We start from the raw sequence: 144179 nt of genomic DNA on the forward strand, positions 1-144179 counted from the left end.
TGATTACATTATAGTATTCCATGAGTAGAAGTTATATTTTAACTTACTTATATACACATTATATATTTGACATGTCGTATGTCATTATAGCTTGAAGACATAGGATGAATATTGTGTGTTTTACATAACTTGTTTGTGCATGGTAGTTGACTAGTGTACTATATATATGTATTATACCTTGATGCATAACTTGTTGATTTTAAGAAAGCTTGCACGGACATTGGAATATGTTACGGCTAAGGCATGGCTCTAGTATGGGGGATGAAAGCTCCCCTTACAACATATAGTGCGCACTGGGTGGTACCCTGAGGGTTAGTAACCCAAAAACACCAATTTATTGTTTTATTCCGGGTTTAGTGCACACTAGGTAGCACCTTGAGGATTAGTAACCCGAGATCACTTGCTTAGTCATTGAGACCGTATGTCCTTGCCTTTTCGCCACTACTTGATTTCGCATTCAATTCCAAATTGTTTAATATGGATTATTTATAACTTGTGACGTAGTGTTTGACATTTTAATTAGGTATAGTATATATGTGCTTAATATACTTGCATGCCTTGCTTTTCAATACAAGTTAATAGCACTAAATTATTATAACTTGTTGTTTCCGTATTTTAGATTTCAAGTTGTTAACTTTGATAATCTATACCTTGATGCGTTGTATTAGAAGTTCTAATCTTAGTTAAAATTGCATTGAAATTGTAATTTGTGTTTTAATTGTTCAATGTAGCCTAGGATGATTCCTTAGACTCGTTTAAAACATAGACATTAGGTGGCATGAACCGTTTCGGTTGTTTTCGCATTTTAGGTTCCAAGTTGATAACTTTGAATACCTATGTCTTATTGCATTACACTATATGCTCCTATGTTATTAAATTGCATAAATGATGTGGTTTATGCTAGAAATGCTCTAAGGTAGCTTAGGATACTCCCTGAATCTCACATTTGACATAGACACTAGGTGGCATGACCATATAAATTGATTTATATCAATTTAATAAGTTTGTAAAACGCTAGATCTATGCATGCTCATCTCCTACGAGTAGCTTTATATTACTCACCCACGTAGTGGGGACATTTTTCAAGTATAGGAATCAAGATTCGAGATTCACTTTATGCTTGGGATGATTTTAGACTTGAAGTTTTTAATTCATGCAAATGTTAACATAAAATGCTTAGGGCTGCAAATGAACCGAGTCGAGCCGAGCTTTGGGTTACTCGAGCGAGCTTAGCCTAACTAAGCTCAGGCTCGGCTCGTCAAAAATTCGAAAAACTCGGGCTCGACTCGGGATCGGTAGCATACCAAACAATCACTGATTCAAGAAATCGCCATTTCCTCTTCCATGAAATCCATTTTCCATCTCCGACCAAAAAGAAATCAAACCTTGAATTGATGAAATCTTTATTTCCATCTCCAATAAGAAAGAAATCGCACTCCAAGAAAGAAAAAAATGCATCTCCAACAAGAAAGAAATCGCACTCCAAGAAAGGAAAAATAGAAAAATTGAACAAAATTTAAAATGAAATCAAACCTTTTAAGGTTTTATCCTTAATCTACAATATTGTTGCACTACTCTGATCGGTCAACCTTGAGATCCATTAAAGAGAGATAAGCTCTGTGTTGGCAAGATGGGGACTGTTGGCAAGATGGGGACTGTTGGCAAGATCTTTCGGAAGTGAAGAGGACGTGCCAGACTTGTGCTTCTAGGGTTATTCTTTTATTTTTTTCTAACTTCATCAAATCAATGGCTTGGATGGATTATAAATTAATGGATGTGATTCAATCTTGTTTAGATGATGGGTTATTTAATTACAAGTCTTTGGGCCTGAGCTATTTAATTACAAGTCTTTAGGCCTTTAATGGGATGGTTAGAATTGGACCAAACTTGTATGGGCTACAAACATCTTAAATACTGAATATGGGCTCTGTGGAATGATATTACAAAATTACCCTTTTACTTAATGAGCCTGTTCACGAACCTAACGAGCCGAGCTCAAGGTTACTCAAGCTCGGCTCGTTTACTAAACGAGCCTGAAAATTGAGCTCGGGCTCGGCTCATTTACTAAATGAACGAGCCCGAGCCAAGCTTTTAACGAGCCGAGCCCGAGCTTTTCATGAACAACTCGGTTCATTTGCAGCCCTAGAAATGCTATTTGTAGCTTTATATGTCAAAACTTGTATATTTGGTCTAAATATGTAATGTGTACATAAGTACACCTTTTATAATGTATTTGACATGTATGAGATAAGGCAATAGGCCATGGACATTTATTTTTCATTCTAAGTACTTTTACTTTCAAGGCTATTTTGTTGAAAAATAGAAAAATGCAATGTTTTAACTCCATTACATTTGCATGGGTGGTGGAAAGTGGGTTTTAACACTTCCATAGGGTCTCTTCAATCATGCATGAAGTTTGGCCGAGGGTCAAACGGTCATTTGAAACACTTTTATGATTTTAAGTTTCAAATTTTCATTTTATAGTCCATTTTGGCATTTTTGAGGTTCAGATAGGTAGTACTTTGCATCCGGCATTTATGGGGTCCACGGACCATTCTCGCGCACTTAAAATCACTAAATACGTTTGCGTGCATAATCGTTTTAGCCTAGAAATGCATTTAGGGTCAAATGAACACTTGGTGCAAAGTTGCATTTTTAACGTTTTTGACCTAAACTGATCTAGGGGCATTCTGGGCATTTCACAGCGCATTTTAAAATTTTCTTTCAACATGGTCGGATAGAAAACTTGATTTTAAGGTAGCTTTCTTCTTTATGTTTTTGCAAAAAAATTCGTTTAAGGGTCGGAATTCAGCCTCAGTTCTGGAAATTTCGAAAAATTTCACCTTCAGTAGCTTTTAAAGGCTGCTGTCAGCCTTGCGCGTGCCCAGCGCGTGCGCGCACACGGCGCGTTTCCTTCCCCGCGCGGGCGCATGAAAAGGGGCTGCCTTGTGCCCCCTTTGCCTCTTCGACACCCAATTTTCCAATTATTGTTTCTCCTTCATCCGGACTCCGTTTTTTGCAATTTTTGAGCCTAACTTGCTTAATTTTTCATCGTCTATCCAACAGTGTACTCAGTTATACCCGGATCTTTTTGAAAAATTACCAATTTACCCTTTTAGGTTTTATTGTCCATTATTCATCGTTCATCCGGATTTCGAATTAAGCGATTTTTGAGTCTAACTTGATTAATTTTTCGTTGTCTATCCATTGGTGTACTCGGTTACACTTGGATCTTTCTGGAAAATCATAAGTTTGCCCTTGGGGCTAAACTTGTCCAGTTTTTCTTCTTTTTTGCTTCCGCTATACTTTCTTTTGAGTTCCGTGACCTCTTGGGAAGTCACGGATGTGTCTTGGGAATGATGTACGTTTCCAAAGGCATTGCTTTCATGTAAAAAGACTATTTTGCCCTTAGGGGTTTGTTTGGTCTTTTCTGATCTTTTTCTTCTGCGTCGGTTCTCGTGGAGTTCCATGGCCTCATGGAATGTCACTTTGGTGTCCTAGGAATGTTGTATATCCATAGAGACTTGTTTTCTGTTTTCGCTTCCGCATTTCAGATCCGTTATCGGGTCAAATTTCGGTTCATCATAGGACGCACTGGCTTGAAAAACCAAGGCCGTCACACATAGTAGTTGGATCATAGTTGTTTGATCATGTTACGAGGTTATGATTAGGGATAGTAACTGAGCAGGTTTTGGATAGGCATGGCACCCTTCTCGCACTGTTTATTTTTTTTTTTCACCTTCATCCCTATTTCCAAAATATTTAGCAAACAACTTTCTCATTGTTCCTACACCCACTTAAATTCTCCCGCTCCACTCTCACCCTTCCGTTTAAATTCCAGTTCAATTTTTTTCCCCATAATTTTTCAATCAAATTTTAAAAACTCACAGGGTGTATTTAATAAAATAAACCAAATAAAATTATTCCAAATTTTACACAGTTGTACCAAAGTAACTAAATAAATATTAACCTTCTTCCCACAATTAAGATAGTATTCTATTAAAATAGGATAAATTGCATTTAAGCCCCCTTGATTTTCATCGTTTTGCAGTAAACCCCCTTTAACTGACAGAAGGGGTTTATTTTTTATTTTTTGTCAAAAAGACCTCTACTAACCAAGTCAATGGGAGTTTTAAGCAATTTGGTGAAATTAACTAAAAGCTTTTTTTTGTCCCCTTCTTCGGCGTGGGGGCATGGCCTCCCCTAAAATTCTGAAATTTTTTATTAGTATAATTTAAAAAAAAAAAAAATCGTATAGCCTGTATAGGTAAAAAGTATAAGTGGTTGCCCCAAAATTTTTTAGTTATATATATATATACACACACACACTCTATTATATACATCTGATATTTACTTCTTTAAACATATTTTAAAATAAAAAATAAAAAAAATAAAAAATTTCAATCCTTTTGTCCCCTGGTCTCATTGTTGACCTATTGCCCTCCACCCCCACCTTTTCTTTTCCTTGAAATATGGCTCAATTTTGGGCTTCTTTTTATTTTTCTTTCCCTTAGCAGCAATGTTAATCCCACTCTCTCTCTTCTATCACTCTCCACTTTGTTTTTTTTTTTTGTTTTCAGATTGTATGATTTTGATTTTTGAGCATTGCATCTCAATCAATCAAAGTTTAATATTATTTTCATTAAACCACACACCGATTTTGTTTTTAGATTCAAAATTTTCTCACTTTACATTTTGATTTGTATGTTTCCTGATTACTTTACATTTTGATTTTTCTATTTCCAGATTAAGATTTTGAACGCACTGCATCTCAAAAATCACACCAGACTGAGGTATGGTTGCTCTCTTCATTTTTCAATCACTCAAAGTGCAATATTATTTTCCAAAAAAATAAAAAATCAAATTGCTCTCGTTCAATGACCCAATAGCGAAATAGGTAATCAATTTTCACCAATTTTCAAAAATATATATATATAAAAAATATATAAAAAAATTGACGATTGTGCTGTGTATATATATATATATATATATATATTAATGTGTGCTATTATTACATGAAATAAATTAAAGTGTAATTTTTTTAATTGAATGTTTTTAAATTTTGGCTTAAATCTTATTTGTCTTTGTTAGGGGTTGGGGCTTTTTTTTTAATATCAAAATCTTCTTTAAATAAGTAGATTTTATTTTTAAACAATTTGACAATACTTTGCCTAGAAATATTTTTGTATGAATATAATGAATAGTAATACTATTTTGGCTTTTTTTTTTTTTTTTTTTTGGGTAGGCTTAAAATAGTCTTATGATTTTTTTTTTTTCCCTTATAAGTTCCCCTCCCCCCCACCCGCCACCCGCCACCCACCCTTCTTGAATAATAATAATATTTCAAATTATATTTTTTCGTTACATGCATCATCATATTTGTAATTAATACAATTATAAATAAAATAAAAAAGTAAAATTTATAGTTATGAGTGCAACTACATATAAGTTCAAATCTTATATGTTTACTCATATTATATATATTATATATAATATTTTTAATTTTATATAATGTGTACACACATACATATATATATATATATATATATATATATATATATGTATGTATGTGTGTATATATAAGTATATGAGATGGACATTTGATCAAAAAATTAGATCAATAAAAATGAAATTTAATTACAAAATTAATGAATGGCTTAAAATAGTAAACTTTTCTTTATTTTTTTAATAGAAAAAAAATGAAAAAAATGATATTATAGGATTTAACTATGCTAGACATATGCTAAAGAAATTGCATGTAGCTGCACTCATAAATATGAATTTTACTTTTTAATTTTATTCTCTTAATGATTTTCTTTATTAAAATATGGTGATGCATGTAACGAAAAAAAAAAAAAAAGTTCAAATATTATTATTTAAGAAAAAAAAAATAGAATCTTTTAGTTAAATTCACACAATTGGGAAAATTGCACAAAACCCCTCTTGACATGGTTGGTGGGGGTATTTTTGGTAAAAATTCAAATAGCAAACCCCCTCGCTTAGTTTAGGGAGGGGGAGGGGGTTTGGCAAAAATTAGTAAAGGAAGGTTTACTACAAAATGGTGAAAGTCAAGAAGGGTTAAATGGAGTTTACCCTATAACATAAAATATAAGGAAGAAATTCACCTTATAAATAAGGTGGGGTGGGGTGGGACAGGACGGGACATAGTGACATTTCCCTATCTCCGTTTCATATGTGTGATTTTTCGCTGTAAAAAATGCCCCATCTATAACAGCCCTCACCCTACCTGACACAACATTATCCATTTTTTGCTCTATCCGATCGACCAGACTTCCCAAGAGGTCATCCATCCTAGTACTACTCCTGCATAAGTAGGTTTAATTGCGAAATCTCGATGGGTTCACAACTACCACGGCTTTAAAAAGTGTTGTGTTATATAAGAGTATTAAATCTATATATAGTAGGTCACCTTCACATTCCCTAGACGATCCAAATACTACTCATGCATAAGCACGCTTAACTAGGGCTGCAACTCAGGCGGGTTTGAGGTATAACTATAGCCCAACCCACCATATGAAATGCTAAACCCAAGTTCGACCCTAACCCTATCATCAATCTCAATTATTCAACCAAAGCCCAACCCATCCTTCTACTTTTAAATTCGGGCTTGCAACTGGGGCTTAGATTCTGGGTAAAAACATCGGGTTAATTCGGATTACTCATATTGTTAATTCTTACATAAAAAATTTAATATAATCTTGAATTAGTTTTAGATTAAATTACTCTTAAACAAGAAAAAGTTTAAAGACTTTTTTCATAAATTGAAAACAAATTTTTAGAAAATTTATTCTCCTAAATGTTAACATACAATAAGTTAAGATTTAACAAAAGAAATTGAAATATATATATATATATAATCATAGTTTAAATATTATATATAATGTATTTAAAAGTAAAAATATATATGAAAATAATATTACAATTCGGGTTCAGGTTGGCTCGGGTTGCTAGCACTTTAACCCAAGCTCAATCCTAATTAAATTCGAGTTGAAATTTTTCAACCCAAGGCCAACCCTAATTGTAAAAATGATTGTCTAAGCCCATGAAAAATTAAGTTGGGCTCGGGTTGGGTTCAGATTACCCAACTCAAGTTGCACCCCTACGCTTAACTGCATAATTCTGACGAGTTTACGGTTATCACGACTTTAAAATGTGTTGTGTCATAAAAGGATATAGAACCTACATATATCGTGTCACTTTCACCTTCCCCAGGCACTCCTCATATAACTCTTACATAAGTACGCTTAACTGTGAAATTTTGATGGGTTCATGGCTATCACGGCTTTAAAATGCGTTGTGTCATAGAAGGATATTGAACATACATATAGCATGATGTGGAATCATAACACTCGTAGTTTGCCAGTGTAGTAGTTTGCCCACTGTCTCGCACCCGCCCACAGAGGTCATCACTGTAATACCCCTAATTTCAAAAGGATAGTCCTGGTATTTTATAAATTGTTTAAATTGCATTTATATTTATTTAATTGTTTATTTGTATTTAATAAATTGTTTAAATTGCATTTATATTTGTTTAATTGTTTATTTGTTAATTTAATGGAGTTATGTGATTTTTTATTTTTTTTTAATTTTTTTTTATTTTATTTAACTGACATTTGTATAGTTAGTACTGGTTTAATTATGTGCTTATGTGGCTATTTAAATATATAGTTTTTAATTTAACTGTGGTCCGTGTTTTGGTTTCCATGTATATTAGTATTAGGGTTTAGTTTTCTTATAGGTTTCACGTTGAGCCGACTTGTGGTTGGTTTAGGATTTAATTTAGGGTTTCAAATAAAACCTATAAATACATAATTATATGTCTGCCAAGGGTTTTGTTAATCCTTTTTACGTAGCAGAGAGATACAGAGAGTTGTGAGATTTTGAGAAAACGGATAGTGAAAACTTGAGAGCTTACAGAGAAGTTCAAGGAGGAAGGAACGGGGTTGCTTCTGGGTTAGCCAAGAGTAACAGAGGCGTGGAACAAAGTTGAAAATTCAGAGACGACAGTTAGAGATTTAAAACCAAAGTCTCGAAGGCAAATTTCTGTTCTTGCTCTTTCCCTTTAATTCGTGTTCTGTGCATGCCTAGCTAGACTCCATGAGTTTAATTAATGCTAAAACAAATTAATTATGCATGCTTAATCAAAATAAAACAGAGGGTTGCAGAGTTATATATACCTGTTCGTGTTTTCTTTAGTTTTGTGATCTTTATACATGAACTGTTATTTAAATTGAATCTTTGCATGTTAAAACACTTAAAATAATTTAGTATGGACGTATGGGACATAGGTTGAAGCTTAGAGGCCTTAGTAATGAAGTTTTAGGGTTTACAGAGGCTGAACGGACGAAGAAGACGGCATTAGCACCAACTTAGCCGACTCAGTTGGAGACTGAGCCGACTAAGTTGGCAACTTAGCCGACTCAATTGGAAACTGAGACGACTAAGTTAGCAACTTAGCCTGCTCAGTTGGCAATTGAGCCGACTAAGTTGGGCCGCGACTTGGAACTTAGTTTTAATTGCCCATAATTGTTTTGGAACTTATTTTAAGTAATCTAAATAGGTTTAATGAACTTTGGATGGTTCTAAAATGCATAATACACTTCTTAGGCTTAGGAAATTTGACAATACGGATATGTAAATATTTTTTATAAATTATTTAAAGGATGAATCAGTATAAAAGTATACAACTTAGCATACTGATAATGGATGGAAAGAATAAAATTGCTTAGTTAAATTTTGGGTAACATAATGGATTATAATAAGATTATAAATCTTATATTGGATGCATGATAGATCATTTTATGTTTAAGGTTTAAACTATGCATGTTCTGGATGTTAATTGTTGGAATATCAAATTCTCTAGTGCAATTACATGAATTAATGCTGGGATTTATATTGCTGAAATTTTAAATACTTTTCTGCAATGATATGGATAATGGTTTGGATTGTAAATTACTAGCTTATTATTATGTTTTGTAATTTACATGGATATGGAGGATTGTATGCACCGGTATGGGACGGTGATATACTAGGGACGGTTTAGCTCAAAAAGCTTAAACCTACCCTAATGGATTAAATGATGGATTGAAAAATATTGAATCCAAATTGTGATTGAGTCAGATCAACTGCGACTAAGTTAAGTGGCTTCCTGAAGTAATGGATGGTAGTTAAGTCATATCAACTAAATAAGTTGAGTGACTAACTAGTTTGTATATTGTATGTCATCTCAATAAGTATTTGAATGACATACCCTGGTTTTGGATGGACTTTATATATATGTTTATGGTACCACGAGATGAGCTTAAGTCTCAGACTCTTTGGTTAGGGTACGTATATGCAGTGGATGCGTAGCTGGTTAAAATAGGTTGAGGTATACCCTGTTAGGTCTAAGTACTCATGCCCACCTTTGGATGTGTTTTCGCATGTTGCCTTCTATTCAGGTTAAGACCCCTACTGTAGTCCAGTGAATGTCCCTTAGTGTGGATATATATATGTATGAACTAGATAGATATTGTTGAGCTATCTAGAATGTATCTGCGTATCGAATTACTGCTTGGATCGTAGTATAATAGGACTTGCATGTGGGCCTGACCCACTCTTTATTTTTCAGATGTCCGTCAGTTCCAGGGTTAGAGCTTGGACGTGCAGAGCAGATATAGATATTCATTCCTCCGACTACGTAGGAATCTTTTCTATGTTTAGCTTTAGATTCTATTTCAGATATTTTAGTTTCTATTGGGTTTTAATAAGGGGTCCACTGGATGGATTTCCGAATTGTAAACTTATGGAGATTTGGATTAACGGATTTAAATAAGTATGTTTTGAGGATTTTATTCTAGTTTCTTTCAGCTTATTATTTTTATTTCTTTAATTCAATTTGTATTCCGTGTTCGTTAAAATATTAATTGTTTGATATTTCCTCGGTTTCGGGCTTAGGCCTGATCAACCCGTGTCTCGGATTCAAGGGGTGTCACAATCACAATCACCCCCCATGGGGCCCAACATCCTCATTGGCCACACTTCCGTTTGGGTTCCGGCTCTAATACCATTTGCAACAACCCTCACCCTACCAAACACAATATTGTTCACTTTTGACTCCCCTGGACCAGACATCCTAAGTGGTCCACATCTTGATACTATTTCTCCATAATTAGGCTTAATTGTCCATCACAATTTTAAAACGCGTTATGTTATAGAAGGATATTGAACCTATATATAATACTTTACCTTCACCTTTCTAAATTACATGAAATCATGACACCCATAACTTATCCGTGTAATAGTCCGTCCAATAAGTTAAAAGTCGTCACAATGCCTTGAGGAGGAAGGCGAGCAAAAGGGTTAAAAGTCCAAAAAGGATAAAAGCACAGCCTACTTGGGTAGAATCTTACTTTTCACTACAATCAAAAGTATACCATTTGACTTTGTCCTTAACTAAGTTAAACACAAATGAGCAAAAGGTTAGAAGTCCATGAAGGATAAGAGCACATCCTACCTAGGAATAATCTTACTTTTTACAATAAAAAGTATACCATTTGACTTTGTCCTAGAGTAAGTTAAACATATATAAGCTTTACATACTGTACTGTATAACTTTTCCATAACGACATACTTTACTGCATTGCATGGTACAAAACTACATTGTCCACATACAATATGTCAATCAATTCTTGCAAGACCTTCTCAAGTTTCATTTTTCAGACAATATATTATTAATTCTTTTTCAATGAACTCAAACTTAATTCATAATTACAACAACTTAAAAGAGTGTTGGGGCGGCAATTTGAATGATTGTTACTTCTCCTTAGCTAGCTAGTCCCTATCTTGCCTCTAAAAAAATTCCATCATCGGTTACATCTACACAGCTTTGCCTTATTGGGCAACAAAATTTTATTGTCGATCTCTTGAAATGTATCCATGACATGAGGATGATATATATGGAACTTACTAATTAATCTTGCCGCCCTTCAACAAACACTCAACAATATCACCAAACACATACTTAGAAACCTTCAAAAACGTGTCAAATGTCACATTATATCAGATGCTTAAAATAAACGCTCTATAGGAACCTGTTCTTATTTATATGACAACCCCACTTGAAGATACCTTTACTAGAAGGAGGAATCAAAGAGCTCCTATAGAGACATAAGCCTTTACTTACTACTAGCTCCGATAACATAAGGATTACCATATATAACACAATTTCTCGGCCAATTTGTTCTTGGTGAGTTTCTCGATCTGTCATTATACTTCGAGAAGTAGAAAGAGTTATAATATTCCTCATCCATGAATGAATTACAGTCCCCCTCAAGTGGTCCTCTCATGGATAGAATAGAGCAGTCCATTGAGCTACCTGAGAAGTCCCGTGTTGAGCCCTCCGTGGACGGAATTGTGGACGAGAAGACGCATAAAGAGAAGGTAATACTGATTGAGTTATGATGTACATACTCACCATATATATTCACTCAATTACTAACATGCATGCTTTGATGATTTTGTAGGAGTCCAGCGTTTTGACTTCACTAGTAACCAATGGTTGTGTTGATTTTCGGGGGAGAACTGCTGACAAAGGAAGAACTGGAGGATGGAAGGCCTCACCATTCATCATAGGTCTCAATTCTCAAGCAATTATATATGGAGCTAAGTCTAGTATATATAGCTATTCATGATATCTGAGATTTGCATCCTTGTACTTGTGGATGGAGAGATTGACGTCAAAACCCCTTCATCCAGCGACTATGAGGATGTGAGCTTAGTGAGAACTGTCATATTGACTTTCTTCACACACACAGACTGTGTATCATATGGGGAGGCTAAAAATCACTCCGAATATAAGAGTAGGGTCCACACCTCCTATAGGGTGATTTTTGTCCTTTCTTGTGGACTGGAGTGGACAAAACTGAGAGGATTGAGAATTCCACACTCTCACATATTTAACTTTACAAGCTCCTTTTGATTCAATATGTCTACTTTCTTAATTACTTATATTGCATTGATATTAAACTAATATTGTTTTAATTTGTGTGTAGTGAATGAGGTGGCTGAGAGGTTAGCATTTTTTGCGATAGCGGTGAACATGGTGTCTTACCTAGTCTTGGAGATGCATCAGTCAATACCTAATGCTGCAACTCATGTGTCGGATTGGATTGGAGCCGCCTATGTTCTAACCATTGTTGGAGCATTCCTTGCTGATGCTTATTTGGGCCGCTTCTTGACCATCATCATCTTCTCTGGCATATATGCCGCGGTGAGTAACAACCAACAAACCTTGTAGTCATGCTAACATATATTTCAAAAATTAATATAAAACAAATTTCAGTCCAATTGCTTTGCCTCTCATGCTGCGAAGTTGTTTCGTTTCACTATCTCAGGGAATGGTTCTGCTGACACTCTCAGCCTCCATAGACAGCTTACGCCCACCTCTGTGCACTGCAAAGCCATGCATACCGGCCACCAACCACCAAACCACCTTCCTCTACTGCGCACTAGGCCTCATAGCACTTGGAACCGGCGGAATCAAGCCATGTGTGTCATCCTTCGGGGCTGACCAATTCGACGAAGCCGACGAAAAAGAAGTTCAAAAGAAGTACACATTCTTCAACTGGTTCTTCTTTGCCATCAACATGGGTGCTCTCTTAGGTATCACCCTCCTGGTGTATGTGGAACAAAAGAAAGGGTGGACATGGGGGTTTGCAGTTCCGACGGCGGTGATGTTGGGGTCCATCATCATCTTAGCTGTGGGCATTCCATATTATCGTTACCAAAAGCCAATGGGAAGTGCTTTTACTAGGTTTCTTCAAGTCCTTGTTGCCTCTCTGAAAAACCATAGTAGAGGGGTTGAAGTTGGAAGTCATTTTGACCTTTATGAGGTCAACACTAAAGAATCTGATATTTTTGGCGCCCGAAAGCTTTCTCACACTACGCAATACAGGTAGGTAATTAGCATACTCTATAACATTTTGCACATAATAATATATACCCTTTTTTTAATAGTCACATAATGCCTATTGAAGCATTATGCCACTCGATAACACTACTGCATATATTTTTAATTAAATGGCTTAGAATATCAATCCCACCATTTATTTATTGAAATTTTTTTAAACATCATTGGACAATTATTGGTATTTACCAATTCGTTGACTTTTTAAAATTATTTGAATAACCAACAAGTTTTCCAAATTAATTACAAATATCACTATTCAAACTTTTTCTTAGTCCAAAGTGCCCATCTGCACATTTTCATCCAATTACCCCTTATCCAAAAATTTAGCAAAATGCCCCCAACAAATACCCATTTGATGACCAAAATACCCTCTATATAAAATTACTAAAATAACCTCAATGTCTAACAAAAATCACTGTTCAATTTTTTGTTGCTTTGATGGTGTGTAGATTCTTGGACAAAGCAGCTGTCATTGCAGATCCTGAGCAAGCCAACACAAACAACCGTTGGAAGCTATGCACAGTGACACAAGTTGAAGAATTCAAGTCCTTCATTAGAGTCCTCCCAGTATGGGCATCAACAATAGCACTCTCCATTTCCTTCTCTCAACTCTCAACCTTCTTCATCAGCCAAGCCACCATCATGGACCGAAAGCTCAGCCCGGACTTCGTCATCCCCACAGGCTCAGTCCCAGTCTTCTCCGCCATCAACGCCCTCATCCTCGTCCCCATCTACGAAATAATAATGGTTCCCGTCCTCCAACGATGGACAGGTCACCGCCGTGGCATCACATCACTGCAACGCATGGGCGTGGGCCTGTTCGTGTCCATATTTGCCCTAGCTTCGGCAGCAGTGGTGGAGAAGAGACGCCGCGACCATTATCCTAAGCCATTTACCATGAGTGTCTTCTGGTTGTTTCCTCAGTACTTCCTCGTGGGAAGTGCTGAAGTGTTCACTTATGTTGGACAGTTGGAGTTTTTTTACGATGAAGCGACGGATGGGACTCGAAGCCTTAGCAATGCAATGTTTCTGAGTGAGATAGGGATTGGGAGCTGGTTGAGCACTGCAATTGTGAAGATCATCCAAGCGACGACGGGCGGGGAAGAGAAAGGGTGGCTGAGGAATAATCTTAACAAGAGCAAGTTGGATAACTTCTACTGGATATTGACAGGGATTAATGGAGTCAACTTCTTAATATACTTGTGGGTTGCTGTGAGATATAAGGGGAGAGATGGTTTTAGTAATTACACTGTAAGAAATGAAGCCATGGTTGAGTTGGATGGTCAAGGTAGAACCAAGGATCATGATAAAGGTCAATTTCAGAGCACGGTCTTGTGAATGAGGTTTTAGGAGTGAAAAAAATAAATATAAAATAAAATAAAATTGTAAGAGGGTGTTCAAATTATATTTAGTCCATCAATCTATTTATGCTATCTATTTTTTTTTTTTTTTTGACTTTCTTATCCTATATCACACACTATTTGTTTTTATCTTTTTACTTGAGGGAATACTTCTCATTCATCGTGTTTATCTTTTTACTTGAATAGATATTATTAAGTTACAGTTTTGATGGTACGATGGCTTTTTATTGATGTAATTTTCTTTAATGCTATGTTTCACGTTGTCTAATGCACCAATGTATAACATTATTTTTTATGAAATGAAAATAATTTATGCTATCTAGTTTTTTGTTTTTTTTTGGCATCTTCTCCTCCCACACACCTAGCAATTACCCAAAATATATATATATATATATATATATATATATATATATATATATATATATCTGAAATTGGAACTATGCCACTACAATAAAGTCTGTGGGCCGGAGCCCAGCCTGGACCAACCCAGACCAAGCCGTCCGGGCATAGATTGGCCCATCCGAACCCATTGTGTTCGGCTTGAGCATGTCTGTGAAGGGCCCAATTTGGCCAGTGGCTATTGGACCAGCCCTAAGAAGGTTCTATGTGTACACATGTGACATGTAACACACACATAATTGATACATGCACAAATATGCATCGAATTCATAGATATAAACACACACATATACATTTACTTACATATGCATAAATAATTACATTATTCTATCCTCCACCTCTCAAATTAGTTGATGGTTCAAGTTCCATTTTAGGGCAAAGTGAGGATATACACAAAATTAATTTCATATAGTATATGGTGTAAAAAAAATGGAAAATTTGAAAAGAAAATGAATGCTCAATTCACATCATAAAAAGAAAAGGCATGTTACGTACTAAAAAAGAAGTGCTTTAGAAAAAGGTACTAATATGGTAATTATGCGTTCTGGATGATTGATGCTGCTTAATTATGCCTTCTTGGGATCTGTAATCTACCTAAATCTTACCTAAATTTTGAATATCAAGGAATCGGTCACCTAGAGTAAAATATGTGTATATAATAAATACTATTCCAGTACTGTCTATATAAAAATGATAAAAAGAAACATACTAAGCTAATAGTGCTTGCATGCAATCTTTTTTACTCCACTTGCATAAAGTTTTAAGTACATGGAGTTTTTTTTTTTTTTTTTTTTTTCAGAATATTCAAGCAAGAAATTAATGAGATCGAGATTAACGTTAAAAAGTTTTTCTCCGGTCATTTTATTTTTTTCTCAATTTTCTCCTTTCTATTTCATGTTTCCATGAGATTATGAACAAAATTATAATTTATGAGGTTGCTTTGACCATAGATGTATGTATTTGTAGGAGACTTAAATTGTCTTATTGGAGAAAGACATTATAATCTGATTTATTTTCTATACAATTAACCTAGTAGTACATTTCAATGATATTCCTTAGGGATGGCAACGGGGGTGGGTTTGGGCGGGTGTACCTTCCTCCGTCTCCGTAACTGTTCCAAAACCCCGTTCCTGTCTCTACCCAAAATCGCAAAAACGGTGGACTTTCCACCCCATCCCCGCCTGCGTTTAACATTTTTATTCCGGGAGTATCCATCCCGCCTCGTTTAAGACCATAATTTATTTATTATTGAAATATATTTGCTCTTTTTTTCCTCCTCATCTTCAGTTCTTCACTATTGCAACTTTTCTTCTAATCAAATTCATTTGTTACTTTAATATTGTTATATAGGTAAAATAATAATGTTCATAGGGTTTTTAACTTACCCTTAAAAAAAAAAAAACAAAACAAAATACTAAGTTTTCTAATGGGAAATATATATACTAATGAAATAAGAATACTTAAGTAATTTGTCTATCTAAATGGGGCGGGGCAACCTCCCCCCGCTCCCACACCAAACCTGCGCGGGTTTTTATTGCATCAAACCATCTCCACCCAAATAAGCTAAACGGTCCTCCAAAACCGCCAAAAAAAGGCAGGGTGGGGCAGGTAAACCCGGGAGCGGGTCAAATTGCCATCCTTAATGTTCCTCATTGTCCTAAATCAAACACCTTTTTAGTTATTGGGTTTGTGGCTCGGAATTAGTGTATGTATTGTTATGGGAAAGATGGACGGGTCTAATTTCTATGGACCGGTCCAGCCTACCTATGAATTAAAGATTGAAATTCTGGTGGAATTGAACCAATCCAAATATTATGGACTGGTCCAACATGCTTGATATGTGCAAAACACAGATTCCTATTCTGTATCAAAAGCCTAAAGACTTCAGGAGTAAGACTAAAGAGTTGGCAATGAAGTTAGGACTTAGTATAATGTTATGTTAGAGTTGTGATTGATATGATAATTCATTGAAAGCAAGTTGTGGAAAGGTTTGAAGACTCAATAAATAGATATGGGTTTGGATAGAGAGAGAGGAAAGATGTAGGACTGAAAGGGTGAGTATTGTGAGAAAAGAGAAAAATATATGTAATTCATGTAGATGTCTGAGAAGAAAGTGTGAGTGAATGAGTGAAAGAGTGTGTGGGTTTTTGACATTTATGGCTCTTTTTTCATAGACATAATACTAGAGTGTAGGTGTGATCTTCAGCCTACCCACGTGGCAATCTCGAAGGACCCACTTGGCACGATATCAAGTTAAACCATAGCGATAGGCCAGGTCATACAAAAACCACAAATTGCTTCGCCATCGAGTTACCAAACCCTGGCGCCATGTCAGTTCACTTAAAACCTCGAAAGGCTTCGCCATCGAGTCACCAAACCCTGGCGCTATGACAGGTCTCATTGATTCGCAGAGCGCTTCATAACAAAACTCAATAAGTAAATCATCAAGATAAAGGTTGGACCTTCTCGATGGTTTGCCTTTTTCATCCTTGGAAATTTAGAAAGACCTTGGCATGGTAGATGAGAAACTAGAGTTTGCTCTACTAACGAGCCTGGTTAATGGGAAAGTGGATGTACACCGTAATAGAGAGACTTAACATCACATTTAATGTCGTGACACAGTTATTATCAACTTGGTTATTGTCGGTTATAAAATGACAAAACACATTTAATACAAAGGAGATGATACCCTAACAGGTTCCACAGCTCGATGAGAGGAACTAACCTCTTAAAGCCCTAGCATATCATACCTAGCTACGTGAATAAGAATAACACATGATATGAACCAATGGGTATTGCCCGAGCTAGGCATCTAAAGAGGCTATAACTATGAGTCTCGAGATATGTGCTTAATAGTAGTACACATTTCTACCTCCACATATGCCTTCATTGGCCGTCAGTTTCTCCTCCTTTACCTAGCCCCTTCTTTGTTTCCCTCATATTTTTGTTCGTAGATATCACCCTTTATATAGATATTATTGTATTACAAAAAAGTCAGGGTTTAACCCTTGTATTTGTGTTCATAGATATCGCCCTTTATCGATATTATTGTATTACAAAAAAGTCAGGATTTAACCCTTGCATTTGTGTTCATAGATATCGCCCTTTATATAAATATTGTTCTCTCGTATTTGTGACCGGTCAGTGAATTATTTAAAATATTTTGTTGTGTGTGTGTGTATATATATATATGATTTTTTTTTCCATATGTGTGTATATATATATATATATGTAATGAAAGAACTATTTAATTTTCAATAACATCTAATGAAGAGCTCGTTACAGAGAATTAATATCCCAACAACTTTGCTTATTAATTAATAATGTGGTTAATATATTGTTTTTCTTAAAGGGAACAACACAACACCATCATGATAGACAACATCAAAATGGAGTGGTAATTTTAAATGATTTCACATGATTTCACCTTCAAAGGAGTCACTATAAATGACAAACGTTATGATGTCATATGAAAATCAAACATGCTTTGCCATAATCCATATTAGTAGTAAATAGTAGTAATTGATATCTATCAATATGCAAAATGTAGGGCCCATTCAAATCTCATACCATAATGATCACAACAAGCATTAACTTCATAATTCATTCCATATCTTTTCTCGTAAATCAAACCATAACCATAAAATTAACATATAAAACCATATGGGCCATAATTCATCCCTAAGGCCCCACATCAAAAGAGAATGATCATCACATTCAGCCCCTTAAGCCCTCACTCTCTCTCTCTCTTAGTGAGAGAAAGCTGTTGGAAAATAAAAATAAAAATAAAAAACCTAAAAGAAATAAAAATAAAAATAATAAAAAAGAACAAACACACACCAACCTCTTTTATACAGCATAGTAGATTTTTTTTTTTTTTTGGGTGGGCTGCAGAAGAAGCTGTAGTTAGAAGAAGAGCTTAGAGAAGTTAAGGGTGTGGTGGTCAAACATTTTCGGTTGACTGTGGGAGTAGAGGCTGAGCAAGGGACGACGAGGACTTGATGTGGCTTGTGGTCCTGTTGTTCCCGTGGTCCGCGGGGGACTGAATCACTGCCTTTTGAGCTGCAAACTTTCTCTCTTCACTTTTCCCCCATAAGACGAGGTACAGTCCTGTTATAATCAACACCGCCCCTATGATCCTGTACATCGCACCACCCCATAAACAAGTTGTTGCATAAGATTCTCATGGAGGGATATTTTAGTCATTTTAAGCAGTCAAAGATGGGATAAATAAAGTCAAGCATCCACAACTAATCTGCTGTTGGTGGCGTGGGGTCTTGAAATGCATGATTGATGAGCTAGCAAGCAATACATATATACAGTAATATATATATATATATATATAGATATAGATATAGATAGATATATAGAGAGAGAATGAGAGAGTACCCTCCCAAGTAGAACTGTTCTCCTAATGCGACTGAGGCCATAATAGCGACAACAAGAGTCTGAACAGGCTGATACACCGCCACAAAGACAGGGCCACCCCTATCAATGCACCATATCTGTACAGCGAATGCAATCCCTGATGCTACCACTCCCTACATACATGCATCATCCATTTCCGAATCATCTATCAATAAACTAACTTAACATATATATCAAACATATATTAACAACAAGAGGATAGAAATAGAATTATAAATTGACGTATCATCTACTCTGTGATATTTTATTGCCCATAATTAGTTTTGTAGCCCCACATCTGGTCTCTACTTGGTTCCTGTGGCTTGAGCATTTGGGACCAACTTTACCCTTTAATTTCACATGGAAGACTTTTTATTAGTGATCAAAGTACATGGTCACACTGACAAGCCATTTTCATTTAAACTTGCAAGAAAGATTCTCAAACCATTTGTTTGACCAAGAGTATCATGAGTATCACCCATTGATTAAATACTAACATATATTATGTTTAAGTGACATACCGCGTATAAAACAGTGAAGAGTTCACCACCGGAATGGACAAGCCAAGCATCGGCGTCTCTCTCAAGAAAGGCTGCTATGATCAGAAACTGAATGACTCCAAAGAAGCACTGGTAGGAGGTGACGGAGAGGCGAGCGGGGTACTTCTTGACGACGGGTTGCTGCAAGACGAGCCAGGCGGCCCATGACAAGCAATGCCCGATCAAGAAGATGCACCCTAAGGTCCAGTTCTTTCCCTCAGCGTCTCCCAGTGAAGCCAACATTGGTGAAGTGGTGTGAAGTGGTGGTGCTGGGCTGTATATGGTGGGACCCTGGTACAGCGTGATCACCGAAGCTCCGGCCACACAGAACACCGTTCCGGCCACCTTAGCAATCCCGTCTTTTCGATTCAGTCGTACTTGTTCTATCCTGCAGTCCTCAACACACACAACATTACAAATGGTACTTTATAACTTCAATACATACATATATATATATACACACACACACACACACACACACACATATACACACACTATGGATGAGAGCTTGCCTGAGTATTGCTGCCATAATAAAGGTAATGGCCGGGACAGAGTTTTGTATTGCAGAAGCAAAGGTGGGTGATGTGTGGTCCAATCCCAACAAGTAGAATCCTTGGTTTGCAGTTATTCTGTAACATATATAAGAAAATGAAGAACAATTAGTTCTTTGTTCATAATATTATATTATATAACCTTTCAAAAAAAAAAAATTTATATTATATATTTATATATGTACACACACATATTGTTAAATAATTACACCATCTCTAACACTTATTTAAGTTCTTGAATAAAGGGTGTTTAGAGCAATATGGTGATGAGTCACATATTATATGCTTTATTTTATTTTATTTTTTCCGGAGGCATTAGAGGTAAGTTCTTACCCGCCACTTGAGCCAACCCTTGTAGTTTACACATTAACAATTATATATACAACTTGCATGAATTTACAGGGGAAAAGAAAAAACATTAAGCATACCCAACAACTGCGAGGAGGAAGAACTGGACCACAAAAGAAAGAGTCATTGGTGGCCTCTCCTTCCTGATCAAAGAAGAATTATAACAACTTGTTATACTACTTAATAAAGACTATAAATTACTATATATATATGATGATTAGTTTGAAAATTTTAGTGACATACTTTTCGAGAAAATAGGCGAAGGGTAAAAGGAGGATCAAAGCCAGAACATTCCTATAAACTGGAAACACAATTTTGCTTATGCCCATGTTAAGGGCAGCTCTAGACACAACATGGAAGCCAGCATAGCCAAACTGCAAGGCTAACATGGCGATGTGGAGTTGGACACGTTCCGGAACGGAACACCTCATTCTTGCTGAGCTACTACTATCTGCCATTGAAGCAGACACACACGAAATAGAAATAGAAATAGAGAAGTGAAGAAGGAAGTGAAAGAAATGGGAATGGTGAGTTTTGGAGTGGGAAGGGAAGAGTATAAATATAGAGGGAAGGGAGAGGAAAGAGAAATGGTATTGGAGAGGTGTGACCCCACAAAGGGCCCTAAAAAGACGTTGTATCAACTGTTAGTAGCCTTCAAATGTCTTTGTTTGTCTCCCACATTCTTCACTCTTCCACCTCTTGGCTGACAAGACAACCCCCATCGCACTTCTCATCAAGTGAGGAGAGAGAGAGAGAGAGAGAGAAACTTATATACATAATTACATATGTATGTGTGTGTATGTGTAATATTGTAATATATAGAGAGATAGAAAGAGGGTGTAGTATTATGTTTGGCAGCATGCCATTAATGATGGATGTTAATTGAGGAGGTGGTGAGTGACTGAGTGCTGAGCCGCCATCGATAGATAGCGCGCACGAGGGGAGGTGGGCACTCCATGCGGCCTCAACCCACCTTCACACCCTAAAACCCCACCACCTCACCTTACACTACTAGCTACCTAGCCTTTACATTTCTTCTTTTTTCTTTTTTAAACTAGCATATTATATACAAATAATTATATTAGTAATTTAGTACACACCCTACTTTCCTTTTTTTTCAATAGAAAATACTTATATTAATTAATTGCACCGTACAACTACCATAAATATTTATATTACAAATCAAATTTGTTAAAACATAGAGTTATGTTAAGTACAGTTACGATTGTGCGACCGCAATCGATATATTTTAAGACTATGTTAAACGGTCGCAACAGTCGCAATTGCACATATCGGTACAACTGCCACTAATATTTATATTGCGAATCAAATTCGTTCAATGTAAACTTATGTTAAGTACAATCGTAACTGTACAAGCACAACTTACATATTTTAGACTATATATATATGCTTGTGCGTGGTGAAAATCGCGACTGACTTAGTATATATTTTGATTATATATCCAGCCAAATTTTATTACTCCCCCGTTCTAATTTAGTTGGTTCATCTTCCTTTTTTTTTATATAATTTTTACTCTTTCATGTATGTTTCATTATTATTTATTTAAATTCATAATTGGAGTAGGAGGTGGTTCATGAGGTGGTAACAAATTAAACTTAACACTTTTAACATATTTGTATCATACATTCAAATTGTATTATTATTGATTGACAATAAGAGGACATTCAAAATGTGTCATTGCGCTTCTAGAGGTCACTTGATAAGATCTCACATATTAACAAAAATCTATTCACGGCAGATTTAACATGCATAAGAGGTCCCTTGATAATGTCTTTACATACTACCACCTTTCTTTTTTTAAAAAAAATGGTCCACTATATATGAATCTAAAAAGTAAAAGAAAAAGAATTTGCACATCACTTTTATATCAAAATATAGGACCATAGTGTAAAAACATAAAAGCAGCTAGCAGCCAACATGAGGAATCCATCTTGAAATTAAAAATAGCCTTTCTTTCTTTTTGGTGATTCAGATTTAGAAAATAAAATTCGGTTCATTCCAAAATGATACGATGGTTGACGCTAGAAGAAGAGTTGATCAGTATCATCTTGACTTTGTTATATGAGTCGAATTCTTCTCCTAAACGTATTAATCAAGTGATGAAATCAAAGATGTTTTGTGTGTGTTTTTTTTCCTTTTGTCTAGTAATTAAGACACTAATTAATCCCCCTAACAAGAAACCTAATGAAGTGTTTCCACTAAGGTTCCCACTCCCAAAGTGAGCTCAATTGTGGGCAGTGTGTGATGTACCAATTCCTTTGCTTTAAGAGACATATTGCCCCCCATCAATTGAGACCACCATCATTTCAAAAAATTTAAACAAGAAATAAGGCCTGCCCAGGAAGAATATATTTTAGCCCTTTTTATCTTCTAAAGTGTTTTTATCTGACAGCCATGCTTTCCAATATGTGTGTGTGTGTGTGTGTGTGTGTGTGTGTGTGTGTGTAGATATTACTTATATAAAGCTATAGGGTAAGTAAGGAGGTGGACTAGAAGGACTAAGCCTAATGACCCGGCCGGCATGAACCGGTCGGACACCACCCTGACCAATCCAGGTTGTAAATCTTTATTGGCATCTGCCTATCTTCATCTTCTTTTTGGGTCAAATATGTTGCCTGACAGCTGCAAATATTTTTTTTTGCACGAGAGAATCTATTGGGTCAGACCTTGTTTGCCTTTTGAGTCGACTCGTTTGAGTCCGATTATCACTTCTTCTTTTTTTCCTTTTTTTTTTTTATTTTTTTGAATAAATTACACTGACATCATCTGAGATTTGGACAAATTATTCATAGTGAACCATTCAGCATTTATTACCATAACTTCCCTTGAGATTTTACACTAATGCTCAATGGTACCTTAGCGTAGTCTTTTCAAAATTTTCTAAAATGATAATTTTTACCCTTCTCTTATATAAAATACAATATAATATATTATTAGTATAATATAATGGCATTTCAACCTTTTTACACTTAGAGTCACTTTTTGACCGGCAAACAGCTTCAATCTTGATGAGACGTCAAGTAATAAACGTAGTCTTTAGAGGAGGTGAAAATAACCATGTATAATTTGTACCAAACTTCAGGAAATGTCAATATAATTTACTCTTCTTGTTTTCTTTTTAGGTTAAAATCATAAAATCCCCTATTGTTTATAAAATTTATCAACTAACCCCCTCAACTAAAGAAACTATCACATTACCCCCCTAATCTTTTCTAAAAACCATCACATCACCCCCATTCGGTTAAGTAGCCGCCTAAAACTAACTGGAGAAAATCATGTGAGAGTCATGTGCATATTATTCTGACCATACTGCCCTTTTAATTACATAATGACTAAACTACCCTTGTAACACTACTTTAGTTTGTGCATGCCTCAGTCAGATATGTTGCAACTGAACATCCACCAAATCCTTCTTTGTTCTTCTTCATCGTCATCCTCTTCCTCTACTCTCACGACACACAACACAAAACAACTACAATGCTTGGTCAATAATTAACAAAAATATGCTAGTGTTTGATCATTATTTTAAAGCAAAAATAAAGAAATCGATAGAGAAAAAAAGGATTTGGATTCAGGTGCTGATAATTAACAATGCGTGATTTGTTGGTGTGGACGCAATTGTAGAATGGAAATTTAGACACCAAATGCGGCGGCACCGCCGCCACCACCACCAATTACCTATTTCTCCAAAATCAGTCATCAACCACGAGTCACACACAACCCCTATAGTAGAACCGATTGACTTCGTCGGATTCAGTTATAGTCGAAGGCAAAATTAACGAGGCAGCTGAGGTATTGGAAGAAGAATATGGAGAATAACAATACCAGCAACAGCTAATATATCTGCTTCTAATTTGAGATTTGTCAGCATCGGTGGCTGCTTCCTATGCAGAGAAGAGGCTGAACGATTTGTGAGGCAGAGTTGACGGTGTTGCCAGAAGCATCACTTAGCCAAAACACCGACAACTGCGAGATTTCCAACATGAAGATTATCGTTTTACCCCGATTTCGTTAATTTGCCGTCTTAAACTAGTGGTGGTCGGTGGTAGCGGTATGTGTTGGTGGTGGTTTATTCTCTAAAATACAAAATTATGGTGGTGTTGGCGCCACTGATCGCGGCGGTTGTGCCTTCAATTTTGCAGGTGGTGGTGGAAATAAGGTGGGGATGGTGGCGGTGCTATACGATGCAGATACAAGAGATTTAAAAAAAATAAAAAACTATCATTTAAATGAGTCAAATAGCCCTTATATAAACCATAGAGAACTATATTTTAAGGGTATATATGTCCCAAAAATATGGGAATAAGCTTTCCCATATATATATTTATTTACATATATAAGTTAGAAATATATGTATATATATATATATATTTGGACGAAAAGGTGTGACAAAAAAATCTATTAATGGAAATTTTGATTTTTGTGGCGAACTCCATGAAGGACATAATTGTCATTTAAAAAAATTATCTTTAAATTTTAAATTAATATTATACTCTAAAGGTCATTTTTGTCAATTTGCAATAAGTTAACGGTCCTATAGTGAAAAAAGGCAATATAATAGTTTTTATTAGTTCGGAATGATTTTTTTTGTTAATTGAGAGGATTATTTGTGGTTTTTGGAAACAATAGATGGGTTTTATTGTTTTAGCCCTTTCTTTTTCTTTCTATTTATTTTTTCTTTTTCATGGATTAGTTTCTTGACATAAAGTTACGAATCTAAAGGAAGACCAAGACTTCACAACTCTAGTAGTCGTCGCAGTGAGATTCACAAAATTCAAGAATTGTGTGCTTCCCACAACACAAAAGTTTAGAGGAAAAAATATTTTCAAGACAACAAGCCGTATGAGTTTGGTGAGAGGGCCTACATTGTAACTTTTTAGTTGTTATACTAAATGCTTTTGTGATTTAATTAACAAAACTTTCAAGATAAAGATTGCAGGAAACATGGGATTTTTTTTTTTTTTTTTCAACTTTTAACCTCTACTTTGGATTTTGATAAAAAGAAGAGGTCGCTAAATTCAAAAATGGTAGGGCAAAAAGATGAAGAGAATAGTGGACTTTCATTTGGTCTGCATGGGCAATTGAGCATAGATAAAGGACGAGAAAGTATATACCAATCGAGAGCTATATGGATACTTATCTCTTGAGGTTGACCCTTTTTCTTTTTCTTTTTTCTTTTTTTTTTTTGGGGGTTTTAATTGTTTCCTTTTGTTTTCAGAAGCAATATACATTTATATGATGATACGTATAGACTGACTCACCAACACATCATGTGCGTTTTTTTTTTTCTCAATGTTATTTGATCGTACCAGAAGAAAAATATGTGGTTCATTGCTACTTATTTAGGGTTTATTTCACCACAGCTTTTGGTACGGATGCACATGATGTTATATCATCAAATAGAGCTATTACTCCTTAAAACAAAATAATATTCGTTGCTTGAGCATCCAATAATATCACACACATAAATAGGCGTTTAGTGATTGTTTGAACTTTATATATATATATATATATATATGAAGTCAATAAAGATTGGAATTACATTTTTACGGAACATACGAATAACAATGTGTCACTAAAATAATATGAAATTATTATAAACTCGTCTACTTTTTGAGATACAAAAATTTACGTAATTTGACGTAAACCTTGTATTCGCGTCTTGACAAATAACTTCTGCCGTCGTCTCTCCCACGTGGCCACGCCACAAACTATAAACAGGTTATAATAGAGTTTATCACCAAATTCACAATCCACAAGAGAAAACGGGTCAAAAAAAAAAAATTCCTAATTTTCTTTTTCCAAGTCTCAAGGCAAAGCGAGCCAAAACAAAATTCGAGCCACTTCACAGTTTGAAACTCAATCATGGATTTGTTGTATGATTGAGAAGGGAATTCAATGCACAAACATCATTTTCGCTTTGATTAACAGTGTTGAGTCGTCTGCGGACAAGAATAAAGTTGGTGTTTGTATATCTTAGTTAAATGCATGTATATACATGGGTTGTTCTTGATAAATCCCGTTCAGTGTTGGAGATTCATGAAACCTAATCTAGAGCAAGTCAAACTACACTTTGAAAGTTGTAATTAAGGTTCATGTTTCCCAATCTTCATAATTTTCTGCAATCAAATTCATGAGCATCCCACCATGCATGCTATTGGTAGGCCTCTAATTAGAGAGTCAGGTAAACATCAGTCCATGACAGGGTCCTTTCTCTTATCGTCAAAGCTTGGGTGACAAAGACGTGGCATCTTATTGCATATGCCCTTTCATCTTTGACTCTGGAGTGCGTTTAGGAGTATCTAATCGGCAACTAATATTAGAATATAAAAATATATTAAAAAAAAATTAGTTCATTATCTGATATTCTCAAACTAAGCATAAGTATATTAACCACATTTTCTTGTAGTGTGTCCCCCTTTTAAATTTTATCAAGTACTAGCTTGAGTAGCATCTTCTTTCACTTGTCATAAGACACACACACACATATAATATAATATAATATAATATATTCAAATCCCAACTGAAAAAAATCAAATGAGTTTGAACATATATGGTATTTAAGCTGCAAGTTTATGGAGCCAAAATCCTCTGCAATACTGTTGTACTACTTTGAACGGCTCAAACAATTTCACATATTCCATCGCAAGTCTGACCCCACTATTTCAAATAATATCGATCAACTACCTACATCACAAAATCACTTTGGGTGGCTTAGATCATTTTGATCCAGACCATCCAACGTAATGTCCTGCAGAGGATCCCCCATCTCGAGTCTGACCCCCTACTATTCAAAATAATATCAATCAATGATCAATATCAGCCTGCAGAGAAGACCAAACACTGCAAGAATGCCACCAGATGAGTAGGTGAATCAAAAGGTGACCACAAAATTTAGCCATTTTCATTAAGCATCACTTTCTGAAGTGGCTCATGATCACAACCGCCTCTTTTCTCTCCATCTTTTGCTTTTTCATCAAAAATAAGAAAACAACAACAACAACAGCAGCAGTTACAAGACCATTATCTCGAGCTTTGATAAATGAAGTGATATTTTTAAAGATTCTGAAACAACATGTTTCCCTTGTTTGGATGATCCTCCTAGCTTTTTGCGGCTTGGCTCCTACCTGGTTTTCTACCTGCTAGGGGATCAACGCACTAGCAAACCTTTATTGCTTTCACTTGGCTCTTTTAGAGCATAAAGTTATTCCACCAACTATACACCTATTATAACAGATATTCGGGAGATAATTTCACCCTGCTTTTGTTAATACGACAACCACATCCGATGCATTCGTGTAAACATAAACAAATTGTGTGTACAACAATCTAAACACAAAGGTCTAATTCATCGATGATGCTTCCCATCAATATCAATCAGTGCTAATCGATTTCTATCTTTTTGACTGCACAATGTTTTTTACAATTACAACATTATGATATCACAGCCATCAAATTTGACCAAATCGCTTTTCTCTACTGTTTCTCTTTAATTCGTGCTAATCTTTAAAATTTTCTTCCTAAACTAATGCATACAAGTCAATGACTTCAAATTTGTGTACGATGATTAATAGCTGATCCTACACACATTTGCTTTATTATATTCAACCAGATGCATAATAAGCTAATGCTTGTATTCCAAGATTCTGTTCCAAGGCTACACGGTTCTTCGTGTTCTTAGAATGGAAAAAGAGAGGCCGCAAGAGCATTGTTGTAAATGTCAATAAGGCAAAAAACTCAATTACTAAAAAGCTCAGAGCTTGAACATAAATATATATATATAGTCCCAAATAATAATACAGAAAAACTAATCTACTTTTGATAGAAATATCAATCCTGTTCAATACTTGAATTCCATCGAATGATAATTACATTTCTATGCATCAAAAGGCACCTGAACAGATTTTGTTTCACAATGTAAATTAACATATTTTTGTCATATAAACTAACATTGAACTTAAATACCATATCGCAATCAAAGAAGTAAATCAAAAAGTAAATTAACATATTTTTGTAATATAAACTAACATTGAACTTAAATATATACCATATCTCAATCAAATAAGCAAATCAAAAAGTAAATTAACATATTTTGTCATATAAACTAAAATTGAACTTAAGTAGAAACCATATCTCAATCAAAGTCGTCCAAATGTGACTAAAAATCAATCTCATATTTCATTCATATGAAACCTCTGTCACAAGTTGGAAAAAAGTTGCAGAACAATGAAACTAGATAATCTTTATAGCACTTCATAGAACGAACAAGAATCTGGCCTGATAGAAGATAAAATAATAAAAATATAACGACTATCATATCCATTTAGCAGATCAGTTGAACGCACAATGGCCAAAATAGATGTAAAGAAATTGGCTAAATTCAATGATAATCTAAACGATTATTGATTCAAAAATATCATGCATGCCACTAAAGTGTAGGACCACTCCTTCTATCCCCCATTAATACAATCTTGACAAACTTTCTCTCTCCTCATTTATTGGTCACCCACTTTGACATCCACGTTCATGGGAGTGACACAGTCTCCATCACCACTTCCTTCAAAATGCACCACACACAGTGAAGGGTCCCATAACTAAGGTACTCCAGAAGACCATTTAACATATTAAGTTCCAAGTCAAGTTGATCCCATGCCCAGCATCTCATTTGAGAAGATGGTATAGGAATCTTTGGGCAAATGATGCCTTAAAGATCACCCAAAGGAGACAAAGAAGATTCCTAGTGGGTCCCTTTCAATATCCTCATCGTTATTCGCATGCTCCTCACAGATAAATGGTGGCCATTCATGCGCAACAAGAGCTCAATCCTGGCACATTGTGTCCAACTCTCACTCGAAGAGGCACATCATAGTATGTTCAAAAAGTCGTTAATGTCAATTAGTTCATGCTGAATAGAATTTAATTAATCAAATCCATGCAACTAAATAGCAGTTATCAACATAGTTAAGCTTCCTTGTCTTGTAGTGAGCTTTCGAGTTTATAGATGAGGGGCTCCGAAGAGAACATTTTGTGTGTCTGCAAAGCATCTTCGAGGAGAATAACAAGTTCCATCAAGCAGAAACTCATAATCTATTAGAAATTCCTTCTTAACAAGAAGATTTAGTGTTAAGGAAAAACAATTCAGATAATCTACTCAAACATTTAGAAGAGATACCTAAAAGAACAGCAGCCTGTATAGAATCCATATAATCTAATCAAATCAAATACAGCCCTAGAAACTCTACCAACTTGTGGCTTTGAGTATTTTCCCTTTTTTACTAGGTAAGCCAGAGTTGGACACTGCATACGTGTCAACGAGACTGTCGTAGAAAAATTGATCTTTGTCCAAGCACAAGGCATGAAATTTGGATAGTTCAACACGGAAAGGAAAAGCATAATGAAACGATTTAGAAAAATCAAACAATTAGGTTTCCGTGACCGGCGCACTAACGTGGAAATGCGCGTAATGATGATATTCGAGAAAAGGATCAACATGGCATCATAAATATTCAAACAACAAATGTACATGTTAGTCTAGTGGCTATCTTTAGATTTTCAATCAACTTGGTTCAACCCCTTGTCAAGGGACAATTGATATGTTTCTTGAAAGATTTATATGACAAGAAAATCCTTCTCCAGGAAACACATAATATATCTTTTAAAAGGCTTTTAGGTGATAACAGAGAGGCATTAAAAAAGAAATAAGAACAACACATTGATGTAACTAAAATGAGATTGTTAGGATGAATGGTAAGTGACTAAAATAGATAGGGTTGCTAATCTAAGTGAGGAAGAAATATGAGTTGCGCCAAATCGTGATAAAATAGGAGAAAGTAAGAGACAGAAAAGCTAACCAAAACTAACATGGGATGAAGTTATTAGAAACAAATTTAAAAATTAAATACAATAGGATAAATGACTTGTAATAGAAAAGAATCGAAAATAAGAGTCCATTTGGGAGACAGGTTTATATGAGATGAAGGCAAGAATGACGATTATTATAAATAAACCATGTAATATCTCATTGTTCATTTGCTATACAAAGATGACATGGCTAACACTAATTTCAATGCCTTAAGCTGAATCTTGCTTTCGTAATTGTGAAGTCCTTAGAAAATGGCATGGCAATTATGCAAATGAGATTTGAGATACATTCTATCACATATGATGGTGCCTTTAGAAAGAATAAATTGCTCAAACAATTCTGGGCGATAGGATCAATTTCAGGATTTCACAAAATAGAAGCATATCAATTTTTACTATCTATGGCCACAATTTCTGTAAGATACAATTTACAAGATGTTTACTTAATAATAAAAAATTAAAGAAAAGAAAAAGAAAAAAAGAGAGCCAAATAAGATGCAATGAGGCAAACCAATTTAATTTGGACGTCAAAACACCCCTAATAAACTAAATAATGACACAGTTCCTTAGCAAAATTTATACTGAGATGTGATGGGCAGCGCAGGGAGACATCAACCTGTACGCATATCACAAACTTATTCCTAGCATTCAGAGCCTCAAGAATCGCAGCCTACCTCTGACAAGAAGGGAAGATAAAATTTTATCTGAGGGGTTTTAAGTAAATACTGGAATTGGAGGATCATTAATCTTTGATCCACTACTTGTGTTTTATCCTGACAACCACTCAATATCTATTGGCTAATTGCCCTGTGGCTCTAGTATGTTTCAACTTCAGAGTAAGCTAAAATCATGCAAATATCATCTAACGGATTGGAACTGACTTCAAATTGCACTTCATTAAGTCAAGCTTTAGATTCCATTTCCACAACATTCTTCCAGCCTATTTCTGTAGTGATCTCTTTTGGTAATGCGTAGATCAGTTCTGGTCGTGCTTGTTTGGATGCCTCTCTCGGTGATTTCTCAAAAACAAGGGTGCATCTCATAAATCACAAGGCAATCATAAAACTATATCCTAGAATTTACATTCCCAAGCACCTCCTTTTTTTCCAGCTGAATATCCCACGATGATCTGCTCCATAGAGTTCACCTGATACTATCTTCTTTTTTTTATAAGTAAAATGTATTAGAAAGCATTCAAACGGGGAATGCGTCCCAAGAACTATACAGAGGCCAAAGCCAGAGACAAGGTCCTAAGGACCCACCGAACCCAAAAAATCAATAAACTCATCAATGTATATACAATTTCTCCCCCAACTAAAAAGAGAGCTAATAATATGAAACTTCAAGGCCCCTAAGGAAGATTCCTCCCCTTCGAAAGATCTATTCCGCTCCTTCCATAAGCACCACTAGACATAAATGGTAATAGTATTAGTTAGAACTGAACTCCAAAGCATCTTTTTTTGACAACTAAGTGGCAGACTTCCACTCAAAATCACCCACTGCATAATCAAAACTGCAGGCTACTCCAGCACACTAACAACTGTGGCAGACACCGCACTGTTACTCCTAAAAAAAAATAATAATAAATAAATAAAAAATCTTCTCTTTCCTTCTACAAGAGTAATCATTTAGTACAGGAAAGAAATCCTGCACAATTATTTCATTTGCACATAAAAATAACTATCAAACACAAGAAAACTAAATATAATATAAAAAGGGAAATTTTTGCTCCCATTACACATCATCCAATTAATTGAGATCAATTCTTAAGTTATTAAGCTATCATCCTCTAGATTTTATTTTGCTACTTCACTTCATCTTCCAATAAACTCAAATTAACACTTTTGCATTGCCAAGTTTGAGAAATAACGAACTCAACTCAAAATCAGGTATACGAGGTTAACAACTCAAACCATGTGCAAAATTTTAAAAAGAAGTTCCATTTTATAACATCTAATGAAACTTGTTGTCTCTTTTTTGGGTAAATAAAAAATAAATAATGCAACTGTTCCATCAAGACAAAATAACAAAATGCAAGGCAATTACTTTATTTCTATATCTTCATTCTATTATTATTTATTTATTTTTTTTATGTTTGGGGGGGGGTGGTTGGGGGGAAGGGCGATATAGGGAGAAAAAATCCAATGGGCCACACCAATCCTCATGAAATCCAATGATTAGGAAATCAGGCATATGATCAAAATTTTGTGCATCAGTTGGCCAATTCTTAACAATGAACAACCAAAGAACCTGCCTCGTATAAAATATACAAACTGTCCAGCTGCATTTCAGATATCGATGTTTTAGTTCAGAACAAATTACAACACTTACAGAAAAGACATAATCATCTTCTGTCAGGATCATCACTTACATGATCCCAAACCCGATGTCTTTCAATAAAACTTCAACTTGGGTCCTCCTAAACAGGGCCTAACTGATCCAAGCAGACCTCAATTCATGTTATGTTTAAAGTGGTTCTTCATGGTGACAGCTCCTTTTATGTGCTCATAAGCTCAAATATAAATTATCCTTGAATTAAACTTTAACGAAGGGTCTTCAAAAACAGAAGCACATCTGACCCAGCCAACGTTGAGTAGATATTTACTTAGCACAGTGCTTAGCGCAATGGTAAAAACTCAAACAGACCAGCATGAACAGGCAGTTCAAGTATCATAGTAGCCACCTTAACAAAGGTTGAGTCTATGTCTAATTTTCCCCTTTCAGTACACGTGTTGGCAGGACATACAATGGGTATGCACCATGCACTGCATACTCCCCACCTTCCCCTCCCCTCCCTCTTCCAAAAAAAAAAAAAAAAAAAAGAAAAAAGAACTTCATAGCACTAATTGAAAAACATAAAGTCCCTAAACAGCAGAAAGGTCAAACAATCATGCAAATTTTTTGTCATCTATTTCTTTCTATTAGACTTCATATTCTCTTTTTGTGTTGGTTTGAATACCCAATTGAAGTTGACCTGACTTCTGCTATAAACTTACATCATGATATAGTTTCATGTCTAAGCTCAGATTGTTTCATTGTCATCTTTACAATACTCTTAGCAAGTTCAAGTAAAACTAAACACTACCAATCTAAATTTAACAAATAGCCAATATCGAAACATATAACCTGATTCTGCAGAGAGGTATGAGGGCATTGCTTTATTTTCTAGTAATAATAATTTAGAAAGACTATTATTAAATAAAAGATCTATTATTATCTTAGTAAAATTATTAAGCAATGTATATGCTGATAGTGTGATATAATAAATGGTGTGAGGAAGTGTATATATTGGCTGTTCATTTGATGCGCGTCTCATGTCTACTGGTCGATGAAAAAGTAAGATTATCTATAATCAAGAGCATTAGTACCATACTATGACGTTCACTTGCCATTAATTTTATTTTGCAATAAAAGATTGCCAGGATTATGACTATTACATGGAGAAATATATAATTTGAAAATAGAGAAGGACAAACAACAGAAAATGTATTCTAATGAACAAAAGTTGAATATGGATTATGGAAGGATGGTGAAAACTGATTGTTAGGAAATACTGAGTAACCACATTAATCATTACTTTTGTCATACATATTTATGTGCACATTAGCTAGTATAAAAATTTCTAAAGGAAGGAAGCCATGCCCAACGAGGAGCCCATCCAAGAACCAAATCCCTATTTTGTTTATTTAGTTGATAACAACCAAATGTGTGTGTGTGTGTGTATTAAATATTGGGGCCGTTACTTGGTTCAAGCTTAAAAGCGTGAAGAGAATGGTTTGAGTATGAGAATAGCTACCCTGCATAAAACACAGACATATATATGTATATTAAAATGACTTGGAATACTGAATGCTAGCACCTGAAGTTAGAATGCCACAGACAGAAGAACATTGAACTACTGAAGAAAAACCGGACATTCACTCCATGGAGGTACATTGACCCTAACAACCATAAATTAATATCAAGCTGGCTTGTAAGAAATGTTGAGATAGGCATCTACTGCGGAGGTATTGTAAAGACAAAGAAGATTGACTGGAAAGTAGAAACACCTCGAGCAAGCCGGTTTGACATGACAAAGCTTTTACTCAGATCTTGAATTATGCTTCATCACTAACCAGAATTGGGCCAGGTACAAATACCGGATCTCAAATTTGGTACGTGAACAAAAATAGTTTACACCATGATCAAGCGCAAGCTCAAAGAACCTAAATGAACTAAAGGTTAAATGAAGTTACTAAAGCTGGTCAAACTTGAGAATGGCACAGGTCAATCTGAATTGAATTAATTGAGCATAAAACCAACATCCGTAAACATATTCCACAAACTTCAATAACCATAGTTTGAGGAAAGAAAGAAATAAATAAATCATAGTGTTGAAAGAATTCCTATACTGCTAGTTTTTTCTAATAGGGTTTCCTCTTTAAAATCCTAGAGTCTACAGAAGCTTCCAAACTTGGAACTCCTCAAATGAAACAAATAGAAAACAAAATGAAAGAAGAGAGCATAATCAAGGTCAACATAAAACAGTGAAACCACATGTAAATAAATTGTAATTTGATATATATCAAGCTAAACCAAATAACAAACTATAGGCCAAAATAACAGTAACAGACATTTCAGAAAAAAGCATATGAAAGTACACAACCCTTTTAACATCTCTACCCCTTCCTAATTTATGGTTCATAATTGCATCATGAGTAATTCATAAAAATAAAAATAAAAATAGGGGTGCCACCATTGAAGAACACTACACCTCACTTGATTAAGTTCTATCCAACTTGCGTAACTAATATACAGTCAGAGAAAAAAAAAAATTTATTCAGCACCTGTATCCTCTACAGCTTTCTTGTATTCTGGCTTGAGCTCATATGTTCCTTGGTTCGTTCCCCTCTTATTGTACACGCATAGCTCATTTAGAATCTCTTTCAAGAATTGCTGCAAAGAAAAAACATCCAAATTTCCTGTCAGTCAAGTGCTACTATAAATAAGAATATAAGATTTGTGATGTGACACCATGCAATCATCGTTTCTCATACAAACATGAGAATACAAGATTAACCAACAAAAGTGTAAAGACTTCTCCTTATCATGTTCAAAGTGATTGGTCAACGACCATATATAAAACAGAGGCAATTCTATAAAACAGTTAAAATCTAGAAAACCATCAATCAACTACGCATAATAGAAGTAATTAAGAGCTGTGAAATAAAAGTAACCATCAATCTTCTATCTTTCTGAGCACAACAATTCAACCTTGAGGCCATGACAAGTATACATCTCAGGAAAAGGAGCTGCTAACTTGGCAAAATTATTCAAAATAGAAGAAATAGAAGGACATACCGCAGGTTGATCTGTCTCTTGGACTAGCTGCTTTAGGGCCCAGTTAGGTTGTCTTTCAAAAAGCTTAAACATGATATCCTCTAGTTCACCACGATCTCTCCTAGTTCTTTTAACATCTGATCCCTTAACTGGAGCTGCTTTCTTCTTATCCTGGATGCAGATAATCAATGGTAAACGATACACTTCTCATTTCCATGGCCTACACAAATGCTCTTTCATACTTGATTATAAATATGTATTGATGGTGGAATATATAAACTTAATTATCAGGGGAAAATATGTAAACACGTTTAACTCCATGAAATATTATATTACATAGTTATACAAGTTCGTGCAATAGTTTACAAAACAATGTGGCAGGCTAACTAGCTGAACTGAATAAGAAGAGGACCACGTTGGGTGGGCCATTAGCATTGGATATTTTTCTGTTCTAATAAGGCAACATAAACTCCAAAAGCTTGGATATGAAGTTCATTAAAAAACCAACATATAAGGTAACAGAGTTGCACAGATTTCGAATTTCATTACTTGTGAAGGTATAAAAATGAATACCTTAGAACTAGAAGTAATCAAGCCAAGCATTCCAGATCCAGGCATGGGCCTCATATGCACTCCACGATCATTGTCAATCACCTGTTGAATAGCCAATGAAAAGGAGAAGAAAATTTGAATGACAATCATCCATACTAAAAATAATGATGCAACAGATAATGGAAATGTCGATTGATATACCCTACCTGTATTTGTCTGTTTTTAATCATCGATTTGTTTGTCCTTTCACGGCACAATCTGCTATACTCCTCCATGTTTTCATTATGGGGCTTCATGTCAAATTTATGTTCCACTTTCCCTTCCATTGCAACCTTACCTAAAAAAGAAAATGACAATCCTTTGCCAATTTGTTAACAATTCTAAAGTCAAAAAAAGCCAATACAAACGTGAGACATAAACAAGAGGATCATTAAGTAGCCTGCTACATGTAAGCTACACCAATATACATCCGATGCATAGTAATGATTATGGAATGTTAAAAAAAATGGTTTAATATAATATGTTTTTTATAGTGATACCAGACAATGTGTAATATGATATTCTTTTAATTAGCGATTATGTCAGACGATCCTAATTAGGTAAAATTAATCCAAGCTATACAAATTCTACAACTCATTAGTATTTAGGGTTAAAGATCGGCTCACTAATTCAACATATAAGATGAATCAAGGGCAGAGGGAGGGGTGGGCAAGGGGGAGCCATGGCCCCCACAATAATTTTGGGAAACTATATTTACGGTATTAAATATAACATTAATGGTGATTTTCTATAGGATGGATTGCAGATGATTTTAATTGTAAGCCCTGCAAAGTTTAATGAATCTTTTGATTTAAAAAATTCAGATTTAGTACAATTTTTTTTTAAATATTATTGTAATCCTTGCTAGTGCTCTATCTATTATTCATGTATACATACACATGCACCAAAGCAAATATAGTGGCATGGGCAATGGACGACTGACTGAGGTTTGATGTTCCATAATCGCAACAAACTCTAATGTGAATCAGAAATTGAGGAATTCAAACAATAAATCACTAATTCCACCCGCCAAGATCTCAATCAACTTAAACTTGCCAAACATTAAACCAAAAAAGTTACTAGCTTAAACTTAACACCTGTGGAAAGCGTTCAGTTTGCCCTCTGGGCTTTAGAGTATGATAGTATCTTATTCGTGTAAATAAGTGCAGGCAAGCACTATATTTTTCAACTTATGAATTTATAATTTAATACTTATTAACAAAAAAAAAAAATTATAATTTAATGAAAACACTTAATGAATTACGAGATTTGAGAACAGCTTAAAACCTGCAATGTCTCCCCTATTCTTTCTGGTTCCTTTTGAAGATGAACTACTAGATGCCCTTAACCATAATTAAATGTAAGCAATCACCACATTTTCATGGACTTACTATAAATTATAAATGTTGCAGTTCAAATAAGATTCAAAACCATGGTCTGCAAGTCCTATTTTATGTAAGAAAGTGTATTTGACAAATATTTCTCAAAAATTATTGGTTCAATACCTTTGATGCCGTTAAACTTATAGTTGTCAAAATGTGAAGTTACTAATGCAAACACATACAGCCTCCGATTTGTAATCACACCATTCCCAATCTACTCGTGGAATATTGTTTTTACAAATGGTCAAAACTTGAAGAAACTGAAATTTTCTTCACTAGCTCCTTGGTTAAGAAGGCTTGTGCACTATTTTACCTAATCATGTAAATGTCTATCTGTCTCCGCCTAATCATCTAATTGTTTTTCTCTCTCTCCAATTATATAGGCATAGATGTTAGAAAGTAGTCGCTCACAACTGAAAAAACTACCTCACTCCATCACTTTTCCATAACAAAGACAGAAGGCAAACCCAGAATTAGTAAAGCTGTAGCAAGCTTTAACACATTGTCAACCCATCATACTAAATGATAGGGTACAAAACTTGTTTGCATCATTATTCAAGTTAACGTGCCACTTCAGTCCATTTTCCAGTTAAAAAATACCTGACAACAGCATTTCTCTCTCTCTCTCTCTCTCTCCATTTTTTATTCTTTCTAATGTTCTATTGGCTCTAAGATTATGTCCGTAAAGCATAAGATAGCATTTATCATGAATCAAACAAATAAAATACAGAAAAAATAAGTAAAACAAAAGTAAACTTAAAAATGTGGAATATATTGTGAGTCTCACCATGATTAGCTTCGGAAAATATACACATAGGAACAAAATCTTTAAACATATTCAAAGAGTAGCTCTTCGGCATGTTCCCTGTCTCATTGCCAGACATCTCCATCGTGAACTGATTGTAATTGAAGGAAAATGTCAGAATGGCAGAAAGAAAGATGTGCAAGAACAATGTTGACAAATAACAAACATTGTGACCAAATATTTCCTGAAATTATCTACATATGAGAACCAACAATAAACACAAATGCTTTGGTCCCTGTGAGATTATCAACCCAAAACAAACAAAAGTGAAATGCATGGATTCCATTGATGATGTAAGCCTTACGAAAGCCCATTTCATTCCGAAAAGGAAAAATTGGAATAAAATAATAAAAAAGGAGATGTAACTGCATTAGAAGATATGTGTTGATAAATACGCGATTTGATACTCCGACTAATTTAATAGCCTTCCATAAAAAAATGTTGCATTCTCTCACATTCTTTCCAGAAACTGAAATTGTAAATTGACCATAATGCAAACACTTGCCAGAACAAGAAGACAACAAAAACAGATGTCACCAAATTCAGAAGTAGAGAAACAAAATACTAAAACAAGTGTCCGGTGGGTAAGTTACTTGGCCCTGATGCCTATGGAAGCATTAGGTCTGAGGTTCGACTCCTCTTGGGCAAACAATTCCTTGGAGGGGGGTGTGTGAGTTTGTACCAACTAGGAAGGAAAAAAATACTAAAACAAAGTTCTGAGAATTGACGAGGTTTCGCAATGATCACAGTCATCATTAATGAACGAAACACATAATCGAAGTTAATAGACATCACAAGAAGCTGATGATACAGTGACGAACAGCGTCACTACCTCCACTGATCGTCGAACTAATCAAAAAGCTTTAAACATTATTCAAGAGATAGGCTAGGCCCGCTAGGGTTTTGCTGGTGAAGTGTACAAGATTTTGCAATGAAGTATAAATACAACGCACTCGTCAACTCCATAGATCACCATATACATGTAACTAATCAGCAATTGGATTTACAAATTCATCAAATTATGCGCAAAAGTGCAAAATAAAACCGTTCGCGGTAGATCGAGATTTAGTTCAAATCAAATTCACATGTGCCTGTGAATAAAGATATGGTGTACAGAGGGCAAATTATCAAAGAAACTGAAAAACAGTTCAGATATATAAATAGATATAGATAGATAGATATATATATATATATATGTATGTATAGAGAGAGAGAGAGAAAGCGAGAGAGAGGGGTACCTGGGGAGAAGAGGAATCCTCGGGATGAAGGGGATCGACGGAGACGACGACTTTGGCAACGGGCTGAGAATCGGCGGCGGAGGAGTGGGATTGCCACGATTTTGATACCAGAAGTGGGCACTTCATTAGCCATACCGATCTTTCGGCCTTTCCTGTATCCAAATTGATACCGCCACTGCTGTTGCTGTTCTCTTCATCCATCTCTCTCTCGTTTATCTCTCTCTCTAGTTTCTCTCTCCCCCTATTATGGCATTGACGGTGTTGTCTGAAATAAGACTGAATGAGGACTGAACCGGGCCCAAACTGGACGGGTCAAGTAAAAGTCGAGACCGGGTGTAGTCGAGTCTACATGAGTTTCAGGACTTTTAAGGAGCCGATTGGTTAGAGGTGTTGAAATGATTACGCAACACTCTCTGACAATTCCAATTTGAGAAAGGTGTACCTAAGAAAACCTGGGACACAGCGCAGGGATTAATAGCTCGACTCATTAGACAAAAGGAAAAGGCCAGAGCGTGGACGAGTTAGAGAGTAAAACACATGACACAACCCCTCTACGCTACAGCACGAATATTACTCACACCACGCTGCACTTTCCAACTTAAGCAAGGCCAGGAATAGTTGAAGCTAGTGGCAGTGGTGACGGTAGTTTTTGAACTTAGAAAATAAGGGTTTTTTATAAATTTATTTTTTAAAAGAAAAAAAAAATTATTTAGGATTAGAATGGTCATTTTATATATTTAATTGTGCCTTGAATTTTCATTTCAATAGAATGTCCATTCCAACTTTAAATTACATATCAATTAAATAAATGGTAAGAACTGACATTCCATTTTATTATTACACACCAAACAAAAACATAAATGTTGTGCCTAATTGAATGCCTCAAGCTTTGTTCACCAACTATACATTAATAAGTAGGGTCAATTGTAAAAAATACTACTATAATATGCTTAAAGTGGGTATCATAGAAAATATCCTTAAAGTTCCAATTTATACAAAAAAAATCTCTTATAAGAGCTTGTTTGAGATTGCTTCTCTATTACTTAAAAGCATTTTTGTTTCAAAAAATTGCGTTTTGATGTCTTTGGTAATCATTAAAAACACTTTTAATGCTTACTAAATTTAGTTCAGTAGAGCGTTTGAATGAAACTAGAATTTGAAACTTTTAAAATTACATTTTGAATAAAGGTTGAATATTTTAAGTAACTTTTTTTCATTAGAAAATGTTGTCCTTTTTATTTTTTATAAAGACAATTACACAATTTCCTTAATAAAGTTACTATTATCGAATATGTTAACATCATATTTAAGGATATTATTGTAAAATTAGCAAGAGAAGTGTTTTAAAAAATTTGTTACCAAATAAATTAAAAAATAATTTAATTGTAAAAGTACTTATTATAATGTGTCATAAAAAACCTAACATGCTTTTTACTAACCGCAATTTTTTGATACCTTGATAAAACAGCTTTTTTTTATTTCAACAACAACCTGGGCTCTAACACATTTAAAGTAGAGTTGGTTTAAAATTGCCCTTATATACACATTTTACATATTATCTAAAATACATATTTTGAGAAATGACGAAAATAGACGCAAAGCGAAATGACGTTGTTTAGCACATAGGGAGTGTGATACGCACTCTAATCATACTACAAGGGTATTTTTTGCACTTTATCCTAAAGATTATTATTGTTTTGAATTCGAACACTCATTTTTTGTTGTATAAAGAATTTTATCTGTATATATATATATATATATTTGTGAAAATTTATTACAAATTATAAAGTTTAAAAAATTAAATGTATATTTTATATATATAATGAATAAGTATGTTTAATTTAATTTTTTTTATTATATATCTAATGGAAAATGATAACTATATTAAATTATAATTGGGAATAATTCTTTATTTTTCTAATTATAATTTTTTTTTTTTTTGAGGTTTTCATTCCATGTGATATACTCTCCATTAATCTAATAAATGTGAGAACAAATATATATATATATATATATATATATATATCTTGAGATATTTTTTTATCTCTATTTAACCAGTAAAGGAAATACATATAATAAAACTTTAAAACTTATGATTTAGGAAAAAAAAAAAAAACTTTATAACTTATGAATGACATTAAGTCTTGGAAATTTTTTAACTCTCAATTCAAATAGGAAAAATATATAGAGATAAATTTATTCTTATTTTTTTTATAAAGATGAGAAAAATTATTTAAAGTAGGTTAAATGTGCACATTACACCCCATACTATGAGATTATTAGCATACACATCTCTTTAAGCATTTTTGAAAAAGTAAAAAGGTAAAACTGGCATTACAATATTATTTTATGTCATATATTTATTTGAGGGGCGTTTCAATACAGTGTTAAAAGAATAAGAAATGTATTAGAACACTTTTCAAATAATGATGATAATATTTCACTAAATGTGCAACTATGCTATGCGAGTTGAACAGTAAAGGTACAATTGATGCTTATCCTTCATGGTGCTATTTGATTACTCAATTCAGCACTTAATTCTAAATGTATTCAGTAGTTATCCAGTTAAGTGCATTTGATAATGTATTTTGAATATTGTTAAAAACGGTAAGCGTCACTTAAAATGGGATAAAATTTTAAGTGACAGAAATATCACTTATCACTTGATGCTGAACGCTGAAAATTAAAAAAAAATTCAAAAAACATTTATTTTTTAATTACCACTTAAAAACTTCAGCGCTTAGAATTCAGCTCTTAAAATTTTTGGTACTTAATTTTCAGTTTTATCAAACAAACTCCCAACAACTTATTATGGTTGAACGTAATAGCATGTTAACATCACTTTTTATAAACAAATATTTTTGAATTTTTCTTCCATTTCATGCATGATATGAATACTTCATCAAATAATAGTCTTCTGTAGCAAATAACAAGTTTATATATTCATTTTCTTCACCAAAAATGAGAAATTATGTTTTGGCAAAGTCAACAAGGTAGCAAAGCCCAATATATTGTGAGTAATGCTTGGATCCTGCCTCATCAGGACAAAAAAATGTCCTCCAAGCTAAGTTGGCCCAATAAGGATCTGTCAGTTATCCTTAACATTAAAAAATATAAAACATGGATTATACCCATTTAACTAGATGTTACAGGGTCAAATCACACTATGAATTTTTGCCTTTATAATGGCACTTGGGGCTACCAAGTCTTAGCTAACACACAACACAATACACACAATACAAAGGAACTAAGTCCCAACCTTTAATCTTATTAAACATAATACAAAAGGACCAAGTTCGTACAAGGAACCAAGGCTCTCATTACACACTCTGCAATGAACACTCACTGCCTAAACTATGCCCCCTGCATCCCAATATATAGGCCCTCTGAAAAACTGCCCATAACTGGATCTGCATATAGATGCAACAAATAAGGTCAACAAGCCCAACCTTCTAGCCAACTAACCCAATCAAACTCGTCCAGCACAGCATAGCAGTTTCTTCCCTCAACTGTTTATCTATGTCAGATATAGATACATATATTCAGTTGGATAAACCCCAACTTATAGGAACTGCCCAATAACTACTATAAGACATTCAACATATCTGTATATCCTATCACAACTGAATATAAGCCATAAGACATCTCTGGAACAACTGAACATAAGCCACAGATCATATCTCAACTGCTCCCCATGCTTCCTTTTGATCCTTCCTTGATAAGCACACCGGCTGCCAGCCTACCACCAAGTGATATATGGGTGTCATGGCCTTAGCCATGGTCCACAAGCCACATTGAGTCAAGCCCACAAGTCTAAACCCACATATAAATGTCTCTAAGTGTATAGCGTGCCAGGCTATGTGCACGCGCGCGCTGATGCTTCTGTTCGCGTGCACGCCACTGCACGCTTGTTTGCCCTTCGGTAGTTTGAATGCTCCTCTCTTGTGCAACCATCTTGGAGTGGTGCAACACATACCCATGCACGTTGACTAAGCCCTCTAAGCAAGCCATGCCATAACCCAATTGATGTGCTCCAACTACCCTTCTATAGTATAGTTGTTAGGGATATCAGCACTCTGACAGGAGTAGACATCACCTAGTATAGTCATAATGGCCTTATTGGCCCTTCCGAACATCCAAATTGAATTCCATCTTCACCAACCATCTTCTAAGGTCTCAAAGTACCTCCCATAAAGTTCCCGAGTCAAAACTCCAAACTTCACTTTTTGCCATATTTACGAAAATGCCACTGGGCATAGTACACGCTGAGCATCCTTCTGAGTATCATGTGTGCACGTTGAGCATCCTGTGCATGCTGAACATCCTCATGGCTGTCTAACCAGACCCAAAGTGTTCCCAAGACATGGCATGGCCCTAAATGCCTATGTCTTCCCTTGGACAAATGTCAAGGGGCTAACACTAGCTAGACCCGTTTTGTTTCTCTCTCCTCCCATGTGCGTATGTTTCCTTTCTCTCTCTTTGTTTCTCTCTCCTCCCATGGGCGAATGTTTCCTTTAATTTTTTTTTTCTCTCATTCCCATCTACGAATGTCTTGCCCTCACAACATACAGAGGCTCGTGAATCAAAAAAGTAAAGCAATGGAGATGATAAAAATATAAGATAATTCTAGAATAGTTGGTTTGGTTGTCAAAGATTGTTTTCTTTGAAGCCTTAAATTTGATTAACGAAATCCAGAAATTGGTTTGGGATTTTTTTTTTTTTTTTGGCACCAGAGGGATTCCTCCTTGACTTTGTAATTGTTTCATTTTAATAAATTTACAGCGGAGATGACGGGCTGACTTCGGATGGTGGTGAGGACAGATCGGATGTGGAGAGCTCGGCCATGAATAACTTGACCGGCGGGGGAGATGACAGACCGGCGAGGATGAAAATGGTAGTGGGCTTGCAGCGGTGCTTGGCGAGATTGAATGGCAGTAGGTTTTCGGTGCTGCACCGACGAGCAAGGAGAAGCTCGGCTGTGGATGAACTGCGGCTGACTTGCGGCAAGGTGGGTTGAACTCGGCCTGTGGAATGGAGGATTCAAAACGGTGACCGGTGAAGATGAATAGGCTGGTCCGGCGAAGATGAAAGGACTGAAGGAGAGAATTTCCGAACAAAAAAAAAAAAGACTGAAGGAGAGAGAAAATGGGTTTCTGATGGATTCTACCCGTAACCTAAATTTGATCAAGTATGATCCATTTTTATTTTTTTGGGCAGGTGTCAAGTTTTCATAGGGCCACGTCATGGTAGAGGATAAAACTTGTCCTGATAGATCCAAGATTTGCTCATATATTGCATTTACTAGTGAAATAATCAAAATTAAAGGAGGCTACATAATCTATTGATACTTTTTCACAATTTAAAATAAAAATTCTAAGTCAGAATAAAATGAATTTCTTGACAAAATAATAATAATAATAATAATAATTAGTACATATCGAAATGGGGAGCTAGGTGCATAGTTTAGTGGGTAAAAAATCCATTTAGACCGGTCCGAACCTCTATTTTTTTATTTTGTCCTGGCAAATTAACTCTTATACTGCAGTTGAAGAGACTCGAACTCTTTATGGTTCAGATTGAAATGAGAGAAAAGGTCATTCGGTCACAGGCCTTGGTGCAAGAAACGTACTCACACACCCTAATTTTTATTTTTTATTTTTTTTTGGAAGGCAAATAAGTATCACTAGCGTACCTTATTTAGTCATCATCATCCATTCCTTCATCCCACATAGAAAGAAACAACCATAAGAATTCTATTTTCTTTTCCTTCTTATTATACACCATATACATTCTTGAACATAAAATAGTCCTAACATTCTAAATTATACAATTCATTGGTCTCCATAAAAATAAAAATAATAATAATAATAATAATTGTAAGTCCTTCTTTATTTCCATTTTGGATCTCTCACAATAGATGTTTATTTTTTATATCTTAAAAGAAGAGAGCAAACTTTCAGAGTATTAGATATCATGTAAATTACCTCTTCTAATTAATTTGAATGTATTTAATAATGTGAGAGAGGTCAATTTCAATTTTTATTCATTTTTATATCATCAATGATCGTATATATATATATATATAAAAAAAAAGAAAAAAAGAAAAAGAGAGTATTCTCTACTTTTTGAAGTGTTAGATCAAGGGTGTAAGACTTCATGGAGCAAAATGAGTTTGCGTAATTTGGATGATAAAATGAATAAAATAAACTTTCAAATAGTCATACTTTTCATTTAAGGCAAATTACATAAACCAACCCCTCAAGTGTTCAATTCATACATCAAGATAGAATGTGGGCCAATATTTTGGTCAACAACCCTTGTAATTTCGTTAACCTATTACGTATCCTTCGATCCAGAGTGATGCGTCAAAACAATGGGGATCAAAAAGGTTTCGGACAAAAATAACATTTTGTCCATTATGCAAACTGAAATTACATAATCACAAAAGTAACCTTGCGCCTAATTAAATCACGTGACCCACTTTTCCTCTTTCATGGACAACATTTCGTCTCTTTCTCTAGTTTCTCTCTAACAACAATGGAGTCCCGAGTTCTATCCGGCACCAACACAACCTCTCTCCATCGATTTCTCTCTCCTTTGCAATGCCTCCACTAATCGCAGCCACCTCCACCAATCGCCGCCACCACTATTCTACACAGACCTCCCCTGAGGTATTCAATCATTTCGTATTCAATCATTCCACTCAACTCTCAAATTCATCTATATTTCTACAAACATATGTGTATGTGTGTATATATATGTGGTTCAACTTATTCTTTCAGTTTTTGTATTTTAATCTTGTGGCTCTGCTTGCTAGTGGGGATGTGTTGGCTTTAGTTTTGTTCTCTGCAATCGGAAGTTTCAGTCATGGTGGTAGACCGGATCTCTCTCACTCTCTATATAATGCAGCAGTGGACTGTGTGTGGTGGACCGGCGGTGAGACTTGTCCACTAATCTAGAAATCAACTTCAATCTGGTTGGCTGTTTTTTTTTTTTTTTTGCAACAATGCATTAATCTGGGTCCATCATTGTCTTCAAATATTAATTTTATATATATACAGAGTATATATTATATGTATATGTATAGATTAGATGTATATGCATAGATTTCCATCCTATGAGTGAGAGGAGTTAGAAAAGAGAAGGCGAAAATCTTTTCCCACCAACCAAAATGAGCTACAAGTATAAGGGAAAATGATTTTATGTCTTAGGAGGGGCAAAAATGTAACTTACCAATACCAAACTCATTCTCAACTTTTCTCGGTTTTAACCTAAGGTCATATAGGTAAATTCATGCTGATTCACTAAGGTCAGTTGCTCAACTAAAACTTTAAGTTATATCTTGCCTACTTTTGATATATGAATTGATTTGCCCTTTCATTTAAAAGTGAATATATAATTTGTAATTTGGAAATGGATTATTGTCGGATAAATAGAGTAATAGTAGGGCTTTTAATTCAATGGTATAGTTCAAATCCGAAGATATTGTGAATAATGAGTGTGATTGTTTTTAATTTTAAAATAACAATAACAATAACAATAATTTAATTTAATAGTAAGAATTCACAAGCGAAAGTCATGGATTTTATTCATTTATTTGAAATGGCTCAAATTGGCAGGTAAAAAAATCTTGAAGAAATTAAAAATCAAAACCCTCAACCCAAAAAAAAAAAAAAAATCCTATACATAACCTAATAAGAGACTTAAATAAAAAAATTGGTTAAACTACACTACTAATTAATTTCTTTAAATCCTCGTTATTCTTGGAATCTTCAACCTCCATCAACTCTTCTTTCTGAAGGGAGAAAAAAGAAGAAGTTAATTAACAATAAAAGTTAGATATTGAAATTAAAAATAAAAAATTAAAAGAAGTCACAAAAAAGCAAGAAGACGAAAAATTATTCAGCACGTGTATCCTCATCGGCTTTCTTGTATTCTGGCTTGAGCTCATATGTTCCTTGGTTCGTTCCCCTCTTATTGTACACGCATTGCTCATTAAGAATCTCTTTCAAGAATTGCTGCAAAGAAAAAACATCCAAATTGAAGTAATTAAGAGCTGTGAAATAAAAGTAACCATCAATCTTCTATCATTCTGAGCACAGCAATTCAACCTTGAGGCCATGACAAGTATACATCTCAGGAAAAGGAGCTGCTAGCAAAATTATTCAAAAAAGAAGAAATTGAAGGACATACCGCAGGTTGATCTGTCACTTGGACTAGCTGCTTTAGGGCCCAGTTAGGTTGTTTTTCAAAAAGATTAAACATGATATCCTCTAGTTCACCACGATCTCTTCTAGTTCTTTTAACATCTGATCCCTTAACTGGAGCTGCTTTCCTCTTATCCTGGATGCAGATAATCAATGGTAAATGATACACTTCTCATTTCCATGGCCTACACAAATGCTCTTTCGTACTTGAGTATAAATACATATATAAACTTAATTACCAGGGGAAAATATGTATACATATTTAACTCCATGAAATATCATATTACATAGTTATACAAGTTAGTGACATAGTTTACAAAAACAATGTGGCAGGCTAACTAGCTGAACTGAATAACAAGAGGACCATGTTGGGTGGGCCATTAGCATTGGATATTTTTCTGTTCTAAACTTCTAATAAGGCAGCATTAACTCCAAAAGCTTGGCTATGAAGTTCAATAAAAAACCAACATATAAGGCAACAGAGTTGCGCAGATTTCGAATTTCATGACTTGTGAAGGTATAAAAATGATTACCTTAGAACTAGAAGTAATCAAGCCAAGCATTCCAGATCCAGGCATGGGCGGCCTCATATGCACTCCACGGTTGTTGTCAATCACCTGTTGAATAGCCAATGAAAAGGAGAAGAAATTTTGAATGACAATCATTCATACTAAAATTAACGATGTAACAGCTAACGGAAATGTCGATTGATATACCTGTATTTGTCTGTTTTTAATCATCGATTTGTTTGTCCTTTCACGGCACAATATGCTATAGTCCTCCATGTTTTCATTATGGGGCTTCATGTCAAATTTATGTTCCACTTTCCCTTCCATTGCAACCTTACCTAAAAAAAAAATGACAATCCTTTGCCAATTTGTTAACTATTCTAAAGTCAAAAAAAGCCAATACGTGAGACATAAACAAGAGGATCATTAAGTAGCCTGCTACATGTAAGCTACACCAATATACATCCGACGCATAGTAATGATTATGGAATGTTGAAAAAAATGGTTTAAAATGATATGTTTTTTTATAGTGATACCAGACAATCTGTAATATGATATTCTTTTAATTAGTGATTATGTCAGAGGATCCTAATTAGGTAAAGTTCAGTCCAAAAATATTCATGTAGCTCCCAGTTAATATTAATCCAAGCTATACAAATTCTACAGCTCATTAGTATTTAGGGTTAAAGATCGGCTGACTAATGAGGGGGGGCCATGGCTCGCCAATAGTTTTGGGAAACTATATTTACGGTATTAAATATAATCATTGATGGTGATTTTCCATAAAAAATTTAAAATTGCCTCCCCCCAATTTTTTTTAAAAAATTATTTATGGTTAGCTTGCGGTTATTGAAGGTGGATTGCAGATGATTTTAATTGTAAGCCTTGCAAAGATTAATGAATCTTTTGATTTAAAAAATTCAGATTTAGTAATAATTTTTAAAAAAATTATTATTGTAATCCTTGCTAGTGCTCTATCTATTATTCATATAAACATACACATGCACCAAAGCAAAAATAGTGGCACGGGCAATGGACAAGTGACTGAGGTTTGATGTTCCATAATCGCAACAAACTCTAATGTGAATCAGAAATTGAGGAATTCAAACAATAAATCACTAATTCCACCCACCAAGATCTCAATCAACTTAAACTTGCCAAACATTAAACCAAAAAAGTTACTAGCTTAAACTTAACACCTATGGAAAGCTTTCAGTTTGCCCTCTGGGCTCTGTAGTATGATAGTATCTTATTCTTGTAAATAAGTGCAGGCAAACACTATATTTTTCAACTTAAGAATTTATAATTTAATACTTATCAACAACAAAAAAAAAATTATAATTTAATGAAAACACTTAATGAATTATTAGATTTGAGAACAGCTTAAAACCTGCAATGTCTCCCCTATTCTTTCTGGTTCCTTTTGAAGATGAACACTACCAGATGCCCTTAAGCATAATAAAATGTAAGCAATCACCACATTTTCATGGACTTACTATAAATTATAAATGTTGCAGTTCAAATAAGATTCAAAACCATGGTCTGCAAATCCTATTTTATGTAAGAAAGTGTACTTGACAAATATTTTTCAAAAATTATTGGTTCAATACCTTTGATGCAATTAAACTCGTAGTTGTCAAAATGCTAAGTTACTAATACGAACACATACAACCTCCGATTTGTAATCACACCATTCCCAGTCTACTCGTGGAATATTGTTTTTGCAAATGGTCGAAACTTGAAGAAACTGAAATTTTCTTCACTAGCTTCTTGGTTAAGAAGGCTTGTGCACTATTTTACCTAATCATGTAAATGTCTATCTGTCTCCGCCTAATTATCTAATTGTTTCTCTCTCTCCAATTATATAGGCATAGATGTTAGAACTGAAAAAACTACCTCACTCCATCACTTTTCCATAACAAAGACAGAAGGCAAACCCATAATTAGTAAAGCTGTAGCAAGCTTTAACACATTGTCAACCCATCAAACTAAATGATAGGGTACAAAACTTGTTTGCATCCTTATTCAATTTAAAATGCAACTTCAGTCCATTTTCCAGTTAAAAAATACTGGGCAACGGGGGAATAGTTTCTTTTTATCAGCAGCTTTACACAGAGACTTTGGGATGGAGACTTACACTTGATGGTTTTCAATTTAATTCTATTTCTACACTGGATAGTGATAGGCTTGAGGTTCCTTTCACTGAAGAGGAAGTGCTTAAGGCACCATCAAGCTGTAATGGTGATTAAGCTTCAGGACCAAATGGGTTTACTATGCGGTTTCTTAAGGAGAGTTGGGAGGTGGTGCGAACTGAGGTGATGGACACCTTTCAAGATTTTTATTCTCATGGCACATTTGAGAAATCATTGAACACATCTTTTATTGTCCTTATTCCTAAGAAGGGTGGCGCCTCTGATATTAAGGAGTTTCGGCCAATCAGCTTAGTGGGATGCATGTATAAGCTTATTACCAAGGTTCTTGTCTTTAGGATTAGCAATGTTTTGGATGGAATTATTTCAGAGTCACATAATGCTTTTGTTGAAGGACGACAAATCTTGGATTCTGTTCTTATCGCAGGGGAATGTATTGATTCTAGATTGAAGAGTGGGGTTCCTGGCGTCTTATGCAAGCTTGACATCGAGAAAGCCTATGATCAAGTTAATTGGAAGTTTCTTCATAACTTGCTTCGGAGGATGGGGTTTGGAGATAAGTGGATAAAATGGATAAAAACTTGTATCTCGTCCGTTATGTTCTCTGTGCTCGCGAACAGTTCCACTACTGGTTTTTTGGCTAGTTCGCGTGGTTTGAGACAAGAAGACCCATTATCGTCGTTTTAATTCCTTATTGTCATGGACGGATTGAGCAGATTAATGAGGAAAACGGAAGGTTTGGGTTATATCAGGGGATTCAGAGTTGGCAAAGATATTGATTGTACATCAGATGCAGATCTCCCATTTGTTGTTCGCGGATGACACCTTGGTTTTTTATGATGCCGATGCCTCCCAACTCAGATATTTGAGGTGCATTCTTGCTTGTTTCCAAGCGGTTTCTGGACTTAAGATCAATGTTGGAAAGAGTGCGCTTGTCCTAGTGGGGGATGTTCCAGATATTTCTTCCTTAGCTGCAATTCTTAGGTGTGGAGCGGGTGATTTTCCTCTTCTTTATTTGGGATTGCCTTTGGGAGTTTTCTCTACGAGAGTGGAGAACTGGGACCCGGTGATCAATAGATACGAGAAGAGATTAGCATGATGGAAAAAACAGTATCTTTCAAAGGGGGGGAAAGTCACTCTCATTAAGAGCACTCTCTCCTCCCTTCCTACCTACTTTTTATCTTTGTTTCAAATCCCATGCTCTGTTGCTGAAAGGATTGAAAAAATTCAGAGGGACTTTCTTTGGGGTGGAAGAGAAGCAGAGTTTAAGTATCATCTTGTTAATTGGGAGCAAGTTCGCAAACCGTTGAAAATTAGGCAATTCAAGCATTTGAAAGCTGGTCCCTTTTAATAGAGCTTCATTGGGAAAGTGGTTATGGAGATTTAGTAAGAAACGTCATCGCCAGTGGAGAAGAGTTGTCTCGTGTCGCTTTGGAAAGGAGAGTGGGGGTTGGTCCTCCCATCCAGTCTATGCTACGGGAAACGTTGGTGTGTGGAAATTCATTCAAAAGGGTTGGGATGTTTTCTTCTCAATCCTCACATATTAGATTCAAGGTTCGTGGTGGTAGGCATGTTCGATTTTGGGAGGACTTATGGTGCGGAGATCAACTGTTGTCCCACTCTTTTCCTAAACTTTATAGTATTGCTGACAATAGGCACGCCTACGTAATTGACTGTTATCAACTTAATAGCAGTGGGTTACGTGGGATGTGCGTTTTAGGCGCTCCATTCAGGATTGGGAGATGGAGGAAGCATGTGTTTTTTTGGATCTGTTGTATAGACAGAAGGATGTTGACAGAGGGTGTGATGATATTTTGTGGGTCCCTTTAACCCATGGTAGGTATGGTGTCCGATCCATGTTCTTGTGTTTGTCCAATTTCGTTGGTCACGATTTCCCATGGAAGTCTATTTAGGGCTCTAAAGCTCCTCTTAGAGTCACATTCTTCGTTTGGACTGCCACATTGGGAAAGATTTTGACATTGGATAATTTGAGAAAGAAAGGTAATACCATTGTTAACTGGTGTTGTCTATGTAAAGCAGACGGAGAATCCGTGGATCACATTCTTATGCACTGCCTTATGGCGTACGATTGTTGGAATTTCATATTTAGCATGTTTGGCGTTTATTGGGTAATGCCTAAACACTCCATACAACTGATTAACGCATAGAGACGATGCCCAGTCAAAAGTCATGCTCGTGATTATTGGAGGATTATTCCACATTGCCTTTGGTGGTATCGGGAGAGAGAAATAACAGAAATTTTGAAAGAAAGGAATTGTCTTTAGCAAATTTAAAAATTCATAATCTTTGTTCTCTTTTCTGTTATGTAAGAGGAGCACCTGCTCCTCGATTGATGACTTTTTTGATCTTTTGGATGCCATTGGTCCTTAGGTCCATTTTCCGTTTTTGTATTAGGGACGCGTTCCCCTCTTGAACACTTTTCTAATATACTTTTACTTATCAAAAAAAATAAAAATACCTGGTAATGACATTTCTCTCTCTCTCTCTCGTTTTCCATTTATTATCCTTTCTCTCTAAGAGTATGTCCGTAAAGCATAAGATTACTGAAACATATAAGAATGGGATAGCATTTATCAGGAATCAAACAAATAAAATACAGAAAAAATAAGTAAAACAAACAAAAACTTAAAAATGTGGAACATATTGTGAGTCTCACCATGATTAGCTTCGGAAAAAATGCACATGGGAACAAAATCTTTAAACATATTCAAAGAGTAGCTCTTCGGCATGTTCCCTGTCTCATTGCCAGACATCTCCATCGTGAACTGATTGTAATTGAAGGAAAATGTCAGAATAGCGGAAAGAGAACAATGTTGACAAATAACAAACATTGAGACCAAATATTTGCTGAAATTATCTCCATATGAGAACCAACACAAAACAAACAAAAGTGAAATGTATGGATTCCATTGATGATGTAAGCCTTACGAAAGCCCATTTCATTCGGAAAAGGAAAAATTGGAATAAAATAACAAAAATGAGATGTAACTGCATTAGACGATCTGTGTTAATAAATGCGCGCTTTGATCCTCCAACTGATATAATAGCCTTCCATAAAAAAATGTTGCATTCTCTCACATTCTTTCCAGGAACTGAAATTGTAAATTAACCCTAATGCAAACACTTGCCAGAACAAGAAGACAACAAAAACAGATGTCAACAAATTCAGAAGTAGCGAAACAAAATTCTAAAACAAGTGTCCGGTGGGTAAGTTACTTGGCCTGGTGCCTCAGGAAGCATTAGGTCTAAGGTTCAACTCCTCTTGGGGCCTTGGGCAAACAAGTCCTTGGAGGGGGGTGTGTGAGTTTGTACCGACTAGGAAGGAAAAAAATACTAAAACAAAGTTATGAGAATTGACGGGGTTCGCAATGATCACAGTCATCATTAATGAACGAAACACATAATCGAAGTTAATAGATATCACAAGAAGCTGATGATACAGTAACAAACAGCGTCACTACCTCCACTGATCGTCCAACTAATCTAAAAACCTTTAAACATTATGCAAGAGATAGGCTAGGGTTTTGCTGGTGAAGTGTACAAGATTTTGCAATGAAGTATAAATACAACGCAGTCGTCAACTCCATAAATCACCATATACGTGTGATATGGATTTATAGATTCATCGAATTATGCCGCAAAAGTGCAAAACAAAACCGTTCGCGGTGGATCGAGATTTAGTTCAAATCGAATTCACATGTGCCTGTGAATAAAGATATAGTGTAAAGAGGGCAAATTATCAAAGACGTTGAAAAACAGTTTAGATATATAAATAGATATAGATATACATATGTGTGTGTGTGTGTGTATGTATATATAAAGAGAGAGAAAGCGAGAGAGAGAGGGATACCTGGGGAGAAGAGGAATCCTCGGGATGAAGGGGATCGACGGAGACGACGACTTTGGCAACGGGCTGAGGCGGAGGAGAGGGATTGCCACGATTTTGATACCAGAAGTGGGCACTTCAGTAGCCATACCGAACTTTCGGCCTTTCCTGTATCCAAATTGATACCGCCACTGCTGTTGCTGTTCTCTTCATCCATCTCTCTCTCTCTCTAGTTTTCTGTCCCCCCTACGGTGTTGTCTGAAATAAGACTGAATGAGGACTGAACCGGGCCCAAACTGGACGGGTCAAGTAAAAGTCGAGATCGGGTGTGGTCGAGTCTACGTGAGTTTCAGGACTTTCAAAGAACCAATTGGTTGCCGGCTCGACCCTTTGGCCACTCTTAATGCCCTAGCCAATAGGAAGGCCCCATCAATAGGAAGGCTCCTAAAAGTTTTATTTCCTTTGTTATATTAGACTTCTTAAAATTTTTGTTTGCTTTATCAGTTAGGCCATAAAATTATTATTTTAACTTTTAAACATTTTTATTACATAGTCGAGACAATAAAAAGACTCCTAATATTATTATTTTCTTCCTTGATTAGACTTCTTAAAAATTATATGTCCTTACATTATTAAGCCCCTGAATTTTTATTTTCTTCCTTGATTAGACTTCTTATAAATTTTATTTCTTTATATTATTAAGCCCCTAAAATTATTATTTTATCTTTATAGGTTCCTAACATTTTTCTTTCCTTATATTATTAATTAGTTACTAATTGTAACTATTTATATACTATAAAGCACTAAAATTATTATTTTTTTACTGTATATTATTATTGTTATTAGGATTAAGTGCAAAAAAACACCTCTGCTATATACAAAAGGTGCAAAAAAAATAACTTATTAGAAAAAATGTGCTATGTGTTATACTTCTTATGAGCAAATTGCCCCTAATCAGCAATTTTGACCAAATATTTTTATGAAAAAAAACCCCAAAATCCCTCATTTCTCCCGTGGTAGCACCGGTTCTCGCAAAGAATATGGTTTCTTATTTTCCTACTCGGCTATTTCATCAAGTAAGGCAATTTCCTTATTGTGGGTTCCCTGAGCCGTGGTATGATAACAACAATCAAAAGATGTTACGTTGGAACTTAGAAATAGTCTTTGATGACCCTCCCTTTTATAATGACAATGATATACACCAGGTGGATCCTTAACCACCTAAAGCTACACCAACGGTTGAAAGCTAACTCGCAGATGAAAGTCCCTTGATATGTATACGAACGGTTGAAAGCTAACTCGCAGATAAAAGTCCCTTGATATGTATCTGCACGATACCCATCCAAGTTAATCACCAATATCAACGGCTCTTTAGCTAATTGGGTATCACTGAAATTCGAACAAGCAGATAAGATCAATCTACTTCCTACTCCGAAGGTGAAGAACGGCAACTCAAAGTTATGCCAGCGAGAGAGCGCCACCGGAAAACTTCATCAATGGCAGCCAAATGGATTCTCTCTCTCTACAGGATTCTCTTTTTACATACCCATTTTCTCTAAATGGATTATCTGTAAACGTGGTAAGCCAAGCCATTCATCACAAAATAAATTTCAGAACTTCATTCTTTCCACATAGTCTATAATACATAAATAAATATTAGATATAAATATCTCGATTCATAATATCAAACCTTATTGAGATTAAGTCCAACGTCCAAATCATTTAATCACGAACTAAACTGCAACTCTGATCAATAGGCAATCTTCGCCTTTTGCACACATAAAACTTTTACGTGTTGTATCATTAACGTATATAATTAATGGGATATATGCACTTTTATAAAAACAGAGAGATGAACAGTTTTCCTTTTTAGTAACTTTAATTTCACTTTCCATCAAAGTAAGGAATAAGTAAGAAAATGCTTCTCCAATAATTAATTACCATAAAAATAATTTTATAATATTAATCTGATAGCTATTTACTTAACCACTAATTAATGAAATATATCACATGTCCAAAATATATGGGCCACACAATTAATAAATAATCTTACATTCTCCTACTTGGCCCATATGATAACTTCTGTAGTGGTTTAGTAAAATAATCATTAGTATGCACTATAAATCAGATTGAGTCCTTAAATTGGTCATCATAAATACCATGGTAAATAAATTACCAATGTGAGTCATGGCGGTTATATATCACTAAATGACACAGTCCCTTCTATGTACCGCAACACTAGTAACATATTCAACATAGTATATAAATGAGAAGTTTTAATAATGATCTAACAATAATTGTCTTTTCCAAGACTATTCTTATTACCACTTATTAAAGTAATACACACATGTACATTAATTAATAAGAAATATCATAAACTCATTTAATGAGCGCAAAATGTCAAATATATATAAGCACTGTTAAGCAATCCACAATTAAAAAATAATCAACATTGACTACATTCAAGATCCATTTTTTCAACATGTTCCATAAATGTCTTGGGAGGTAATCCATTCATTAATGGATTGCAATCATAAGTTGTGTGCTTATATGTTTAATAGACATTTGTTGTTTCTAAACATCTTCTTTAATGATTAAGTATTTCAACTTTAGAATACCTATCATTTTTCTTACAAAAAGATCAACAATTGCAATATAAATTTTTAGCAATCTGAAAATGGTACTTGTAACTCCAAGTTCTGAAATAAATTCTACAACCATAAATTGTAACCTGAAAGCATGCTACAAATTAAAAAATTCATAATAGTTAAAGTAATAATAAATTACTTTGCATTTTTTCATTATATTGTTTCTCCAACCAAAAGGAACAAATAATCAATTGTGAATTAATTATTATCCACATATTCATAAAAATGTCTTCCTAAGTGTGAATATATAATCTTTTATCCCCTACCAACTTGTATATACATCAAACTACACAATATATGCATAAGGAATATTTTTCGTTTCTTTACCTTCTAACTAACTCATTCTTTAGGATTGCATTAGGCTGAATTTATCCCCTTTTATGTATGGAGCAATACTGGTTCAAACAATGCTCCATACCAAATCTTTGTAGAACTCTTTCAATATATGCTTTCTAAGACAATTCTAAAAATTCACATGGTTTATCATGAAATATTTCTATTCCTATCACGTAGGATGCCTCATCCATATCTTTCATTTCAAAGTTCTTAGAAATAAACTAAGATCGCTATTAGCAAATAAAATATCGTCAATATATATAGAATAATAAATATAAACTTACTCCCACTAACCTTCTGGTTTATACATCGATCAACAGTATTTTCTTTAAAACTAAAAGAAATAATAGTATTATTTACCTTAATATACCATTGTCGGTAGGCTTGTTTAAGTCCATATATTGACATCTTAAGTTTACAGACCATGTATTCTTTACTCTATAATGTGAAGCCTTCAGGTTGTTCTATTTAGACTTCCTCTTTCTAAACCCCATTCAGAAAATTAATCAAAATCAAATTATTGCAAATATACCACATAGTCATTCGGATAGCAGATCTCTTTTTTGAGATCGTCTTAATGTTATTCCTTGTGATTCTTTTACAATCTATTCATTGATGACAATTTCATCATGGAGTTGTTGATCATACAATTATTCTTCGTTGTTATACAGTTCAACAATTGAAGGAACAATTATTTCTTTAGAAGTTATAGGTAAAGAGATTTGTACCCTAATTTCTAGAATGATCACATTCTTATTTTTATCACTCCCACTTATTTCACCATTTTCAATGAATCTGACATTACCAGTTTTAATAATTATTGTACTATGTTTAGGATAATAAAACTTGTATCCTTTAGATACTTAACATCTACAATATTATGGGTAACGAGAAATTAATATTATGCCTTTCAACTACATGCTTCTGCTGTGGCATGCCTGGCACAGTGTATTGAGCACAAATGTCATGCATTTCAAGGAGTTTAGTAAACGGTTAAAGTATTAACCCGTTTTATCATACTTTCCATAATATTCACCACCTCTATATAACTTTATGATTTCACTTTTCTATCTAGTTATTTTTCAAATTCATTTATGTATACTTCAAAAGTACCTACTGCTTGAAATTTTTCATGCAACAAATAGATATATCCATAACGTGAAAAAATCAACTATAAAGGCGATAAAATACTTTTCTCTATCAAAAGATGGAACATCAGAAGGTCCATAAATGTCCGTGTAAATAATTTAAAGAAGCCCTATACTTCTTATGGCTCATCTCTTTGTGTGTTTGGTTTGTTTACTCTTAATACAATCCACACACAAACCAAAAATTAGTAAAGTTTAGATTCAAAAGAATTACATCATTTACTATTTTTCCTAACACTTCACTGAATATTGTTCAGTTTTTTATGGCACAAGATAAATAAATTTTCATTAATTGAGCTACGCTTAATTCTAAGATTATGATGCAAGGTCAAAATGGTTTTAATAAATAAACTATCAAGTTTGAATTTAAGGAAATTATCAAAAGAATAGCATAACTCACAAATTATAATTTCTTGAATAAAAATCATTATCAAATTTAAAGGAAAAATCATTAACATAAAGTTTTGAAATTAAATCAAATTATGAGAAATTGAAAAAATATAAAGAGTTTAAAACAATTTAAATAAAATTCATTGTCTAAGATTAAACAAAATGTCTCAATGATTTCAACAAAACTTTTTCCTAATTCTCATAAATAAGAAATTCTCATTTAAATTTGTGGTTTAGGCCATAAGTAATCCTTACATCTATTAGAAATATAAACATTAGTACTTAAGTCAACCTATCATGTATTAGAAAGAATTTTAATAAGTAGTTTGAAATATACAAAAGCCAAATGTTTACTATTCTTTTTCGAATCATCCTTTATATTTTATGTAATCTTTCTAAAAGTGTTCAATACATAAATGACACTTTTACATTATTACATTCTTTTTTTTTTAGTAGATTGACCTAAATCTTTTAATTTTGGGTGTTGCTCACTTAATGCCTTTTTCAGGCTTATTTCCAATTTTTTTTCTAACTTCTTGAGTTATCAGATGAACATAATGATTACCTTACTGCTTAAGCCTCGTCTCCTCCTAAATTAACATAATGGTCAATTCTTTCACTTTCCACTTATCTTAATAGTATAAATTCTAAATGACCCATACTGAATAGACAAGAAATTGAGAATAAATTGAATAAGAAAATTCTCATCTACAATCATCCATACGGTTCTCAATTTCATAGCAACATTAGTCATCTCAAAATTATGTTCATACATGGTACGAATACTAACACAAATGCATAATAGTGATATCAATTAATAATTTTCATTTTAGATATTTACCTACAATACGAAAACATTATTATAGTCAAATATTCCTTAACACTATCACTATGGGGAACAATAATTTGCATAACCATAATATTTAACTTACTCATTCTATTATGAGAAGTTAGTCCTATTAAGAATCAAAATAGATGTAGAATGCAAATTAAGGGATGTAACAAAGAAACATAATAAGATAAAATGTTCACAACAATAACGCTTTGAGTTAACAACACGTATGTATAACTTAAAATACATACAACCTCTTAATTTTTATTTAATCACTTGAAAATCAATTCCCTTTGGGAAATTATTTCTCGTGATTAAATAAACTCAATATTCATGAACATCATAAGAAACTATAAGTATCAATATTTATGAAATATTGCAATTATGTCTATTATTAAAATTATTATTCATCAACCATTATGGTTAGGCCACTTTGGCAGCTACCAACCTTCATATAATATGAATATTAAATTAGGTATTGACTAATTTTATCATTAATTATGTTTATTAGTAGAATTAATATTCATCAATCATCATAGTTAGGCCACTTTGGCAGCTACCAACTCTTACATAATATGAATATTAAATTATCTAGTGACATATTCAACATTAAGTTATATTTACTACTAAAATTAATGTTCATCGACCATTATGATTAGGCCACTTTAGTAGCTACTGATCCTCACATAATATGAATATAAAATGGCTAGTAACTAATTAATTATTAATTTACCCATTTAACACTATACACACATACTTATAATGATCGATCCAAGTTTAAGTAAGTTCTATCCCAGAAATTTAATAGTCCAAAAATTTAATAAAAATATCATTTTACTTTATATATATAATAAAATATATTATTTTTATTTTCAGACTCGGAAATCACAATTGAATCAATCTAAAATGGACTCTCCATCATGTATGCATGTATAGGTACAAAACAATAATTTATTTGTATGTCCAATAAAATCAAATTTATAGATTCACATTTAATTCTAAAATTTTAAATAATAAAATAAATAAATAAACATACTTTATGTATTTAATAATTTATTAATTTTCAAATAATTAAAATAGAATCTTTGAAATCATTAGACATCAATTAATATAATAATAAGTTTCATCAGAACAATAACAAACATAATTCTATTAAAACTTTCCAATTCAATAAGTTATTTCAGTAATGCACAAAAATCAAGAAACTAACACATATCTTGTTTGTCTATTAGTTTACAATTGCATTGCTCACGAAAATCAATAAGTAAATACATGCTAGATATATTTTGTTTAAATCTATAATAAAGTACAATCCGAATCCAATTTCATCGTAATGCAATAACAGTTCATGATCCTAATAAATAAATAAATTATATAATTACAATTTTTATTTACACATATTATTTATGTAATCTTTAGTGAAAAATAATGAGCCCCTAAACCATAAGCTCTAATACCACATGTAAACTATAATTATTCGTGTTAAACCATTCATCACAAAATAAATATGAATCTCATAATCTTAGAACTTCATTATTTTCATATAGTCTATAATGCATAAATAAATACTAGTTAGATATAAATACCTCGATTCATGATATCAAACCTTGTTGAGATTAAATCCAACGTCCAGATCATTTAATCACAAACTAAACTGTAACTCTGATCAATAGGCAAAGCGTGAAAACTTGTTTCTCTTTCTTTGCCTTTTGCACAAATAAAACTTTTACGTGTTGTATCATTAGCGTACATAATTGATGGAATATATGCACTTTTATAAAGGCAGAGAGAGGACCAGTTTTTCTTTTAGTAACCTTAATTCCACTTTCCATCAAAGTAAGGAATAAATAGGAAAACACTTCTTCAATAATTAATTACTATAAAGGTAATTTGTAAATTGACCAAATAATATAATATTAATCTGATACCTATTTACTTAACCACTAATTAATAAAATATATCACATGTCCAAAACATGTGGCCCACACAATTAATAAATAATCTTACATTCTTATCCTCCTCCCCTTCTTTATAGTCGCCTTTGCTCTTCCTTTCATCTTGTAATACCCCTAATTTCAAAAGGATAGTCCTGGTATTTATTTTATTGTTTAAAATTGCTTTTGATTATTTCTTTGGTTTGATTTAATTGTCTTAGTTGCATTTGATTACTTATTTGTTTTAATTTCATTTATTTAATTGTTGTAATTGAAATTAATTATTTAGTTGGTTTGCTTTACTTAACTTAATTAACTTAACTTAAATGGTTTAATGAGTTTACTTTAATTGTCTAAAGTGAATTGTTTTATTTCCAGTTAATTTTGTTTTCTACGTGACTGTATGGAAGGTGGCACATAGAGTTATATTAGGTTTAAACTCAGCCGACATTGTAATTTAACCTAGATTGTTCTATGGACCGAGTTATGCATGGATTAAGGTTAATGTCTAACCCTATAAAAACATACGCTTACTAGGGTGTAGGGTTTTAGAAATATATAAGTTTACGTCTGTAACACAAGGGACTGCTAAGAAACAGAGAGTGAGCAAGGGTGTGATACCCCTCGGATCCGAGACACGGGTTGATCAGGCCCAGGCCCAAACCCGAGGGAATATCAAACAATTAATATTTTATAATGAACACAGAATACAAAATAAATTAAGAAATGAAATTAAAGCTGGAAGGAACTAAAAATAGAATCCACAAAATATTATAATTATTAAAATCCATCAAACTCAAACTCCAAAACTCCATCAGTTTACAACTTGGGAATCCATCTCTAGTGGACCCCTATTAAACATCCAAATGGAAGATAGAACAACTGTAATAAACGTCCAGAAATAAAACAATAGAGAGAGCCCTACATCGTCGGAAGAGTAAATAGAGACCTCTGCTCAGCACGAACACGTCTAAGCCTGGAACTGTCGTGTACCTGAAAAATAGAAGTGGGTCAGGCCTACGCGCAAGTTCTATACTACTACAATCCAAACAGAGGCCCGATACGCATGTACATCCTAAACAATTCAACAATAGCTAATAGTCTGTAAATATATATATAGTCACACTAAAGGACTCTCACTGGACTACAGGCCGGTCTCAACCTGAATAGAGGTAACATGCTAAAACGCACACGAAGTGGGCATATGTACCTATACCTAAACAGGGTACACCTCCAACCATCGTAGCCAGCTACACATCCCGATGCATATACGCTCCCTAGCCATCGGTCCTGAGGCTCAAGCTCATACCAAGGCACCATAACAGTACATATATAAAATCCATCCAAAATCCCTGGTATTGCCGCTCAACAAGTAGTTGCCATGACAATACAAATCCACGGGACTTAACTTTTAGTTAATCCCATCCTTATTCCAAGTAGGTGGGTAATGGTATTGTTTTAAAAACCAAACCCATCCTTAGTATGCCACCATCCCATACCGGTGCCTACTTTCCAATCCTCCAGTAGTCAATAATACTAATAAATCAAGTATATATCAACTAAATTCCAACATCCAACATTCAATGTTAGCAGTGATAAAATAAGCATTAATAAACAGGGTCACAACAACAACATATACATGCCCAATTTAAGTTGTTCCCTTTAGTCTGATATAAAGACATAATTAATTAAAACTTCCATTTAACACCTTACAAATGACATACAGATATGTAGGGTATGTATCACAAAATCCTAACCTCCACAGTTGATACTAACTGTGATAATGTAAGCATCAAAACAATATTCACAGTATGTATGTAGACATGCTCAAATTATAGTATTCCACAAAACCGATCTAGTGTTAAACTCAAATCCTCCTAATATTTAAGTTTCAACAGTTGCTATTACAGAAGTTAAGATAGCTATCATCTAGACCCATCCTTCCAATAATTTATACTAGCAGTGGTAAGGAAAAACGTGAACCACAGAACCACAATGCATCCACAAACATGCTTAGTCTAGGTTGAACAAGCATACAACACTACTGTAACTACCAGTTTCATAGCAAAACAGATATCATTTTAGTTTGGTTTAATCTTCATTAATCCTGGAATCATTTAAGAGTGCAAAGAGTATGAAGCCTAAGGGAAAGAGTAAGAATAGAATCTTGCCTCAGAAACTTTTGTTCAAAGTTTCAACATCGTCTTCTTAAAAAATCCCGGCGAGTTCCAAAACCCGGTTACTGTTCATGAGTACGAAATACTATTCCCGAACTCAAAATCTGATCTTCACCGTTCAGATTGTTCGACACTGAGTCATAAATCTATCCTCCAAATTTCAGCTCGATCGGACCACGGACGAAGCAGGATCGGATGTTTGATGAAATCTGGGCAAAATGGAAAAAAACCTGTGCGACTTCCAAAACCCGGTTACTGTTCACGGGTACGAAACACTATTCCCGAACTCAAAATCTGATCTCCACCGTTCAGATTGTGCAACACTAAGTCATGAACCTATCCTCCAAATTTCAACTCAATCGGACCACGGACGAAGCAGGATCGGATGTTTGATGAAATTTGGGCAGAATGGAAAAAAACCTTTGCGACCCAGTTATTGTTCACGAGTACGAATCACTGTTCCCGAGGTCAAACTCTGATCACCACCGTTCAGATTGTGTGTCACTGAGTCATGAACCTCTCCTCCAAAATTCAGCTCGATCGGACCATGGACGAAGCGGGTCGGAGCTTTGATCAAACCTTGGCAGAATGTGAAAAACTGCGTTTTTCCTTCTCCACTTCCACAAAACGTGTGCTTTGTTTAAAAAACCCTACACAGACCTCTACCTTATACTTATAGAGTTTTCCTAAACCCTAGGTTCATTTAAGTCCAACTCAAAATCCTAACCGGCCCATCCAATTAACGTAGAAACCTACGACGGCTATAATATAAAACCCTAATTTGTACTGTAATTAAAACCCTAGTTAGATGTATTTACCTAATTACCCTATTCACCGTTAAATACTTAACAAATAATCTAATTGAACAAAATAATAATTAGTAAACCCAATTAAACCAAATAAGACACACATAAAATAAGACACACATAGAATAACTAAACCAATTACACTTAAACCATTAATGCCAATTAAATACTTAAAACACTAACAAGTAATTCCAATCAAATAACTAAAAATAAATATCATTTAAATAAATTAAATCACCACAAAAGAAAACAATTAAACACCTAATAAAAAAAATAATGACACATAATCAAATAAAATGCACTTAAATAATAAATTAAATACCATTAAATACCAGGAATATCCTTTTTAAAATTAGGGGTATTACAAAGGGGGCATAGCAAAGCAGAGCAAGAGAAAACTCAGAGGCGTGGAATTTGTGTTTCAACTCTGAAAAGGCAAGTCTCTATTCTTCTCTTTCCCTTTAATTCGTGTTCTGTGCATGCCTAGTTAGACTCCAGGGATTAATTAAAGGCTAAAAACGGATTAAACAAACATTATATCAAGTCTTGTATTCATGTATGAATTATATAAATCTCGTTGAAATAAGTGATTTGCATAATCCTTGATGTTTCTGTTATTTGTTCTTCTCGGTGGTTATGTTTAAGCTTTGATTAAAATTGAGATCATGATTATGTATTGATGACTTGTAAATAATCTGGGTCTAAGATTAAACCCTGAATCAAGTATTAAAAATAGTATTCGACTTCACTGAATAAATCTGTTTTGAATCGCTTAAGTTTTTAACTGAGATTCTGTAGTCGTTGCTTCAAAAGGTTGTGTTCAATACTTATTATGGTGGGATGTCAGTGGTTTAAGTTGTACCTAGGACTGAGTTTGAACCTAGAACAAGGATTTAAAAACACCACAGAGGCTCTGTTAATCACCAGAGTTGTAGAAGAAGACGCAGAAACGGACGACGACATCTAAGGGAGGAAGAGTAGGGCTCCAAAAGAGAAGAAGCCGGCTCCTTCTACTCTTAGAGCCGGCTCTCACCTTAATAGAGCAGGTTCTCAAATTTTGGAGCCTGCTCTTGCCCAAAAATTTCATACTGTGTGATTTTTGTGCGTGGTTTGGACTGTACAGAGTATTGGGACTTCATTTAAACTGTTTTAAATATTGTATCGAACTGTTTTAGACCTAAACTTAGTATAGAGGAACATTAATCTAAACTGGGATTAATTGAAGGAGCAATATAAAGTTTAAAGAAAACTTAGTCAATTGCACACTGTTGTATCCACTGGAACTTAGCAAGTTTTATGGATGATTTAAATATGTAAAATCATGTTTCCACAGGGTTATAAGCATAGTGAATTAATTAAAATTACCTATGCTTAGTTTGGGTTTAATTGATACTTAAATTTCTATTAACTGTATCAATTCATGGACTATGTTGGAGGATGTAAATACTTGAATTTAATATAGCAGTTTACATTATTGGAATTGGATTTTAGGCTCTATATTGAATGCCTGTTATTTATGTATATGCATTAAATTTATCTTGTGCATATTCTGGAGTATAGTTGATGACTATTTAATACCATATGGTCAGCTGCGTTAACTGGAGGATTGTATGTACTGGTATGGAACGGTGACATACTAGGTATGGACTAGTTCAAACACTAAGTTCTACCTAATTTGGATTAAGGTATGGATTAACCATATTGGTTAAGTCCATCATCTACTCGTGTCATATCAATAAAATAATTTAATAACCTATTTTGGATTCAGAATGGATTTGTTACGTATATCAAACCACAATACAAATGGTTGATATTTTGTATTAGGATTACGGATTTTATAGATATCTATTATATGGTGCCATGGTATGAGCTTGAGTCTCAGGACCATGGTTAGGGCGCGTATATCGCCTAGGATGGATAACTGGACATATGTGTTGTTCCTTGGTAGGTCTAGGTATTCATGACCACGTTATGTGCGATTTGCATGGTATCTCTACTCAGGCTGAGACAGACCTACTGGACTAGCGAGCGTCCTATAGTGTGTACTATATATACATATATGGACTACTTTAGATATTGTTGAGTCTTTCTAGGATGTATTTGCGTATCGGATTTCTGTTTGGATTGTAGTAGATCAGGACTTGCATGTGGGCCTGACCCACTCTTTATTTTTCAGATGTTCGTCAGTTCCAGAGTTAAAGCTTGGACGTGCAGAGCAGATACAGACACTCATTCCTTCGACTACGTAGGAATCTTTGCTATGTTTGGTATTAGATTAATTTCAGTTGAGGTTTTAATAAAGGGTCCATTGGATGGATTCCCGAGTTGTTAAACTTATGGAGTTTGGATTATCGGATTTTAATAATTATATTATTGAGGATTTTTAATTTTATTATTTTAGTTTCTTCCAACTCATTATATTTTTCTTATTCACTTTGTATTCTGTGTTCATTAAAGTATTAATTGTTTGATATTTCCTTCGGGTTTGGGCCTGGGCCTGATCAACCCGTGTCTCGGATCCGAGGGGTATCACAGTTGGTAACAGAGCACTCCAGGTTCAAGTGTCTCTAGGATTCTATCATATAAGACTTACGCGTAGCATTCTCTATTGTTTAGAGCTTAAGTTTAGGATTTATTGTATTCTTTACGATTCGGTTAAATCGTACTGATGTCTGTCTGTGTTGATAGAATGGTTAACGCAAGAACCAGACGGAACAATCGGCAATGAAGGGAAGCGGCTCGTAAGCAGCATCAGGAGGATGAGGGTCAGTTCTATGAGGATCAGGAGGAAGTTCAACAGACTCAGGATCAGGGAGGAGATCCAGAGTTTCCTCCTCACCTCAATGACCTTATTGCTCGGGCTATAGAAGCAGGGGTAACCGCTGCACTTCGGAATCAACCTCAGGTACAGCTGGCACCGTTACCAGCACCGGCTGTTCAAACTGATACTTAGGAGAAGGCCGTGAGTTCTTTCATAAATGGGAGCCCACCTGAGTTCATAGGCTCCACCGATGCGAGAGCAGCTCACCAGTGGAAACAGGACATCAAGCGACATCTTCGCTTGGTTCAGTGCACGGAGGTTCAGAAACAGATACTTGCTACCTTCAAGCTAGTTGGGGATGCACTGCAGTGATAGGAGTTAGTTACCACCATAGAGGAGAGGATGTCATTGACTTATGAGGAGTTCGGTACACACTTTGAAGAGAAGTATTTCCTTTATGCAAGCAGGGCAGCTATGAAGACTGAGTTTCTAAATCTGCAGCAGGGGAACATGAAAGTGGCAGAGTATAAGTAGCAATTCACACGCTTGTCTCTCTTTGCACCGGAGGAGGTGGATACAGAGGAGAAGAAGCGCAACAGTTTCGTCAAAGGACTGATGTGGTCTATCAAGAGAGCTATTATAGGTAGTCCAGCCTATACTACCTATGCTCAGGTGGTAGACACCGCTCTACAGCAGTACCAGTTGACCGTGGACATCAGACAGGCCAAGGTAGAGAAGCAGGGTGACAAAGACTTTGCTAACTAGTCAGCTGAGAAAGGGAATGGAAACGGACATCGACAGAATGACAAGGGCAAGTTCCAGGGACAATAGCCTTGGAAGAAGCACAAGAGTGGTTCAGATGCTCACAGGAATGGGGCATCTAGTTGAGGCAGCTGAATGGGGGACCACGGCAGGACAGGGTCAACCACTGGCTAACCGACAGAGGAGGCAATTTGGTACTTTCCAGGGTAGTTGTTACACTTATGGAGAGTATGGTCATACTACCAGGCAGTGTCCTAAAACAGGACAGGGACAGGGACAGGGATAACATGTGCAGCCGAGACAGAGGGCGCCAGTGCCTCTACCAGTTCCACAGGTTCCACGGATTTAGGGACAGACACATCCGACTTTATCAGCGCCGCCGCAGCCTCAGGGACAGGCACCGCTGTAGTTACATTATGGCAGGGTGTACAATCCCATGCCACAGGATATGCAGGTACCTCAGGCTGTTGAGGGTAAGTTTCCTATTCATGGTTTACCTGGACGTGTTTTATTTGATATGAGTGCTATACACTCATTTGTAGTTAGGACTTTTGTTACTTTGTCGGGGATGACGACTCGGGTATGATGGGCCTCATGATATCTCTACACCGTTAGGCAATATAGCTATTCTTCATGAGAGTGATGGGCCTGTGACACTAGATATTGGTAGACTCAGATTTCTAGCCAATCTTTTAGTCCTGGACATGCACACTTATGATGTGATACTTGGGATGGATTGGTTATCGCATGACCATGCCCAAGTTGATTGTTATGATAGGTCAGTTGTTTTCACCATACCTGGTCAGGACATGTACGTCATCGCTATGCCGCATTCTAGCGGGGTCACTAGCACCTATTTGTTCCATATGGAGGAGGACACGGAGGAGGGAACTACTATATCATTAGATAATATACCAATTGTACAGGATTTTCCAGATGTATTTTAGGAGATCCCAGGGTTTCCGCCTAGTCGCAAGATCGAATTTGTGATAGACTTAGCTCCAGGCACTACGCCTATTGCTAGGGCACCATATAGGATGGCATCAGTGGAGATGTGCGAGCTGAGGGGTCAAATTCAGCAGCTACTTAGCCAGGGTTTTATTCGCAGGAGGACTTCACCCTGGGGAGCGCCAGTGTTATTTATGAAGAAGAAGGATGGTTCGTTCCGCTTATGTATAGATTACAGGGAGTTGAACAAGGTTATGGTTCGTAACAAGTATCATTTGCCCAGAATTGATGACTTGTTTGATTAATTGAAGGGAGCTACTTATTTCTCTAAAATTGATCTGCGGTAGATCCAACCAAGGTTTCAGCGGTGGTTGAGTAGGGACAGCTTACATCACCTATCGAGATTTGAAATTTTCTCAGTTTGGCAGGATATTACAGGAGGTTCATCCAGGGATTCTCAAAGATAGTGGGACCACTCACTCATCTGACTAAGAAGGGTGTACGGTTCATATGGGATGAGCATTGTCAGAAAGCTTTTGATGAGCTGAAGACTAAGTTGACTTCTGCACCGGTTTTGTCTACCCCACAGAGCGGGATAGAGTATCTGGTCTATACGGATGCTTCGTTGCAGGGTCTTGGATGTGTTTTGATGCAAAAGGAGCGACCAATTTCGTATGGATCTCGGAAGCTTAAGCCTCATGAGCTTAATTATCCAACACATGATTTGGAGTTGGCAGCTGTGGTCTTTGCCTTACGCATTTGGAGGCATTATCTGTTGGGTGAGTCCTTCAGGTTATTTAGCGATCACAAGAGTTTGCAGTACTTGTTCACTCAGCGGGAGTTGAATATGAGGCAACGCAGGTGGTTGGAGTTTGTGAAAGACTATCATTTTTCTATACAGTATCATCCAGGTAAAGCGAATGTGGTGGCGGATGCACTCAGTCGCCGACCTGTTGGTAGTCTTTCCGCTCTATTCACTATTGAGTGGAATGCGTTGAAGAAGGTGGATGAATTATCGGATGCGTTCATGGCTTGTATGGTAGTTACACCTTCTATCATTCACAAGGTTTTGAAGGAACAACTCACGGATCAGTAGTGCATTGACAAGGTTGATGAGATAGCTTCCGAAGAGGTTCTATTATACTATGTTGAGGCTGATGGAGGTTTGAGGTATAAGGGACGGTTAGTGGTACCTTCTGCTGATGATTTGAGGAAGGATGTGATGACTGAGACTCACCACTCTGAGTTTTCTGTTCATCCAGGAGGCGACGAGATGTATCAGGATATGAAGCGGCAGTTTTGGTGGGCAGGTATTAAGAGGGACATTGCTCTTAGTACTTGTCAGATGGTCAAGATTGATCATCAGAGGCCGCCAGGAGCTCTACAGCCACTATCGATACCGGAGTGGAAATAGGAGAGCATTTCTATGGATTTTGTGGAAGGGTTGCCAAATTCTTTCAAGGATCACAATTCCATTTGGGTTATTGTGGACAGACTGACGAAATCAGCTCATTTCTTGCCTATTCGCACTGACTTCACTTCGGAGCAGTTGGTAAAACTTTACATTACCGAGATTATGAAGTTACATGGTATTATATTGTCTATTTTATCGGACAGGGATTCGAGCTTTGTGTCAGGATTTTGGAAGAGTTTCCAGCAGGCTTTGGGTACAGAGTTACACCTTAGTACTGCTTATCATTCTCAGACTGATGACCAGACTGAGAGGGTTAATCAAATCATAGAGGATATGCTCCTGTCGTGTGTTCTTGATTTCAAGGGCCACTGGGAGGATTACTTACCGCTTGTGGAGATTGCTTATAACAATAGTTTCCAGAAGACTATTAGGATGGCACCATTTGAGGCGTTATACGGCCGACCGTGTCGATCGCCTGTTTGTTGGATGGAGGTTGACGAGAGCAGATTCTTGGGTCCTGAGTTCATCAAGGATACTTTCGAGAAGATAGCTCTTATTCGAGATCGCATGCGTACTGCCCAAAGTAGGCAGAAGAGTTATGCAGATCGTCACACACGTGCTTTGGAGCTTCAGGTTGGGGATCAAGTTTTACTCAAAGTGTCGTCTATGAAGGGTATAATGCGCTTTGGGAAGAAATGAAAGTTGTCACGGCGGTTTGTCGGTCCATTCATGATTACGGATCGCGTTGGAGCTGTTGCTTATCGGTTGGCATTTCCAGATAATTTCGATCGCGTCCATAATGTGTTCCACGTTTCCATGTTGCGAAAATTTCTGCGAGATGAGGATCAGTATCAGCATATCGATATTAGGGAGATTGAGTTGCAGCCGGATGCAACTTATTTGGAGCCACCGTGTCGTATTGTCGACCGGCAGGATCAAATCCTTCGTAATAAGGTTATTCCTTTTGTTCGTATCCAGTGGGGTCATCATAATGAGGCTGAGTCTACTTGGGAACGGGAGGACGTCATTCGCTCGCAATTTTCGAAAATTTTAGAAGAAGGTAAGAGTGAATTCCGAGGACGGAATTCCTTTTGTTAGGGGGGAAGAATGTTATACCCCTAATTTCAAAAAGATCGTCCTGGTATTTATTTTATTGTTTAAAATTGCTTTTGATTATTTCTTTAGTTTGATTTAATTGTTTTAGTTGCATTTGATTACTTATTTGTTTTAATTTCATTTATTTAATTGTTGTAATTGAAATTAATTATTTAGTTGGTTTGCTTTACTTAACTTAATTTACTTAACTTAAATGGTTTAATGAGTTTACTTTAATTGTTTAAAATGAATTGTTTTATTTCCAGTTAATTTATTTAAAGTGAATTGTTTTAAGTTATATTAGGTTTAAACTCAGCCGACATTGTAATTTAACCTAGATTGTTCTATGGGCCGAGTTATGCATGGATTAGGGTTAATGTCTAAGCCTATAAAAACATACGTTTAATAGGGTGTAGGGTTATAGAAATATATAAGTTTACGTCTGTAACACAAGGGACTGCTAAGAAACAGAGAATGAGCAAGGAGGCATCGTAAAGCAGAGCAAGGGAAAACTCAGAGGCGTGGAATTTGTGTTTCAACTCCGAAAAGGCAAGTCTCTGTTCTTTTTTTTCCCTTTAATTCGTGTTCTGTGCATACCTAGTTAGACTCCAGGGATTAATTAAAGGCTAAAAATGGATTAAACAAACATTATATCAAGTCTTGTATGCATGTATGAATTATATAAATCTCGTTGAAATAAGTGATTTGCATAATCCTTGATGTTTCTATTATTTGTTCTTCTCGGTGGTTGCGTTTAAGCTTTGATTAAAATTGAGATCATGATTATGTATTGATGACTTATAATTAATCTGGGTCTAAGATTAAACCCTAAATCGAGTATTAAAAATAGTATTCGACTTCACTGAATAAATCTGTTTTGAATCGCTTAAGTTTTTAATTGAGATTCTGTAGTCGTTGCTTCAAAAGGTTGTGTTCAATACTTGTTATGGTGGGATGTCAGTGGTTTAAGTTGTACCTAGGACTGAGTTTGAACCGAGAACAAGGATTTAAAAACACCACAGAGGCTCTGTTAATCACCGGAGTTGGAGAAGAAGACGCAAAAACGGACGACGGCATCTAAGGGAAGAAGAGCAGGGCTCCAAAAGAGAAAGAGCCAGCTCTTACAGCCTTAGAGTCGGCTCTTGGAGCCTTAGAGTCGGCTCTCACCTTAATAGAGCAGGCTCTCAAATTTTGGAGCCTGCTCTTGCCCAGAAATTTCATACTGTGTGATTTTTGTGCGTGGTTTGGACTGTACAGAGTATTGGGACTTCATTTAAACTGTTTTAAATATTGTATGGAACTATTTTAGACCTAAACTTAGTATAGAGGAACATTAATCTAAACTGGGATTAATTGAAGGAGCAATATAAAGTTTAAAGAAAACTTAGTCAATTGCACACTGTTGTATCCACTGGAACTTAGCAAGTTTTATGGATGATTTAAATATGTAAAATCATGTTTCTATAGGGTTATAAGTATAGTGAATTAATTAAAATTACCTATGCTTAGTTTAGGTTTAATTGATATTTAAATTTCTATTAATTGTATCAATTCATGGACTATGTTGGAGGATGTGAATGCTTGAATTTAATATAGCAGTTTACATTATTGGAATTGGATTTTAGTCTCTATATTGAATGCCTGTTATTTATGTATATGCATTAAATTTATCTTGTGCATATTCTGAAGTATAGTTGATGACTATTTAATACCATATGGTCAGCTGCGTTAACTGGAGGATTGTATGTACTGGTATGGGACGGTGACATACTAGGTATGGACTAGTTCAAACACTAAGTTCTACCTAATTTGGATTAAGGTATGGATTAACCATATTGGTTAAGTCCATCATCTACTTGTGTCATATCAATAAAATAATTGAATGACCTACTTTGGATTCAGGATGGATTTGTTACATATATCAAACCATAATACAAATGGTTGATATTTTGTATTAGGAGTACGAATTTTATATATATCTATCATATGGTGCCATGGTATGAGTTTGAGTTTCAGGACCATGGTTAAGGCGCGTATATCGCCTAGAATGGATAATTGGACATAGGTTTTGTTCCCTGGTAGGTCTAGGTACTCATGACCACATTATGTGCGATTTGCATGGTATCTCTACTCAGGCTGAGACAGACCTACTGGACTAGCGAGCGTCATATAGTGTGTATTATATATATACATATATAGACTACTCTAGATATTGTTGAGTCTTTCTAGGATGTATCTGCGTATCGAATTTCTGTTTGGATTGTAGTAGATCAGGACTTGCATGTGGGCCTGATCCACTTTTTATTTTTCAGGTGTTCGTCAGTTCCAGAGTTAGAGCTTAGACGTGCAGAGCAGATACAGACACTCATTCCTCCGATTATGTAAGAATCTTTTCTGTGTTTGGTATTAGATTAATTTCAGTTGAGGTTTTAATAAGGGGTCCACTGGATGGATTCTCGAGTTATTAAACTTATGGAGTTTGGATTATCGGATTTTAATAATTATATTATTGAGGATTTTTAATTTTATTATTTTAGTTTCTTCCAGCTCATTATATTTTTCTTATTTATTTTGTATTCTGTGTTCATTAAAGTATTAATTGTTTGATATTTCCTTCGGGTTTGGGTCTGAGCCTGATCAACCCGTGTCTCGGATCCGAGGGGTATCACACATCTCCACCTCCACCACCACTACCACCACCTCTGCCGACGGCCTCTCCATTACCTAAACCTATTCGACGCCCTCCTCGACTATGCCCCAAAACTCAATTCCCCCACCTCTGCCAAAATGACAACCGCTAAGCTCAGCTACGTCGCCGCTGTCGTCCTTCGTTGTCACACCCCCTGTAACTTCCTCATTTTCGGTCTGACCTTGTAACTTACTCTCTTTCCTCTTTTTCTCTCTCTACAGACCCATTTTTTGGGCATTGCTTGAAGCTCGACAATCTTCAAGTGCCTAACTAAAGCTTCCATCATTTTCAGTGAGCTCAAAGGAGCAAAATCTAGTTCACCCAATCAAATGCCCAAGCAATGACGAAGACCCACTGGTCCCACTTGAGTCGAATGTCGGCGAAGCTCAAGATCAGACCGAAGAAGCTCACAGCAATATCAACCGAGCTATGTACCATGAAGTGGTGGGGGTGGCGGCGTTAGGGTGGTAACGAAGGTGATGGTTGTGGCAGCGAGAGATAGGGGGGAGAGAATCTGAGAGGAGAGGAGAGGAGAAAAAATTATAGGGATATTTCAAACATTTCAACTGAAATGTCCTTGTTTGCACAATAGGGTGTTTTTTTTTAACCTTTTGTATATAGCAGGTGTTTTTTTGCACTTAAACCTTGTTATTGTTATTATTATTATTAAGCCCCTAAAATTATTATTTTCTTCCTTGATTAGACTTCTTAAAAATTTTATTTCCTTATATTATTAAGCCCTTAAAATTATTATTTTATCTTTCTAAGTTCCTAACATTTTTATTTCCTTATATTATTAATTCCAACTAATTGTAACTATTTCCATACTATAAGGCACTAAAATTTTTACTTCCTTACTGTTTATTATTATTGTTATTATTCTTATTATTTACAATGAGAAATTGGGTTAATAATATATTATAGACTTCTTTATTTTATTATATTTTTATACTTCGGAAAAAAAATATTATTTCCTTAGATTTGTATTGCCCTACTCTAAAAAAATTTTCATGTAAAATAATATTACTAATATATTGAGAGGTCACTTATATAATTTTCGAGCCACCCTGGTTAAAGGTGTTAGAGTGCTTGGGCAACATTCTCTGACAATTCTAATTTGAAAAAAGGTGTACCTAAGAAAACCTGGGACACAGCGCAGGGAATAATAGCTTGACTCATAAGACAAAAGGAAATTACGAGAGTGTGGAGGAGCTAGAGAGTAACACACAACCCCTCTACGCTACAGCACGAATATATTTAACTAATAATTGTTGTTGATGTAGAATTCGGCATAACTCGGATCTGATTTGAGTTCCTGAACAAAGAGAAGAAAAGGTGATCCTACAAACACTAGTGTGTTACCGGTGGAGTAGGCTCCGACGAACAAGTCAGTACACAAAGTAATCTCTCTGGAGAAATCAAGAAATTGAGTTGGGATCTATTGCATACCTTAAAACGTCGATTAGCCCCTTTCTTTATAGGGCTTAGGTCAGGATGTATCGTAGACTTACCTTCGTCTTAATCCTTATCGTGATCTGTAGGCTTAATCCTTATCGTGATCTGTATCTGTAGGCTTAATCCTTATCGTAATCTGTAGAGCCTATCTCAATCTTATGAGATAGTGTGTTAATTTAACAATCTTCCCATATCCGCGGGTATTTAAATTATACATCCATCAGTTGCCCCCCGTTTCAGAGAATTGTTTGTCAACCCACCAAAACATTAATTCCCAAATATTACATAATAATAGATATTTAGAATTGTAGAGTCGCTCACCTCGTATTTCTATAATAAGTTAGTTTGATTATTAGATAGTAGAGCCTTGCCCATTAGCCTGATTCATATTGCCACTTCGCAAACACAGTCGGGGGTCGAGTCTGACACAAATTTAGCATGACATAAATTTAGCCTAGCACAAATTTAGCCTGACATAATCGAGGGCGGGGGTAGAGCCTGACTCAAAATTATTTATTTATTTTTCTTTTAGGACCGTAGATGTCTTTGACATATTTGTCGTAGTGCCACATTGGTAGCTAGTATATGTGGCAAGCTGCTGTGTTGACAGCCTACCTTTCAGCACATAGGCAACTCAAGTGGGGCTGCCAGTGTGCTTATCCTATTCGAGGATTGTCTCATAATACTATTCTCTGACCAACATGTCGTCTGCAATTCCACCTTGCAGAAGTAAATTCATACGCAAAATAGCCCTCTAGGAGCTTATTGTCTCTCACGAAGCAGATTTCTGTTAGAACTCCACCATAAATCTCTTCCTTATTTGTTTACATTCTTCTTCTATAAATCGAGATGGTTGAGTAGAATTCATTCAAATTATTTCCATTTTCCAGAAAACCAAGTAGTACCAGTCGTAGTGATGTTATTTTATACTTGATTTTATTGGCATCTTTAGTCGGCTCGTCCTTTTAATAAGGGAAGTAGATTAATATGAGTTTCACTCAGCTCGTCTCTTTTAATAAGGGAAGTAGATTAATACGAGCTTCACCCAGCTCACCTTTTAACAAGGGAAGTAGATTAATACGAGTTTCACCCAACTCACCCTTTAACAAGGGAAGTAGATTACTGTAACGACCCACTCTACCACATGGTATGATATTGTTCGCTTTGGGCCTGAGCCAGCACGGTTTTACTCTTGGGCTTCACTCCAAAATGCCTCATACCAATTAGAGATGACACACTTACATATAAGCACTTCACCTTTCCTCTACCCAGGCGATGTGGGACTTGTGCACCCGCAGCTAGCCAGTGTGGTAGCCTGACAGTGTCTCTTGCACCCCTCCACGGTACACCAGCCCACAAAGTCATCACAATCCACCCCCCTTGGAGGCCCGACGTCCCCGTCGGCACACTTCCGACTGGGTCAGGCTCTAATACCATTTGTAACAACCTATTCCACCATATAGTATGATATTGTCCGCTTTGGGTCTAAGCCCGCACGATTTTACTCTTGAGCTTTACCCCAAAAAGCCTCATACCAATTAGAGATGACACACTTACATATAAGCACTTCACCTTTCCTCTACCCAGGCGATGTAGGACTTGTGCACCCGTAGCTCGCCAGTGTGGTAACCTGACAGTGTCTCTTGCACCCACCCACAAGGTCATCACAATCCACCCCCCTTGGAGGCCCGACGTCCCCGTCAGCACACTTCCGGCTGGGTCAGGTTCTGATACCATTTGTAACGACCCACTCCACCACATGGTATGATATTGTCCATTTTGGGCCTAAGCCCTCACGGTTTTTTTGCTCTTAGGCTTTACCCCAAAAGGCCTTATACCAATTAGAGATGACACACTTACATATAACCACTTCACCTTTCTTCTACCCAGGCGATGTGGGACTTGTGCACCCGTAGCTCGCCAGTGTGGTAGCCTGACAGTGTCTCTTGCACCCGCCCACGGCACACCCCCCCACAAGGTCATCACAATGTAATTGAATTTTAAAAAAATAAATCAAATAAGCAATTAATTAATTAATTAAAACAAGCAAATACTCAATTAATTTAATAAAAATACAATAAATAATTAAATTAAATTCCAGGACTGTCCTTTTAAAATTAGGGGTATTACAATTACTATGAGTTTCACCTAGCTCACCCTTTAACAATGGAAGTAGATTATTATGAGTTTCACCCAGCTCACCCTTTAACAAGGGAAGTAGATTATTATGAGTTTCACCCAACTCACCCTTTAACAAGGGAAGTAGATTACTATGAGTTTCACCCAACTCACCCTTTAACAAGGGAAGTAGATTAATACGAGCTTCACCCAGTTCACCCTTTAACAAAGGAAGTAGATTACTGGGAGCTTCACCCAGCTCACCCTTGAACAAGGGAAGTAAATTACTATGAGCTTCACCCAGCTCACCTTTTAACAAGGGAATTAGATTAATATGAGCTGTACCCAGCTCACCCTTTAACAAGGGAAGTAGATTACTATGAGCTTCACTCAGCTCACCCTTTAACAAGTGAAGTAGAATATTATGAGCTTCACTCAGCTTACCCTTTAACAAGAAAAGTAGATTACTATGAGTTTCACTCAGCTCACCCTTTAACAAGGGAAGTAGATTACTTTCATGGCATTCAGGGTTATCCTCCCCAGGATAATGTTGTATGATGATGGGAAGTCCATCACTAGAATGTCCACCATCACAGTAACCTGCTTTGGATGGGCTCCTGCAGTGACTGGAAGGGTAACTACCCCCAGTGGATATACTTTGTCGCCTAAAAATCCCTCCAGTGGTGACTTTATAGGTCGTAGTTTTTTTCAGCTAATTTTTCAATTTGTCGAACACCTCAATGAATAATATGTCAGCTGAGCTGCCATTGTCAATAAGTATTCGTTGAACAGTGAAATTAGAGACGACCATGGAAAATACCAAAGGATCATTATGGGCCTGGTGAATTCGCTTGTCACCTTCTTCAGAAAATATGTCCGGTTTCTCAACTCGCAGTAATTTTGTTGGAAGAATTGTCACTCTAACTTCATTCACCTCTGAAAAACACTGAATTCTCCTGGCATAAGCCCTCCGAGCTTAACTCATCTCGCCACTACCAGTGAAGCCACCCGATATAACTTTGATCTTACCTATTGGTTAGTGTTGAGGAAGATGATCATCTCGGCCCTCTAGGGCTGGGTTGGAACCTCTTCTTCCATTCTTAGTCATGAATCTGCGTAAATGACCCTTGCGAAGAAGGTTTTTGATCTGGTTTTTGAGGTCGAAACAATCTTCTGTGTTATGTCTATAGTCCCAGTAGAACCTACAGTATTTACGTCGAGACCTCTTTGTTGGATCAGCTTTTAACTTTGGCGGCCATTTCAATGGTGAGTCATCTTGAATCTGCAGAAAGACCTGCTTTATACATATGTTTAGAGGGGTATAGTTATTATACCTGCCTGGACTCACCGGACGACGAGACGGTCTGTCAGCCTGGCTGCCTGAGAATTTCTTGTACTTTGATTCATTTTCCTCCCTGGTGCTAGGTGCTGGCCTCTTTTTATTTGACCTCTTATCTTCACCATCTTTGTTTTTTCGTGCATTCATAATATCCTCAGCGTTCATGTGCTTCCGCGCTCTAACCATCAACTCTGCCATACTCGTAGGGGCTTCTTTTGACGAGGAGAATAGGAACTTAGAGGTCTGTAGTCCTCCCATAAAAGCTGTGAGGGCAACCTTGTCGTCCACCTGTAGCATTTCAGTGTTAAAACGACTTATGTAATCACAACGAGGCTCTTCCTTCTGCTGCTTCACATTCAATAAGTGTGTTGCTGGTCTCCTGTGCCTCTGCCCAGCGATGAAGTGTCCTATGAATTGTTTGCTCAACTCATTAAAGTTTTTAATGCTGGCTTTAATTTATTGAACCAGAGACGAGCCCAACCCTTTAGTGTGGTAGGGAAAGCCCTGCATATAATCTCGTCCGGTACGGCTTGCAAATACATAAGAGCTTTGTAAATCTCCAAATGATCGAGAGGGTCCTGCGTCCCATCGATGCTCTCAAGAGTTGGCATCTTGAATTTGCTAGGTAGAGGACAACTCATAACAGCTAGGCTAAATGTTAGGTTGGTCTTCTGTACCAGATCATTCACTGCGGCCTGGCCTTTCACTTTCATCGCTTGCATGACGTCTTCAACCCTAGCTCTCATATCTTGCATCTGTAGATCGAAATGAGTGACGTCCTCAGTCTTGTCGCCAACATAACCAGAGGTATCTCCACGGAGCCCGGTGGTATTCTGTTCAAGAAATCGATGGTAATGGCTTCTCTGTTGACCCCCTATTTGACTAAGCTCAGCGTCGTTGTCAATCCTACGGGAGTTATTATTGGGTACTTCACTGTTTTCTACCTCGTTGGGGGCGGTTAGGCGTTGCAGAATCATCGCATTTTTCTAGACTAATTGGTTAATTCCCTCATTTAAGGTTTGAACCTGTTGTTTTGACGCTGCGACGCATTCCTGATCGTTTAGGACGATGGGGGGTTGCCTTGTCGAGTCCCCTTGATCAGAAGTCTGCAACGCTTCGTCCTCGCCAGCAGCCAGACCAGATCGCAATTGAAACATGCTTTGTTTAGAGAACTAAAATCGTTCCCATAGATGGCGCCAACTGTTGATGCAAAATTCTGCGCAACTCGGATCTGATCTGAGTTCCTGAACAAAGAGAAGAAAAGGTGATCCTACAGGCACCGGTGTGTTACCGATAAATTAGGTTCCGACGAACAAGTCAGTATACAAAATAATCTCTCTAGAGAAATCAAGAAATTGAGTTGGGATCTATTGCATACCTTAAAACGTCGATTAGCCTCTTTCTTTATAGAGCTTAGGTCAGGATGTATCGTAGACTTACCTTCGTCTTCATACTTATCGTAATCTGTAGGCCTAATCCTTATCATAATCTGTAGGCTTAATATTTATCGTAATTTGTAGAGCTTATCTTAATCTTATGAGATAGTGCGTTAATTTAATAATCTTCCCCTGTCCGCGGGTATTTAAATTATACATCCATTAATTGTGAAAATTAATTTCTTTATTTATTTTTTAAATAAAAAAGAAAAGTTTATCAAATCGATAAGGGAAAATAAATAAATAAAGAGAACCTAGAATTGGTTGTTTATGGCATCAGCAATGAAAGGTTGGGAACATGGGATTCCTTTTTCTTTCCTTTTTTTTTTCCATGATAAATCAAGCAATATGTATAAATCTAACTTGAGTATGTACAGTTTGTGTATAGGCCCAAGAACATAAGGGCCCAACAAACCCAAGGGCCGTGTGGATTGACAAGCCCAACAGCTCTAAGGCATTATTACATGAGGTTGGGATTCCTTGAGAGACCAACAAAGCTCGTTACCTAATCATGGATATATAAATTATACTCAGTAACTTGTTCGCTAATCGTGATGCTTTCTCCAATTTAAGTCATACAGTTTAAGGATATATAATATGGTCTAAATTATGTTACACCGAGGATTTGTCCGGGATGGAGTAGTAAATGAATATATATAGGTTATGTATTAATCACATTTAATAGTTTAAAAGTTTTTGGGTCGAATTGTGAAACACCGCACCCCTTGCAAAAGGTCATACTTTTTCTTTCTTTTTTTTCATCGGCAAGAAACTCATACACTCGACTCACACACCCACTTTACTTCTTTGAAAATTCGAATCATTATCATTCACTTTCAAAGATAAAAAGAGATTAGCCACAAGGCCCTTGATCAAAAGGTCATACTTACTTCATTAATTCACCTTCTTTCTAATTTAAGAAAATAAGTTAAGCATCTATTATATTCTCCCAAATATATGGAGAGATGTGATGGTACTTAACTTAAGTGTTACTTAAATAATTTCAAAATTGTCATCAACAAATTAAAAATATATATGTTATGACATTTGAGTCACATATTATAAAATAATATGATAGTAATTTTATTATTATCCTCTTCTTTTTTTTTTCTTTTTTTCTTTTCTCTACTGTTTTCAAACAAAAATATTATTTCTTTTCTTTTCTTTTCTTCAGAATTTATCCAAACAAAGCCTAAGAATATCAACTTGTAATAATGCATTTCTTTTCTTTACACACACACACACACACATATATATATATATATAATTCTATATTGACTAGAGGTGGCAATTCGTGTGCAGGTCATAATCTTGTTGTGTCAATTTAAGGACATTTTACTAAATAGATCAATCCAAACATAGTCCATTTAATAATGGTTTAATTACCTATGTACCAAATCTAAACATTATAATATTTAAATTATTTATAATTCTTAATCAAATAATAATGATTAAAAGTAAAAATTTAATTCAATTACATTATTAAATAATCTCTAATCCTTAAATTAAAATTTTGGGTAAAGTACAGCCACACCCCCTGAGGTTTGACAAAAGGACACTCAGATGAAACTTATCCGTTTTTTGGACAAAGACACCCCTTAAAGGTTCAAAAATAGACAAATACACCCCTTTACATGAGAAATTGACCAAATTACCATTTGACCGTTTATGAGACTTTTTTAACTTTACAATTCAATAAATTGGACCAATCTACCCTCGTGAACTATTTATGCATAAAAAAAAGTAACAAAAATAAAAAATTGTTATTTACTTTATAAATGTCCCAACTTCTTAAAAATGTAGACGATTTTTTGAACGAATACATATATTTCAAATAAATTATATTTTGTTAGTATCTCTTTTCTTTTTCTTTTTTATTTTTAAATTAAGATACTTAATTCTTTCATGTAAAAAAATTAAACCAATCTCTTTACTTAAAAATAAAAAATATGATACCAGTATAACTTTATGCATCTTAAATTAAATATCAAATATTATGCATTTCCCAACATAAAAGGGAAAAAAAATAATAATAAAACAAAGGGAAAAAAAAAATAAAACAAAGGGAAAAAATAAATAAAACAAAGGCATGCATAAAGTTGTACTAGTGCCTATTTTCTTTTATGTTGGAAAATTCATAATATTTGATATATAATTTAAGATGCATAAAGTTAAACTGGTACCATATTTTTTATTTTTAAGCAAAAGAGATTGATTTAATTTTTTTAGAAGAAAAAATTAAGCATCTTAATTTAAAAAGAAAAAAGAAAAAGAAGTAATAATAAAATATAATTTATTTGAAATATATGTATTGAATCAAAAAATCATTTTAGACAGTTACATTTTTAAGAAGTTGGGACATTTATAAAGTAAATAAATAAAAAAAAGAAGTGAACAATATAAAGTTTTATTTTATTTTATTTTTATTTATGTATAAATTATTTATGATGGTAGATTGGTGTAATTTATTAAATTGTAAAGTTAAAAAAGTCTCTTAAATGGTCAAATGGTAATTTGGTCAATTTTTCATGCAAAGGGATGCTTTGTTCATTTTTAAACCTTCAAGGGGTATTTTTGTCTAAAAAACAGATAAGTTTCTTCTGAATATTTTTTTACCAAACTTTAAGGGTATGATTGTACTTTATCCAAAATTTTAAATACTTACTATATAAACTAAATTTTCAAAAAATGATCAAACACCCCTAAAACGAACCCTAAACGAAGGAGCCAAATAAAAATGTTTGTTACACTATAAGGGGGTGGCATGAATCATGTGAAAAGATATGGCAACTAAACTCCAAACTTTCGAACGTCATTGATGATGTATCACTGAAAGAGAAATTAAAATGGAATCGGACCTCTTGGTTTACTTGGAAATATTTTATTGATAGAATATATAAATCACTATCGGTGTAGTGGTAAAAGTCTTGAGATTTGAATACAAATATAATCATGACAGACACTAAGGCATGTGTGGCTTTGATTCATTCTTGAAAAGTTTGAAATTTCAATAATTTGAAATTGTAAACCTCTCATGCCGCCTGTGGGTGAGTGTGTTTGTTTTTAATTTTAAAATAACAATAACAATAATTTAATTTAATACCAATAATTCACAAGCGAAATTTTATTCATTTATTTGAAATGGCTCAAATGGCAGGTAAAAAAATCTTGAAGAACTCAAAAGTCAAAACCCTCAACAAAAAAAAAAATATCCTATACATAACCTAAAGACTAAAAAAGTAAAATAAATTTTTTTGTTAAACTACAGTACTAATTAATTTCTTTAAATCCTCGTTATTCTTGGAATCTTCAATCTCCATCAACTCTTCTTTCTGAGGGGAGGAAAAAAAAAATTAATGAACAATAAAAGTTAGATATTGAAATTAAAAGAACTCATAAAAAAAGCAAGGAAAAAAAAAGATTATGGAGAATTGCACTAACAGAGTAAAAATCGGTTTCTGTTATTTTCTTGATTACAAAAAAAATAAAAAAGAAAGAGGTGGTGTAGATAATTGAAGAAACTAGTTTGGAGAAGAAAATTGGAGTAACTAAGTTTGGAGAGAGCAGTAATCTCCAACTTTGGTAGTATTCTGTGAAGAATTATAAATACGCAGAGGACATTCATATACCAGCATACATATAAATAGAATCCACCTTCTCTTCGAAAACGCCATTCTGTTTCAAGTGTGGTCCTTTTTTGCTGTACCTATATTTTCACAAATAAACTATCTAAAACTAATTATTGAAGATGTCTCTTCACAATAATTGTGAAAAAAGAAGAAAAAGTACAGCATAAAAAAATAATAATAATAAAAGAAGTAAAAAGGTAAAAAGAGTTAAAAGTTGTATAAAAGGTAATTATGATTATATAAAGAGTCGTGATACATAAGTAAAAAATTTAGACCGATTTACTAGGCAGAATTTATGTGGCACAAAAAGACATAATATTTAGCAGTGGGTCATGCCGACTCATTATAAAGTATTCAACATTTAATTTTATTTTCGATCCCCTAACGGTTCGTCTTATATTAAAAATTTAATTCCTTCTTTAATTATTTCCATTTTCTTTTCTATAAATATTTTATGCACTAAGCATTTGTCTTCTATTAGGAATTTAGTTCATTCTTTAATTATCTTTAATTTTTTCTCCATAAATATTTTTGATCTCTATTTTGTCCGTGTAGACTAAAGAAAGGTTATAAAAAAATAATAATAGATTTAATTGATTGTAAAATAAGAGACGATACCAAAAGGTAAAGATAATACAAATATAAGAAGATGATTTTATTAACTTTCAGGAATCCATTAAAATTCATTTTCTACAATACAATTTAATTTTATTAATATGATTTTATCATAAAAAATTATACAAAGGGTCTCAACAACCACTTTGGACTCCATTAACATTCATTTTTTATAATATAATTTGAATTTATTGAAATTTTATACGTAGGCATCATCACTAACAATTAATCAAATCTCTTTCATCATTTACATGAAGGTATTTGGTTGTACGAGGAAGATGGATGAGATGACTAGAGAAAAAACTGAAGAGAAATAAAAAATAAATATAAAAAAAAAAGAAGAAGAAGAAATATTGGACAATAAGAAATCACTTTAAATATTGTGACATGGCATATTCACATAGATTAGGTAAGAGAAAATGGTTTATCTCTTCAGTGGAAGTATCATTTTCCTAATATAAAATAAGAGATAGTGCATTAACGAGTTGCAGTTTCATTTAGAAGAAGAAAAATGTAAATTGAGTGCAATTTGAGAAAAGTTGAGTGTCAATATCGTCTCCCTATAAAAGTGATTTATAATATTAAACAAAAATGTATAAATAGTAAGGGTAGAGTGAAAAAAAATATATATATAAAAAATAAAAACCTTAAACTATTATCCTTTTGAAAATAATCTTGAATTACAAATTGCCTCCATTAACTATTGATTTGTTACAATTAAGAACAAGTCAATTACAAAAGACTATTTTATCATTTCTCATTAAATTTATCATTTTATATAATATTATTTTTATTATCTTTTCTCTTACCTAAATATTAACTATATCATTTACCTTTATTTTATTATTATTATCAATTTATCATAAAAATGTAAAAAAATAAATAGATTTGTAAGTACCATATTTTTAAATGATTAACTCATCATTAAAAATTTATTTAAATTATATTAAAATTTTCTACTTAAGATTTTTATTTAAATAATTAAGTTAAAAAATTAAAGGTGAATTTATTCAAATTTAATGAAAAATATGTCATCAAATTAATATGGATTTTTTTTATAATTTATTTTAAATGAGAAAATAAATTAATTGTAATTTAATAAGAAATGATGTTATGATCATTTAATGAAAAATAGTGAAAATTAGTCTAAACACTGGGACATTTTGCAATAAAATGTGATAGTTTAGGAAGTACTATGAATAAAATATACTTAAAAGAGATTATTTTCAAATTCCAATATGGTTCAAAGGAATTTTTTGCTCTTTACCCAAATAGTAATTCATAACTGTAATAATTATTTTTATATGAGAAATATACTGAATAAATTTTTAAAAAAGATATTATATAGTTAATATTTTGTACCAAAATTCATTAATTCTAAATGGTAAAATTCATTAACAGCATAAGATAGAAATAAGTGAAACTTTTATATTTTGTTTATGTTTTGACCAAATTAAACTATTAATTTTAATAATTTTTAACAATTTTGTTTTATGAGATTTTGAGATTGACATTTTTTTTTGTAGGCTTTGCAGCAATAATTCGTGATATAAGTGTTTAGTGTGTGTTTGGATAAATATGGGATAAAATAAAAGAAATGATAGTATTAGTAATGAGATAAAAGAAAGAAAAGAAAAGATAGTAATAATTTATATTCGTGTTTGAATAGATATGGGAGAAAATAAAAGAAATGATAGCTATTATTGTTTGGATGAGATAAATGAGAGAAAAAAAGAAAAAGAAATGATAGTGACCAAATTACTGTCCTATCATTTCATAACCACTTCATACAATTCATTTCCAAAATCTTGTTTTTTTTTTTATTTATTATTTTTATAATTCAATATCATGGGTAAAAACAAAAGTAAAAAAATAAAAAGAAAAAATATCACAAGACTAAGATGAACCATTCAACATGGTTGAAGGTAATAACAGTCTTTAACCTTTTTTATGAGCATGTGAAAATTTTATTTTTGTTGTATCTCTTATACCTATCTGACTCAATCCCTTCACATCCTAAAATTTTTAATAACCTTGCATTCCACTGAGCATATTGGAACATAAATGGAATTACATTTCTATATGTTGATTTGTAGAGAGCATTTTTGGTATTAATAATTTATAACTTATTATCCCTTCCTATCTTCTCAAATTAGGAGGGAAATGATATAAGGGATAGAGTTATCCCTTCTTATGTCTCCCTATTCTCTCTACTTAACCCACCCAAACACAATCTTACATAATCTTTTCTTTTCTCTTCCTATGCCTCCAAATCAATCCTACCAAATAAACCCTTAGATTTAATTTAATTCTGTGATAGACAACGAGCAATATACTTAATTTTAATTGTAATCTTAAGATTTAATTTGACCATAATTAATTAATTAGATTTTCTTCTCTCTGTTTAAAAAAACTTATTCATTCTTTTTATAACTATTAAATTATTTAAAAGAAAACAAAAAAATGAAAAAAGGTTGGTTCCAACAATATTGTTACATTGTATAAATATATGTATATTATTCAAAATTTAAACGATAGATATTTTCAGCAAGCAATAATAATTAGCATTCAAACAAAAACAGGCACAATTTTCTTGGCAATTAAAGCGACGTCGACGTATTATATACTCTTCCTTCGTTCCGTAGCTCAACTAGTCACACGCACATATAATGAAGTCAGCAAACAGGATCAGACCACGTGTCGAAATCTCAACTGCTCCTTCCCACCAACTATCTCCTTGGAGCCAATATAAACGCTCAGAACAAAGGAAAATTTACACTCCTCTTCACTCTTCGCACACTCCGTCTCTCTCTCTTCATGGACAAACTCTCTCTCTTCTCTCTCCTCCTCCTGCTATCATCTGCGGTAGCCTCCGCCATCACTACCGATGAAGCCGATCTGTTGATTCGCCAAGTCGTATCGGACGGCGAGGATGATCTGCTAGACGCCGATCACCACTTCTCTCTCTTCAAGACAAAGTTCGGCAAAACCTACGCCACACAGGAGGAGCACGATTACCGGCTTTCGATCTTCAAGGCTAACTTGCGCCAAGCCAAACGTCACCAGCTTCTCGACCCCTCCGCCGTACACGGCGTCACCAAGTTCTCCGACCTCACGGCGGCGGAGTTCCAACGCACTCGTCTCGGATTGAAGCGTCTCAAGCTTCCCACCGACGCTCGCAAGGCTCCGATCCTTCCGACCAACGACCTTCCCACCGATTTCGACTGGCGAGAACACGGTGCGGTCACTGGAGTTAAAGATCAGGTTTGTAACTTTTATGCGTATACACACACATAGATTTCAATTTGATAGTAATTATAGTTAATATGTTGTTGAATTTCGGTTTAATTGGGGAATTTTAACTATATATATGTGTATGTTTTGTTTTTGTGTCTAGTTTGCTTTTGATTATCATTATAGATGATTATCTTGTTGATCTTGCTTTAAATTGGGGAAATTTTAGGGTTCTTGTGGATCGTGCTGGTCTTTTAGCGCGACTGGAGCTTTGGAAGGAGCTCACTTTCTTTCTACTGGAGAGCTTGTCAGCCTCAGTGAACAGCAGCTAGTGGACTGCGACCACGAGGTTTGCTACTTTATTCGGCTTTTGGTTTGAATTAGTAATATTCCATGTTAGTTGTCAATCTTTGTGGTGGTTTTAGTTGTTGTGACATAGTTATGCGGTGATGATGATTTGTTAATTGACTAATCGTGAATATATATGTGTGCTGATTTTGCTACTTGTATTGGTATATACATTTACCATCAACCATTTTGTTACTTGAACCAAAAATTTGTGTCGGACTCCTGGGTTTCGGAAAGGAACCAAAATCTCTCTGGCCATGATTTTCCACTTTTTCCACTTCTATGCAGTGGGTGAATTTCACCACTATCAATTGTAAATTTTGCTACTATAATGGTGAAAGTTTGCCAGTTTGTATTTGCTTACAAGTGAAATTTCACCATTATAGTGGTGAAATGACCAACCTCATGGAACAATGGAAAATTGTTTCTGTAGAGGGTTTGGGACCTTCGGGAAGCAGGGGTTGGGAAAGGAAAGGGAACAGAGTGAAACTTATACATGTTTGTGTAGGAAGTGGGAGGGAATGGAATGGTTATATTTCATCTAGAAGTGCAAGGAAATGAAAGTGAAGGGATATCCTATCCTTTAATATCTTTTTCTCTAACTAATGCTCTCGTTCGCTTACCTTTTCCTCCATCAAAACAGAAATTGATATTTTCAAGGTATTGAACTACTGGGGTGCTACATCTGTAATATATTGTACTAAGCATAATGTGAGAAAGGGATAACAATCTGGAGGTTCAAATAGGTAGGGAAAATGATATTTCAGGATGTTCTAGTTGTGGTGAACATGACCCTCGAATGTTGATTTTGTTACTTTGGCTTCTTTTTGTGTGATATAGTTAAGATGATTGAAGGGATTATTTGAGCTAGGTAGATAAAATATTTCACAAAAACAAAACCTTAAATTTCATAACTCTACTTCATGTAATTGAAGGATTGCATAAAAAAGCTTTCAAGGCCTTTGACCAATAGCTACCATGTTTAAATAAAATATTAAATCAATGATGTGATCTTTGCAGTGCGATCCAGAACAATATGGTTCATGTGATTCAGGGTGTAACGGTGGGCTCATGAATAATGCCTTTGAGTACGCTCTCAAGGCTGGTGGACTTGAACTAGAGAAAGATTATCCTTACACTGGCAAAGACGGTCGTACCTGCAAATTTGATAAGAGCAAAATTGCTGCCAAAGTATCCAACTTCAGCGTCGTTTCACTTGATGAAGACCAAATTGCTGCAAATCTGGTTAAGAATGGCCCTCTTGCAGGTAGTTTAGCTTCTTTGGACCCATTCAGGAAGTTGTATTACAATTATTTATCCATTAAGTTTCAGATTGGCTTTATGATTTGTTCATATGGGTAATGAGCTACAAATATACTTACATTGCCTTTCCTTTTCTTTTCTGGTTCTGTAGTGGGAATCAATGCAGCTTTCATGCAGACATACATAGGGGGAGTTTCGTGCCCATACATTTGTTCGAAGCGGAATTTGGACCATGGGGTGCTTCTGGTGGGTTTTGGATCCGCGGGTTATTCCATCATCCGGTTCAAGGAGAAGCCTTACTGGATCATAAAGAACTCGTGGGGAGAAAGTTGGGGAGAGGATGGGTACTACAAAATCTGCAGGGGTCGCAATATATGCGGGGTGGATTCCATGGTCTCAACTGTAGCTGCTATCCATACCTCTGCGCAGTAGATTATGAAGTTACTGCTTGATGAAGGTTTATATGTATTATTAAGTTTATTAATCTGGGGATATCTTGTAGATACAATATGTATGCCATAACTATTCTAGATTCGATCTGTTGTAAGTTCTAAAGGCTCCTTTATGGACATGCCTAAACAGGAATGTTGCACTGATGATATTTATAAGTTCGTAATGATTTCCACTTACTAAATACTTGTTAGTTTGTAATGATAGCCGCTTATTGGTATTTCTTTATGTATTGCTCTACCCGTCACTCGTGACAATCCATTTCGACTTGTAATTTAGGTAGAACCCATCTTGACATCGACCATATAATTTAGGTTTAAATTGTTTTCAGAATTGCATTCAGTTTTTGATTATGTGGCTGAACTTGATTCTTTCTATTGAATTTTATGTTTAATCCTAATTGTTCTCGCAACATAACCTGAAAATAGAGTGCATACTGCAACTAAAGAATAATACTTGAGCATCAATTTCAAAGCAAATCAGCATGGAAGACTGATGTTGGAGAAGATGCACATATGGTTCGGACAGTTTTGCTGCGCCACAAAACCCGGGTCTGGATTATTCTGCAGCAGCAACACACACCACCGGACAATACATCCCACAAAAATGTTTATCAAACCACCATGGAGAATTGCTCAGCAACCGCTTTTTTACTTGTTCATCCGGCAACTGGAATTGAAAGAAATTATTTCCTAAGTTGAGCACTTGTAACGACCTTTCACAACTCCAGTGCTTCCTGAAAAGGTTCTTCAAAATTGCTAACACGGACACGATATTATACGGATACGTTGACACATCAAATTTTTAAAAGTAAGATACGGGTAAGATATGGCGTTAATACGGCTACATATAAATATTTATTTTTATGCATATGTTCACTAATAATAGTATAAAATTTTAATTCATTTATAATTTATATATTAAGAGTTGCTCTAAAATAAATTAGAAAACGAAAATAATTTTTATATCATATATACTATTATTTCACTACTATTTTATCATGAGGGCAGCAAACGAGCCAAATCATTCACGAACGGCTCTGGCTCATCTCGTTAATTATTCGGCTTGAGCTCGTTTATTAAATAAGTGAACCGACCTCGAGGCGAATTATGATGCTCGATTTATAAACGAGCCGAGTCTGAACATCAATACACTTGACTCGTTTGTTCATTAACTGTTCAGGAACTGGGTTCGATAATGTATTCACGAACATACTCGATTATAATATATATACATATCCAATTATAATATATGCAAAAATTGGGATCAGATTGTAATTGTATGTAGCATATTTATATGTAGATATATATTTATGTTGGTGTGATGGTTTGCATTTTATCATTTCCGGATTGTGCATCATTTATTTTATTGTTGGAGTAGGGTTATTTTGCAAATGGATTTAATTTTATTTAAATGTCATTTGACTACTTAAGGAAGGGTGTTGTGGTCATTATCATGCAAAATGGGGTAATTAGCATTTGGTTATTTAATGAGGGGTATTATTGACCTTTCGTATGTAAATGACATACTTGGTATTTGATATGAGATGGAGGGAAATAATGGACTTTTTCTATGCAAAGGATGTGGATGGGAATTGGTATTGTTTAAAAGGCTTTATGATCATTTTACATAGTCCTACCTTTGACTATGTGTGTGGGCTTGACACCTATGTATATGATATATGATGAGGCTCCTTATGAATTGTCAGAAATATAGATACAATGTGTATTGCCGCTGAAATTTCGTACCTTTTTCTTTTCCTCCATAGTCACTTCCTTTGCTTGCATATTTAGAGTCCTCGTGTTTTGAAGTTGGTGTATGAAGGAAAGATGTTCTTGAAGTCATAAGCCTTTTTTTTTTTTTTTGGTGTAGAAGTTGTGAGCATTTTCTAACTGTGGGGATGTCAAAAAATGTATTGAAAGAGAGGGTTTGGTTGTGCTAGACAAAAGGGGGTGTTTAACATTCCTTTCATTTTGGGTGGCTTTGATTCCTTCTCGAAGTTGTTTTAAATTATTGTTTAACAAGGTTCCAGCTCATTTTGAGGTACGGTTGTTTAAATCTCACGACCTTTACATTTGGTTAATTATATCTCTTTAATTAAATGTTATTTGCTTGGAAAAAAAAAAAAAATTTGAATTGAGAACCATTTTTCCGAGCAGGTGATTATGTGATATTTATTGTGTTAATAAATATGTTAAAATTTTAAAAGAATTTAATTGATAATGTTTATTGTATATGGACATGATCAAATTATTAACTTTAATATATTGTACATTGTATCATTATGAATGTACATTCATCTCGCATGGTTTAGGGATGAGTTTGGAACGGTTTGGAAAGTGAAGACATCTCATTAGATGGTTGTTAAGAAAAAAATTAGAAGTGAATGATGTGAAAGTTAGATGCCGGGGATTACCTCGTATCCAGGTGGTTAATGGATCTTGAGAAGACGTAGAGACATACTCTGCGTGTGGTTGAGTTACTGGGTCCCAAATGGCATTGGGGATTACCTTGGGTCAGGGATAGATGACCAGTCTTCTTCTCGTGGTGCTGGGGATTACCCTGGGCCTGATACATTAACAGTTGGAATGTGTGAATTGATTGAGGTTTCGGGAAGTGGGAAGTGTCTTTTGGCATTGGCATTAGCATTGTATTGTACTTCATTTTATTATCTCACATGATATTATTTTCCCGAGCCTGTATGATCTCTTTATCTTATATCTGTTATATGTGTGGATTCACGGAGGTATTAAGGAATGCGCTTTAGACAATTCCTACTGAGCTGTGGTTGCTCACTCCTATTTTATACACATCTTTTTAGGTCAGGGAAATAAAGTCACATAAGATGTTCCTCCCCAGCTGTAGACATATTTGGGACTAATGGTCGTTGTGTTTTCTTTTGTTTAAAAGACAATGTACACAAGTGAGACAGTGTTGAGCAACGTTGATTCAGTTACATCCCTGTTATGTAATAAATGTTTATTATAGACTTTGAGACTTCACGGTTGTAATAAATGTATCTTACATGTATACTTTTCTGTGTGGGATTGTAATAGTAATGGATGGGTGGATGATATTGTGTATGTGAAACAGGTTACAGGGATGTTAGTATTTGAAATTGTAGTTTATCCATGTGGTGTGTTCACAATCCGGGACACAGGTCTTGGGGCGTGACAGTTGGGGTCATATTGTAATTATATACAGAGTTTGTGGTTATTATGCAAATAGGCCTTTCTTGCCTTTGTATATAAACCCTTTTATGTTTAGGGTTGCCTTTGCCTTTCTTGCACCTCCTGCCTCCATCTGTTCTCTTTTTCCATATTGACCATCTGATCCCCAACCACCAAAAACATTCTCCAAAGCGACGCCACCCCAAATCATAGCACAGAGACGGCCATTGCTGATGGGAATAGCATCAATCCAATGCTTGGCTAGTTCATTTAACCTAACCTTGAAAGGCTTCGAAGGCTCTGTGTCTATGGAGGAGCTTGGGTTCCAGTAGTCTTTGTCTGTGGATCTTCTCACCAAAATCCAATCTTCATCGTCCATTGGACTCGTTGCTGACAAGAAAGCTAACACATAAAGTACTTTTTTTTGTGCCGATCCCCAACCATCAATGAAGAATAGCAGTTTCAGAGATTTACTGGGATCTCACTCGCGCCCACGCGCTCTTTTTATTGCTTTAAATTTATTTCTCTCTCAATTTTTTTTATTTTTATTTTATTATTTTTATTATTATTTTTTTGTTCCAAATCTGTTAGAACTTAGGTAACAAAATAAATAAATAAACGAGTTATCGAGCTCCTGGCTCGAAACTCGTCAAACATAGCCGAGCCGAGCTTGAACTAAATTTTCTAGGCTCGACTCGAGCTCAAGCCGAGCTTGAGCAGCTTATTACCTGACCGAGCTGAGCTCGAGCACACCATTACTCGGTTGGGCTCGGTTTATTTACAGCCCTATTTATCATGATAGTATTCACATTATTTTCAATATTACTGGTAAGAATTGTGTTACAAATGTCCAGGAAGTGTTGGCAAAGTGTTGAGGAAGTGTTGGCGAAGTGTCTGGGAAGTGTCGGCTAAGAGTTCGAAATAATAAAATTAATTTTTATTTATGGACACGTATATGAAGTGTTAGACACGTATTGGAGGATTATCGGTGTCTGACATGGGTACGGCTCCTTCGTAGAAGTGTCCATGCTTTCTAGTCTGTCAATGAGAACTGCTCCAACTATTGTAATAAGGTTTTTTCATTGGAGAGAGACACGTGAAGAATGAATACAGACACGATGGATTCTTAAATAATAGAAAACGTCATTATACAGGTATGATAATATTTATATTTATAAAAACATAAATCAAACATAGAATTTTCGAGGGTGTTTTTTGATAAGCATTTAGAGAGTGACAAAAATACTGGAGGCATGTTTGTGGTTGCGCAAAACGTGCATGGGTTAAAAAAGAAGATCTCCATGGTTAAGTTTGAGGAGGCCTAACTAAAATTCTTTATTAATTTGAATTTTTTTTTTATTTACTCATATTCTGGTGGAATTTTGGTAGAATTTTATTGGTTGAATGATACAATTATGGTGGATGTCAATTTTATGGCTATGTGAATGGCTTAATGTGCAAGCTGAGAGTTTGATAAGGCAATAAGTAAACTTAAAGAAAAGTAATAGATAAGGAATGAAATTGCTTTGTGAGGTAACATGGGCCTATAAATTAGGCATAACATGCAGCAAAAGATTGTAGATCCTATATAGATCCCCCAGGGAGATCCCAGAGAGAGATTCTAATCAATAGAGGGTAGAGTCAAAATAAGTTGTATTGGTTTTTGTGTGAAGAAATCCTTTTGTCGTGCAATCTTCAAGAGAGATATGTAAACCGTATAATTATTTAGGGATTTTCTTGAGAGTGTTCAGTGAGAGTGATTATTGTCGGGAACAACCAAAGAGACGCAACCCTATTTGTGAGGGTGAACCATGTAAATCTTGTCTAACGGTGTTTTTCTTTTTATCTTTATTAATATCTTGCTATTATTAGGATTTGCCATCGTATATTTGTTTGGTATATTTGTTTGGATCGCTTTCGCACAACAAATTGGTATCAGAACTTTTGCACAACAAATTGGTATAAGAACTTCTGTTGTGCCCAACAATAGTAAAATTATGAATACTTTTAAGAACTATTAGACATGTACCAGTGAATATTCCAGAAATATGCACAAGTAACATGGATATGATATATATACAATAGGATTGTAAACGTATCCATGCTTCCTAGAGAGAGACCTATTGTTAAAGTGTTGGTCTTAACATTCTAAAATGTACATTAACTAGGAAGTAGATTTGCTTCAAAAGAGAAATTAAATTGATTATTCTGTCTTTAAAACTTATTCTTACATTTGTGTGTGTGTATATATATATAAATAGCACTACTCTTTTGGTGATTGTGTTACTAGACAGAGAAAATACAGAGGTGGTAAGCCCATTAGCAACATGCTAAATAAACGAGTGGCCAGTGTTAGAAAGCTGTCAGAGAGAGAGAGAGAGAGAGAGAGAGAGAGAGAAGTGTTTTGAGGTTTGATCTGTCTGCTTGCTAAAACAGGCCAAAAAAGCTAACACAATGCAGAAGTATTACAAAGCCCAAAAAGCAGCAAACAAGGAAATGCCTTAAACAACAAACCCAGGGGAGTGAGAAAGGCCCAAGAAGCTAAGTATCAAGGAAAGGCCCAGACAAAAGGAATGGAGCTAGGGCATACCACAATGTGTGGCCACATATATAGGGACAAAAAGGTGAATTTCTGTCATGTTTCATTCCGATAGTAAACAATAATTACTCACGTTACAATAATGTTGCGGAGTTGGTGAAATTGTATCACTTACATTATTGTAACTTGAGTTATCATTTATTATAATGTACAATTATAATGTACTTTATTAATTGTAGGGCTGTGATTTGGGCGGGTTAACCTAGTCCAACCCAAACTCAACCCAAAATTTTGAAAATTAGGTTTTAAATTTACAAATCGGGTTCACATTCGAGCTGAATTTTGTTAAAACTCAGACATATTCGGGTTGGGCTCGGGCTTAACCCGAACCCAACCCAAAACCCAATTCTCCCCCACTTGAGAGTTGAGAGACAGCAGCGAGACCACCGGTGCCAGGAACGCCTCCAGAGACGGCAACCTCCTCTGCCGGAGAGACAAGAATATCACAGCTGATGCCATTCAAATTCCAAACTCTCTCTCTCTCTCTCTCTCTAAATATATGTATATGAATAGATATATGTATATGTTTATCTCTCGAGAATCTATATTTCTCCTCATTTTTATCACCAAATCTGTCAACACATATGTTCCCACTTTCTGCAACTTGTAATTTGTCGACGAAGAGGAAATGAAATTCCTTTTTTCCAAACAAGCTGAATCTCGTTTTTATTAATACAACTTTAAACAGACGGTATTGAGAATCAATATATATAAGTTAGCAGTTGCACAGAGAGAGGGAGGCAAGCTTGAGAGTTGAGAGACAGCGGCTGAAGCTTGCGAACGGAGAACCCGAACTGGAACAGCGGGCGATGGAAACTGAAAGATCTGGGTTTTGATTTTTTGAACAATCTAAAATGATATGCCGATATGGGTTTTGAACTTTTGATTCTTGCAGACAAATAGATAAAACTGAAATATATGGGTTTTGAACTTCTGATTCTTGTAGATTTTGTAGTTTGTAGTTGGAGAGAGAGAGAGAGGGTAAGTTCAAAGAGAATAGAGATGGAGGCGACAGGGGAGGCTGAAATGATTTGCCCTAAAAATATTTTATTTTATTTATAATAATATAATCAAATATAATATATTATATATATATATATATATATATAAATAATATATATAAATTTTCAAAATTTTTTTTTTTTTTTAAAAAACTTAACCCGTCAACCCGACTCAACTCGTCCGAAAATATTCGATCTAGGTTATGATCATAACCCATATTGAGTACAATTCGGGCTGGCTCAACTCAACCTGTTTCGGGTTGAGATTGGGTTGGACCAGCCCAAGTTACAACCATAACTAATTGAACGAGAACTCGTTGGAGTTCGATTTGTTGTAGCAATATGTAAAGAGTCTACAGTAAGTAACCCAAAAATGTGGGTGGCTGGTTTGGTTATCTTGGGACAGAGAAAAAGGCACATGGATTTAGCCACCGTGCATGCCATTGTCAGCAGGGCAGAGTGCAGAAAGAATTAGTAAGCATTTTGTGAGGACAAATGTGGACTTAATTTGGACCACATTAATATTGCCAGAAGCTCAATAACCAAGCCGACATCCATCTATAATAGACCCCCATGCGCCTGGGCTTCCCTCCATGCCCCAGCCTACCATATATCCTATCCTATATAAACATTCCTCACCGGCCTATATATACAAATATACATATATATATATATATGTGTGTGTGTGCGCGCGCGCGTAACTAAATTAGTTCTTCTATGGACGTCACGGGTTTGGCCTCGTCACCACCAACAAGGTGAAGGACCAGCTTGCAGCTGAGCTACTCTCCTCTTCTCAATATATCCAAAATGTTTCAATAAGTGAAATTTCAGACAACTTTCTCTCTCTATATGTATATATACACTACATAATACATATTTATACAAACACATGCGTGCGTTCAACTTGTGTGTCATAAAGTATAATAATGTGAGAAGTGTTACGTTTCGGACACCGCGAATTGGCAATGTGTTTTTGTTTGTTTGTTTGTTTACACCGGTTCATGGATACAGTTACACTACATACATTGTTGGTTAATTGCCATTGTTAATATATATATATATAATTATAATAAATATATATATACACATGTAATGTATTGCTGAAGCAGCAAGAATGTCCCACATGACCATTGATACCTTTATATAGTTGAAGAAATATATCTTTAGAGATGCACCTTTTGATTAAAGGAGGGAAAAACTTTCACACTTTTGCTGCTGCATGTCCTCCATTACCCTTTGTTAATTTAATCCTCAACATAAAAGAGACTAAGCACCCAGAAAACACGACCGAAAGAACATATCACCAATGTATGCAATACTAGTATTTGTCACCCACTCTAGTGCCAAACTATATATATATATATATATGTTTTTAATTAACCATTAAAAAGATTATGAAACGCATATACAATTATTCTTTTTAGGTTTATGAAACGTGTGGTACGAATGGAAAGAACAAAGCTCTTGTAATTCGTGAATGAAATTTCTCTGCAATATATATATATATATATATATATATATATATATATAGACACAGGTGAATTGAATGGAATTGTTATTAAGATCAGTTTAACTGAATATATATATTAGTATATCACAGAGATCGATATGGAGATAAGGTTTTTTTTAAGAGAAACCAATGAGAGGAATAGATCAATCTTTTTAGCAAATTGATCAAATCTATATGTTCACCAATTCTTCTTCCCAGCTACATGAGATTTTCCACATTATCTCAATATATAAGCGGTGAGAATCTTCCATTGACATACTAATTAAGATACTGAAATGCACAAGAAGCCTATGTTTTGAGTAATCATAATTAACTTGCAGGAATTCTAAGGCATCCATCATTAATTCATTAAATCCAATCACATCATGAATTATGTGCAGCGGCCGCCCTTCACTATGGCATAAGCAACCACAAAAAATCTCAAAATCTGTACTGAAACAATGGATCGAACCAAAATTTGAGCTAGAACACTTGTTTTTGTGTTAAATGTAAAACCGAAATTTCACAGAAGCCATGCAGATGGATCATGTACACTGTTCAGTTGTCATGAAGAAATGATATGGTTCAATTAATTTCATGTATTCTATTTTGTAACATCAGAAAACACACGTGATTCAACACTTCAAAAAAATGGAGTCCCCATTACAACTTTTTTTCAGTGCAAAAAATAAAGGTATGGTAGTATACCACCCATATAATTCCTACATGACCTTTTTACAAGCCAGCATGAGAAAATAAGCTGCTTCTAGTCAAATTTATGAATAACACAATCAATTTCATTTCAAATCCTATGCAATAAAGAATTGAATAATTTGCTTATACTAGGGTATCCGTAATCCATTCAAACAAACATATTCATTTTAAGCAATTAGAATTCATGTAGCTTGACTCAATTTCTATATCAACATAATTTCCACCATCAAAGTATGATGTATGGTATGTAGATGATGTATCTATGTTTAAAATTTACCCTCCTTTAAGCACCATATTATGGAAAACACTATCTCAACACAGTTATATATAGAGAACCATTTTAACATTAATTCTAAGAAATAGAAATAAATAGCTACTAAATTTCTAATTCAATAGCTTTCACATCTTTTCTTAAGAGAAATATGTACAACAGAATTTGTTGTAGGGAAGTTCATAAAGAATTATGCGTCCAACTTAATGGACTCCTATCAATATGTAATAAGAGAAAATTGAAAAGTTCTTAAGTTATAGTTTCATATATACATTATGTATGTGAATTCTGTATTTAAGTTATATTCATAAAGAATTTTCCTTTGTGTAATCCTTCGAGCAAGGAATACTCACCATTAACTTCAATAACTTCATATGATGAATAACACTCTCATTCTTTAATTTAGTTTAAAATTTTAACTTTTTTAATTTAAAAAAAAAAAAAAAAAAAACTGAAATTTGGTGCTATTAATTTCACATGTCAAAGCTCAAATTGAGAACATATTATGGAGAGTGTCACATTAGCTGGTAAAGAAGTCTTTTACTAAACATTGTTTTTCCTACATTAGTTATAAACCCCCAATCATGACATTTTAAAAAGATGCACTGAAAATTATTACACAATCCAGAAGTTCTGGTTTATGTCTACATGTGATTGTCCTCAAACCCTTGGTCATGGTTGCATTGAGACTTTGGACTGCTAGCTGGTGTGTCCATGCATGTAAAAAAGTTATTTAATTTTTTAAAAAAATGATCCATTTTTTTGCCTATGACTCCAATAGATAGAGTGTAACGGAGACTCTTGTAAGTATATTAAAAGAATAGAATCTCGATGTTCATCTCAACCATTGATTGTCACATCAGTCGGTAACAACTTTTTATTTTTATTTTTATAAGAGTATGTTCGTTGTCAAAGTTTATCAAACTGTAATTTAGCCAATTAAAAAAAAAAAAAAATTATCAAACTGTTTGGGGAATAAAAGGCCAACTGTGTACATATTTCCAGGGAATATGGTCAAATAGAGAAAATGATCATAAAAGGAAACACAAGAAAATGCTTAGGAGAAAGGAAATTCTAGAAATTTTATATTTGTTGAGAGTGTAAGGTCCAAATGGGTAAATGATGTATAATAGTACTTGTTATATATGTGTGTGTGTGTGTGTGTGTGTGTGTGTGTAGCAGAAATTGTCATAACTAGGGAAAGTTTTCTAATCTTTGTGTTCCTTTCACTGTGCCAAATCAAGTAGCCTCAAAGAGAAACTTCAACCCTTGATCATATTATATGTACCTTAACCTACATTAATTAAGACTTAATTATATAGTTATACGTCACATGCATTTATACTTGCAGGAGCATTAAAACATTAGCAGCAAACAAGCAAACTGCAGCTTCCATAATTCCATTCTTCCACAAGTCACATCCAATTATGTCTATTTCAACTAATAGCTTTCTTTTTCAAATTTTAATTTTTATATTTTACAAATTAATATAGCTGACAAAAATGCAATTATTATATGAAGCTTTACACAAATATATATATATATACATATATATATATACATAAGTGATATATATGTGTGTGTTTTGTGATATATATATATATATATATGTGTGTGTTTTGTGATATATATATATATATATATATATCACAAAACACACACATATATATCACTTATGTACATCTACGAATGCATACATATGTGTGTGTATAGTGTGTTCAGAGAGAGATTTCATGGTTACACTTTGTGGACTGGAAAGCCAAATGTCATTGCATGAAGAGTACATGCAAAGCTGAACCACCAGTAACTTATTAGCTTCTTTTTCAGAAATGGCTACCAAAATCATAGAAAACATTTTTTAAATATTGGTTAAACCAAACAAGATTTTTAATTCGTCCCATTTTTATCCGGCAAATAACGCATAAACAGGAAAAAGCATCTTCTAGTTCAAAACCAACAACAAAGCCAATTGAATTTCAAACTAAAAAATAAATCACATCTCATAAAAGAGTGAACAAACAACACATAAATGAGCACAACACAAAAAAAAAAAAAAAATTCACCCCACCACAAGACAACAAAATTCTCATCCATAAATTTTTCAATACTGACCAAGAAAATCATAATTAATTCGAACTCAAACAAAGAAAAAGCAAACATATCCATATATATATATATGTTCTCTTTTCAATATTTCCTAGTTCAATGGGTGTTACCAATATATATACTCATCTAGAACACAAACAATGATATATAATGGCATGCAAATAAAGGGTTATTGTTAGAAGAAAAAGAGAACAGCCTTGTACTCTAGAGAGATCCAAAAACAATGAGTGAGTAGTAGTAGTACTTCAATTTTTTAAGGTCTTGGTGGTGGGAAGAATTGCGTACCCGCCATGAAAGCACTGATTGGAGCTGGATATACAGATTGATCAATGTATGTGACAGCTGGATTAGTGGCGGTGGCCGTGGCCGCCGCTGAGGCAGCAGCCATGAGGTTAAATTGTTGAGCTCCACCGCCGGAGGAGCTCTCACCGCCTGCGGTGTAACCACTTTCCAGGCCTTGATCATAGAGAATTCCCTTGAAAACATGGCCTCCAATGTTCACAGCCGTCTGATACGCATACTGCTCATCAGCCTCCTCCATTCCGCTCACTCTTACGCAGCGAAAAACCGCCGGAGAACTCAACTCAGCCGGAAAGTGACCCACTTCTAACCCTAAAATCATCAAAAGATAGATTTCAAAGCAAAATATAGACTTTTGAAAAAGAAAAAAAAAAAACTTTAATCACAAATGATAAAAACAAAAGCATTATTTCTTCGTGCAAGTACTAATTCCTTGGACCATTTCGTCAGTTTTACTCACCAACAGTAGGAGAAGAAAAAGGAAGAGAAAAACAAAAGAAAAAGCATGTGAGAGTAGGTGACTATGAAACTAGTCATCATCTGGACTTCATTGTTCATCACACACCCAAACAATATAATGGTCTAGTTTTTGTTGGGTAGCAAGTAAGAGTGTTAATATTCATACAAAATCCACAAAAATTTCTTTCTATAAATTTTTTTTCTTTTCAAAATTGTGTGTGTGTGTTTTTGAAGTACTACTGTGTGTGATGAAACTGCAACATTACCTGATGTGGTAGTTGGAATCTCTCTCTGCCTTTTGGGATTCTCTCCATGAGCTGATCTCTGCAGACTAAACTGATGTTGTTGCTGCTGCGGTGGTTGATTTGGTTGCTGTTGATGATGAAATTGTAAAGCAGTGAGTTGTTGCTGCTGCTGCTGCCTTTCACGCCTTTTTGCAGCAGGAACCCAAGTGCTCTTGACATGGGTGTGACACTGAAACCCTCGGCTCTTACAACAAGTCCTGCACCTCATGTGCACACAGTCTTTCTTCGCTTGGTTTCCACAGTCTTGACAATTCATACCTTCACCTTCTTCTTGTCTTGTCACAACGAACCCTGATCTATACCACTCATCACAACCACTATTGATTAATATTCTCCTTCTACTCGGACTCACCATTGAGTACTGCGCCAAACTCAGTGCACGAAACTCCCGTCATTTCAAAGTTCAATAGAGAGGTGAGATCCTTAATTAACTCTACATATGTTGTTTCTTTGTTTCCAACCCTTTTTTTTTGTAGATCGATCTGTTTGTTTCTGCTCAGAAACAAGCAAATTGTAGTGTGTTCTTGTTGGTTTGACACATTTATTACATCTAAAATTTGAGATTCACCTCAATTTTGAGATGCAAGGCATGGTAGAAGATGGGTTTTGAGGGAATTAATGAGAGGTGTGGTTGTGATTTGGACTAGTGGGTGTGTTGGTGGGTGGGATGGTTTGACCTTTGAAGAGTATATGGTGTGGGTTTTTATGTGTGAGTGATGAGTTTGTTTCTGTTTTTGGGTTCTGTTCGCAGCTTTTTTTGAGGGTGGGGGGCACAGTTTTGGAATTATTTTAGGGCAAAAGATGATCTTCTATCCTTCTCTTCTTGATTTCTTCCCCCTCAATTCTCTATCTTTGTTTGATGCATTAAAGTCGTTGCTCTGCAACGCCGCCATGGACACTGTCACACCCCCTCCCCCTCCTGCAGCCTCAATTTAATTAATTAAGACAACCAACACTTCCCCTCACCACTCACTCTCTCTCTCTCTCACACACACACACACACACACTCACACTCACACAGTGACTTTCTCACTCCAGAATTCATTCCGCCTTGTGCACATTTTAGAACTTCTCAACAGTTACTCCAGGCAGTGGGTAATAAATTAATCTTTGAATCACAGCCGTTGCATGTCAATCACGGTTAGTATGTGTCCATTTGTCCTTGCACCGGAAAATAAGCTATACTTTTTCTGACCCTTCCTGTAATTAAGTTTGCTTTATGTTATTTCATTGTAGCAAGAATCTACCCAAAGTGGAAAATTCAACCTTACACGCGTTTGGAATGATTTTCGTAACAAACCAATCAATAATTGTGGTTTTTTAATCAGACGGCCATAAGTGTGCCTTTTTTTTGTGAAATTATTGGACACCTCCTATCAATATACCGATAAATCAAGAGATAACTTAATGACAAGAGTCTTATCTTACTTTTTAGAGGTTCGAAATTCACATTCTCTTTTGATTACTTCAAAAAATTTTTTTTGATGATTGTCATATGCATTTGGAACAGGAGGATGTATGTGCCCGATAATAAATTATGGAGTATTCTAAGATGCTTCGGACGCTTAAAAACTAAATTACACTTACGAAAATCGAACCCACTATCTTTCAAATTGATAAAAAAAAAAAATAAATAAATACAAAATACAAAATGTTACAACATAGTGTTAACTCAATCATATTTGGAGTAAAATTGGGTAAGTGTCATAATCATTATTTTTTAATTATTTTTTTAAAAATTAAATTTTATGATTGATGCTGTTTTGTAAGCATAGTAGTTAAAAGGAAATGTGTATTGTTTTGAGGTCAACCGCCTTTGATAACAACAGGAATGATGTAACATGCGCCGAAGAGAGGTTTACCCGAAAAAAAGAAAGATGTGCTACTAATAATAAGAACACTAAAGTAGGACTCTAAAACATATAGATGATGATTCAACATTAGGTTGTATAGGGTAGGAGTATTTAGTTTCTGAAACCCTAATGGTTTCGAATTTGGGGGACATCATCAAAGTTTGATATTAGTCAAATATTTTCTTGTACTACGACTTTAGCCAGCTTATTTTTAGTTATATTTATATATATAATTCTTATTGTAATTTATTACTTGGGTTTGGTTCCTCCTAATTTCTTAACTTTTTAATTGTATTCAAATTCAAGTTAGGGTAGCTCCTTTTTATGATATAGCTTGGTTTATTCATAATAAACGCTGAAACTTCTCAATTAATGGGAACAAACTAGGTGATAAGTTTTGGTGCTCTTTATATAATCCATGTATTTTGATCTGATGAATATTGGCTAAAATAATCATATATATATATACTAGTGAATAAAATCTCAGTTCTTTCTGTCAAATATGGATTAACAACATGCAACAGGAAGATTATGAAAAATTTCTAAACAGGCGAAACAAAATGAATGTAATTGAATTAAGACAAGTCAATATAAATTCATGAAAAGTTATAATCAAACTATTAACAATCTTGATTGTGTTTTCATCCATTGTTCAAAAAGTTTGAATTAATTTTATTGAAGAAAAAATGGCTGCAAATGCTTATTTATGTCTACATTGGATTAAAAAAAAAAAAAAAAAAAAGGGTTTGTCCTAAAAATCGTGTTTTGAATTAGATTGGATGTACTTTAATTAGTAGTTGTTGAAAGACAGAAAATACTTTGTAACTTGTCCAAAAAAAATTTACTTTCTATCACATGCATACTCATAAATTCTCAGTGTTTATTAACGGGTAAATATTCTAGCGATATTAGATTCCTATTTCTCAAAGAGAGGTCAAGTATTCGCGCCTTAATGAAGATGTGAATGTGTAAGTAATAATACCAATTAAGAAAAAAAAAAAAAAAAAAATCCGAATGCTCAAGCAATATTCAATAATTCTCAATCTAGATTTATAAAACTTTCATCATGTAACTAATAGTTTCTTCTATAAATATTGTTTTAAACACCAATTTTTTTGTATGTTTATCATGGCAAGACAACTACAAATATTAAGAATGCCACCTTTTGTACAATATCTAATTTGTCCATTTAGTTTTAAATTGAAGAAAAAATAGTTAGAATAGTTAAAATCGGTAGACACGATCTTCAATTTTATTTTTATAAAGTCAACTTCATATAAAATACATACACATGCAATGTATGCATTATATTTCTGTTTCTCTAATTTATATTCATTTGCATAGCAAGGTCTACTACAACACCCATTAACTAAATAATGTCAAATACAATCCTTAAATCATTATTCCTATTTAAATTCAACTTTTATAAAATTTAAAATGACTCGAGACTTGATGGACTTTGTTATGTGTTTAATATATATATTTTTTATTTTTTCGAAATGGTTGGATACACAATATATATATTCCCTCCGCTCTATATTAGTAGTCCATTTTTTTTTTTTTACATGTTCTAAATTAGTTGTCTTCTTTGAAAAATCAAAACAAATAAATTATATATTTTCATAATTGTCTTTTATCTTTTTAAAAAATTTTACACTTTGTAATTATATATGTTTAAATTAGAAGAGATAAATTGATAATTTTAGAAAGTGACAATATCTCTTTAAAAATTCCTATTTTTAAAAATGAATCTATAATGTATGACAGAGGGAGTATATGCCTAATCAAACACGTGAGAGTCAATTAGTGGGTAAGATTAAGTTAAATATTGAATTATATGAACAGTACGGACAATCAGTGGCCCAAACATCCAAAATGGAGCCGTACGATGGCATTGACAAAAATTGTATTAATCCAAAAGTCATGGAATTAAGAATAATAATTGTAATGTAACGTGACAAGCAATAATACGGACCGAAATTCAATGCCCGTTTTATCTTTTAGGGGCCCGAGGCCCAAACGTCTTTCTTCTTTTACTATTTGACTCTCCAGAGACTGGATCTTTCTACTTTTTTTTTTTTTTTTTTTTTATATATAAATATTTTTTTTTTAACATTTGTTTTATTTTTTATTTTTGAATAACTATGGAAGGAAAAAGAATCACTAACCTTGTGGTACCACACAATGGCCGCTTTTTTTTTTTTTTTCTTTCATATATGAATAAAATATATATATATTAAAAGACAATGAAAGAGTTCTAAATACATAGAATTATAGAATTTTTTTTTTAGAAGAATGATTAAAAAAGGAAAAGAAAATTAAAAGAATAGAATGGGATAAAGAAGGAAAAAAAATTGTTTTTATTTTTTTATTATTATTTTTTTCAATTATATTTGAAAGGATAGAAAAGAAGAAGCAAAGAGAAAATACTACCCTTTTTCCTCTGTTTTGTTTTCTGCTCTCCTTTTCTATTGGATGATGTAACTCTCTTTCCACCCCTTCATTCTTTCCTTCTAGACAGTGGGTATAAAACTTTGACACAGGTTCATTTCAATTTTTTTTCCCCCTGGTGAAAGGTGAATATAATATAAGTATAAAAGAAAAAAGAAAAAAGAAAAAAGAAAAAAGAAGGAAAAATTATTGGGAGGCACATGGGCATACTTAGCATGGACTTGCCTCAATATAATATGTTGTTAATGAGTTATTAATTTATTTGGCCCTAATCAAGCGCTATATAGCTTAACGATACTTTTTAACCTTTTAAAGTAAAAAAATGTGAGGGTTGGAAACTTATGTTTCTTATATAATAATAGAATGGAATGTAAATAGAAATAGAATGAGAATGACTTATTGTTTGGTTGTAAATATAGAACATATAGGAATAGAATGATAATAACCATTCTAGTGTTTGGCTGAACTAATTTCAAATTGAATTTCTCCAAAATACTACTCTTAGTAACAAATAAATTAAATTTGTAGTTGGCTTTAAAAAATATATATATTTATTTTATTAAAAAAAAAACATTCTTTTATAATTTTTTAAAAAGAAATGATGTCAGTGGTACACGGTGGTGACATTAGAAGTAGAGGTGGAAAGCAATAGTGGCGTAGATGGTGGTGTTAGAAGGTGACGACGGTGGTGGCGGCGATGGTGGTAATGATGGAAGGCTCAGTGGTGTAGGTAATGATGGTGGTGGGAGGCAATAGTGTAGGTGGTGGTGGTGGAAGGTGGTAGTGGGAGAAGACATCGTAGGTGACGATGATGGAAGGTGGCAATGATAGAAACAGCGTAGGTGACGATGGTGAAGGCGGTGGCGGTAGTGAAAGTTGGTGGTGGCGGCGGCGGCGGCGGCGGCGGCGATGACAATAGTGGTGGCAGTGACGGTGGTGGCTGGTGAAAGGTGGCAATGGTGTAAGTGATGGTGGCAATAATGATAGTGGAAGGCAATGGAGATGGTGATGGTCAAAGGCAGTGATAATGGTGGAAGTCGGTGGAGGTGGCGTTGGTGGAAGATAGTGGAGGCGGTAGTGGTGTGATGGTTAGAGGCGGCAACGGTGATATGATGGTAGTGATTGTGGTGGAAGGCAATGGAGGCAGCGATGGTTGGGGTGGAATGCGATGATGGTAGAAGGCAATGGTGATACTGATTTTTGGACTTGGAATATAAGGGCACGTATTTTGTGAACCTTTTTTTAAAAAAAAAAAAAATTTATTATTTGAAAATGAAATAGTCATTTTATAAGTTTAATTGTGGAATGGGTTTTAACCTAAAATCAATTATTGATTTAATGACGTGGCTACTCATTAATCATGTAAACGAGCTTTGAACAAAATCCAGAGATGAGTAGGCAAAGTGAACAATATCCTATAGGATGAGGAGATTTATTTATTTTTCTTTGTTTTTACCCGAGCTCAACTTAAGATTAAATATTTTAGATATTTTTAGAAGAGAAAATTTTCTATTTTGAATATATATAGGTTCAATTAAACTCTCAACCTGCAACATTGCCACCATATATGTTACGGCACAAAATTGAGACTTTAAATCCCTATTGGGACTTGAAAAAAAAAGAAAAACAGAAAAAAGTAACAAGTGGGTACAGTTTATTTACAGCGGAGCCATTCGCCGTAAGGGCAATGGATAATAGTAGGCTAGTACTAGGGTCATAACTCAAATAGTAAGTTGTACGTGCTTTTATGATTGGGTAGAAATAATTTTATTTAAATCATATTTATTTTTGTACGCAAAGTTGGAAAAAAATAAAAAAAAATTGGGTGGTGAATTAAGTGTGCGAGTCCCAATAATTGTGTCCTCTCGAGCCCAGTGCTTCTTCCTTCCTTCCTTTTAGTCCATTCATCAGCTCTTTCCTTGTGGAGTATCAAATTGGGACGGAGGTAGTAGCATTTTGTGAGAGAGAGTTATTTTTTCTGCACATTGGTTGTAAATGTTCATGCTTTTCTCACGCATTCAATCCTATCTCATCCCACCTCAAAGATATAGCTGCGTTGGTAAAAATTTGAAAAATAAAATTTTAAAGTTTTATTTTTTAATCGCATTCTTAATTTGAATGGTACGTGTGTAATAGAGCTAATATACGTGAAGCAAAAAAAAAAAAAAAATCACAACAAGATTAAAGTTTTTATGTTATTTAATGAATCGAGAATAGATTCCCCTCTACTAATATTATGTAACAAGACCAAAAAGTCCTAAACTTGATAAATAAGGAAAATTATGGAATTAAAAAACCGACGATACTTAGATGCTCACTAGTAAAAATTTACAACATGCTCACTGTGATGTGGAGATGTGGACCAATAATAAATTGACATGTTATCTTTAATTACCAAAATAAAAAATAGTGTATACTCACATACCAAATCAGAGATAGTAATTTGACTATCATCTATAATTTGATAATTAAAATAAGACGTATCCATTTATTATTGGTGTACATCAACGGTGAGTATGTTGTAAATTCTTACTAGTGAGAAACTAAGTATTGTTAAAAAAATAAATAAATAAAAGTGTAAGAAGGGTTTTGAAGTAATTTTTCATAATTTCAAATTTAGGAGAAAAACAGGGTGGAGCCGGTGTCTAAGGATGTTAGTAAGCAACATATGCACTCACACACCCCACACCATTTTATGCGGGGCTCCCACCTGCTCACCTTCTCCTTAGTGTCACGGGTCTAGAGATTTAGCGCAGTGGCATGGCCCGTGCGACACCAAGGCGTTGCTTCAGCTCGCGCAAGCGCCCTGGTCAGCCACCACGACCTGCCCTCCCAAGGATACATGTTGACTGGTTTCGGCCTGCCATGGCCTCGTCAGGGGAACGGCTCCAGCTCCCGACCAGTTTGTGCAGGGATGGCCAACTCCCTTCTTCATAGTCAAGTCCAAGACTAGCGACAAGCACCTCGAACTGAACCGAGTCGACCTGCCTGAACTCTGAAGAGGTACCATCCTGTGGTCCTGCACGCCCCTTCCCTGGAACCATTCCCAGTCAATGAATGTTCTTAGCCAACCAGCATGCGTATCTTCTATGCTCATGGCGTCGTTAGGAATCGGATCGTGACATTCTCCCCCACCCAAATCCTACGACGCCCTCGTCGCAGTGCGGCGCTGACTCCGCTGCGTCCAACATTCCAAAGCCTGTCTCCTCCAAGTGGTATGCTCGCCTGCCCACCATCGCTTCCTTGTACAACCCCGGGCTGCACTCGCCCAATGATAGGGTTTCGGGCTAAAGGGACGCCCACTTCTTCGGGACGCAACCCCACGTTATGCCGCCTCCGCGACACCCCGAGCAAACAAGCGCCCTCCGGCTGACTTGATACCCGCCCTTCACAACGGTTTGCACGCCTCTTGAACTTGCAAGAACTTTGGTGCCCGCGGCCCTCTGGCCATCCGATGCGCGCGGCCCTCCGGCTTAAAGGACGCATCTTCATGGGGAGATGGAGGCTCTCCTCCAATAGCATTGATTGCCCACCGACACTTTTGTGCACCGTCTTCATTCTCAAGACCCCCGGATCGACAAGGGGGCACACCTCTGTGCTTTTCCCCAAGTCCTGCTCTGATACCATTTGTCACGGGCCTAGAGATTTGGTGCAGCGGCACGGCCCGTGCGGCACCAAGGCGTTGCTTCAGCTCGCGCAAGCGCCCTGGTCAGCCACTACGACCTGCCCTCCCAAGGATACATGCTGACTGGTTTCGACCTACCATGGCCTCGTCAGGGGAACGGCTCCAGCTCCCGACCAATTTGTGCAGGGATGGCCAATTCCCTTCTTCATAGTCAAGTCCAAGACTAGCGACAAGCACCTCGAACTGAACCGAGTCGACCTGCCTGAACTCTGAAGAAGTACCATCTTGTGGTCCTGCACGCCCCTTCCCTGGAACCATTCCCAGTCAATGAATGTTCTTAGCCAACCAGCATGCGTATCTTCTATGCTCATGGCGTCGTTAGGAATCGGATCGTGACATTAGGCCCAGTTTGGTAGGAGGGTAACAGAAGGACAAGAAAATAAAAGTAACGTGGGGAGATAAATTATTATGTTTGATATAAATCTTTAAGGCTCTGTTTGGTTAGATAGAAATAAGTAAGAAAAGAAAAGAAATGGAAAACGAAAGAAAAGTGAAGTGAATAAAAAGAAAAGTTATTTTTTATGAAGCATTTGGTTAGCATGAAAATTTATTCAGGAAAATTGTATGAAAATATTAGTTTGTTAGTTTGGATAACATGAAAATGAAAAGAAAGTGATTGTGCATACCAAAATTACCCTTATGATTTCAAATACTAAAAAAATAAATAAATTTGTGTTTGATGATATTTATTTTATTTAAAGTTTTAATAAAATGATGAATTATTAAATTTTAATAATATAATTATTTATATTGTTTAAATTAAAACAATACTTCAAGACATCTTAGGTAGAACCATAGAAGCAAAACTATCTATTCATTTAAGAGAAATAAGGAAGCTTAAAAATAAAAAAATAAAAAATAAAAAATTTGGGCTCATGGACTCATGGGCTTTCAACCAGAGAACACAAAAAGAGAAATATATATATATTATTCTTTGTCTATATATAATAGAGGTATATAATATATATGATACAATGTATATATTTGGAACTCCAAAAAAAAAAAAAAATCGTCCAAATAGTATTGTAAGAGAACATGTTTAGAGAGAAGTTGTCTTCTAGAAATCCACTAAAATATAAATTGTTAAAGAACTTGCCTCTAGTAGAAAAGAAACTCAGTTAGAAAATAAAGAAATTAATTGTTTTACATAATTCAGTTGTTAGATAAAATAGGAACTTCAAATAAAAAGAACCAGTTTTCACGAGAAAATATTATTTCCCCGTGTTTTGTGTGAGAAAAGTTTTGGGAGAAAGTGGCTTAATGCGGGAAACTAAATTTTCTATTACGATTCTTTTTCCATCTATCCAAATTCTAAAAAAATTTAAAAATTTTCTTTTTCCTTTATTTTCTGGTTGATTCCATCTAACCAAACGAAACCTAATGGAAAAGAGAAATAGAGGGATTCAGAAGGAAACATTATGAATGAAGTGTTAGATTTGTAATTCTTCAGAAGAAATAAAAAGAAAGATTAATATTTTTAATGAAACTCTGTTAATATCAAATTTGTCCTTATTTTTGTAAAAAACAAAATCTATATAAAAAAAATAGAATAATTGTAAATTTATTAAAATAAATTCTTTCCATTTCATTTTCCAAATATGATTAATATCATTTTCTTTGTTTATGTTTATTAATTAATCAAATACTATCAGTGGTTAACAATATCTTTTTTTTTTTTAATTAATGTTGTCATTTCTTTTCTTTACTACTGTACAAAACACGTAGACCGAGAGTTTATATGGACATAAAATAATGATATTACAAAAATAGCAAAGGAATCCTCTCAATTACATTATCATGTATTGTACTTAGTTGTGCACCTACATTGAGAATACAATACCTTTTACAATGAGGAGGCAACACTATTACAACGACAATTGAGCAATGCATACATGTGGCACATTTTGATGTATATGTTATATATGTGTTGCAAACAAATGTACATTTGTATTGGGGTATTGCATTCTCGATATAATTGTTTGTTATGTTATTAAATTCTTGATATAAATCGTACATAAAATGTAATACAAAAATTTGTACTGAAGAAGATTGTGATTCACTGTTATAAACCTTCACAACAAATGATAATATTTTTAGTGTAGTCAAGCTCATATGACATGTAAAAGTCAACGTTAACTACTGAAGTTCTTTTAAATTGTCCTTCAACTTTCAAACCATGCACAAGTTCGGATTTGTGTGTTGGCCCAACTCATTTAGAAAAAACGTTGACTGGGTTGGGCTTTGGGTCTTGTAAAATTTTATTCGATATGGGCTTCGACTGGATCTAAATATGGATCTTGAAGGATATAAGTAAACCTCGGTATGGAGACCTTACCAACCCAATACATACATCAATTTATGGTACTTTTCAGTCCGTTTTCATTTTGTTTTTTTGGGAAGAAAATGAAAACATTAGTTATAAAATTTTTAAAAATTAAATACAAAGAGACTAGTATTAATTTTCTATCTATTTGGATAACTAATGAGGAAAAATAATATATAATATATTATACACACACACACACAAAGTGGTAACCCTACAATGTGGGTAGAAAAGATAGTGTAAAGACTGAAAAACAGAAAAGGAAATGAATGTTTTATTTTGTAATAAGGGCAAAACAGGAATTCATTTGTTTCAAATAACTTAGGTTGCCTAAGTAAATAAACTAGTCTAAAAGGGTTAGGCTATCCTTCCGAATCTTCGCTTTTCCCTACTCCATTTGAACAATTACTAGTACAAAATAAGTTATCCCTCCTCAAATCTCTTACTTTTCTCTCCCATTCTCCAAATCCAACGAACCCTAAATTAAAGGAATGTGACAACTACACCATCAACTCAAACATTTTATATAGGATGTGAGTAAGAGTGCATTCATGGTAATACTTAATTACTCGCGTTGTTAGTTCAATTTAAAGACGTCGATTCTGTACTTCCAAATATTTTTTGAGTTTTATTAAGGAACAATATTATTTTTTAAAAAAATAACAAAATATCATCTTTATATTGTTCACTAAATTTGAGCCTTTCTCGCCAAAAACAAGTGGCGTCGATTCTTGGTCCAAGTGTTTCTCCAATTGAAACGTGCATCCATTTCGACAAACAAGCATAATTGAATCAAAGTTCTCTCGATATATGAGACTTTTATATATAAATATATACATATATGTATATGATACGAGGAGAATGGTAGTGTTGCCGGTGGGAGGAGATGGTGGCGTTCCAGGAGGGAGACAAGTTAGGAATTATGTAATATAATATATAGGGTTAATTTCACTAACACCCCTCAGATTTGACCACATATTTCGAAAAAAACTATCACTCATGTTACAAACTTTTGTTCCGTTTTTCACTCAAATCCCAACCGTCTGACAATATATAAAATAACTTAAATACCTTTTGACTTTGTCAAAACAACTCTTTAGCCTAAACAATTGGATGAAAAGACTAAAATATCCCTAAAATTTTATAAATCTACAAGTACACACACACACACACACACACACACACACACACACACATATATTATAGACATAAATACTCCTCTCTCTCTCTCCATCACCATCACCATCACCATCACCATCACCATCACCGTTCTTCTCTGTCGACCACCACAACATTGTTCCTCTTTCTCCCCACCACCACCATCGATTCTATAACCCAACCACCAAAATTAAAACAGGAAGATGCCATCACGGCCACCGGAGATGCCGACTTTGTTTTGGGAAATTAGGTGATTCAATCAGTGAAAAAAAAATTAGGTTCAATCAAGATGTGTGTGAATGTATTTTTGATTTGATACCAAAATTAATTCTTATATTATTTTTTTCATGTTACCTATGGCTATAGCTATCTGGGGTACTTCTTAGTTCCAAGCATACCCATAGATCATATTTCCAAGGGTTTCAATTTATTAGTTATATTTGTGTGCTAATAGTAATAGATAAATTTACCAATATTTGAAAAGGAACTAATTTGAATTGGACAGTATATTCTGTTGGTGAACTTAATAATATTGTTGACTCTTCAATATTATTTATTTTTCTACAGTTTATAGTTTTCTAATTTCTTAACTTTTTAATTTGAACAGTGTTGGGGGAGAAATCTATGCGGTCCGATACGACATTATTTTCCTGCAAAGAAGAGAGTAGAAGATCGATGAATCTTGACGGCACCGGTGTGGTGCCTGCCAAGAGCTCTTCTACGATCAAGTCAGTCATCGAGGTCTAAAAGAAAGGCAGGGATTTAATAATCGTTTTTTGTTGTACCTTTATTGAATAGTAGGATCTCATCCATATAGTCATTCTCCCTCAGTTTATTTGCGGGATCAGAGGAGATCCGCTTGTGCGAGATGAGAGGAGATCCGCTTGTTGCTAGATTTGTCGAGGATATGATTTATCCCTTTGACTTCCTCAAATTGTGCCAAGATTATCCTTACCGTGTTGAACCACGTCATATTTCATTATCCTTGATAATGAAATATTATTATCCAATGGAAATATCATCATTTGAACCTCGGAGGAGGTTTGGCGGCTAGTCAACACTTAGTTGCCTCTATCATTAGGTCAAGGTAGGTTATGTTTATTTTTCCCTATCAGTTACCCCCTCATTCTCAAGCTTGCTCGTCTAGCTTTGGGAATGTGAATTTTTTTTTTGCCCTTGGCACTGTTCCCTCGGGAATAGTGCCGCGGGGTACCGTTCGCTTGAATAGTAATTTTTTTTTTTTTGGGTACCCTTGGGTACTCTTCCCTTGGGTAATGTTCCCTTGGGCACTCTTCCCTTGGGCACTCTTCTCGCGGGTAAGTATTTTTTTTTTGGTACCCTTGGGTAATGTTCCCTTGGGTATTCTTCTCTTGGGTAATCTTCCCTTGGGTAATGTTCTCTTGGGTACTCTTCCTTTGGATAATCTTCCCTTGGGTACTCTTCCCTTAGGCATTGATGCGACCGAGCGTGTGCACAAAATAATGCACATCACTTTAGGTTTAGAAATAATGTCAAGTGGGCATCATATTTTATAATTTATAAAACCACTAAACACTTATACTATGGAGTATAAAGCGAGTAGGGATCATCCCAAGAGATCTAAACAATTATTGGTTTTCGGAATTGAATTCTACTTTAGTGCTTATGTGATTGCTAAAAGGGTTTTATTTGTGATGAAAACTAATTTTAAACTAAATGATTGTAATAAAGAAATAGAGTTTAAGAGATTGGAAAGAGATTTAGGGTGTAAGATTTACTACTAAGTACATATCCTAACTCACTAACTTTCAACTAATTGGGGAAATAATACTATGTACTATATATGTGTCTGACAATTGCAATGAAAAGTGTAAATCATCAATATCTAGTATGAATCAACTACCTAATGACAATTAAACTAAGTGTAGTGCAATTCACCAATTCAAAGCATGATTCATCAATTCAAGTTACAAATTTAATACACATTAATCTAGAGGATATGTAATTGTAACAATAAGTATGGATTTCAAACAATTGTATGACTTGTCTACTTACCTAATAATTAAATTGCAATTAACAAATTTACCTTAAATTAAACTAATCAAACCTGAAATTAACTTATTTAAACTGGAAATTAACCTTATTGTGTAGTACAACCCATCTAATATAAGCAATTTCCTTCAAATTAGAATACAATTACATCAAATTAATACAATGCATAGTCATCACATGATTCAATTCACAAAGAAATCAAGTGTAGAGATCAATTATCATTCAAAAACATATAAGACAATATGAGATTGACAAAGATAATCAATTGAAAGAATTATTATATATATATCATTCCTATAACAAAAATTACATAAATTAAATCCCCAAAATAATAAAAGAGAGATAAGTTAGGTTATATGCTTAGGGTTTATCCAACCCTAAGTTGAAGAATTAGCCGTTCATGGTTGATGGATGCAAGATGTCAACAAGCCTCATCGTTTGATTCATCTGGCTCCTCTTCTTCTTCTCTGAACTTTTCTTAAGAACCCTAACTTTTCTCCTTTCCGTGTTTTCCTGAGAGAATATCGATATATCGATTACATAAAATAAAAACTTAATAATAAAATAAATAAAAAAAATCTCCAAAACTAATGGGTATTGGTTTCTTTAAATAAAGCTTCTTGGGGACCAATAAGTTACAAAATAAGCTCAAAACAAGAAAATCCCGTAACCAAGTAAACATCAATCCCGCAATGCTACCAGGTACTGGGGGATCGATCCCCTAGCCTTGGGGATCGATCCCCCAAGGGCATTTTTAGTTCTGTGAATAGTTGGAGATCGATCCCCTAGTGTTGGAAATTTCCTTCTAGCCTCATCTAGCTCCATTTTGGTCCTGGGCTAATTGGTTTGCTTCTTGATCTTTGGGAATATCATTAAAGGCCTGGAAAGGTAGAATTGATTGCTTTTGAAGGATGAGCACACTATACAAACAATGGCTGCGGCCTCTTCTTGCCATTTTCCAAACTTTTTCCAACTGTCATTGCTTGACTCCAAAAAGGCTTTAATGAACCGAAATTAGTCCGTTTGAACCTTATTGACCTGAAATTGACAAAAATATAAATTAAAACTAAAACATGAAAGTAAGATAGATGCAACACGCCCCCAAACTTAGATATTGCTAGTCCCTAGCAATGAACTACAGTATGAAAGCAAACATATATACAACTATGAACTAATAAAGCAAATAAAGATAACACCACTTTCGTAGGGATCACGATTGCATTTATCATATGCAACAAGCCTTTTAAACCCCTAGGTTACCCTTAGTGGACGAGTGAAGTCTCGTGAGGGTTTCCAGAAATGGTACCCACAAACATCAACAACTCTTTCTTACTTGAGAAACAATGACATATATCAAACATGTATTGAATGTAAACTACTTCAAGTATGCAAATTTCGGTTATTTCTAAGCTATTATCAACATTTCAACATCATGTAAGCAAAAATAGTCCTCCACACATCAAGTAAGTTAATCATGCAAATTGAATGAATTCTATATCAAAATGTGTTATTATCCTAGCAAATCAAAGTAATGGCATAGCCTTACCCTCAAACTAGCATACAGATATAGTACCAGACATCAAGACATTGAATGAACCTTGTTATTCAATCAAATGTATTTTTTTTTTTTTAATTTTTATTTATTTATTTTATTTTTTTTTCCATCATTGGTGAATGCTTTTTTTTATTTTATTTTATTTTTATTTTATTTTATTTTAATTTTTTTAAATTTTTTATTATTATTATTATTTTTATGTTCCAATTTCTATTTCTCACCTTTGGCGAGTGATTTTGTTCACCTTTGGTGAGTGCTTTTATTTCTTTTCTTTGCAAGGTCATTTTATCAAGAATGAAAATTTTTAAAGCATACTAGCTCAATTAGGATAAACCAAAATAGTAATCAACTAGCATGTACCCCACAAATTGAATGCTAGTGTGCACAAGTGCAAGTGTAGAATTATAGAATCAACTCTCAAAGTATTTTCAACCAACAAGATGATGTGTACCACAAAAGCCAACATGATGTCAAAAATTGAAACTTACCCCTAAATGGTATCCTAGAGCATACAAGAAGTATTAGACTCTAACAACTTGCTTTTCAAAGGCACTATGCTTCAAAAGTTTGAAATCATTGCCAAACACATCTTAAATCTCATCATGCATTTAAAACTCAACATAAAATAGAATGAATCATGATGACCTTACCACCAAACTTAAACTGTACATTGTCCTCAATGTGCAATGAGAATAATGAAAAATGATGGAAAGAGTATACCATGATGGCAAAGGCTATGAAATCCGGTAATGATCCAGTAGGAAATGTGATACTCCTCGAATCTGAGACATGGGTTGATCAGGCCTAAGCCCAAACCCGGAGGATATCAAACAATTAAAGTACTTTAAACGAACACAGAATACAAAACTAAATGTAAAAATAAATATTAAAGCTGAAAGAATTCTAATTACAAAATCCTTAAAGGTTATTATTGTAAAACCCATAATCCAAAACCTCTATTTATTTACAACTCGGAAATCCATCTAGTGGACCCCTAATAAAATCTCAAACTGAAATGTCAACTGAAGAAATCCCTATCTAAATCATGAAATCATGAAGAGAGACCCTACATCGTCGAAAGAATGAGTGACCGTCTCTGCTCAGCACGAACAAACTCCAGTTTGGAAATAACGTACACCTGAAAAATAAGAGTGGGTCAGGCCCACAAACAAGTTATATCCTACTATTATCCAAGCAGAGACTCGATACGCATATACATTCTAACTAACTCAACAATAGGTAATAGTCTGTACACATGTATATTCACACTACAGGACTCTCACTGGACTATGGAGAGGGTCTCAACCTGAATAGAAGGCAACATGCGAAAACGCACCCATAGGTGGGTATGAGTACCTAGACCAAACAGGGTACACCTCAACCTCTCATATCCAACTACGCATCCTACTGCATTTACGCTCCTTAACCAACGACTCTGAGACTCAAGCTCATATCGCAGTACCATAAAAATATATATAAAGTCCGGTCCTAACTATCCATCAAGAATCCAGTTAGTCATTCAGCTTGTGCAGCTTCTTTGACTTAACATATATAACAAGTAATCCAGTTAGTCGTTCAACTTGTGCAACTTCTTTGACTTAACATATATAACAAGTAATCCAGTTAGTCATTCAGCTTGTGCAGCTTCTTTGACTTAAGCATAAGTAGGATTTATTTTGAAATCCATTCCCTTATTCCGTGTAGGTAGGATGTAGTATTTTGAAACTAATCCAAACTTAGACATGTCACCGTCCCATACCGGTGCATGTAATTCATCATCCAGCAGTTGATAAAACAAATAATAACTATAGTTATCAACTATTTCACATATCTAACAATTTATAGTAAAACATTAGATACAAACATCAATGGTTCCAGATTAAGCATGGTAAAATTGTATTATTTAACAGGCTTATACATACTACTTTCCTAAGATCCAATAATTGATAATACATGTCATGCAGATAAATATCAATTTAACTCCAAAATAGCATAACAGAATATACAGATTTACATGCTCACCTTATAATACTACAAAATTGTTCAGGAACTGATGACACAATTACTGTATGTTTGTATCATTTATCCATTATAAGCATACAATCATCCTGTAATCTAACATGCTTATAATTTACTACAGACACATGAACAAATTATAACTCCATTCACAGATAAACTGCTACACATAAGGTTGTGCAATTTAAATCCTTAGTCCAAAAACAGTCTGCTAAATTTACTTTAAAATTATATACTGTTCTAACTGTAAACCTTACTTGATTTATGATGCAATATCAAGCCCTCTCAAAACTTAATTTGATTATAGATCTCAACCAAATCTCCCAATTATAGCCCCTAAACACATCGGTAGCATCAGAAACAAGCCCGGAATCAACCAAAGGCGTCAAAACACAATAGAAGGAAAAAGGAGACGTCTCCCCACAAGGGGAGCCGCATCCCCTTTGAGTGGAGCCGGCTCCACACCATGTGGAGCCGCCTCCAACTCTCCTGGAGCCGGCTCCCCCTTGTGGGGAGCCACCTCTTTGCCCCTTTGCTCCTAATCTGCTCATTTTCTCCAACTGTGTCCTCTTCGGCAACGTCCAGTGCATCCGTCTTAAATTCTAAGGCTACTACTGATTAAAATTATGTCCCAGTGTGATCCAGAAATAGTTTAATGCCTTAGTCATTCACCAACAACAATTATAGCAAGAATTATGCGATAAGGATTTAGAACGAGCAGTTTACCATTCAAGAACATGCATTGTTCTAAGTAAATTAATCATGTGAACCAGAGTAATATTAAGGCTTCTCTGAGTGTTAAAAACTAATTTAACTCTTTACATACCAGTCTACGTGAATTATACATTTAGTTCCATGAGTTACTTTATGAGTTACATACGAAAGATATAGAACAAACAATATAACTCAAGGCTACGTTCAGTTTAAAATAACAGAGACATGCAACAAATCCACTTTTGATCTTTATAGTTTCCTGGAATTGTGTTAGAGATGCAAAGAACACAAGCCTAAGGAATAGAGTTAGGATTAGAACTTGTCTGTGAGTTTTCAGTTCAAAACCCTAGCGTCGTCTTCTTAAGTTTCTCCGGCGAACTACGGTAATCCTCCTCTGTTCCTTCTCTGCCTCCACTATCGTGAATAGGGTTCTAAAACCCTAGGCAGAACATAATACCTATATTTATTGGTTTACACAAGACCAAGGTTCAATTCAAACCCTACACTAAATCCTAGTCGGCTCATAGAAAACCTTATTTAAAAACTACGTCGGCCAACATGCGTGACTTCTCAAAGAACCCCTAAGTAGTGAACATATTTGAAAAATTCATTTACCTTAATTACCTAATCAAACAACTATAATCATTATAATAAACCACCTAAGGACACACAATCACACAATTTAAATCCAATAATGTAATTAACGCAAACAAATCAAATAATTCCATTTAATAAAACAATTTAATTTACACACACAATTAAACAAGTAACAAGTAATTCATTTTACTAAAAACAAGTAATTCAAATAAATAAGCACAAGTAATTCAAATAAACAAGCAATTATACAATTAAATAAATTAAAAATGTAATTAAATAATTAACTAAAATACTAGGACTATCTTTTTAAAATGAGGGGTATTACAGGAAAGATGTCTCCCCCAAACTTGGATGCAAAAACATAGCTGTATAACCATATTAGCTAACTCACATCAAATATCAAATGGAATAAGCAAGGCATACAGTCCAAAACAATATATAACATGATGCAAAGATATATGAGATGAAACCCGTGATAAAAGATAAAAACATGCATAACCAAGCATAAGGGCATATCGGTAACACATAATTTTAATTTTTTTTTTTTTTTAAAGAAACAAAGAAAAAAAACATGCATATACAACCTAAAAAAAAAAAAAAAAAGGGCTAAGTTTATCGTCTCTAGCAAGAAGGAATGATGCTTGGCAATTTTTATTTTTTATTTTTACTTATTTATTTATTTTAACAAAAAAAAAAAAAAACACATGAATATGAGCAACAAAAGCCAAAAACAATCATCCATGTATATATCTATAGCAAAAATATCAATACAAAACATTTATGGATGAATTAAACCAAAATATAGCATCAAAACTCAGAATTACGGGTTCACAAAATAGCCAGCTCTAAATCACAAAAATCTGGCTATAGCTACATAAAATCCCATCCACTTAAAATAGAAAAATCTAAACAGCATAAAATAGACAAAAGAAATCATGCATCGGGCGGCAATGTGGAAGAGCGTAGGACACTCGATGAAACAATCTCAAGAAGATCCCGTAGCATGCGCTGGGTAGTGTTGTGCTGCTGTATGAGCTCATCATGCTCGACTCGACGCTGCTTCTGAGAGTCAGCCAACTCGGTCCTCAACTGCACCACTATGGCATTGAACTCTGTCCGAGTCACCCCTGCAGACTCCTCTGCATGTGGTGACACAGCCTGTGCTATCTCATAACTAGCACCATCAGTAATCTGCTCCTCGGACCTCCCAACAATGTCCTCAGCCATGGCATTCACATCCTCTCTATCACCTGCTGCCATGCCATCACTTTCCTTCTTAGCATTAGGTATATGAGAAAGGCTTAAGTTCCACTGTGCTAGCCCAAAAGTCACCCGTGGAGCCTCAGAGATCTCATCATTTTCAACCACGAAGCTCCGAAGGACAAGGAGCTGGGTAATAAGATACGAAAATGGGAGGTTCCATTTTTTCGCATTCGGATCCCCACTCGCCACTAAATGCTTCCAATATTTATGCATCTAGTTAAAGATGAGAGTTGGAACAGAAAACCATGCTCCAGTGTGGGTAGCATACAACGCTATTAAGAACTCTTGCCCCCGTTATACCTTATGACCTATTGGATAAACATTCCGTTTTAGAACCTGATCAAAAAACCACATAACCTTAGTTAGTGAGGACTTGCTGGCACAATTCTTCTTTTTCTTGTCACCATACTTCCCGGCACACATATCCTTAACAATAGAATGCACGGTAGGTTTTTCTGGGAACTTGCCAAAACGTAGCTCCCCATTCTCTACTAGCAAGTCAGTGGGGCACAAATGTGGACACCTTAATGCTTGGGCTATGTCCAAGACACCAAAGTGAATTCGGACACCATCAATGGTTGTAGCTAATATTTTCAGCGCATCGCTAAACCATTCCATATTATGATAAAACAGGCGCACAATACGGGGATATGCAACCTCTGCAGCTGGTCTAAAAAGGCAGGACAAACGCCTCCTTTCAAATTCTAACACTGGTCTAAAAAGGCAGGACAAACGCCTCCTTTCAAATTCTAACACTGCCCATTCTGTCGTGTCATTGTGGTGAAACTTACCTTCAATGTTAAAGGTAGTCTCAAAATCCAGACGTTTTGTACGCCACGTGGCTTTGGGAGTCTCTTTGGAGGGTTTGAAACGTTTGGAAGAAGAAGTGTGAGTCATTTTTTAGAGAGTGAAATAAATGGGAATTAGTTCAGGCTTTGTAGTAAAAAGTTTTTAGACTGGCAACACCCACTTTGTAATGAACTGCAAATTCAACCAAGTGCAACAACTTTACTGCAATGACAAACCAAAATCTGGAAATCAACCAACAAAATTCAACAACCAAACTTCCCCAATCACCAATTCAACTCTAAACAATTAACCAAATTAAGCACCCATGTACAATCTAAGTTCAACAACAACAACAACCCAACACCCAATTCGGCCACTATGAATTTTTTGTTTTAATCATCAATTCAAATTTTTGTAAACTATCAATTCAAGTCCAAAACAAATCCAACTCAAGAACCCGTGTACAATCCAAATTCAACAACAGCCACAACCCAACACCCAATTCTGCTACTGTGAATGCTTTTTGTAATCAGCAATTCAAACTTTTGTAATCATCAATTCAAGTCTAAAACAAATCCTCACAATTACAACCAAACTATTAATAACCCATTTCAGATCATTGCAACACAAACCCACAAAATGCACAACCACATACCTTATTTAAGCAACCCGCAGCCAAATAAGAAAACTGAGATCTACAATGACGGAAGTCGGCGAGAAGATAATTATCGTGAGTAGAGGATAGAGGAAAACGGCATCGTACCCACAAAATCCAACAAATCGTGGCTGAGAAGAACACCCAAGACAATGAATAATGGAAGGAGTTCAATGGCGCTGTTGCTGCTATATATATATATATATATATATATTTAAATTTTTTTTAGACCTACAACCCGAAACAATTAACCGCAAGCAAAGGAGAACAACGACCCACAACTCGTCGGAGAAGAACCCGGCCGGAATCGGAGAAGAACGACCCAGCCGAAATCGGAGAAGAACGACCTAGCCGAAATCGCCGAAGAATGACCCAGCCGAAATCGCCGGAGAAGAACTAACCGCGATGCCGTTGGCGTAGCAAATCACAGCCGGAGAAGACCTTACCCGCGAAGAATAATTGTTGTTTATTCATTGAATTTCAGTATTTTTGTTAAGGAGGGGTTCGTGTTGAAAGCTACAGCCTGTTGTAGACGTCGAAAAAATAAAGGGCGAATCTCAAACCGTGGCCGAAGAAAAACCCAGCCGGAATCGGACTCATACACGGCCGGAAGGACCTACAAACGCCGCTAATTTTCAAACCTACAACCTACCAAATCGGCAACCCCACCCTTGTAATCGCACCCAACTCAGCCAAAGATGGCTGTTATCGAAACCCAAAGAGGCGACGCAAAGGGCGAACCTCAACCAGTCGGCGGAGAAGAACTCAGAACCATGGCGCTAGAATTTGACGCCTTCAACACCGCGGAAGAGAAGAGCGAACAGTGAGGGATGGATGAGAAATTGAGAGTGGTGATTTGGAACGGAACCAAGAGAAGAGGGGAATGCATTTGGGTATTGAAGGTAGGGCACGGCTAAGCTAAGGGGCGCTCCATCTCCTTTAGCGAGGGATCGATAATTTTAGACAAAAAATTGCTCCTTTACAGTGAAATGAGAAAGTCGAAGGGGATTTAACCTCCCATTGTGGGGGATCGTTTTTTTTTTTTTTTTAACACAAAATTAAAAAGAAATTTGTATACTAAAATAAAATATATATAAAAATAATAATAAATAAATAATAATAAATTGAAATAAAATTAAATACCAACTTACACTACCTATTACAATTTTTTTATTTTGTTATTTATTATATATATATATATATATATATATATATATATATTTAATAAAGCAAAACTAAAAAGAAAAATATATACACTAAAATGAATTATATATAATAATAATAATAATAATAAATTGAAATAAAATCAAACATCAACCTACGTTACCCATTACAAAAATTTTTTTATGTTGTTATTTATTTATTTTTTTCTTTTTGAATTTAAAAATACATAAATGTACAAAAGGAAAAAGAAAAAATATAATAATAATAAAATGTAAATTAATATGCAACGAAGTAGAAACTCGATACAACTAGTGTTTAACGTTGCTAGAAAGACGCGAGATGCTCTCAATCTTCAAAGTAAATGGGATCCACCAAGAGAGCAGATTCCATATTTCTTTAAAGAGCTTGTCCATCAATATATGGTTTAAGCCTTTGACCATTAACTTTGAAGGTCCCTTCATCCTTTAGATTTTGAAGTTCAACCGCCCCATGAGGTGAGACGTAGATGATTAGATAAGGGCCTTCCCATTTTGTTTGAAGCTTTCCAGGGAAGAATTTGAGTCTAGAGTTGAATAACTAAGCCTTTTGACCGGCCTTAAAGGATTTTTTCACAATATGTTTATCATGAAATACTTTTGTCCTTACCTTATAGATTTTTGAGCTATCATAGGCATCATTTCTCAATTCCTTTAGCTCATTGAGTTGGAGCAAACGGTTCTTTCCAGCCTTATCAAGATCAAAGTTGAGCATTTTTATTGCCTAAAGTGCTTTATGTTCTAGCTCAACTGGAAGATGACAAGGTTTCCCATAAATAAGTCTATATGGAGACATGCCTATTGGAGTCTTGTAAGCTGTCTGGTAAGCCCACAAAGCATCATTCAATTTCCTTGACCAATCTTTTCGGGTTGGATTGACAATTTTCTCAAGAATATGCTTGATTTCCTTATTTGACACCTCGACTTGCCCACTTGTTTGGGGATGGTAGGGAGTGGCCACTTTATGTGTGACAGAGTATTTCAAAAGAGTTTCTTTAAGAATTGATTGCAGAAATGTTTTCCTCCATCACTTATCATGGCCCTTGGCATACCAAAACGAGCAAAAATATTTGATTTGACGAATGCAATTACAACGGAGTGGTCATTCATTTGGTAGCATAAGCCTCAACCCACTTTGACACATAATCAACGGCAACGAGAATGTATTGAAAGCCATAAGATATTGGGAATGGTCCAATAAAATCTATGCCCCATACATCGAAGATTTCAACCACAAAGACTGAAGCTAAAGGCATCATGTCTCTCTTTGACATTGATCCCAACTTTTGGCACCGAACACACACCTTGCAAAAGTTATAGGCATCTTTGTGGATAGTGGGTCAGAAGAGCCCACTTTGAAGAACCTTTAATGCGATCTTTTTTTCCACTAAAATGCCCGCCACAAGCAAGTGTGTGACAAAACACAAGGACGCTCGGAACTTCACTTTCCGGCACACATCTTCTTATGATTTGATCTGGGCAATAATGAAACAGAATGTGATCTTCCCAATAGTATTTATGGATGTTAGCAAAGAATCAGTCTTTTTCTTGTTTTGACTAATTAATGGGAAGTTTGCCGGTTACAAGATAGTTAACAATGTCGGCGAACCAAGGCAATGTCCCATTTGAGATTTGAAAGAGTTGTTCATTCGGAAATGATTCATAAATTTCAAGATTTGGAGAGGATTCAACCATTAATCTAGACAGATGATCAGTAACGACATTGTCGGAGCCTTTTTTGTCCTTAATTTCAAAGTCAAATTCTTGAAGAAGTATGATCCATCTTATCAAGCAAGGTTTGGTTTCCTTTTTCATTAAAAGATGCCTAAGAGCCGCATGATTAGAAAACACAATTACCTTGGATCCTAAGAGATATGACCGAAATTTATCAAGGGCATATATTATGGCAAGTAATTCTTTCTCGGTGGTAAAATAGTTCAATTAGGTACCCGAGAAAGTCTTACTCGCATAGTATATAGCACATGATAGTTTACCTACCCTTTGCTCCAAAACAACACCCATTGTGAAGTCGGAAGCATCGCACATAATCTCAAATGGTAAAGACCAATTTGGAGGTTGCATGATGGGAGCGGATGATAGAAGAGTGCGAAGTTGATGAAAAGCATTTAGGCATACTTCATCAAAGACAAATGGAGTCTCTTTGGCAAGAAGGTTGCACAAGGGTCTAGCAATTTTGCTAAAGTCTTTGATGAACCGGCGATAAAAACCAGCATGTCCTAGAAAGGAGTGGATTTCTCTCACCGTAGTAGGTGGAGACAATTCGGAAATCAGCTCAACTTTCGCTCTATCTACTTCTATTCCTGTTTTAGAAATATCATGTCCAAGCACGATTTCTTCTTGAACCATGAAATGGCTCTTTTCCCAACTTAACACAAGATTAGTCTCATGACATCTTTGAAGCACTTTTTTGAGATTTTGGAGACACGAATCAAATGAGGACCCAAAAATTTAGAAGTCATCCATGAAAACTTCTAAATACTTCACCACCATGTCCGAAAAAATTGACATTATACACCTTTGGAAAGTGGCAGGAGCATTGTACAATCCAAAAGGCATTTGTCGATAAGCAAATGTACCGAAGGGACATGTGAATGTGGTATTTTCTTGGTCTAATGGATCTAAAGCCATTTGATTGTACCCCGAGTAACCATCTAGCAAGCAATAATATTGTTGCCCGGCCAATTTTTCCAAGATTTGATCAATGAAAGGCAATGGAAATTAGTTCTTCCTAGTGGCGGAATTTAGCTTTCAGTAATCTATGCAAACATGCCACGAAGTGGTGGTGCGTTTCGAGATGAGATCACCCTTAGCATTTTCAACAACTGTGATTCCTGACTTTTTGGGAACCACTTGAGTTGGACTAACCCACTTGGAATCAGAGATAGGATAAATGATTCCCGCATCTAGAAGTTTCACAACCTCATTCATAACAATTTCCTTCATATTCTTAAATGGCCTTCCATCTTCTTCCATGTGTATGTGTAGTACCCCTAGTTTTCAAAATGATATAATTGAAATTTAATTTTTATTTTCTTGTGTATTTTAATGGTTTATGTGGCTACGTGGTTATGTGGCTTGATGGTATGTGTTTAATTGAATTAATTCTTTAAATGATTATTTGGCTAGTTGTTATTTTGTATAATTGTTTAAGTTGCTTTACTTGTTTAATTGAAAGTAAATGTTTATATATATATATATATATATATATATATTTTTTTTTTATTTTTTATTTTTAAACAGAGTTGGACTTGAATAGGATCAATGGACTATTTGTGTGATACCCCTCGACTCTAAGACTGGGTTGATCAGGCCCAAGCCCGAACCCGAGGGAATATCAAACAATTAAAGTATTTTAAAACAAACACAGAATATAAAAATGAAAGAATTAAATAACAAAGCTGAAAGAATTATTAAATAGAAATCCTCCAAACGATAATGAAAAATAATAATCCGATTCTCCAAAACCTCTAAAAGTACAACTTGGGAATCTATCTAGTGGACCCCTAAACAAAAGTCCCAACTGAATTGAATAATTGAAAATAAATCAAACTAGAATATAAAGAGAAGTCTTACGTAAGCAGATGAATAAGAGACTGTCCCCCACAAGCACGATCAAGCTCTAAGGCTGGAACCGTCCTGTACCTGAAAAGAATAAAAGAGTGGGTCAGGCCCACGAATAAGTTCTAATCTAATTGCAATCCATACAATGACTCGATACGCAGATACACCCTAGATACCTCACAATATCTATCTAGTCCATACATATATATATCCACACTAAGGGACATTCACTGGACTACAATAGGGGTCTCAACCTGAATAGAAGGCAACATGCGAAAACGCACCCAAAGGTGGGCATGAGTACCTAGACCTAACAGGGTACACCTCAACCTATCATAGCCAGCTACGCATCCATTGCATATACGCACCCTAACCAACGAGCCTGAGACTCAAGCTCATCTCGTGGTACCATAACCATATATCTAAAGTCCGTCCAAAACCAGAGTATGTTATTCAATTATTCACTGAGCTGACATACAATATACAATCCAGTTAGTTACTCAACTTATTCAGTTGATATGAATTAACTACAGTTAACTAATCCAAGAGGTCATTCAACTTAGTCAGTTGATCCGACTTAAACACAAATAGGATACAATATTTTACAATCCATTCTTTTAATCCGATAGGTCAGGTCTTAGCGTTTTAAGCTAAACTATTCCTAGTATGCCACCGTCCCATACCGGTGCATACAATCCTCAATATCCATGTAAATTACAACACATAAACAATAGTCTAGCAATTTACAGTCCAAAATCATTATCTAAATAACTGCAGAAGAGTGTTTAATATTTCAGCAATTAAAAATCCAAGCGTTAATCCATGTAATTGCAGAAAAAGGTTTAATATTTCAATAATTAGCATCCAGAGCATGCATAGATTAATTCTAATAAATAAATGACCCCATCATGTATTTAAAATAAGTTTTATAATCATACTATATCCCATAAATTGCTAAAATTAAACCAAGCAATTTAATTCCTTCCACCCATTAACAACATAAACAAATAGTTTAATTTTATATTGTTCGTCCCATTAAATTAGAGGTAAAGCTTAATCAATTAGAGTTCTTAATAACACCCTAAATTAACTACTTAACCCCTCTGTGAAGTCCTAGAATTAATCAAAACAGTTCAACCCTCAAACAGTCTCAATACTGTGCGTAAAAAAAAAAAAATTAGAAAAAGCAAAATTGAGAGAGCCTGCTCCATAAACTTGGGAGTAGGCTCTTTTGTGCTTGGAGTTGGCTCCATGCATCTTGGAGCCGTCTCTAAGAGTGTGGGAGCCGGCTCTCTCCTCCTCTGAGAGCCTCCAGTCCAGTTCCGCTCCGTTTCAGCCTATCTGCTCTGTCTCCGGCCATTCCAACCTTACTGTTCTTCCTCTAAATTGAACTAAAGGGTCTTAAATCTCATCTAGTATTAGTCCAGACCTTGTTTTATAACAGTAAGACTCAATACAAAGATTAAAACAGTGACGACTTTTTATGTTAAAAACAGATGATGAAACCATACATGCAAGAATTACTTCAGATAAATTTTCACAGACTACAGATAATCAATTTAACACATAATAATCATGCATGGTTCAATTAATGTCCAATTAATCTCCTAGAGACTATCTAGGTGCACAGAACACAAGCCAACGGGAGAGAGGAAGAAAATAACTTGCCTGTGATTTCAGTTATGAAATTTCGGCGTCGTCTCTAAATTTTCAGCAACCACTGAATACCTTCAAGCCTCCTATGGTTCTGGTTTAATCCACAACAACACTCCTTTGGTTCTCTCTGTTTTTCTCCTTGACAACCCTTACGGTGCCTTCGTTCTTTCAACCCTCTGTTTTATGTGAATAGAACTATGTTTATGTTTGTAAAACCCTAAACCACCGTAATATTATATTTATAGGCTTAAAAAAATAAAACCCTAATCTATGTATAATTAGAGATAGAGCCCTAATGTAAGTCTTAGTCGGCCACAACGTGCATTCTAAAAGAAAATAAACCCTACTGTTTAACACTATACTGTTACTAATTTAGTACATTATAACTGTTACTAATTTAATCTAATTACACAAATTTAATCTAATAAAATATTTAATTAAACTAAGTTACACATTAAAATTAATAATACTAAAGTAATCCAATCAAAGAAAATACAAAAGATAATTAAATCAAACAATTCAATTAAAGAAAATAAGAAATCAATTAATGCAATTTAAATACATAATTAAACAACTAAATCAAATAAATAATTAAAACTATTAAACAATTAAATAAATAAGCACACAAAAATTCAATAAAACAATAATTAAAATGCCGAGACTATCATTTTAAAATTAGGAGTATTACAATTTGGATAGTGTAAATGGGTATAGTTTTTACCTATGGATGGATATACATGTATATATAGGTATGCATGTATTTTGGGTTAGTTTAATTATTAGTAATTGTTAATAATGAAATTAGTTTCATTATTATTATTTTTGTTCTATATACACGTAATATCAAGTTTTAGGGTTTTAGATATATTCATTAAAATTGCCGACTTATATACATATATGTATTTTATATTTTATTTCTGTGTTTTCTTAGCCGACTTCTCACATGAATAGAATTAGGTTAAAATAATTTTGCCTATATATATCTCGTATAATGTTTGGTTAGGGTTTAAAAACACAAACCCTATTCACGAACAGTGAGGTTTGAGAGAAAACAGAGATAACGAGTTAGGGTTTGGCTAAGAACAAGGGTTGAACCGAGGAGGGGTATTGGACGCTTGCTCGAGGGGTATTGGACGCTTGCTCGTGGGTTGAACCTAGGGCAACAAAGGAGTTGACGACAATCAGAGGTTGCCGGAAAGTCTAGACAGAGGACGGTTACAAGTTTCAATTCGAAACCTAGAAGTAAGTTCTATTTCTTGCTCTTTTCCTTAGACCTGTGATCTGTGCATGCTTAGATAGTCTCCAGGAACTAAACGGACATTAAAATTAATTAAGTATGCATTGATTCAGAGTTTAAACCATTGTTACATGTTGTTAATTGAGATTGAATTATTGTATCAATTGTTTAGTATTTTGAATTTTAATTGTTGTTAAGATTGCATATAGTGTTTTAAAAAGTTTCTGGGATAGTTTTGGGACATGGACGGACCTCTGGCGACCTAAACGAAACCTTACAGAGGGTTTAAAACATTGTCGGGGATGAAGACAACGACAGAAAATAGGGACAAAGCTGGCTCTTAAGGGGTTGGAGCCGGCTCTCTAAGTATTTTTGCTCATGGCTTTTTGTGAGAGAGAGAGCCGGTTCCATGGAATTAGGGAGCCGACTCCCTAGGTGTGATACCCCTCGGATCCGAGACGCGGGTTAATCAGGCCCAGGCCCAAACCCGAGGGATATCAGACAATTAAAGTATTTTAAAACGAATACGGATTACAAAATAATGAAGAAAATAAATAATAACGCTGAAAGAATTCTAAATTAAAAATCCTCAAACTATAATTATTAAAATCCGATAATCCAAAACTCCATAAGTTTAACAACTCGGGAATCCATCCTTGTGGACCCCTAATAAAATCCCAAACTGAAACTGAAATAACTGAAATGAAACATAAAGCTAAACATAGAGAGTAGTCCTACGTAAACGGAGGAGTGAGTGTCTGTATCTGCTCTGCACGTCCAAGCTCTAACCCTGGAACTGACGAACACTTGGAAAATAAAGAGTGGGTCAGGCCCACATGCAAGTCCTATTCTACTACGATCCAAACAGTAATCCGATATGCAGATACATCCTAGATAGCTTAACAACATCTATCTAGTCCATACATATATATATCCACACTAAGGGACATTCACTGGACTACAGTAGGGGTCTCAACCTGAATAGAAGGCAACATGCGAAAACGCACCCAAAGGTGGGCATGAGTACCTAGACCTAACAGGGTACACCTCAACCTACTTTAACCAGCTACGCATCCACTGCATATACGCACCTTAACCAACGAGTCTGAGACTCAAGCTCATCTCGTGGTACCATAAACATATATATAAAGTCCGTCCAAAACCAGGGTATGTCATTCAAATATTTATTAAGATGACATACAATATACAAACTAGTTAGTCACTCAACTTATTCAGCTGATATGACTTAACTACCATCCATTAATCCAGGAAGCCATTCAACTTAGTCGCAGTTGATCTGACTTAGTCATAATTAGGATTCAATATTTTTCAATCCATTCCTTTAATTCGATAGGTTAGGTTTAAGCGTTTTTAGCTAAACCATCCCTAGTATGTCACCGTCCCATACCGGTACATACAATCCTCCAGTGAACACAGTTGAGAAAACAATATTAAATAGTCATCAACCACACTCCAGAATATGCACAAGATTAATTTAATGCATGTACATAAATATTAGGCATTCATTATATAGCCCAAAATCCAAACCCAGTAATGTAAACTGCTACAATAAATTTAAGCAATCACATTCACCAACACAGTCCAGGAATTGACACCGTTAATAGGATTTTAAGTATCAATTACATCCAAGCTAAGCATAGGAAGTTTTAGTTAATTCACTATACTTATACTACTATGGAAATATGATTTATATTTATAGTTCAACCATATATAACAACCTTGCTAAGCTCCAGTATATAAACCTAGCAGATCCTCCAACATAGTCTATGAATTGATACAATTTAACACAATTTAAGTATCAATTAAATCCAATCTAAGTATAGTTGATTTTAGTTAACTCACCATACTTATAATAATCTATAAATATGATTATATATATAATTAAATCATATATAAAACCTTGCTAAGTTCCAGTACATAAAACTAGCAAAACATTGTGCAACGTATAGATTTATCCCGAGCTTCACACTGTCCAAACCCTATTCCATTTATGAACTATTGTTTCTCTATGTTATTACAGGTCCACAACAGTCCTATAAAACATTTAAAACAATTGAAAAGAGGAGCTAACACTCTGTATAGTCCAAACAGTGCACAAAAACCCAAACTGGGCGTTTAAAACCCAAAAATCCCAACTCAGCCGCCTAAGTTACAACTAAGCAGCCTAAGTTACCAACTCAGCCGCCTAAGTTACAACTAAGCAGCCTAGGTTACCAACTCAGCCCCCTAAGTTAGTGCGAAGGTCGTCTTCTTCGTCTGTTCAGCCTCTGTAAACCCTAAAACTCCATTGTTAAGGTCTCCAAACTTCAACCTATGTCCCATACATCCATAGTAAATTATTTTAAATGATTTAGCAGACAAAGATTCAAATTAAACCACAATTCATGCATAAAGATCTAAGAAATAAAGAAATCATGAAGAAGCATATAAAATCTGAAACTCTCTGTTTTAATCCAATTAAACATGCATGATTATTATATTTTAGCATTAATTAAGCTCCTGGAGTTTAGCCAGGCATGCACAGAACACAGATTAAAGGGAAAGAGAAGAACAAAAACTTGCCTTCGAGACTTTGGTTTAAAATCTCTAACTATAGTCTCTGAAATTTTTCGACGAAAATCGTAACTGATGTTCCACCTCTGTTGCTCTTGGTATCACCTACGAACAACCTATCCTTCCTCCTTCTTGGTCTAACCTTAGTCTAGACCAAAACCCTAGCCTTCCTTCCTATCCCTCTCTGTTTCTCTCTATATCTCAAGTCACTGTAATCGTTTTACAGAAAACGTTTAACTTTTTTTAAAACCCTAAACCACAGTAATATTATATATTTATAGACCTAACATTAAACCCTAATCCATATACAACTCGGCCCATAGATCAACCTAGGTTTAAAACAGTACCGGCTATAAGAACTTACGTAAGTTTATAAGTACCAGAAATAAATAAATAAAAAAACAACCATTAACAAATAATTAACAATTAACAATTAATCAAATAATTAAAACAAATAAATAATTAATAATTAAGCAAAAATTAACAAATAAATAATTAAACAAAATACATACCATTTAATCAACACAATAAACAAGTAACCAATTAATCAAATAAAAAAAAAAATTAAATCAATTAAATCCAAAAATGTAAATACTAGAAATATCCTTTTAAAATTAGGGGTATTACACTAGGTCACAGAGCCGGCTCCCAAGGTAGGGGAGCCAGCTCCCTTGTGTGGGAGCTTGCTCTCTTATTTATGAGAGCAAGCTCTCTTACATAGTAACTTACGGGAATTTTTTTTTAAAGCACAGTTCGGAGTTTTTAAAATTTCAAGATTGTTTTGGGTTGGTAAATGGGATTCTAAATTATTTTTCATAACATGTTAGGATCCCATGATGCATAATCTTAATCTGTGTGCTATTGATTTGAACAGTATGGAGGTTTAAATAAGTTTGTATGCTGTTAGTAGACATGGAGGATTAAATTGCTTAATATTATATTAGCGATTTAAATAGCTGTGACATAATTTCTAAGTCTTGAATTGGATGTATAATATGATTATTTATATATCAAATTTTTAGAATGCATAAGCTTTGGATTTTAATTGATGAAATATTTATATATGTTTATCAATTTAGGGAGTTTGTAGATTGTATGCACCGGTATGGGACGGTGACATACTAGGGATAGATTAATTCAAAATACTAAGTCCTACCTACTCTAGAATAAGGGAATGGATTACAAAATTAAATCCTATTTATATTTAAGTCAGATCAGCTGAACAAAGTTGAATGACTAACTGGATTATTTGCTATTTGTATTTAAGTCAGATCAATTGAGTAAGTTGAGTGACTAACTGGATTATTTGTTATTTGTGTTTAAGTCAGATTAGCTGAATAAGTTGAGTGATAAACTGGATTAGTTGTTACTTATGTCAGATCAATGAACAATTGAATGACATATTCTGGTTTTGGATGGACTTTAAATAAATGACTATCGTACCACGATTTGAGCTTGAGTCTCAGAATCGATGGTTAGGGAGCGCATATGCATTGGGATGCATAGCTGGCTATGATGGTTGAGGTGTACTCTGTTAGGTCTAGATACTCATGCCCACCTATGGTGCGTTTTGCATATTGCCTTCTATTCAGGTTGAGACCCCCTTTGTAGTTCAGTGAGAGTCCCTTGGTGTGGATATATATATATATATATATATATAGTTATGGACTATATAGTTATTGTTGATTTATCTAGGATGTATCTGCGTATTAGGTCTTTGTTTAGATAGTAGTTAGAATAAAACTTGTTTGTGGGCCTGACCCACCATCATTTTTTCAGGTATCGGACGGTTCCAGTTTTAGAGCTTGTTCGTGCTGAGCAAAGACGGTCACTCATTCTTCCGATTACGTAGGACTGCTATTTATATTTAGTTTTGAATTTCCTTTTTAGTTCAGTTTATCTTTAGTTGGGTTTTGAATAGGGGTCCACTAGATGGATTCCCTAGTTGTTTTGTATTGGAGGTTTGGATGTACCAGAATATTTCTTATTTATAAAATTTATTCTGAGGATTTCATAATTGGATTATCATTTTAGTTTTCTTTCAGCCATTTTATTTATTTCTTATTTATCATATTTGTATTATGTATTCGATTATTGCCATTTGTATTTTGATATCCTCGGGTATTCGGGCGTAAGCCTGGCCAACCCACATCCCGAGGGTATCACAGTATGTGATGCATACAAATAGAAGGGTCAATGCCTTTTAGGTCAGCCACAGTCGATCCAATGGCTTCTTTGTTAGTTTTAAGCACTTCCAAAAGGCCATTCTCTTGGTCATTTTCAAGATTTGAAGCAATGATGACCGGAAGAGTCTCTTTTGGGCCTAAGAAGGCGTATTTGAGATTGGATGGAATAAGCTTAAGCTCAAAAGTAGGAGGAGAGATGAAAGAAGGAACTGGTGGAATACTAAAGAGTAAAGGAAGATGTTCTTTTTTGCTTTTCCAAGGTGGGAAATCCAAAGTGGCCACAGAGTCCATCAAAGCATTCACCTCACTTATGGATCATTCTGTGTCAAAACCACAAATTTCAAACATTTCACAAAGGCACGCCTCAAGAGGGTCCTTAGATAGAATAAAGGGGAGAGTTTCCTCTATGATTTCATCCAAAACATCCACTAGGAAATACTCGCCTTCATCTTTGGGATGTTGACTCGAATTGAATACATTAAGCTTAACTATCATGTTGCCAAAAGAGATGTCCATAATGCCGGATCTGCAATTAATGGTGGCATTGGCGTTGGCAAGAAATGGTCTTCCTAGGATGACTGGAATGTGATTGGTAAGATTAGGGACTGGCTCATTATCAAGTACCACAAAATCAACCGGGAAATAAAATTTATCAACCTTAATCAAGATGTCCTCAACAATTCCCCTCGGTTTCTTAATTGATCTGTCGACTAGTTGGATTACTACCGATGTTGACTTCAAGTCCCCTAATCCTAATTGCAAGTAAATAGAGTATGGAATGAGATTGATACATGCACCTAAATCAAGGAGAGTTCTACAAATCTCTTGGTTTCCAATAACACAAGAAATGGTCGGAGCACCCGGATCCTTGAACTTAGGAGGAGTGTTAGACAGAATGATGGAACTAACTTGTTTCGTTAAAAGCATTTTCTTAAGGTCCCTTCCCTTGCTCTTCCTCTTTTGTGTGCACAAGTCCTTCAAGAACTTTGCATTTGGTGGAATTTGCCTAATTGCATCTAGAAGAGGAAGATTGATTTTCACTTGTTTAAACACTTCCATCATATCATGAATTTTTCTTTCTTGTCTCCCAAATGATGAGGTCTATCTCAAAGTTTGAGGAAATGGAGCTTTTGGCTCATAAGGCTTCTTTAATTGGGTAGATGATGATAAAGACGATGGAATGTCCTTTTTGGAACCACTAGCATCCTAGGGAGTAAGAATAGGATTTTGAATGGGATAGATACAACCACTAGGTTGTGTCAATTCACTATCCTCCTTAAGTACTTCTACCTTATTATCCCCTTTCCTACCACTCCTCAAGGTAGTAATTGCTTGAACTTGCCCATTTCCTGAAAATTCCGATGAAGGACTTGCTTGCGCCATAAATTACCCCTTAGGATAAGTCTCAGTTTGATTAGGCAGCTTACCTTTCTCTCTCACATTTAAAGAATTGGCTAATTGCCCGATTTGAGCTTCAAGCTTTACAATTGATTAAGAGTGAGAATGAAACAATTGATTATCTTTTCAAAGATCACGTAAGGCTTGCAAGACCTTGTCCTCAAAAGCGGAACTCTTAGGAGGCACTTGATTTAGATTAGAGTAGGATTGAGAATTTGATGCTTGAGGTTGAGAGTATTGATTCACATTGTGAGGATAGAATGAAGGATGGTAACCTTGAGAATTCTAATTTTGATTTTAGAGATGTGGGGGAGCATCCTTTGCTTGGTAACCTTGAGTTTGGGGAGGGTTTGCATTGTCTCTTTGATTTCTCTATGCAAAGTTTGGATGATTTTTTCACCCCGGATTGTAAGTATTGGAATAAGGGTTGTTCCCTCGATGAATGAAAGCTGCATTTACTTGTTTTTGAGGCTCACTTGGTATGATTTGTCCAAGAGGGCAATTTGAAGTATGGTGAGTGTAACTAGAACAAGTAATGCACATTTCACTGGAATGATAAGGATAAGATTGAATTGCCGGTCCTTGATTCAAAAGGAATGTATCAAACATTTGAGTAAGATTTTTTACTTCGGCGACAATTTCCATGGAAGAGTCTATTTGATTTAGAGCTTTCTTTCCTCCCACATTTCCTAGGTGACCACCCCTAGAAGATGAAGATCTATGCATTGAGTTTTCACTCATTTTTCGAAAAGATGCCAAATTTTATCTTCATTTCTTTCTATGTAGCTTCCGTCACAAGAAGCATCAACAATGCCCTTTTTAGCATCGGATAAACTTGAAAAGAAACGTTGAACTAATTGCCACTTAGGAATGTCATAATGTGGACACTTCCGAAGCAAGTCATTCAAACGTTCCTATGCTTCATAAAGGGGTTCTCCTTCTTTTTGTTTAAATTCACAAATGGAAGTTCTAATGGCATCGGTTCGACTTGCGGGGTAATACTTCTTTAGGAACTCTTATTGCAATTGTGCCCAAGAGGTGATTGTATTTGGTCTTAAGTTGTTAAACTAATATTTAGCTTTATCCCAAAGAGTGAAAGGGAAAAACTTCATTTTAAGGACTTCTTCTGGAACATCTTTATTTTTCACTGTGGAACAAACTTCCAAGAACTCATCTAAATGTTTATAAGGCTCTTCATTGCTCAACCCATAGAAAAGGGGGCACATGTTAATGGTGGAAGCCTTAATCTCATAATAATGAGCACAAAAATCTGGTAATTGAATGTAAGTGGGTGCATTATATTGATTTAGAGTGTAACGATCCCTAAGGACCATTGGAGGATTGAGAGGAGGATATGCCATTTGACCTTGATGGGGGTATGCCATTTGAACATATTGATGTTGTTGCTCACCAATTGGGGGAACAACAATTGGCCTTGGTATCCCTATATTAGGTTGTTGCATAGTAGGATTGATTGGTCATTGCATTCCCAAGGGTGGATGCACACCTTGAGGATCCACAATATTAATTTGTGGTGGGTGGTGCACACCATTATGATCAACATGACCAAGATCCTTAATGGGATCTGCAATTGGATCTATTGGGTCTTCCATTAAAGGTGATTGATGATCAAAATTTAGAAGATTATGATGACTATACCTAGTACTACCTCTTAAACGCCGAAGGGAAACTTCGAGATTTTGATTTACAGAAGTAAGAGGACGATTAAGTGATCTACGACCATGCATGCACTAGAATAAGTCAACACACTAACACTTCAATTTTTCAACCTCCACATACGATGTTCCCAAACTCCTCAATAATATCAATACACTTAAAACAAATAAATGCCTCCACACGGGCCGATGCCTTCTACAAGAAGGTATGCTTGGACTTAAAAATAAAATAATTCAAATTAAGCCTCCAATTTGGCTGTCCAAAACATGCAAGATGGTAAACAATCTACACTTTTTATATGCAATTTGTATCATCTTCTTGATTTTGGTTTATATGCAAATGGCAATGGATTTGTTTGGTTTTGGTTTTGTCTTGATAGGTTGTACTACACCCTAGTTTACTTGTCATTAGGTAGACAATCTACACTTGATTAATCAATCCATCATCATGATTGAAATTTGTGTTATCACATTGATGTGTGCTCTTATTAGATGCATTTGTGGATTGGTGAAATAGGTTAAGCCTCAAGATTGGTGTGTTGTCCTATACGTAGTTTACTTATTGGTTAGGTAGGCAATGCATTACAAATGAATTGGATGATCATGCTTACATATACAAATTGTGCCATTGATTGTAGCTACATTTTAATTACAACAATGTTCTCCCCATTAATGGAAAGCAAGTGGTTAATTGTATGAGCTTAGTGGTGCTTCCAATAAACCCTAAGAATTTTCTTCTATCTCTTAAACCCCTAACTCTAACTTAGTTTATTTTCATTGCATTTTAATTTAATTGTTCACTAGCTTAATCAACCAACCATCTATTTTATTCTCTCTTTCTCTCTCTTATGGTAATCACTTGTTAAAACCAACTGTCTTATTTAAATCCAAGCCAAAGGTCTCTTGGGTTCGATCCCTTGTCACTTCATACTACATAGTATAAGTGTCTAGCGGTTTATAAATGTAAACTATGATGCCCACTTGATACCATTTCCAAAACCAAAGTGTGTGCATTATTTTGTGCACACGCTCAGGTCACATCATAATTTTGGCGCCGTTGCCGGGGACCATTGTTTTAATTGGAGTAAAATTAGATATTGGTTTTCATTTGATTATTTGTATATTTTTATTATTTTCTTATTTTTCTCTCTTTAATGTGCAATTAGGTATTTGATATAAGAAAGGCGAACATTGGAGCTTAAAGCTATCGTTCGAATTTGAAGTTGCTTAAGAACCTTTGTGAGCAACTCTTACCCTAATTGTTCATTTTTCTATGCTTGCGAGATAGTCCTTGTCTCGCTTTCATATTGCTTAAATATTTTGTCCAAGCATAGGTCCTTGTCGAGGCCATTACTTTCATTGTTATATGCACGAGCCATTGTCGAGGCAATTATTTTATTGTTTTCGGATTGTGAATGTGAATGGAGTCCTTGTTTGATCCAAGTTTGGGGGACAATTTTATCCCTTATCCTTATGCATCTCTATCATATCATGATCCTTATGAGAGTGAGTCCAATACATTTCATAAATCATCATCATATAATGGACTTGATCACTCTTATGATCCCTCTTATGACTATTACCCTCCCCCACCATTTTATGAAGAACCATCTCCATTACCTTACTCTCTCGGATTTGAAAATAAAATGTTAGCTCTAATTGATGAACTTAATGAAAGGAGACAACTTATTAATTCTCATTCTCATAAGCTAGCAATGCTAGAAGCTCAAGTTGAGGAAATTGCAAGTACTCTTTCTCATCAAAAGGAAGAGGAAGAAGAGGCAAGTCAATTAATGACTAATCAAAGTGAGCAAAACATGATAATAAAAGAGGGTGAGGCAAGTGAGCTAGTGACTAATCCAATAGAGCATAAATTGAATTATGAGGACATTCCTTATAATCTTGAGCATGAGGAAATTGATACCTTAGAAAGTGAGGAGTTGTTGACCACTATAGAGGTAGGAGAGGAAAATGAGGAACTTGTAAAAGAGATCCTTCCTTTTATTATCCCTAATGATCCTCTTGAGGTGTGTCTTTTGAAAATGTATGAAGGATGTGGTTTTGACATCGAAAGCTCCACGTATGAAGTGAACTCTCTAATGAACTCCATAGCTAACTTGGAAAGTGAAGAGATGGTGATCAGTAAGGAAGAGAAAAGGGATGAAAAGAGTGCATTTCCTAATAATTCAATTGACTCTTTGAAAGACGTTGCCTTGCCAAGTTCAAGACTGCCCATTATTGATTTCATTTTCAAGACCATTGATGAAAGGAAACAAATTGCATCCTACATCATTTCTTTTCAAGTCATTCTTTTGGGAGATGAATTTGTTGTTATGAGAGAGGATCCACTTGGAAAAATAGACAAACGGATTAATGAGGATGTCTAATATCCGGTTTTTGATACTTTTGATTAGCATGTTGCCTCAACGTCTTACTAGAGACGTTAAACAATAGTATTTTTCGTAGAGTTTCACAACTTTATTTCTCCCTTATTTCTTTTTGTTTTTCATTTGCATTTTTATTTCTTTGTATTTTTATTTTGCTTATACATACTTTGTTGTAGTTTTTAAAAATAATAATAAAATAAATAAATAAAAATTTTGCCTATCAAGTGTCGGGCAATCATTCACCCGGCATTGGGCGACCATCGCTAGAGAAAAAAAAAATTCTTTTACCCTTTGTATAGTGCTTGTTTACTTTCCTTTTTCCTTTTTTTTTTATTTTTCTTTCATTTTGTTTCTTTACATGTTTTCATTATTTTAGTGTATATATATTTCATTTTAGTTTTGCTTTATTCAAAAAAAAAAAAAAAAAAAAAGGTAAAAAAAAAAAATAGTACAAGTTAATTTAGGCTGGTATGTGATTTTATTTCAATTCTATTTATTATTATTTTTATTTTTATATATTTTTCATTTTAGTGTATATATTCTTTGTAGTTTTGTTTTAAAAAAAAATAATAAAAAAAAACAAAAAAAAAAAAACAATTGGGAGATCAATCCCATCCTTTGGCAGAGAGCAACAAAAAAATGGCCCATGTCGATCGATCCCCGATCATGTGGATCGATCCCTTTTTCTATGTATCTCCCCTTCCGCAGTCCACAGTGAAGGAAAAATTTTTTTGCATAAAATTAACGATCCCTCACTTAGGATGATCGAGCCCCTTAGCTTGCCCTACTTTCCGTGCCCAAACAAAATTTTCTTCCTTTCCCCGCAAATCTCTTCGATCCAAATACATCAATCTTCTATTTCCCAGCAAACCCTTAACCCACGTCCAAACCCAATTTCTCATCCATTCCTCGCTGTTTTCTTCTTCTTTATCGCGGCATCAAAAGCTTCAAATTCCGGCGCCATGGACTGAGTTCTTCTCCGCTGACGGTTTGAGTTCGCCGTTTGCTTCCCCTTTTATTTTCCGACGCGGCTGGTACTTCCAACGGCGACTGGCTATTTTCTCCAGCGATCGCGGCTATCTTTCCGGCGATTTGGACTGGGTTCTTCTCCAGCGATCAAGGCTGGATCTTTGTGGCGTCGTGGCTTGTTCCTTCCGGGGAGTTTCTGCATCGCTGTTTTCTCCGGCGTTTTCTGGCGAGCTCGTGATTTGCCATTTATACGGTGATCAAGGCTGGATCTTTCCAGCGCCGGCTGGGTTATTTCCCGGCGATTTCGATTTCGCCGTTTTCCAGCGCCGGCTGGGTTCTCTGTCGCGCGGTTGGATCGTTCTCCGGGGATTTCGGCGTCGTTCTTCTCTGGCCGTGATTCGCCGTTTCTTTCCGGCGTGTTTGTGAATCACGGCTGGTTTGTTCTCTGTCGATTCCGGTGGGATTTTCTCCAAGCGATCTCGGCTGGGTCATTCTCCAGCAATTCTGGCCGTGCTTGTCCTTGACGTGGATGAGTCCTATTTCGACTGGGCTCTTCTCTCCGGCGAGCTTGTGGGTAATCTTCGCCGGCGATTCTTGAACTGGTTTACCCAGCGCTGCCGGTTTCTTCTCCGGCGAGCTTGTGTTACATAAAAAAAAAAAAAAAATGTAAAAAAAAAAAAATAATAATAAAATTAAATAAAAAAATACATAAAAAAATTTAAATAATAAAAAAAAAAATTTGAATTGTTGTTTAATATATATATATATATATATATTTAAAAAAAAAAATAAAAACAGTTGAAGTGTTGTTAAAAACAATTGCATTGATAATTTAAAAAAAAAAAAAAAATTGAATTGATTTATTTAAAAAAAAAAAAAAATTCAGTAGCATTCCATCTTGCTAGAGACGTTAAACTTAACTTATTTTTTTTATTTATTTTGTAAGTTGTCTATACATATATATATTTTTTCTCTGTTTCTTAAAAAAAAAAAAAATTGATTTTATTTACATTTATTATTATTTATATATATATTTATTTTATTTTAGTATATATATTTCTTTCTAGTTTAGTATATTTTTCTAAAAAAAAAAAAAGAAAAAAAAAAAAAACATCTAGGAGATCAATCCCATTCTTGAAATAAATAAATAAATAAAAAAAATCAAAAATATGTGTCCCCGTTATGTCCTTCTGCTTAGTTATGCATGTTTTCATCTTTTACAATGGGCTTGATATCATATCTCTTTACATCTTATTCTATATTGTTTTGGAATGTATGCTTTACTTATCCCATTTGATATTTGATGTGAGTTGCTAGTGTGGCTTTTCTAGTAGGTTTTTGCATCCAAGTTTTGGGGAGACCTCTTTCGTCATGGATCATTGCCGGGTGTCATTAACTTTTGCCATCACGGTATACTCTTTCCATTTCTTTCATTATTCTCATTGCACATTGAGGACAATGTGCAGTTTAAGTTTGGGG

At 35.0% G+C, this 144179-nt stretch overlaps 6 protein-coding genes, 1 non-coding gene and 1 pseudogene across 7 annotated transcripts; 3 read left to right on the top strand and 5 right to left on the bottom strand.

Moving 5' to 3' along the window:
• The first annotated feature begins 11219 nt into the window (after positions 1-11219).
• On the top strand, positions 11220-14354 carry LOC132278784 (protein NRT1/ PTR FAMILY 8.2-like). The gene is made up of 5 exons (XM_059780671.1): positions 11220-11442; positions 11526-11634; positions 12054-12271; positions 12396-12955; positions 13420-14354. The coding sequence occupies exons 1-5, from the start codon at positions 11311-11313 to the stop codon at positions 14306-14308; spliced, it is 1908 nt and encodes a 635-aa protein (XP_059636654.1). The 5' UTR covers positions 11220-11310; the 3' UTR covers positions 14309-14354.
• A 3951-nt stretch (positions 14355-18305) lies between these two features.
• LOC132278639 (protein WALLS ARE THIN 1) lies at positions 18306-21124 on the bottom strand. Its single transcript, XM_059780477.1, has 6 exons — positions 20819-21124; positions 20656-20718; positions 20194-20305; positions 19659-20069; positions 19120-19271; positions 18306-18869 (listed from the first exon to the last, which is right to left on the bottom strand). The coding sequence occupies exons 1-6, from the start codon at positions 21031-21033 to the stop codon at positions 18674-18676; spliced, it is 1149 nt and encodes a 382-aa protein (XP_059636460.1). The 5' UTR covers positions 21034-21124; the 3' UTR covers positions 18306-18673.
• A 13872-nt stretch (positions 21125-34996) lies between these two features.
• On the bottom strand, positions 34997-40060 carry LOC132278963 (transcription initiation factor IIF subunit beta). The gene is made up of 6 exons (XM_059780870.1): positions 39793-40060; positions 38537-38645; positions 36535-36665; positions 36350-36430; positions 35798-35947; positions 34997-35392 (listed from the first exon to the last, which is right to left on the bottom strand). Exons 1-6 carry the CDS (start codon positions 39991-39993, stop codon positions 35273-35275), a joined length of 792 nt encoding a protein of 263 aa, XP_059636853.1. The 5' UTR covers positions 39994-40060; the 3' UTR covers positions 34997-35272.
• A 7270-nt stretch (positions 40061-47330) lies between these two features.
• LOC132278834 (uncharacterized) lies at positions 47331-54763 on the bottom strand (annotated as a pseudogene).
• Positions 54764-78730: 23967 nt separating this feature from the next.
• LOC132277831 (uncharacterized) lies at positions 78731-80334 on the bottom strand. The gene is made up of 4 exons (XM_059779672.1): positions 79839-80334; positions 79367-79764; positions 79105-79312; positions 78731-78954 (listed from the first exon to the last, which is right to left on the bottom strand). Exons 1-4 carry the CDS (start codon positions 80332-80334, stop codon positions 78731-78733), a joined length of 1326 nt encoding a protein of 441 aa, XP_059635655.1.
• A 7469-nt stretch (positions 80335-87803) lies between these two features.
• LOC132276374 (cysteine protease RD19A-like) lies at positions 87804-90516 on the top strand. The gene is made up of 4 exons (XM_059777777.1): positions 87804-88301; positions 88501-88620; positions 89640-89886; positions 90034-90516. The coding sequence occupies exons 1-4, from the start codon at positions 87855-87857 to the stop codon at positions 90312-90314; spliced, it is 1095 nt and encodes a 364-aa protein (XP_059633760.1). The 5' UTR covers positions 87804-87854; the 3' UTR covers positions 90315-90516.
• Positions 90517-101935: 11419 nt separating this feature from the next.
• LOC132279216 (protein EXPRESSION OF TERPENOIDS 1-like) lies at positions 101936-103578 on the bottom strand. The gene is made up of 2 exons (XM_059781143.1): positions 102708-103578; positions 101936-102294 (listed from the first exon to the last, which is right to left on the bottom strand). The coding sequence occupies exons 1-2, from the start codon at positions 103099-103101 to the stop codon at positions 101936-101938; spliced, it is 753 nt and encodes a 250-aa protein (XP_059637126.1). The 5' UTR covers positions 103102-103578.
• A 34962-nt stretch (positions 103579-138540) lies between these two features.
• LOC132280267 (small nucleolar RNA R71) lies at positions 138541-138645 on the top strand. Its single transcript, XR_009471532.1, has one exon. It is a non-coding gene; the product is annotated as a small nucleolar RNA R71 (small nucleolar RNA).
• The last annotated feature ends 5534 nt before the right edge of the window (positions 138646-144179 follow it).

This window comes from Cornus florida, unplaced genomic scaffold (assembly GCF_030987335.1).
Source record: "Cornus florida cultivar Cherokee Brave unplaced genomic scaffold, ASM3098733v1 CherokeeBrave_3.0.0_Hap2_Chr10, whole genome shotgun sequence".
Taxonomy (NCBI): Eukaryota; Viridiplantae; Streptophyta; class Magnoliopsida; order Cornales; family Cornaceae; genus Cornus; species Cornus florida.

Bases quoted from the DNA above. Each gene is read 5' to 3' on its own strand.
- LOC132278784 (XM_059780671.1), top strand. From the start codon at position 11,311: ATGAATGAATTACAGTCCCCCTCAAGTGGTCCTCTCATGGATAGAATA. The intron at 11,443-11,525 runs GTAATACTGATT...ATGATTTTGTAG, and splicing joins AGAAGACGCATAAAGAGAAG to GAGTCCAGCGTTTTGACTTC. The intron at 12,956-13,419 runs GTAGGTAATTAG...GATGGTGTGTAG, and splicing joins TCTCACACTACGCAATACAG to ATTCTTGGACAAAGCAGCTG.
- LOC132278639 (XM_059780477.1), bottom strand. From the start codon at position 21,033: ATGGCAGATAGTAGTAGCTCAGCAAGAATGAGGTGTTCCGTTCCGGAA. The intron at 20,306-20,655 runs GTATGCTTAATG...TATATGTTACAG, and splicing joins TTCCTCCTCGCAGTTGTTGG to AATAACTGCAAACCAAGGAT. The intron at 19,272-19,658 runs GTATGTCACTTA...GCATGTATGTAG, and splicing joins TCTTCACTGTTTTATACGCG to GGAGTGGTAGCATCAGGGAT.
- LOC132278963 (XM_059780870.1), bottom strand. From the start codon at position 39,993: ATGGATGAAGAGAACAGCAACAGCAGTGGCGGTATCAATTTGGATACA. The intron at 38,646-39,792 runs GTACCCCTCTCT...AATTACAATCAG, and splicing joins AGGATTCCTCTTCTCCCCAG to TTCACGATGGAGATGTCTGG. The intron at 35,393-35,797 runs GTATGTCCTTCT...TTTTCTTTGCAG, and splicing joins AAGAGACAGATCAACCTGCG to CAATTCTTGAAAGAGATTCT.
- LOC132277831 (XM_059779672.1), bottom strand. From the start codon at position 80,334: ATGATTCTGCAACGCCTAACCGCCCCCAACGAGGTAGAAAACAGTGAA. The intron at 79,313-79,366 runs GTGAGTCCAGGC...TGTATAAAGCAG, and splicing joins ACAGACCGTCTCGTCGTCCG to GTCTTTCTGCAGATTCAAGA. The intron at 78,955-79,104 runs GTTCCAACCCAG...AGTGTTTTTCAG, and splicing joins GACTAAGAATGGAAGAAGAG to AGGTGAATGAAGTTAGAGTG.
- LOC132276374 (XM_059777777.1), top strand. From the start codon at position 87,855: ATGGACAAACTCTCTCTCTTCTCTCTCCTCCTCCTGCTATCATCTGCG. The intron at 88,302-88,500 runs GTTTGTAACTTT...GGGAAATTTTAG, and splicing joins TCACTGGAGTTAAAGATCAG to GGTTCTTGTGGATCGTGCTG. The intron at 88,621-89,639 runs GTTTGCTACTTT...TGATCTTTGCAG, and splicing joins TAGTGGACTGCGACCACGAG to TGCGATCCAGAACAATATGG.
- LOC132279216 (XM_059781143.1), bottom strand. From the start codon at position 103,101: ATGGTGAGTCCGAGTAGAAGGAGAATATTAATCAATAGTGGTTGTGAT. The intron at 102,295-102,707 runs GTAATGTTGCAG...TGATGATTTTAG, and splicing joins GATTCCAACTACCACATCAG to GGTTAGAAGTGGGTCACTTT.